At 37.8% G+C, this 144,179-nt stretch overlaps 8 protein-coding genes and 1 pseudogene across 11 annotated transcripts; 7 read left to right on the forward strand and 2 right to left on the reverse strand.

Annotated features, from left to right (window-relative positions):
* Nucleotides 1-40,665: 40,665 nt before the first annotated feature.
* LOC137712260 (CMP-sialic acid transporter 1-like) lies at nt 40,666-44,126 on the reverse strand. Its single transcript, XM_068451367.1, has 9 exons — nt 44,092-44,126; nt 43,638-43,689; nt 43,454-43,537; nt 43,075-43,289; nt 42,851-42,929; nt 42,264-42,433; nt 41,696-41,882; nt 41,335-41,412; nt 40,666-41,238 (listed from the first exon to the last, which is right to left on the reverse strand). Exons 1-9 carry the CDS (start codon nt 44,124-44,126, stop codon nt 41,095-41,097), a joined length of 1,044 nt encoding a protein of 347 aa, XP_068307468.1. The 3' UTR covers nt 40,666-41,094.
* Nucleotides 44,127-48,484: 4,358 nt separating this feature from the next.
* On the forward strand, nt 48,485-52,569 carry LOC137713012 (protein HAIKU1-like). Of its 2 annotated transcripts, none has more exons than XM_068452241.1 (3): nt 48,485-48,743; nt 49,024-49,097; nt 50,603-52,569. In XM_068452241.1, the coding sequence occupies exon 3, from the start codon at nt 50,855-50,857 to the stop codon at nt 51,791-51,793; it is 939 nt and encodes a 312-aa protein (XP_068308342.1). In that variant the 5' UTR covers nt 48,485-48,743; nt 49,024-49,097; nt 50,603-50,854; the 3' UTR covers nt 51,794-52,569. The 2 variants fall into 2 exon arrangements, with proteins under 2 accessions (XP_068308342.1, XP_068308341.1); XM_068452240.1 differs by having other exon boundaries at nt 50,610-52,569.
* A 2,793-nt stretch (nt 52,570-55,362) lies between these two features.
* Nucleotides 55,363-58,851, forward strand: LOC137713300 (uncharacterized). The gene is made up of 4 exons (XM_068452584.1): nt 55,363-55,678; nt 55,798-55,880; nt 56,221-58,264; nt 58,380-58,851. Exons 3-4 carry the CDS (start codon nt 56,293-56,295, stop codon nt 58,631-58,633), a joined length of 2,226 nt encoding a protein of 741 aa, XP_068308685.1. The 5' UTR covers nt 55,363-55,678; nt 55,798-55,880; nt 56,221-56,292; the 3' UTR covers nt 58,634-58,851.
* An 11,323-nt stretch (nt 58,852-70,174) lies between these two features.
* LOC137712694 (uncharacterized) lies at nt 70,175-74,491 on the forward strand. Its single transcript, XM_068451826.1, has 8 exons — nt 70,175-70,464; nt 70,566-71,739; nt 71,857-71,922; nt 72,520-72,664; nt 72,764-72,982; nt 73,465-73,684; nt 73,794-73,989; nt 74,180-74,491. Exons 2-8 carry the CDS (start codon nt 70,583-70,585, stop codon nt 74,292-74,294), a joined length of 2,118 nt encoding a protein of 705 aa, XP_068307927.1. The 5' UTR covers nt 70,175-70,464; nt 70,566-70,582; the 3' UTR covers nt 74,295-74,491.
* Nucleotides 74,492-78,596: 4,105 nt separating this feature from the next.
* Nucleotides 78,597-81,186, forward strand: LOC137712261 (COP1-interactive protein 1-like). The gene has a single exon (XM_068451368.1). It carries the CDS (start codon nt 78,597-78,599, stop codon nt 81,075-81,077), a length of 2,481 nt encoding a protein of 826 aa, XP_068307469.1. The 3' UTR covers nt 81,078-81,186.
* Nucleotides 81,187-90,474: 9,288 nt separating this feature from the next.
* Nucleotides 90,475-91,654, forward strand: LOC137712262 (uncharacterized; annotated as a pseudogene).
* Nucleotides 91,655-105,439: 13,785 nt separating this feature from the next.
* LOC137712263 (COP1-interactive protein 1) lies at nt 105,440-108,644 on the forward strand. Its single transcript, XM_068451369.1, is given in 6 exon segments — nt 105,440-105,533; nt 105,694-105,761; nt 105,764-106,282; nt 106,375-106,812; nt 106,935-107,073; nt 107,192-108,644. Coding segments are annotated over 6 exon segments (2,514 nt in total). The 3' UTR covers nt 108,448-108,644.
* A 292-nt stretch (nt 108,645-108,936) lies between these two features.
* Nucleotides 108,937-112,685, reverse strand: LOC137713899 (mitochondrial adenine nucleotide transporter ADNT1-like). 3 transcript variants are annotated; one of them, XM_068453250.1, is made up of 8 exons: nt 112,252-112,685; nt 111,480-111,528; nt 111,022-111,248; nt 110,850-110,887; nt 110,149-110,261; nt 109,943-110,056; nt 109,362-109,706; nt 108,937-109,255 (listed from the first exon to the last, which is right to left on the reverse strand). In XM_068453250.1, exons 1-8 carry the CDS (start codon nt 112,413-112,415, stop codon nt 109,172-109,174), a joined length of 1,134 nt encoding a protein of 377 aa, XP_068309351.1. In that variant the 5' UTR covers nt 112,416-112,685; the 3' UTR covers nt 108,937-109,171. The 3 variants fall into 3 exon arrangements, with proteins under 3 accessions (XP_068309351.1, XP_068309350.1, XP_068309349.1); XM_068453249.1 differs by having other exon boundaries at nt 110,149-110,258; nt 111,085-111,248; nt 112,252-112,683; XM_068453248.1 differs by having other exon boundaries at nt 111,085-111,248; nt 112,252-112,680.
* Nucleotides 112,686-125,329: 12,644 nt separating this feature from the next.
* LOC137712943 (uncharacterized) lies at nt 125,330-129,323 on the forward strand. Its single transcript, XM_068452150.1, has 5 exons — nt 125,330-125,703; nt 125,939-128,261; nt 128,358-128,418; nt 128,505-128,728; nt 129,069-129,323. Exons 2-5 carry the CDS (start codon nt 125,962-125,964, stop codon nt 129,121-129,123), a joined length of 2,640 nt encoding a protein of 879 aa, XP_068308251.1. The 5' UTR covers nt 125,330-125,703; nt 125,939-125,961; the 3' UTR covers nt 129,124-129,323.
* The last annotated feature ends 14,856 nt before the right edge of the window (nt 129,324-144,179 follow it).

The raw sequence follows: 144,179 nt of genomic DNA on the forward strand, positions 1-144,179 counted from the left end.
TGTTAATGCTTTATTGGCCATATCAATTTTGGTTTAGGCTGTTTTCATGAATGGTCTTCCAAGTAGGAGTGGCAATGGTGAAGAGTGAGCCGAATCTTCCATTTCAAGCACATAAAAATCAGTCGGAAAGATTAAATGATCAACTTACACCAAACCATCTTCCAAAACTCTTTTTGGATATGCATTAGAATGATCGGCTAATTGAATAATAACTCCATCATTTTTAAGCTCTCCTAAGTTCATAGATACATAAATAGAGTAAGACATGACATTAATGGATGCACCTAAGTCTAACATAGCATGTTCAAACCTTGTATTACCAATTACACAAGGGATAGTGAAACTACCTGGATCCTTGCATTTAGGAGGCAATTTCTTTTATAACATTGTAGAGACATTTTCACTTACATGCACCACTTCCTTGTTCGAAATCCTTTTCCTTGTTGTGCAAAGTTCTTTCAAGAATTTGGCATACTTTGGAAATTGTTTGATTGCATCAAGAAGTGGAATATTGACATGCACCTTTCTAAATGTCTCAAGAATGTCCTTGTCACTCTCTTCTTTTTTTTTATTGCAAAAATCTGCGAGGGAAAGGCACATTTGGTGGAATAACATGAGAAACAATTGAATTTAGAACTACCTTACCTTTGTTGGACGGCTTAGGGGCATTGAGTGGTTACGGCAAGGGTTGCTCCACCCTTGCCGTGGCTTTGCCTTTATCCTCCTCCTCTTGCAGCAACTTTTCATCTTCCTTTTGGCTTGATTTGGGTGGTTGTGGGGGTGGTTCCAACTTCCTTGCCACTTCTTAACATGATAGCATTGGTGGTTTCAAATCTTCTTCTTCGATTCACAACAGTTGAACTAGGCAGTTTTCCTTGCTCTTTAAATTGGCCCATGAATTCTGCCATTTGCCCCATTTGCTTCTTCAATTCATCCACTTCTTTAGCTTGATTTTGCATCTCTTTGGCTTGATTTTGTACTCCCTGCGTCAAAGAGGTGAGTAATTAAATAACTTTATCATTATCCAAAGATGTACTTGAATTTGATTGAACCGAATGTGGTTGAGGTTGCATTGGTGTGAATGGCCTTTGAAATATCCCAGGGGGTGGTGGACGAAATCCTCCTTATTGTTGAGGTTGTTGAGGCTCCCTCCACTTCATGTTTGGATGATCTCTTCATCCCGAATTGTAATGGATCATATTTGGGCTGATTTTGGCCTTGAAATCCTATGGCATGGTCACTTTCCCATCCTCCATTCTTTATCAATTGAGGACATTGCTCAGAGAGGTGTCCTTGCATGGTGCATACGCCACATACACTTGCTTTTTGCACTTTGGATCCATCAACAACCTGTGACATAAGAACAGTGAGATTAGCCAATTGAGATTGAATTTCAGAAATTGCACTTACCTTATTCACTTGTGGTTGCTACCGTGGGATGTCCCTTTGTCCAACTCCCTCATATTGTTGTGTATTCAAGGCTCGATTTGCAATTAAGGTATTGGCATAAATTGGTGTTTTGTCAACCAAAGCTCCTCACGCTGATGCATCTAGCGTTTGTCTCTCAATTGGAAGAAGTCCTTCGTAGAAATATTGAATTAGAAGCTCTTCTTTCATTTGATGTTGAGGGCATGATGCAACTAGAGTCTTGAAATGCTCATAATACGCTGGAAATGACTCTCCTTGGTTTTGTTGAATGCCACTAATTTTCTTCCTCAAAAGAATGACTCTTGCAGTGGGGAAGAATTTATCTAAGAATGCTCTTTTCATGCTTTCCCAAGAACTGATGGTTCCAGGTGCCAATTCGTATAACCAATCCTTAGCTTTTTCCAAAAGAGAGAATGGAAAAGCTTTCATCTTCAAAATGTTGGCATCCACGTTGATTGGGGTCATGCTTGAACATACCACTTCAAATTCCATCAAGTGCTTGTTTGGATCTTCCATGGACAGCCCATGGTATTTAGGAATATGATGCAGCAAACTAAACTTCAATTCGAACTCATTGGTCTTGTCTTGAGCTGCCCTAGGATATTGAATGCATAGGGGTACCGCATTGTCTAATGCCAAGGCTGAAAGTTCCTTGATTGTTCGATTATCTGCTGCCATGACTTGTGCTTCTTCTTCCACCTGAGTTGTGACCTTTTCTTCCTCCTCAAACTCAGATTCTGAGCTAGAACTAGGTGGATTAGGTTTTGGCTCCTTCCTTTTCCTTCTCAAAGTTCATTCAAAATCGTCGTCAAAGTCAAAGATATACTCACGAACAGATTGAGAACTTCGAGTCATAAACTAGCACCTAAAAACAAGAAAACAAAACAAAGCCAGAAACTAAAACAAAGTATATGAAAAAGAAACAAAAAGAAACAACGGGGGATTAGCAAAGGTTCTAATCCCCAGCAATGGTGCCAAAAACTTGATGTAATATATAATAGCACTCAAATTAAACCCTCTTATTGACAATTGTAGTAAAGATGTAAGTAGGGATCGTTCTAGGCCGGGGATTATGAGGGTTTTGCTAATCTACTTAAAATTGACTCAAAAACATAAAACTAGGCTTGAAAACACTTAACTAGACTCAAAGAACTCAAAACAAACTAAAAAGACTCAAAACAGCTTAAAACAATAAAAAAGACTCAAAACAGACACTAGGACTTACTTTGGACGAATTCTAACGTAACTTTGACTCAAAACACTAAAGGAAACAAACTAAAATAGGTTCTAACTAAGTAAAACATGAAATATTAAAGGGGGGATTGGTTTTGATGAATTTAAAGTAAAACAAACATATTTAAAGACTTAAAGAACTTTGGACAAAATTAGGTGTTTTTATGGGTGATAAGCTAGCTAGAGGGTCATTCTCCACACATGACACACTTGCATACAAATTAATTTCCAGTTGCTTTTTCAATAAACCATGAACCTCAACACCCCAGATTAACCGTGAACAACACTAATTAACCCTCAGATTTTCCTTAAGTCATTGAATTCGATGGGATACGCATCGGCAGCCAAATTATTTTTCAATAGTTCCCTACATGAACAACATAATAGAGATACAATCAAATATCATTAAGCTTTGTGAAAATCATAAGCATTGACAAGGCATTCGTAACTATGAACAGCATGATACTCCTGCCAGGAATTCACTTAACATGATCGTGACCAGCAACCTCCACTACTTGTGAATATAAGTTCATAATGATTATGTGAAACTCCCTTATATTCTAGCATCAAATTCATGCATGCAAACTAAGCGGGCCCTCTTAATCAACACATAAGAATAAGTTATCAATCAAGCAGTTAAGAAAATTGTATTCACGATTTATGATCATGGTTTCAAAGTCCCCTCTAGAGGTAATCAATTCATATTGCAAATATAATCATGGTTTCAAAGTCCCCTCTAGCTAAAACAAGTTTAGCTCCTCATGTTCGCAAAACAAAGATAATTAAAATTTAACATTGAAACAAAAGATTGAATACACCTAGAAACGCTCCAACAATCCAAGCTTGAATGGCAAGCACATCCCAGGGTCCTCCTTCTTCTTCTTTCCTACGGCACAAGGTGTGGGTGAAGGTTTGAATGATGAATTATATGAAAGAATGGCTGAAAGTATGAATTGGTAGTGAATGGATCCCCCAAAAGCTGCTGCAAGGCTCTTATTTATATGGGGAGGAAAAACAAGGCCTAAATTAATTTGGTAAACAGGTTTTGGTCCCAAATCCACAAGGAAATGGAGAAATAAATGTCAGAATCCTAGGGATAAAGGGAAAGGATATGCGGCAACCTAGAAAGAAAGGGGAATGTGCTTCCTTGTGTGGCAAGGAAGGAATTTCAAAGGGATAGGTGTGGCATCCCTCTTTGACTGGGATTAGGGCTTCTAGAACTTATGTTTAAGTGTCCTAAATTAATTAGGAACCCTCATTGCAGCTAGGAAATAAGTAGGAAAAGATTAGGATTGACTAAGTCAAAATAAAGAAGTTTGACTCTTGTTTCCTTCTTTGTAGCTGATTCCTTTTCTTCCAAGTCTTGAATTAATTTCTTCCATCTCTTTAGCATATTCCTAGCCTCTGTTGATCTTCAATTTCGTCCATCCACCTTGCTCCATGCATATGTTATCCCTTCTAAGCCCAAAATTGCTCCAATATGCACCAAAATGCACTTTCTTGCCTCTTTAGCCATTTGGACCTACAAACACACGAAAATAGCTTAAAATACTAAAATAACTAAGAACTAACAACATAAATGCAAGGAAATAAGCTAACTAAGTCGCATAAATAGGCTCCTATCAATGTAGTACGGTTCGGGAAGAAAGGCAAGCTAAGTCCTAGGTACATCGGACCGTATATGATCACCGAGCAAGTCGGTGAAGTTGCGTACATGCTTGAGTTGCCTTCAGAGCTGTCTAAAGTGCATAATGTTTTTCATGTGTCCATGCTTCGTCACTATGTTTTAGATTCGTCACATGTGATACCTCCTCAACCATTGGAAATAAATCCGGATTTGACTTGTGACGAGGAGCCAATGACTATTCTGGATTGGAAAGAAAAGGTTCTAAGGAACAAGATTGTGAGATTAGTGAAAGTTTTGTGGAGAAATCACTCAGTTGAGGAGGCCACTTGGGAGACAGAGGACTGGATGAGAGAATTGTATCCACGCTTGTTTTATGATTACTAGTGGTTTGTATTTATTGTGTGAATTTCGAGGATGAAATTTTCTTAAGAGGGGTAAGCTGTGACAACCCGTCCCAAATGAGTATATTATTTTTTCCTTGCTAGCGTGGAATGACGATTTTACCCTTGAATGTTAAATGGCGTTGTGTGACATGCACTTTGGTTGTGGACCAAATAAGTTTAGTCCAACTTGTTTAGACCCAATTAGAACTAAAGGACTTAAGGTTTTGTTTTGGTTAGTGACCCAACGAGGACCACACATACACACACACCCTCAACCCTTACACTCTCTCTCTCATCTCTCTCAGATTTTCTTCCATTTCCATACAATTGTACGGACAAACCTCAAACCAACCCTTCCAATCGTAGATTAAGATCAGTGTTGGTGTTTTTGGACTCTTTGCAAGCTCAAGAGTCAATCCATACCTTTGGTTGGACGTGAAACCTTCGAAAACCCTAGTTTTTCCTGAACTCCGATTTGGGTACTGTTCATGCAGTTGTGATCGTGAAGTTTTTGGAAGTTTTTAAGCTTCTTGGGAGCTTTAGAACGTCTTCACGAAGCTCGGAGAAGAAAAAATGAAGTGTTTTGGACGTCATGAAGTTGAGTTTGGCGAGTTTCAAGTTTGGTCGGATTATAGTGGCTTTTTTCGGCGAGATTCCATTGTAGTTAAGTCCTAAAAGTGGTAAGGTTTTGTTCTACTCGTTGTCAGCTTCATTTTGGTACAAATTTCAGGGTTTTTGGTTGAGAAATGAGTAAGTTATCAAGCTTTGAAGTTTTTCCAGAAACCGGCGACACAACGGCGACCGACATCGGACTCCGGCGAACCAAGGAAGGAGAAGGAGAATATTTTGTCAATTTTGATGGAATATACTAACGACATTACTAATGGCGTCAGGTATATATAACGGTATATTCCATTTTTGAACGGAATATTCCCTAACGCCGTTAGGGTTTCTTTACGTGTGCTAGGTAAGTGCCTGCATGTGGCCAGCACGTGGGTAGTCGGAAAATTTTTCTAAAAATATAAGGATGTTCGTGGTGTGGAGTAGATCATGTTGGTATATTCAAACACCCCATTTGAGCAATATATGAGAAGTTATTAGCTAGTTTTGTTTATGTGCTTTAAATTAACATTTATATAGTTGTTTCGCATGTAGGTGAGACCTATCCTTAGGACGAGCGCAGTCAATTGAGGCTCGGGGGCTACGACCCTTCCACCTACCAGTGAGTGGGCTTTTGGTTTTTAGTATATACCTATATACTTGCTATTTTTCCTAGAAAATGAATTTGAATGATTATACGTCTTGAAATGCCATGCAAAGTATCTGCCTATTTTACTCATGCATTAGTAGTTGCATATATTTATGGTTGGTGTTGCGGATGCACAGGTAAGTGCTAGGTAAGTTTATAGATTATGATTGTGAGATTTATGATTATGTGAGATGTGTTGAGAGCTTATAAACCTACACTCCGGTGTTAGTGCTCCCGCCCAGAGTTAGGGCACAGTCCTTCACGTGATGTTCACCTTCCGCACCATTCGCTCATCTTGGATCCAAGTTAGGTGCACAGTCCTATCGTACAGACCATTATAGGTGGTTCTGACTCGTAAGTGACCGGCGATTATTCGCACAGTCTTCACGTGATCGTAGCACTTAAGCGTATTTATTTACACCCAGTCTTGTCGTACAGACCACTTTAGGTGGTTCCGACTCGTGTGCCAGTATATTTGCTGAGATGTGGATTTGAGTTGTACAAGTCACGTTAGGTGACTCCGGCTAGATGGATGAGCTCTAGATTCAGCCATACAGGTCACGTTAGGTGACTCCGGCTGATATATCATTTGCATTGATTTATACCACCTGGCTAACACATATTTTATGTTGAGATGTTTAACATGGCATATTGGTGAATTTTGCTATTCTGAGTATGGTTGTGGTATATGTATATATTCTATTTTCTAGGAAATTATACAAGTTTTATGGTGAGGGGTTAGAACTTTTGAGAAATGAAATGATTTTGAAAAGCTTTGTTTTGCCCACTCGAACTTTCTGTTTTGCGCCCCTCCAAGTTCTAGTTAAGAGTGCTTTTTGGTGGCTTGCGAGGAATCTACGGAAGCTCTGACAGATTATCACCATTGTATGGTCACCTTTGGGTGTCGTATAATTAGTATTTGTCCTGTTGGACTGCACTTAGGCTACTTATGCTCTAGTTGTGTTATCACACTTAATCTTGCACTAGCATGTTATCTTAGCTAGTACTTCTAGTAGTTGGTTTTTATTTATTCACATTTTTATTATTATTTTTGCTTCCTAGCGTGATGGCCAGGACGCCTTGATTTCGGTCGGGGTGTGTCAATCCTCTCCAGATCCACTTTGTGGGGATCCTAGGGATTCCCACATTTTAGTCGTTTATCGTACATCGTATAGCCAATTTTTGTCAGATACTATTTGTGTTTAATTTTATATAAAAAAAAGTCAAATGATTTATAACTGCACGATATACGATGAATGACTAAGATGTGAAGATAGGATTCCCACAAAATGTATCCGAATGGGATCCAATTCCCTCAAATAGAGTACCAAATGGGCCTTTGGGCTCCTTAGGCCAATTTTGACCTATTTAAATACTTTTGTTTATTTATTTATTTTTCAATGGTGTTGGCATTCGATCACCATGCTCGATATGCTCGATAAGTTCGAACACCATTCGAAATGGTGGAATGGGCGAACATTACTCGATGCTAAATTGCACTTCTAGGACTAAAAAAGAATGGCCAAAGAATTGTCTTTAAATGATGTGTTCTTATGCGTACATGATGAAGGTAAACTTGGGATATTTTTGGACTTGTTTACAGGTTCCTTAGTATGCCAGTGGCAGAAACTATTATTATGGTTAGTGTACCAAATAATACTTTGTGGTTCCTAGTAATTGAATTGTTAGTTGTGATGCATTTAAATTGTCGTCATTAGTAGAAACGAATGTTTTCAATGACTTGAGCTATAAAACCCCTGTTGCAATGTATTTATTAGTAATGCTAGAATTAATGTTCCAATAAAATGCTATATTTAACTTGGAACCCTTTGAATATTGTCTTACAGGAGCATCTTCAATGAATAGATACAAATTTGTGAGGTGAAAACCATATTAAATTTCACTTTACATCTTTGGATGATGTAATACTCAAATGGGAGAAATGTAAGTTGGGATCTAAATTTTCTCTCTCTTTGCTTGACGTAACCCATCTCCCAAAGATGTAAAAAAATATAGGGCAATTAGCTAGAATGATCAGTTTTTGACATTTGGTTGTAGATTTGATCAATTTTAACCATATCGTCATGATATTATCATTGTGTGGTCATTATATCATCAATATGTTAGAGTATGAGTGTGATTCTTACGAATTGAGATAATCCTTGTGTATTTCTAATTGATATAAAGAAGTCTTAATGTGTCTATAAGAGTTAATCCAATTCTAGTTTGGATTGAAACTTTATTATTGGCTCGAGAGTAGGATTCATACTTGTACAAGGATTGGGTTTTGTATTCCATGTATGATTGTCATAGGGCAATTCGGGCCTCGAAGTATAAAACCACAAGCCACTGCTCTCACAAAGATTGCGCTCTTATTTGTTCCAATAACCTATATTTTGGAGAGCATTGAGTTTTGCAAAGAGGAGAAGGTTTTGTGTGTCGTTTGGTATGGCTTCTTCTTCACCAGCATGTCTGCATGTATGTTTTCTTTGCTCAGTTCAGTTTGACAATGTTCTTTCTGGTGCTTGGTTGTGACATTGTGATGCAGTTGTTCGATCATAATGTTTATGGTTTAGAGGTATTAAAATATCATCTAACATGTGGTATCAGAGCCTAATGGATATGACAATTAAGTTCAATCAAATCTAGTTTTAGATATTTTCCTTCGAACTGGGTTAAAAAATTAGAATGATCAAATTGACTGCAAGTATACGACGTCATTTTTGGACAAATTTTGACAGTTGGAAAATAACAGAAAACGCTAGGTTTTCTCGGGGGTTTAAAATTTTGACCGTTACAAAAAGTAACTCCTGTTTTTGAAGCTTTTGCTAACAAGGGCGATTTTCTGCGATATCTTTCGAATGAACCATGTATTGATTTGGAAAAGTTTAAGAATTCTCTGCTCTTGTGTTCCAATAACATCATTGTTGATTGCTTCCACTGTGTACATATGGTATTGCAACTTTGAGGTAATAATTATTTGTTCTTAATCTCATGTTGTAATTATATAAATGTTTACAAGAAATCTTGCTTTCTAATGTTGTTGTGAATATAGAGATCGATTGATGTGAATAGTTACCATTGTATAAACATTCTCATCATGTTATGCATATTTAACTTGTTTATTGGTTTTGTTGTGTTGATCTGATCTGTTGGAACTACAAAATCGTGAGGATTGAATCTTCAATTGAGTCTGCTATTATAACTACATAATTGTTTAATCTATATATGCTTTTCACTCATACTGAAAAGACTATATGTATGACTAAATTAATTCATTGGTGTCATGTAGTTAGTGAAAAATGTGGATTGAAATCAGAACTTACAGTTCCTTTTGTGATTTCATTTTCAATGTCTGCAATGTCACTTAAGACTCTCAATCTTGCTAGTGTTCCAATTCTCAATGAGGGAAGTAACTATAATAAATTGAGGTGTGAGATTGGACTGTTGCTAACTCTAAATGAGTTTGACATTGCCTTGGACACACCCAAACCACCACCATTGATATATAAGAGCACAAAATCTGAGAAGACTGAGTTTGAAATATGGACTAGGGCAAATAAGATTGCCATGTGCATTCTTGAAAGTGCAATGATTGACATAGTAAGAGAAGGAATCAAGAAGCATGACCTCGCTATTGACTACCTCAAGGCTATTGAGAACAAGTTTAAAGAATCTGAGAATGCAGAGATCAGTCAATACATGTCAATGCTGACAACTTACAAGATTGAAGGGATTGTTTCCATCAGAGATCATATAATGAAGATGACAGATGCTGCGGAGAAACTCAACTCAATGGATGTGAATATTGGTGAGAAACAACTGGTCTTCATGATATTACAAGCTCTCCCAACAAAGTACAGTCAATTGAAAGTGTCATACAACACTTAAGACAATACATGGACTGTAGATGAGTTAATAGCCCAATGTGTACAAGAGGAAACTCGGCAAAGACTAGAGAAGGGCAAAGAAATAAAAGCTGTGAATTTTGTGCATGCTGGAAATAAAGGGACCATGATTGCTTCTAGTAAGACATCTAATCTCAACAATCATGCTAATAAGTCTAGTAAACCTGCTAAATACTCAAAACCCTATAAATCTAACAATCGTAATGTCAAAATAAAAGATGTGACTAAACTTAATGTCATCATTGCAAACTTAAGGGTCATTTTAGAAAAGATTGTGAAAGATTCAAGGATTGGCTGAGGAGTCAAGGTAGAACCAATGTCTATGTTTGTGTGGAGTCTAACTTGATTGAAATTCCTGCTAGTTCCTGGTGGTTTGACTTAGGGTGTTCAGTTCACATTACAAACACATTGCACGGTTTTGAAAAACAAAAACAAACAAATAAGGATTCTTATAATGTTTTTGTAGGAAATGGAACAAAAGTGTCTGTTAAAGCAATTGGGGTTGTAAAACTCAAAATGAACTCAGGTTTTTTTCTTCAATTAAAAGATGTGCTTTATGTCCCAAATATGAGAAGAAGTTTAATTTTTGCATCAAAATTAGTGAAACAAGGTTTTGGCTTCCTTTGTGATGATTCATGCATAAAATTTTGTCAAAAGAACAAATTGAATCATGTTTTATGGATAGCTACTTTGCATGAAGAGTTACGGAAATTAGATTACATATTTGAGGAAAATCCACAACTGGTTTTAAGTATTACTTTCAAAAGAATGCATGAATCTGAGTCATCATATATTTTATGGCACAAAGATTAGGCCACATTTCAAAAGAAAGAGTTTTACAACTAGCTAAAAGCAAACTTAATTCTTGCACTTGATTTCAAAAATGCAAAAGAAAGTGTCGACTGCATGAAAGGGAAATTGACTAAGACAAGAAATTTTGAGTCCAAAAGAAGTCAAAATCTCCTAAAGATCGTGCATACTGATGTTTATGGTCCTTTTCAAGTTAAAACCATTTTTGGGAATAGCTATTTTGTGAATTTCATCGATGACTTCTCTAGATATGGTTCTACTTTTCTCATTAGTCAAAAATCAGTTGTGCTTGACTGCTTAATAATCTTTAAGACTGAAGTTGAGAAGCAATTGAATAGAGAAATTAAAATTGTTAGATCAGATAGAGGGGGAGAGTACTTTGGCAAGTACACTGAGGCTGGACAATAGAAGGGTCCATTTGCAAAATGGTGTATACTACACTAGGCACATAAAGAAGTCTTACGAATTGAGATAATCCTTGTGTATTTCTAATTGATATAAAGTGTGATTCTTACGAATTGAGATAATCCTTGTGTATTTCTAATTGATATAAAGAAGTCTTAATGTGTCTATAAGAGTTAATCCAATTTTGGTTTGGATTGAAACTCTGTTATTGGCTCGAGATTAGGATTCATACTTGTACAAGGATTGGGTTTTGTATTCCTTGTATGATTGTTATAGGGCAATCCGGGCCTTGCAGTATAAAACCACAAGCCACTGCTCTCACAAAGATTGCGCTCTTATTTGTTCCAATAACCTATATTTTGGAGAGTATTGAGTTTTGCAGAGAGGAGAAGGTTTTTGTGTGTCGTTTGGTATGGCTTCTTCTTCCACCGGCATGTCTGCAGGTATGTTTTCTTTGCTCATTTTAGTTTGACAATGTTCTTTCTGATGCTTGGTTGTGAGATTGTGATTTAGCTGTTTGATCATTGTGTTTATGGTTTAGAGGTATTAAAATATCATCTAACACGATATATGACCAATATGTCGTCATTACTAAAAACTAATCATTCCAGCTAAGTACCCAAAAATATATGTAAATATACATTTTTGTTCACATCTTTTAGCGGAGATGGATAATTTATATGTGCCTTTATAGAGCTTTTAGTATAAAGAAAATGTAAAATCCTCATTCCAAGACACTTTACATCTTCCATTTCAGGGCATTTTACATTTTAAATTCTTCTATAGATTTCTTTGGGAAATTGGCCAATTATGCTCATTTTTAAAATCTCAATTGCTAAAATGGTCAGTGTGGAAGCAAAAATAATCAAGAAAAATATGAAGGTGACACGTGGATTCTACGGTAAAAGGGACAAAATTACCTTCAAGGAACACCGAAACTCCTATGCATGAGCAGTGAACAATCATCCCTCAATCAAGTCAAAAGTGCCCAAAATAGGTATTTATTCAAAACCTATTTCATCCATCCTCATCAAATCTTCACCACAAGGTAACCCCCAAAACATTCCTTTCAAATTATATTAATTAGCTAATTAATTGATTTACTACCTAATTAATATGTTAATTGGCTAATCAACTACAAATTACACCCAAAAATGCCACAAAGGGCCGGTCACCATCTCTCCAAAGGGGGCCTGCCATGCCTTATATATACTACCCCATTTTCTCTAAAAACCTAAGTTCTACAATCTTGCAAGATTTTCCAAATTCTCTAAACACTTTTCCCTCAAAATTCTAACTTTAGCATTGGAGGGTTTTCGGCCAAAGCCCACCCCCCTCCGCCCCCCCCCCCCCCAACCAATTTATCGTGGGCGTGTGAGACTCTTGGCCTTGACCTAAGGTGTTATTTGTTTTGTAGGTGCAATTTTATCCAAGAATAAGGAGGAAGAAATTTGCATCCACAAATTGGTGCTTTCATTGAGAGTTGAGCCACACGCTCGTAGAAGACTCTCGCATCGAAGGTTTCTTGTTTCTTTGTTTATTTGTAGATTTTTCGTACGTTCTTATTCTAGGAATTTTTATTTCTAAAAATCCTTTGATAAAATATAAAAGAAAAGTACAATGGCAAGAGATTCGGAAACCTCGACGAACGGAAATTCCAACATTCAAGGATTAAGACCGCGATGATCTACAAGGCTCATCACAACGATGAGTCCCACAGGGCACCACTGTGGCATCCACCATGATGGCCATCATGGTGGCCACCATTGACAAGGCCCACGGCGCTACAACCACGGCCTAAGCGGTGTCGTTCAAGCCCATAAGGGCCCAAATCCAAGGTGAGACGGCCCGAGCCAACCAAGCCCAACGCGAACCCAATGCATTGGCAATCTGAGCCCTAGCCTCACACCTATGTGTGCCACACTCTAAGCAGCCCATTCCCATGGCCCAGCTTGCTCCTACGGTCCAGCTTACTCCCGTGGCCCAATCTATTCTCGTGGCCCAGCCCCGTGCCCTAGCCTACTCTCATGGCCTTTCAAGCAACCTAGATCGATCCAAGATTAGTTCAACCATCCCGACTTCAAATTTCTAGGCCAAAGATTGAACCGGGGGCATTTCCACCCTATTTCTCCACGGATTTGACATTTCCCAACTCAAATCTTGCACCTGGAGTCTATTACACTTTCGCTACTCAAGGAGACGCATTCCGCGTAAGCTCTTCCAACCCAAATGGAGAATAACACTTGTCTCGACAAGTTATAGAGTTGACGAGCGCCCTTGCACAACATATGACCTTGGTGAATCAGCTCTTGCAGTACACCAAGGTGCAATGTGCCCCTGATGAGGTGTCCCAAAGTAGGACAAGGGCAGATGAAGAACCTCTCTAGCAGCATCCCAGCATGCAGCCCCTCAACTAGCCACGATCCGAGTGTTCTAGCTACTTACACTCCTGCCTGGGTTCTCGGGATAATGTATACTCTCGTCTTACTGCAAGGAGGAGTGTGCATTCCCGATCAAGCCCACGGACTAGCATACGTTCACAGTTGAGGCCACACACCGATTATCAACATGGACAACCTTCCAGGTGAAGTGTTCATTCACAATTAGGCTCGCAAGAAGCATTCTTTACCTCATGTCGGAGTAGGCAGCACGATGGATGAAGAGAAGCAGTCACTTAATACAACCACGGCCTAGACCAATAGGTCATGACCGGGGCAATCGAAAGTTCCACTGCCTTAGTAGAGGCAAATTCAAGAAGAAGTTGACAAGTTCCTGACTGAACGATTGTGTAATTTCCAGCGCAACGAGGTTGCTAATGATGTGTTTCGACGAGACATGACCAGCATAAGCATGTCACCATTCACGTATGAGAGTGAGCGAACAGATCCACCTCGCAGGTTCAATATGCCTCACTTCACTCCATACAAGGGAGACGAAGATCCAAATCGAGATTTCCAGCACTACCGCAGTACCATAATCTTCTTTAGGAACAATGACACACTTAGGTGCAAATTTTTTGCACAACTCTATAAGGCAAGATGCAAGATTGGTTTCACACCCTGCCATCGCAGTCGATCAGGAGTTTCAATGAACTTTCCTTAGTTTTCATTAAGGAGTATTCGTCTAACCGCTCAATCAAAAGGACATCCGACCATCTCTACAGCATGGTAAAAGACCCTAGGGAGACAATTCCCGACTATGTCAAAAGGTTCAAAGCGAAGAAGGCCAAGATTGTTGGCTGCAACAAGGACATAACAACGGCAGCATTCAGAAATGGGCTTCCTACTGAACACCATTTATTCGGAAAACTAATCATGGGAGAAGAACTGACCTTAGCAGCTTCGTATGCTTTGGCGGAAAAGCACGCACTTGGGACGAAGCCAAACAGTCTAACAAAAACGAGTCAGAAAAGAAGCACATGGAACGTTCCCCGACCAGAGAAGACTCAGCGCCCGAAACATTCACTAAGTTCACAGTTCCAATCGGCCAAATTCTCCGCAAGCTCAAGAACAAACCTTGGTTCGAACTACCGCCACCCATGAAAGACGATCTTACCAGGCTAGATCACACAAAATATTGCACATTCCATCAAGGACCAGCCCACGCTACCAATGGCTGCCTAAAGTGGAAGCAGTACCTTGAGAAGCTGACAAATGAGGGCCGGTACGATGAGTATCTTGACAGGTCAACGACACGGCCTGTATAAGCAGGGGAAGTTTACATCACCCCCTGAACCCCGTTAGGGCTTCTCTAAATAAGTTTGAAGTCTCAAGTAGCTCGACGAACAAGACCTTGCAAGCCGATGATTATCCAGTTTGTTATGCAATCTCTACCTTCCAGCACAGTTGATTTATTTCTTTATTCTCAAGAAGATTCAAGAAGTTATTCATAAGTCTGGCTCAACTGATGTCTACAACAATTGCTTAAACCCCTATTTGAGTCTGTTCTTCAGTGCGAGAGGATAAATTAATTGCTCTCCAGTGTGAGAGGGTAAACCAATTCCCGACACCCATATGGGTCTGCTCCAGTGCGTGAAGGTAAATCAATTCCCTAACACCCAAAATGGTATGCTCTCCAGTGCAAGATGATAAACTAATTGCTCTCTAGTACGAGAGGGTAAACCAATTCCCCAACACCCATATAGGTTTCCTCTCTAATGTGAGAAGGTAAACTAATTGTTCTCTAGTGCGAGAGGGTAAACTAATTCCCTGACACCCATCTGGGCACGCTCTTCAGTGCAAGAAGGCCACATAGCTCAAAAGATCGAAGGCTTAAAAGACCAACTAGGGAGTGAATGGTCAAGGGGCAGCAACCACTTTGCACTCAATAGTTCGCTTATTCGACACTTCATCTTCAGCAACTCCGATCTTGGCAACTCCATCCTTGACTGCTCCATCTACGGCAGTTGAGAAATCAAACTCAAGCAATTTCCTCATTTTTGGCAAGCAATGCAAACCTTGGCCCATGCCACAACACTTCCTCGGCCTATATCGAGCTAAGATTTGGCTTCAATTAAGCCAAGCAGCATAAGCAATGGCTCTTGCCACACCACCTCCTTGGCCCATGCCAAGCTGACTCATGGCCCCTGCTAGCCGACGTGCCGCACCACCCCGACGACTGCCTCGTGGCGGCATCACCCAAGAAGAAGACAGGGAGAATTAAGTTTTTCTTACACCGGTGCGGATAAGACAAAGAAATCAATGCTATAGGGTTCTTTGCATGAGCAAGAAAAGAAGAGTGCTAGGGGAAGGGGAACAAATATGCTCTAGTTTTCCCTCTTTCTTGTAAGGATAAATAATTGTCATCCGAAGTTGATTTAATCCCCTACTTAAGGTAGGCTTAAATAGGCTTTGGAGGCAATTTATTTCCCTTTCCTAGAAGAATCTATTTCCAAGTCCAAGTGAAAATCTGCATCAAAGCTGGAGATCTCTACACCTGCTGCCCTTTCTTGCGAGCAGCCCAGCAGTTGTGGGGGCATTTGTGAAGCAAAAAATAATCAAGAAAAATATGGAGGCGACACGTGGATTCTAGGGTAAAAGGACAAAATTACCCTAAAGGAACACCGGAACTCCTACGCGCGAGCAGTAGACAATCATCCATCAATCAAGTCAAAAGTGCCTAAAATAGGTATTTATTCAAAACCTATTTCATCCATCCTCATCAGATCTTCTCCACAAGGTAACCCCTTTCAAATTATATTAATTAGCTAATTAATTGATTTATTACCTAATTAATCTATTAATTGGCTAAGTAATTACAAATTACACCCAAAAATGCCACAAAGGGCCGGTCACCATCTCTCCAAAGGGGGTCGGCCATGCCCTATATATACTACCTCATTTTCTCTAAAAACCTAAGTTCTACACTCACAAAATTCTCCAAATTCTCTAAACATTTTTCCCTCAAAATTCTAACTTTGGTATCGGAGGTTTTTCGGCCAAAGCACCCCCCCCCCCACATTCATCGTGGGCACGTGAGGCGGTGTTATTTGTTTTGTAGGAGCAATTTTGTCTAAGAATAAGGAGTAATAAATTTGCATCCACAGTTTTTTCAGTATGTCATCAATATTTGATGGTTATATTATTAATTTTTATGTCTATATTATTGAGATTTGATTAATTTTTTCTCGGTATTTGATTTGTTCAGTTTAACAATTGGAATTTGATTATATCATACCGACTTGATCAATGTCTCCCTTTCAAATTAAAAGCCGTGCTCTTGGCCAGCTATAGCCCTCTATACCAAAATTGGAACGAGTCCTCACAACTATTCAACGAACAAGTCCAAAGATGGGGATGTTGGTTTATGACAAGAAGGCCAAAAGCTGTCTTTTTCTTTGATGATCTATATAATTGCGAGAGTTCGTTATGCTTATGCATCATCACTTGATCGATTTAGATAAACATCTAACTGAAACCACAAAACACCAATCAGTCATTCCCTCACTCGAACCCTTCGTCCATCGAACAATTAATGGACCCAGCGGCATCTAAAACTACAACACATTCATTTCATCCATCTGCCTTCTGTCAAATATTCAATCATGCCAATGCATTGAATTGCAGCCAGAAGAATCGATCTGCCATCTTTTTCTCAACCCTAGAAACTTATACGAGAGGATAACCCTTGCGCGCGGACGTGACAGTGGTGTATCACCTATCCTTGTCTCTTGGAAACTGAAATAAATAAAGCAAGGGACCAGTAATACAAGCGGCATTAATTTTTTGCATGTTTACATTTGAGTTATTCCGATTGATGCTTGAATTATCGTGCGTTTATTGACACATACGAATTCAAAAGTATGTAAGTTCCGCATTTCCGTAATCCAATACCTAAAAAATAAAGATCGAATTAGGTTGATTAGGAGTTGTAGTTGATCTCATACCCTAACCTTCTCTCCACTATTCGTGACTTCTCCGATTCACGACTCTCCATATTTTAGGTAAGTAAACGTGTAATTATTTATAAGAAAGTAAAACGAGCTTAATCACCATTATCCATCACACACGAAAAAGACAGATTTCATACTACCACCTTATAATCAGGCCCTACTAGTACTCCGTACCAAACATTGACCATCAGACAAGAACGATCTAGTACGAGTGAAATGATACAAGGTTATTATTGATCCACTTCAATCTCAGTTTGTGGAATTGAAATTTCATGCATGGTGGATACTGGGAGTTTGCTTGGCTAGCAAGTAACACTGCAGGAGTATGACTGGATTATTAAAGAGAATTAATTTTTCTGCTGGTTAGTGTCAGAGTGTGTATGTGTGTATGCCGTGGGTGAGAGGTCATGTGTTGTTTTCGAATTTATTGAGAAAACCTACTATGAAGAAACCAAATGCCAAATCCACTGTAACTGCACCTCTGATGGCATCCTTTTTCGAAATTTTAATTTTTCCTTCATACGATTATAGGAAAAAAATTAAGCAAAATAATTGAAGCGCTCCATATTTAATCTAAAATTTTTATTCTATCCAATTTTTAATGTTGTGTGGTATATAGGCAATAATCAAATTGATATGTTTGAACATGTGAAATGAAGACGTAGGAGTGGCCGCAAATGAAGACCTAGGAGTGGCCGATTTGAAGATAAGATGAGTGCAAATTGCATAAAGTGGTTTGGAGCCTCCAATTAAATTATTCTTGTGTCAACCTTCTCAGTCTTTATTGGCTCGGGGCTCTTGATTTTTTGTTCTATACACATATTTGTCATGTGAAACGAAGGCATACAAATGCGCTCGTTAGAAAATGCAATTACGAGATAGAGACTCAAGGCATAAGGGTAGAAGAAGACCTAGGAAGACATTGGAAAAAAAAAACTTGAAGGAAAGATATGAAATACTTCGAGCCAAGAGCGGATCCACTATTGGACCCGGGTGGTCCCAGGACCACTTGGACGTCCGAAGAAGCGCCTTTGGAAACCTCTGAGGACCACCCAATGTTCTAGACATGTGGTGGAAGAGAGAAGACCACCATCGCTTTGCTCTTGGACATTGGTTACAACGAACAAGAAAGACTTTTCCTCTCCATTTCCCACAAGACCAATTCTCTTTTCTTTTTAATTGTTGTCCAATCAAGTTGTGCCACCCTAACATTTTAATTAGCAAAGGGATGATGTATTAATCAACCAATATTTTTAAACCATATGTTTGACACCATTATTTTTTTTTAAATTCCCTATAAATTCATACGACCCCTGAAAAGTATTTCGTAGAGTATTATGAACTTGTAGTCGCTTGCACTTACATCTCGTACAATCAAATTCACTAAAATACTAAAGCAAAAATTCTGATATTTTTGTATGTTGTATGTTGCATAATAAACCTCAAATTCGGTTAGCCCACTTGAGCCTTTGCCTAGACCCCGTCTAGGCGCATAGGTGCCCCAGTCTGCTGTCAAACTAGCACCTAACGTCCCTTGATTAGGACCACCCGAAGTTATAATCATGGATCCGCCACTGCTTGGAGCTAACGAAAAACTAAACACAAAACTGAGTGCAATGGCGTTCTAGGATTTGTACAACCAACCATGTACGATAAAGTTTTATTGTTGTTGTTGACCTAGGTGACACGTACAATCGATGAAGAGGTCAAGTCTATTTTATATAGATGAAAACAATAATTTTATACTAACCCAAATGGTTATCGAGACCAAAAGTAGATGTTTACTTCGCCAAATAAGATGATTTTTGTCCCCTAATCTGAAAATTTTGGAGATTAAACTTAAATATACTGAATGCCAAGTGAAAGACAAAGTTGCCTCTTATAGACCATGTATACACAGATCAAATCGTTTCGTTGTGTGTGTGGCTGTTTTTAAACTTAACCGGGGGATGCTGTAAAATAATTTGGGATCTAAGCTAACCAGTAGTATGTATTTAATCTTATGTGCCAATGATCTTCAGAATTCTAGGGCAGACCGGTGATCCTCAGGATGCAGATCGGTGAAAGAATTCTATAGAAATGGAGATTGCAGAATGATGACAGAGAATTTCGCCTCTAATCGCAGAGTTAATTTGGTTTAGTACGATTCCCCACAGAGGAGAGCTTGTAATAATTCAGTTAGACCACCTCAAATTAGACATAAACAACGGGTTAATACAATAGATAACACATACTTTATATTACAACCCTTATTTTGATTCCATTAATAACAAAAGTACACAGTAATACACTGCTGAATACAGACAGACAGTACTTAAATAAGGGATACTACTAAAAAGTAATTAATATTATTTCACTATATACATCCATGCCAGTAGTCTTTAGTAATACCATATATATGTAGAATATTATTAGAAATCGTAGCAATTAAGCTACTAGCTAGGGTTTCTCATTCGTATTGTGAAGGCCAAAGGAAGGCTCCCATGGCAAACTTCCTCTTTTGGTTGACATCCCCAATGACTGGGAGGCCGTACTGCTTCATAAGGCAGTCCAGTTTCCATTCAGGCATGCTCTCATAGTCACTCTTCTGGTACCTTGGGTAGTGCAGAGGCATCTGGAAGTTGCTTGGGGTGTTGTTCTTGCTAGTTTGCTCATTTACTTGGAGACCGCCGGGCATGGTGAAAGCGGGGTTGCTAAAGCCAGTTCCAGCGGTACTCATCTTCTCAAATCTGCTGAGAAAGCTGGTAACTCATGCAGAGTTGCTAACTTGGTAGTTGGTGTTGTAAAGTTGGCCTTTTATAGGCATCCCAAAGAGCATGATAGTGGAAGATTACTCGAGTATGCGCTTGAAGACAAGACAGCAATCAAGAAAACATTTAATGCGATGAAAGCTAAATAACTTTGAAGAATGTGTGGTGATAAACTTTTGAGTGTGACTGTTACACATTTACATTATCATGTGTGTTAGTGAAACACATATTATAATATTTAAAAAACTAGATTATAATCCCTAAATAAGATCTATTTTTCATTAAAGTTGGGTGTAAGATTAAATACTGATTTTGGTCCTTTGACTTTATATGTCACCTAAAATCTAGCTAATAATTATTAACTTTTGTTTTGTTTTATTTTTAGTATTATAAATAGAAGATTTTTACTTAATGTGTATTCTATATGGGTACAAAAATTGTTAAGCGGTAACAATACATATATGTTTATATGCACGTGTGTGTGTGTGTGCGTGTATATATATATATACATAATTTGTGTACCTATGCAGATGTACATAAATATATATTTATGTACCGAGATATATGCACTTATATATACATTTGTGTACCTATATATACATATAAACCTATGTATATGTGTACCTATATATATGCATCCATACATACATTTGTGTACCTATACACATGAACCTATGTATATATGTGTACCTATATATATGCACCTATGTATATATTCATGTACCTTTATAATGTATATTGTTTATTGTGTCTGCATATTAATTTATTTGTTTGGTTTTGTGATTGTCTGTATAAATTTTTATATAGTTTAATTCTCATTAGCAAAATGACTTAAAGAGTCTTCCATTTTAAATTACTAAATTTGATATGTAGAAATAAAAATTCCTATTTTTAATGTCTTATTGATGATTAAATTAGGAATTTTAGGAAAAAAATTGAAAATAATAAAAGTGGGCAGGGGTATTTAATATGATTGATTATGGGTTTGAAAGTTAGGGACTAAAACTAAATTTATAAAAGCATCCCGGTTATAATGAAAAAATAATCTTCTTTAAGTCCTTAAGTCTAAATGCCAAAAATTAGTATCCGGTCCCTAGTTACCAATCTTCATTGACTGAGCCTTTATTAGTTTTCAAATTTTGATTGAAGTCCCTAGCATTAATGTGATAATGAATTTACATGTTAATTTTTTAAAATAAAAATTAGTAATTGATTTAGGATTTTAATACTCACACCTCTATTAAACTCCTAATTAATTTTCGATTCAAACATTTTCAAAAAAATAATAATAATAAATCATAATAAGTTTGTACCCATTATTTTTTTTTTAATAAAAAAGATTCTCAATTTTTTAATCTTAAATGTACCCATTCACATAATTTTCAATTTTTTTAATCGTAAATGTACTATTCTTAAATATATCAATTTGTTATATGTAAAATGTACTCATTTTTAATATAAAATGTACCCAATTTTTCAATATAAATTATATCGGTACATTCTTTTTCGTTGAATTGAGAATATATCTATGTCAAGTTTAATCGAAGAAATTTACTGAAGCCTAATATCTTCTTTTTTTCTTGTGGTTTTTGAAGAATGTACCCATGTTTTGGTACAATAATTTTTTTTTGTTTGTTAATTTGATGAATGTACCTATATGTATGTATGTATGTATGTATGTATACACACAATACAATAGAGAGTATAATTTATATTTTATTATTTTTAGTCCCACAAATTATGAGTTTTATTTAAAATCTCATTAATATAAACAAATACACATTTCAATTTTTAATTTAAAAATTATAGTAACTTACATTATTACATTAATATCAGAGACTTCAATAAAAAACTAAAAATCGACAAGGTTTCAATCAAAGAATATTGATAGTTAAGGACCGCATCCAAAGTATCCCATTATAAATCATAGATAAAAATTCATATTTTATGACTCATGAAAATAGAATTAACAAATAATATATGTTATGTACAATATAAGTAAATTAAATGAATGTTGAACGAAAATAGGGATAAATGAATGTACAATATAATTCATAATGAAGGTAAACTTGGATAAATTTGGATTCTAGGCCTTGTTTGATATTTAGGATTGGCTAATTAGTTTGGACAATCCATTTCAATGAATGTTGATCGAAAATAGGGATGCCAACTTGCATATTTTGTTAAATTAAGGTAGAAGATGGAGAAATCATGAAGAAAATTTATCCTTCAAAATTCCCATGAAAATGGTAGAATTGAGAGGGCCAAATTTTCTTCTTGACTTTTCCATCTTCGACCTAGTAGGCGGACGTGGTTGGGTTTGAGAAGATGAGTTTTTGGAAGAAAATATTTAAGGGATAAATTTGGGATTTTCTGCATCAAATATTTTAGTTTGGTGTATTAATTTATTTAAAAATTGGGTGCCAATAAAGGCACCTGAAAAATATAGTTAGCAAATAAATTATTGGACCAAAATACTTTATGGAACCGTTGAATACATGGTAATATTGTCATTTGCCAAGTTGGAAGGAATTAGTTGTGATATATCTAGTGTTCTAATAAAATTGATATTGAGGAGGGAGTAATTGTTGGAATCAAATTTGTGCACTAGCTTGGATGGCAGAGGCACAAATTCGAGTAACATTTAAAACAAAAAAAAACTGTGAGTAAGCCTAAGACAGGGCTAGGTGTGTGTGCCAGCAAAAGGCTCTCTGACGATCAGGTTAGTAAGCAAGTATAAGACTAAAGTAGTGGGTAAAAGAATTAGAGAGCGATGATTGTGCTACCAAAGACGAACCCTGCTAGGTGTATTTATACCGGTCGAGAAAGAGACATTTTTAGGATAGAATCTTTGTGCTAAGCCAAGAGAATCTTAGAGGATATCTATGAGTAAATATTGCTATCTTCTTAGAAGTGTGATTACTTGTAGCCCAGGCTAATTCCTAGATTGTAGGAACTCAAGACATATAGAGGATATGGCTGATTTCGTGCTGGATCATATCCTCTTATCATGCAGAACAAGTATGGTCATTCTCAACGAAGTCGCTCAAACTTCGCTCACTACTCTGGAATAAGATGATGGTGGTACCACTGCTCCATTTGATTCAGCTTCGCTCGGAGCTATTGAGTCCATGACCGGACTCCTGAAGTAATTGTATTCTAATTAGCCTTACTTCAGCCCTGGAAAATTAAAAGTAAAAAATAAATAAAAAATAAATAAATAAACCTCAAGAATAAGAGCAAGCAGATGATCTCAATCACTTGAGCAATTGGCCCTTGCTGAAATGTATGTAGTTGTAATACTAAAATATGCTAATAATGCCAAAATATCCTGATAATGCTACTAAATGCCAACAAAATGCTTTTCCGAACAATTCTAATATATTTTCTTCCCTGATATCATAGCAACTTGATCAATGTCCCTCCTTCAATAAATCCCTGGCCTTGGCCAGTTGGTCGTCTATGCCAAAATTGGAATAAGTCCTCACAACTATTCAATGATCAAGTGAAAATGTTGAGCATATGTTGTCCAATGATAAGGATGCCAAAGCTCCAGTCCTTTTTTAATGACATATAATTGTTATAGCTAGTTATACATATGCATCACTTCATGAATTCAGATAAACAACAGCCAATCAATCTCACTCGAATCGTTAATTTTTCTATCCGAAAATCAATGAAGCGCAACAACAACTAAAACTACAGTACATAATCCGTCCCATTCATCTGCCTTCATTTCAAATATTCAATCACGTTATCGCATTGCATTGCAACCAGAAGAATCGATCTGCCATCTTTTTCTCAACCCTAGCAACTTGAATCGGTCAAGTGGATAAACTGTGTGCGTGTTTGCTGACGCTAGAAAATGATCTATAATCTACGATCTATCCTTGTCTCTAGCAAACCGAAGCGATTAAGGAAAAGGAACCCGAAATACAAGTGGGATTAACTAGTTATAAGAAAGTCAAAGTATTCGGATGTTCACAACGATCACCAGATCATGAAAAGACAGATTTCATGCTCATTAGGGCAGCTGGAGCATTCTAGTACTACCAGTGAGATGATACAAGGTTATGATTGATCCACTTCAATCTCAGGTTGTGGAGTTGAAACGTCATGCATGCATGGTGGTATGGTATTGCCGGAAGATGACCGACTGGATCAAAAATAAATAGAAGGGAATTGATTATTTGAAGGGCTGAAAAAATTGATGATTCCTGCTAAATATTTGAGCTTGATCGGCAAGTTACTCCTACTACTCACTTTTCAACTTGTTCCTATCTTAAACCAATAAAAACTAGGGTTAACTAATCAATTGGTTTTCTAAGATAGGAGTCAGTAATATCAACTGTACACGAACAAATGAGATGCATACATAATCAGCTTGCAATAATTATGTTTAATCATTATAATTAAACAGAAACTTAAAGATTTATCCTGTGTCAGAATTTGTGTGCCGTGGATGAGAGGTCATGTGTTGTTTTCATATTTATTGAGAAAACCTACTGTGAAGAAACTTCATGCCGAACCCACTTCACCTCTTATGGCATCGTTTACCAGATTTTTTAGTTCTCCTGTTCCTTAAAATGAGGAAGCAATCCATTATCTCTTTAACTTAAATAGTTAAGAGCGTTTCCTCCTTTTACCCAACAACGTCAATTCTTTCATTCTTTTAATGTAATTTTGGCATTGATCAAACTGATTTAACAGCCGATATAGAGGGTCGAGAATTTTTTATTTTATTTTAATATATGGATAAAACCAATTATAATGTTGTCACCCATATCCATGAGCAAAAGTTCTTTTGGTTTACAATAATTATTGTGGATTATGCACAAACGAATTGTTGAATGTAAGTCTCACATCGGATAATTAAGAAAATAATATACAAAACATATGTTTTCACTCCTAAAATCAATGCCTTTTCGACAAAACCTAATACCTAGTAATAGGTGATTAAATTGGGACAATGTATAAAACTAACTTCTGTATCGAAGTGATGTAGAGCTAACTTGGTTGAATTAGTAATATGCCTGTAGTTGCTTGCATTTCGTTTTATTTGATAATAAGTTTGATGTTTTGTTATTCTTATTTCAACTGCTGTAATAGCAGTTGATGTTATATATACATCTTACACACACGCATGCATTTAAACAATTGCATGTAATAAACAACCATAAGTAAAAGGTGGCCTGCCCATGCTGCAACACATCGGAGCATGTGTTCCTCCTGCTGTAAAGGTGGCGTGCTGTCTGACAAGGAATATGTGCAGTATTCCTTCTGTCCAGGTCACATGGGCAAGTTCTCTCAACACTCCCCCTCAAGTTTGGAATGAATGTTGATTATTCCTAACTTGCAAAGCAAAGTCGTAAACTGGTGTAAGCTCAGTGGCTTTGTGAAGATGTCGGCTGGTTGTTTCATGGTTGAGATGTGAGATGTCTCGATCATTCCACTTTGAACCCTTTCTCGTACAAGGTGGCAGTCAATCTCTATGTGTTTGGTTCTTTCGTGAAAGACCGGATTCGAAGCGATGTGAAGTGCCGCTTGATTATCACAATATAGCTTGACTGGACGTTTATGTTTGATACCCAAGTCTTGTAGAACAGATTTCAACCAAGTGACTTCACAACAAGTTGCTGCCATTGAACGATACTCTGCCTCTGCACTAGAACGTGACACAGTATTTTGTTTCTTGCTTTTCCAGGAGATCAAAGATTCTCCAAGAAATACACAGTATCCGGTGGTAGAACGTCGTGTGTCTCGACATCTGGCCCAATCCGCATCACAAAAAGCATTCAATTGAATTGGACTTCTTGCAGAAAGAAAAATACCTTGCCCTGGTGTGTGCTTAACGTATCGTAAGACTCGCTGGGCTGCCTCCAAGTGTGGAGTTCGAGGCTTCTCCATAAATTGACTAAGAATATAGACGGCATACACCAAATCAGGGCGCGTGATTGTCAGGTAGATTAGTCTCCCAACAAGTCGTCGATAAGAGGAAGGATCAGTAATCCATTGTCCTTCGTCCTTTCTGAGTGATAAGTTTTGCTCCATAGGAGAGGTGGCTGGTTTTGCGCCAAGATGACCTGCATCCTCAAGTATTTCAAGGGCATATTTTCGCTGTGAGAGGGTGATCCCCTTGCTAGAGCGAGCAATTTCAATGCCCAAGAAATATTTTAATTGGCCAAGGTCTTTCAACTTGAATTGCTTCATAAGAAAAGACTTGGTATCTTCAATTGCTTGTATGTTATTTCCTGCCAAGATAATATCATCAACATAGACAAGGAGGGCAGTGAATTTACCATCATGGTTTCGGACGAACAATGAATAATCCGCCTTGGATTGTTGATAGCCGGCCTTTCGAAGAGCACAAGAGAGTTTGATAAACCATTGACGAGAGGCTTGCTTAAGCCCATACAAAGATTTATGAAGTTTACAAACTCGTGTCTCCCCCTTTCGTCCGAAACCAGGAGGTAAGGACATGTAGACATCTTCTTCAAGATCACCATGGAGGAAAGCGTTATTAACATCAAGCTGGTGGAGGTGCCATTGTTGGACCGAGGCAACAGCAAGGAGTAGACGAACTGTAGTCAATTTTGCAACCGGAGCAAAGGTCTCTCGATAGTCTAAGCCTTCAATTTGGCTATAACCTTTGGCAACCAAGCGTGCTTTATATCGCTCAATGGATCCATCGGATCGAAATTTGATTTTGTAAACCCATTTACATCCAATCGGCTTCTTGCCAGGGGGCAATGGTTGCAGAGACCATGTCCTATTCGCAGCAAGGGCTGCCAGTTCTTCTTCCATAGCGAAACGCCAGTGAGGGTCGCGTATAGCCTGTGAGAATGAGCTGGGTTCTATGGCAGCTGAAATGGAAGTGGTGAAAGCACGATGTCGAGCAGATAAACGATCGTATGTGAGGACATCAGATAAAGGGTAAGGAGTACCTGGTACTTTGGTCAACGCCGAGTGAGATGAAGGGACGGACCGAGAAAGGAGGTTGATGTCGATGTGATATTGTTGAAGATAACCAGGTGCATGAGTGGGTCGTTTAAGACGAGGTGGTGAGGTGGAAAGAAAAGGAGATGAAACCGAAACAGGACTCACCGGCGAAGAAGAGGATGGATCGACGGAATCCTGCTCCAGTAGAATGGACGGATGAATGATGGGATCATCATAGGCAGTATCTTGAGTATGTGGAAACACAAGTGGTGAAACTGCAGCAGAAGATGAAAAAGGGAACACATGTTCATGGAAAATAACATCACGGGAGATAGAGATTTTACCCGTGTGAAGGTCGTAAACTCGATATCCCTTTGTGCCATATGGATACCCAAGAAAAAGACACCGTGTGGCTCTTGCATCAAATTTTGTGGGACGATGGTGGTGGGTGGAAGAAAAACATAAGCAACCAAACACTCGCAAATGTGCATACGCTGGCTGTTTGTGGTGAAGTATTTCATAGGGTGATTTGCCTTGAAGAAGAGGAGTGGGAGTCCGATTTATGAGATAAGTGGCAGTGAGGATTGCATCACCCCAAAATTTCTTAGGAAGATGAGATTGAAAAAGTAAGGCTCTAGCAACATTGAGTAAGTGGCGGTGTTTGCGCTCTGCTACCCCGTTTTGTTGGGGAGTAGAGACACAACTTGTTTGATGGAGAATCCCCTTATCTGAAAAAAAATTGGTCATAGAAAATTCTGGACCGTTATCACTACGAAGAACCTTGACTCGTCTGGAAAATTGTGTTTCAACAAGGTGGATGAAACTGATGAGATAAGATCGTGCATCTGATTTGTGATTCATTAAATAAACCCATGTGCATCTTGAGAAATCATCCACAATAGTTAAGAAATATTGTGCCCCTGTGATAGTGGGAACATGGTAACCTCCCCAAATGTCAACATGAATTAACTCAAAAGGAGCCTTTGTGGTGATAGAACTCAAAGGAAAAGGAGCACGTGTTTGTTTGGCTAATGGACAGATCAAGCAATCATCAATGCTGCAAAAATTCAAATTTTTAATGCAAGTAGAGAGATGCCGTAAGGTCTTGTTGGAAAGATGGCCAAGGCGTTGATGCCAAAGCTGAGAAGAAGAAGAGGCAACAATGGCAGCTGAATTGCACCTGGTTTTCATCACATTATCAAGGTAGTAGAGTCCTTCTCGTTCAGTTCCCGTCCCAATCATCTTCCCGGATCGTTGGCCCTGAAGTAGACACATTTTATCAGTGAAGATGACAAAGCAAGATGAGGTATTAGTGAGTTTGCTGACAGAAATTAAATTCAGTTTGAATGATGGAACACAAAGCACGTTGTGAAGGGTGAGATCATTCGAGAGATGAACTGTGCCAATATGTGTGACATCGGCAAGTGCATGATTGGGTAAGTGCACTTGTCGATTGTATACCAGAACACTTGTGGTCATTAAGCTTGGTGAGCAGACCATGTGGTCTGTGGCGCCTGTATCGAAAATCCAGTCCCTTCCCTTATTGAGAGCAGGAGCACAAAAAACTCTACTTGACAAGTTATTCATAGTAGAGGTGGTACCGACATGATTAGATGTGGAGTTGAATTGACTCTTATCAAGGAGTGCAAGCAGATTGTGATATTGCTCGGAAGAGTCAGTTGCCATGTCGGCAGGCAGTGTGCAGTGGCTGTGATTGGCTGTGCTCTGCGGCTGTGCTTAATGGCTGTGACAGGTAGAGCAGCGACGATGGTTGTGTAGCAGCTTTGCGACGGCAAGGCAGTGAGTGCAGTGGCTGTGCTTGGCTGTGCTTAATGGCTGTGACAGGTAGAGCAGCGATGATGGCTATGTAGCAGCTTTGCGACGGCAAGGCAGTGAGTGCACTAGTTTTTTTTTTTTTTTTTTTTTTTTTTTTTGTTTAACACATCGTACAGGCAAACTTGAAGATTGTATCTATTAAGTGCACTAGTTGCAGTGCACTGGTTGCTGCTCACAGTATAGCACCGTTAGCTGGAAGGGGAGCCTCGTGAACCAAAAGCAGGCGTAGAAGCCGATGGTTCCGTTGACAACAAAGAATAAGTCTCCGGCGGCTGCTCCAACTCCCAGCAAGAGCAAGAGCAAGAAGCCGAAGCACAAGTCTCCGGCGGCTGCTCCGACTCCGGATGTGAGGTATGATCTCCACCACCACAAATAATCCTCGCTGCACAACTGGAAGTAGCAGAGGACGATGGTGATCTCGGCGAGCGACGGTGAGGGCGAGGGCGGCGAGGTAGTTGACACGGAAGTAGGAGTAGTTCTTGCGAACGCGGACGGTGGCGTCGGAGAAGGATTCTGGCTTGGCGAAGGCGGATCGGTCGAGGAGCTCGGACCAGGGGCGGCGCTGGGCGAGGCCGTTGCGGCAGGTGTCGGAGATGTGGTTGATGAAGGCGCGGAAGGCCGGGAACTGAGCAGTCGATGGTGAGGTGCTCGATGGAGAAGGAGCAGCGGCAGTAGGGAACTGAGCAGCAAATGCAGGGATGACTGCAGCCTTGATGATGTTTGTAGTGTTGCCAGCAACGCCTAGGCCCGAGAAAACAAAGTCATCTACTTTGCAGGGCTTTTGCAAGAGTAGCCTGCAGGGCCGTCGGGAGCTGTGAGGTTTGCAACGCAGAAGTCCTGCACAGCTGCATTAACAGATCACAGTATAGCAGCGGAAGAGTGAAGGCAGAGCAGAGCAAATCCCATGCTCTGATACCATAATAAGTTTGATGTTTTGTTATTCTTATTTCAACTGCTGTAATAGTAGTTGATGTTATATATACATCTTACACACACGCATGCATTTAAACAATTGCATGTAATAAACAACCATAAGTAAAAGGTGGCCTGCCCATGCTGCAACACATCGGAGCATGTGTTCCTCCTGCTGTAAAGGTGGCGTGCTGTCTGACAAGGAATATGTGCAGTATTCCTTCTGTCCAGGTCACATGGGCAAGTTCTCTCAACATTTGAAGAGAGGGATTTCGACTGTGAGATCAATCTCTTCTAAAAAAATGGATATCACTATACTAATAGCTATTAGTTACCAGAATAACTTTTTGCCACATGATCCGTCACAGATCGATGTACACCAACAAGGAAGCAAAAGGGTTCTAGCTATGGAGACTACAAGCCAGATAGACTGATAACACAGAAAATTTTCACCTCAAGTTGAAGAACTACTTCGGTATTTTGTACTATTCATTCCCATCCGACCTCGGAGAAGTTTCTAAAATGTCAATAGAAGTATGTGCAAATGTTGTTCCAAATGTTAATCAAAAGCAGAACCGGAGACAATTTTTTTACCAGTAAAATTAACGTAACCATTAAAAAACAAAAGGTCATACTCCGAGAACAACCTGAAGAAACTGTCGGTGTAGTCATTCACAATGAGCACCCCCTGGTAGTCGTGAAGGCACCATTGGGTTACATATGCCTGCGGCCAACAACGCCCAGTACACTAATTGTGGAACCACATCATCGTAACCATTCTTCTCAAACTTGCGGCCTATTTCCTCATAAGTAGCCAGCCAGTCCTTCATGTTAAAGTCATCGTGGGTGACAACCAACACCTTCTTGATCATCTGCTCTGGCTTCAATATCTTATTCACAGCTTCTTGGAGAATCAAATCAAACACCTTGTTCAAATTAATAGGTAATGAGAAGCAGTCGTCGTCTTGTCCCCAAAAGGGAGATGCGTTTAGACTTGAGAGCGTGGCCTTTTGTCTTATGGAGCTTAAGAGGTGTACAAGTACTCAAAGGGATGAATTTTCCCTTCTAGGGTTCATCTTTGAGTTGAGACAACAACATCCCAAAGCTGCCGATAGATCCCTGTCCTGGTCAGCCATGTCAATCAAGAGGTTACATACAGGCAAGCAATTCTTCAACTTGCCTTTGTCGGACAAGTCCTCCAAAAGTGTCTTCCATGAAGTTCAGCCACTTGGCCCACGTTGGGATCGTCGTCATCATCCACTTATCGGATGATCTCACATGGAAGCAGCGGCATTGTATTTTTCACTCTATCTGTTCCATTAACGACAAAGACTGCAAGGTGATTGTGGATGATCAGAGTTGCAAAAATTTTGTGGTAAAGAAGTGGTGAAGCGCTCTACCTACTGACCCAACCCGAAATCTCATTATAGGGAGACAGGTCGCTAACGATCGTGGATGTCTGCAAAGATACAATCTGGGTGTTCTCACATTGAGTGTAATATTGCCAATGGCAATCGAGGAGTGGCCATTGAATTCGATAAAAACCTCTGCTCGACGTCTCGTGCCTTCTAGGTCCATCTTCTGAATTACTGAAAGCTGAAGGAGGTTGACTATGACACCATTATCCACCATCATCATGTCAACTATGGCGTGAGCCAGTTGGACAGATATCACCAAGGCATTGTTGTAGGGGAAATCTACTCCTTCAGCGTCCTACTCAGTGAAGTCGATGATTGGTGCTTACTGCCTGAACCTGGAAGACCAATCTCGCCTGCTAGATGTTGCCCTTCTTGAAATTGTTGGTGGCCCTAAGTACTCAGATTCAACGAAAATATCGTTGATTCGAATATTCTTGGCACGTGGTCCTGCGTCCACGTTTGTGTATTTCTGGGCTGTGCAATTGGCTTGTCCAGGTATATGTCGCACTTGCCATCTTTTACCAACTTCTCAAGGTAGTTTTCCATGTAAAGTAGATTTCGGTCTTGTGACCAAGAACTTGGTGGAGCGTTCAGTATTTAGTGTGATCCAACTTGGTGGTATCTTATTTTGTTGGTCTGTCTGACTAATCTAGACCTAGGCTGCAATCGGTCTAGGAATCCAGAGCCAGGTCGATTGAATAGGCCTATGACCGGTCTGAAGTGGAGTCTAAGTCGCTGGAGCTAGCTGGGTCTAGTCACAGGCGTATGGCTGCTAGGCTTGGGCCCTAGCAGCTGTAGGGATTGGATTTAGCGCCTCCTTTGCACAGGCTGGGACAAGCGGGCCTTAGGCCGCACATTGGGCCTCACTTGGGGTTGCACCCTAGGCTTACTGCTCTATAGTTCCTTCATCCGGTCTATATTCTTGAGCATAGAATGCTCCATTCATCGTGGTTTTAGAATTTCCCCCATTGTATTTCTTCCCCATGGCTATTCAAAGAACTTATAAAACAAATCTAGAAATAGGAACGTGTAGGAAAATTTACGTATATAATAGAAAAATTCGGAACGTGAATGCGAGAGCCTTTTTCGAGTGTTTGAATCAAGCTGTCGATGAAAGCACTAATTTGTGGTAGCAAGAATCCGTCATCTTCAGTCTTCATGAATTTGTACGTACAAAACAATTATCCAAGTCAGTAACTCTGAAAAACAGTGAGCATTTAGAGTTTGTATGTGTAGCCAAAACCTACAAAAGTTTCGTGGAGATGAGGTATTTATAGGGAGATGGCTAGCCTAGGTGTAGGGTTTTGCCCTACACATGGCAACTTCCCATAGATATTAATTAGGAGATAATATCTTAGGATAATGATGGAGGTATCCCTGATTGATTGTGATGATGATTCCTTACTTGTTTGAGTTGATCTTTAATTGAGAATGTAGCAAACAAAGGATTTATTAATTAATCTTATCTTAAATGCCTTTGACTTTTCCATGTCACGAGCAGGGGAGACTAAGCATTCGTAGTTCGCTGCTTAAACTTCCAGGATGTTGAGTTGTACGTGGGAATATTTGTGTGCCCTATCTATTTAATGAAGGCAATCTAATCTTCTTAGGGATAAAATAAATGTGTTCTCTCCAGGATTTGTGAGATTATTTTTGGTTCCACAGGTGGCAATATGACGGTCAGATAAAAAAAATTACAATGCAAAACTTCTCAAATTGCAAACTTTAGATTGAAACATATCTATTTTTAGATAAATGCACAAAGATAGAATGATTAGTAGTATCCTATCCACCGCCCCTATTTTCTAGATCTTTCAACATTGCACTGCAAAGTGGAGAAAATAATGTCCAGCCCAACTTGTTACTTTTATGTTCATGCGATACTGTGTACGTATCGAGTTTGCAGTTCATTGCTGTAGCAAAAGTCTTGAGCTCAATGTTGTAGGCTTGTACCAAAAGTCTTCATGTTCAATCTTTTATTAGTGTAACTGGTGTTGCCAAAACATGGACCAGAGCTATTACTTTTTGTTTATTTGGTAGCGATATCTGGAAAGAGAATTCGAATTTGAGACTCATTTCAAAGTCGGAAGTAAGCTTCTATTTTTCGGATTGAACAATATAATTATACTTTCTTTTAAACAAAATAGGGGATTTGAACTTTGTTCCAATAAAGTTGAGAAATATATCTATAGGACTTCTTTAATGCCAAAAACGCAAAATTAGTCTAAGGGGCTCTCTTTCTAATTATTTATTAAAATGTCCAATATACTGTAACTGATAAAATGTTAGTGTATGAAGTATAAGTGGAGATGGACAAAAATATAGCAAGGGCTATCATTGAAAATGATATTTTGAAGTACTAAGCATCCCAAATTCACATAAAGTTGAGAGTCATCTCAACACCTAGGGATTTTCTATTATGCTCAACTATTTCTTATACAATAGGATTTTTGGCTCTTTTTTTTTTTTTTTTTTTGGTGAAAGAAACGATTCATAGAAACAGAAAGGCACAAAGCTAAACAACAGACAGAAAGCTTCCCTGCAAGCCTAAGGAGCAGAAACCAAGATAAACAAGACACCAACGTTATCCCATTTACCTGTTCAAAAAGACTCCCCATCCTTACAATGGAGGACATGGAAGACCGTCTTTGTTCAAAATACCTACAAGTGAAGATGGAGGTTTTACAACCCAGCCGAAGCTGCACATCTCCGGTGATATATTCCTCGCGATGAAATCTACCGCCCTATTTGTTGCTCATGGAACCCATAACCAGGAGCATGGTTGAAAACTTCTCCCAATCTCCAAAACACGGCTAAGAATTAGGAGTAGGTCCCAATCACAACTCAGAGAAGGAGAATTAAAGGACCACATAATAACTTACGCATCTGATTCAATCACTACCTCCTGCAATTGCAAATTTTTTGCCAGTAAACACCCTTCCAGAACAGCAAGAGCCTCCGCCATCTCAACACTAGATGCATGCACCCTTACACTCCACATCGCGTTACAACCCGAGAAGCTGTCTCTGACCACAACCCCGACATTACCGCATAGAGAGTTTCTCCTCCAACAAACATTAACATTTACCTTCCTCCAGTTAACTGGGGGAGGAAACCACTGAGAAGGTCGATGGACACCACAAGCAAGGCTGATTCAATCAACAGCCGACAATCGCATAGATGAAGAGGCCAACTTAAAAGATTCCATGGCAATGACCATAGCCCGAATAGTTCTTAAAGGAGAAGGATGTACCTCATTAAAAATTGTGTCACATCTGGCCATTCAAATAAACCAACACAAAAAAACCAAATAGGACAGAGTACGGTTGAGGTCCACCTTACAGCCTAAATTTTGATTGACAACCGAGCATAACCAATCACCCAAAGTTATGATAGAGCATCGATCAATCTGAAGGTGCAAATGACCTTTCTTCCACACCCTAGATGCCCACGGGCAAAGCAGAAGAATATGTTCCATAGTCTCATCACGTTTTGCACAAATGGGGCAAAGTGGGGATATAGCACATCGACGTCGATACAGGTTAAGTTTAGTGGTGCAAGCATCATGGAGAGCACTCCACAAAAAGTTTCTCAATTTTGGAGGGGCTTTACAACTCCAAACCCAATCTCACACCCAGGGATAATACTTCGAGAAGTGGAATGACGATTGAGGTTCACAGTAGGGTGGCGGTTGTAGCACCACCTATATCCAGACTTCACTACGAATGAACCATTCCTTTTGAACGGCCAAACAAGTTTATCCAGTCCCGTAGCTGGCCTCACATGAATGTGAGAGATGGCTACCCACTCTTCCTCTGATACAAGATTGGAAAGGAGATCAATATTCCATTCCCTCGATACCGGGTCAATGAACTCCGCAACTTTACACTCCCTGTTTATATTCGTGAAAGGGGAAGGGGTAGGATGCCCGGGACCTAATTATCCGCCCAAAACCTAACCTCCTGTCCTCCCAAAACCTGTCATCTAACACCCTATAAAATGAGATCCCTCCCTTCTAACAGACTCTCCCATGCCCAAGAGGCTCTTCCGCCTTTCTTTGCTTCCAGGAAAGAAACATTTGGGAAATACCTCTCCTTCAGAACACGCGCCCATAGAGAGTCGGGATCATGTATCAGTCGCCAACATTGCTTCGCGAGCAAAGCAATGTTAAAGTCTTTGAAATTATGAAACCCCATACCTCCCTCCCTTTTTTAGCAACCCAAATCCTTCCAATTAATCCAGTGTATCCCACGATCCTTGTCTATCCCCGCCCACCAAAACCTTGACACAACCGTGTCAATTTCATTGCATAAAGTAACTGGCAGTCAAAAGAAACACTTTGATACATAGGAATAGCCTGTACAACCGCATTGATAAGAACTTCCTTCCCCGCTTGAGCTAAAAATCGTCACTTCCAACCTTCAATTTTAGCCAAAACCCGGTCCTTGATATACTGTAAGGTCTCCTACTTCGATATCCCCCAAATTGTTAGGATTCCCAAATACTTACCTGGATCATCCACCTTAGGCATATTTAAAGTAACACAAAGCTCCAACGCCAACTGGGGCATAATATTTGCTCCAAAATACACAACCGATTTCTAAAAGCTAACCTGTTGTCCAAAAGCTCGGCAATACACGTGCATAAAGGAAGATAAGTTTTTGCAATTCTGTTTGGTAGCCATAAGGAACATTAAAGTATCATCAACAAACAAAAGATGTGAGAGCACAAGTCTCACAGCCAAAATCCTAATCCCTTCCAAGAGAACCTCACTGATAATGAGGAACAAATAAGGGGATAGGGGATCCCCCTGTCGAAGACCCCTGGTTGGTTTAAAAGCTTTCCCCAGCCTCCCATTAATAAGAATAGAAAACTCCACCTTTTTGACGCATCGCATAACCATATCAATCTACCTTCGCTGGAACCTAAGGTGTCCCATGACTGCCTTAAGGAAATCTCACTCAACCTGATCATAAGCTTTATTCATATCAAGTTTGATCCCCATTTCGAACTTCTGCTTGGTTTTCCTTAACTTAAGGAAGTGAAAATTTTCATAGGCCAAGATAATATTATCTTGGATTTGTCGACCATGGATAAGCGCATTTTAACTTGGTGAAATTATCTTTTCCAACATAGGTTTCAATCGATTCACCAAAATCTTAGACAGGACCTTATAAGAATAGTTACAAAGACTAATTGGCCTAAACTGACTGACATTTTCCAGGTTGAAGACCATAGGGATCAAAGCAATATTGGTGGAATTAATCACAAAAGGGCAGCCATCGCCCACAAGACACTCTGCCACAATTCCATAGACCTCAACCGCAATAATATCCCAATATGATTGGAAGAAAATGCCTTGGAACCCATCTAGATCAGGCGCCTTAGACCCTCCCATATTGAAGACTGCATCTTTTATCTCCATGTCTAAGATAGGACTACATAGCGCCTCATTCATGTCATTAGTTAATACCGAGTCCAAACAACCAAAAATGTCACCCCAATTGCGATTACCATCAGACGTAAATAATTTTTTAAAATGATCTTCCACCGCCAACCTAACCCCGGTAAGGTTCTCCTTCCAAGTACCCTCATCATTCCAGATTCAAGCTAATTTGTTCCAACGGTGCCTTAGGACAGTAGACTGATGAAAAAAGGTAGTGTTCGAGTCACCAGCTTGCAACCACCAGATTCTTGATCTAGCAACCCAATATGCTTCCTCTTGAGCCTCCAGAAGGTTGATGGTTTCCATGAGCTCTCCAATTTATGTACTATTTTCCACCCAATTCTGTTGGAGATGCCCCAAATGCGAATTCAACTTTTCAAGCTCATACTTTCTATTTTTGAATTTATCAAAGCTCCATCTTGTCAGACCTCTTCTAGTGCAGTTTAACTTCGATTGCCACTTTTTCACCCTCCTCTCTCGTCCTTTTCCACATTCCAACACCTTTCTACCGTCTCTCTACATCCCTCCCCTTTGCACCAAAAGGCCTTGAAACGAAATAGAGATTTACATTTAGGAACCAAAGGGTCAGTATTAAGAATGAAAGGGAAATGATCTGAGGCCCTAACATTTTCATGGATGATCACCGAATTTGTCAACCTCCATTAATCAACCTAAGATCCAACCTTTCTTGCACCAAACTACCGTTTCTAGTTCCTCTCCACATAAATTTAGGCCCCGAAAACCCTAGATCCACCAACTCCAAATTGTTTATAACAGATTGTAGAAATGTTGTTGTCGTCCGGTGTCGTTGGTTCCCTCCAGATTTCTCATCATCTTATAATATCTCATTAAAGTCTCAAGCGCAAATCCATGGGACATCCGTCGGTCTCAGCTCCTCTGAAATCCATTGCCAAAAATCATTTTTCTCATTTTTGTATGGTGTACCATAAATCCACCAAGCATAAAACCACTCATCACCTGTGATCCTTATCTCGGTATGAATCAGATGCTTATTAGACGACACCACTTTGACCTCCAAACTATCATCCCACCATAGACTCAACCCTCCTACTGCTTCAATTGAAGGCACATCATACCCATTTACAAACCCCAACCGCCTACGAACTCCAATAATTATGTGGTTCTTCATTTTTGTTTCAAATAAAAAAAAAACCACAGAGGGTCTATATCGTCTAATGAGCCCATGTAAGGCTCAAACTACCGTGTCCGACCCAAAATCACGGCAGTTCCAAACCAGGTGTATCATGGCTGATTTGTGGCAGTTTCGGGCTAGCTACCACCACCACCACATTTGTTTGCTAACCTCTGTCCCCTCTTTGCTGCCTCCTCATCCATAATGTCCTCAAGGTGAGGCAACTAGGACCTCCAACAAATTGTCCTTTAACAAGGCGCTTGCGTCCCTCACCTGATCTCATTCGAACCACTAGTCACAGCAGCATCTCCTCTACGCCCTTCCTTCCTAGCACGTACACTGGGCCCAGTTAGTCTCCTTGTCCTTTTAGTCGGCCTTTAGGCTCTACAGCTACATTCTACTTTAGGCTCATCCTTTGAAATAAGCCTTCACCCTCCGTTTGACCCACAAAAAGATTGTACTGTTGTTGCACCACAGCCAGATGCTGGCTCATCCCCTGCTCTGTTTGATATTGCTACCTCTCATTTTATATTCTCACTAATGGGTTTTGTGAGGTAGACCCCACAATGTTGTCCCTCACCACAGCCTTCTTCCTGATCCTCTACTTTTTCTACCACCCACCCGTTTTATACCAACCATCTCACCTATCTACTTCCCTTCACCTTTATTTCCCCTGCCCGTCAGCTGCAAGCCATCAGTGTTAAGATCACCTGACCCTCCACTCGAAGCATGAATAGGGACGCTTGCCGAAGTCCTTGCCACTACAATTGATTGATGATTCTCCCTCAATCTACACAGAGCAGTTATTTCTCTCAATTCCTATGATGACCCTATTCTTCCACTTCCAACTGTCACTCTATCATCTTCTCCTAGAGTATTGTTTCCCTTCCTAATCTAAGCCAGATTCCCTCCCTTTCTACTAACCCCCGCTTGTCCTTTCCTTCCCTAAATAACATTTATCATCCTCAGGGCCTCCAGAACATCTCTAATCATCCTAGTTCTAGTCTAATCACCATAGCCTGCCACATCTCCACTACCGTCAGGTGCTTCGCACTCAAGGCTAGCATGTCCAATTCTTCCACACTTATAGTCGAAATCCTAAAGTCATTCGTACTGAAACTCCACCCAAGACTCCTTATTCCTTTCCCTTATAACCCAGCACCCCATAACCAATGGTTTAGTGGTATCCACCATGATTCGAATCCTTACGAATCCCCTAGCCTTGGTTAGATCCTCCACCTCCAGCAGCTCCCCAACTTTATCGGCCAGGCAATTTATATTTCTTCCTGAGCATAAATACAGTGGAATCCTCTTCGTTTACACCCAGAAAGGAACCAAGTGCATGGGAACTTCTTCCATCGCAAAATCCTCCGTCCATCTTTTCACAGATAGGTTTTGCTTCATTACAGCCCAAGGCACCTGCTCTAAGATACAATTTGCTCTCATCCCTTACTAGCACCACATACAGATTTTCTTGAACCCAATTGATCTGAAGCTCCCCAAACTCTTTCCAGGCACTCTTCAGAATGTTCCTTAAACCTCATTTATTAAGTTGTTGATCCACCAGTACCTTCACAATAAGCTTCACTCCTAGTTCAATGTTTGAGAGCTCCATTCCACCTTCCAACTGAATAGCCAACTCTTCCACTTCGTTCGCCATATTCTCTCTGAAGTTTGTTTTCTGTTTTCGCTTCCTGTATAGTTCACCTTTTTGCTTTCTTAGTCTCACAACCCAGTGGAAAAACCTATATTCTTGATTTCTACTGTATAAAATAAAGAAAGAATACCAATTGTTTTTCTGGTTGGTAAAGGCATAGTAAATGCGCTCCCTTTCCTTAATTTCAAATCCACCCCCAAACTTATCAAAACCCACAAATATGCACCAGATCCGGACTTTAACCCTAACATCTACCCACTGATCTGTTGTAGCCATTTGAGCTCTCATTAATGTTGCCATAAACCCCATAGTTTCAATCCGTTCCCCATTGAAATATCCATTAATAACCCTCATCAATGCAGAGATGGAGTAACCATCTGAGTTGTCGACAAAAGCAGACTGTTGAACAGGCGTCTGATCTTCTAATAGCCAAAATATACAGAATCCGAGACCCCAGCTACATCCATACCTGTTATCAGTTACCTTAGTTGAGAACGTACCTCAATCCATGGTCCCAATTAGTAAAGAAGTCAAGCGATATAGATTACACTCGACCTGACAGAGTGCGACCATCCTCGATCTGACTACATCCTCATAATATTCGTGGTACCAATTGAGAAATTGGACAATCCAAGAGAGGAATTCTCGATTGGTCAGAACACCAGCCAACAAATGGGAATAGGTGAAAACACCCAGGCCGCAAAGAGATTTTACCAAAGGAACGAAGGAGCAACCACTTCATCAAGTTCCCAACTAGAGAATTAATTTAAAGGCCCAGAAAAGTTGGTAAAGTAAAGGAAAGTACAAATTTCAAGGGAGTCGAACAACTCTCACCAGGGAGAGAAAACACTCTCACATAGGAGAGAACGCTCTCACCAGGGAGAGAATTTACCACCATTTTATTTTTCTCAAAAGTAACCTTTTGGCTGCTGGATGCTTGATCTATCAACAATCTAATGACTACGATGATCAACAATTTAATGAACAAGATCTAATAGCGAAAAATCCCGGAGGACGGTAAGCTATTTTTTCAATTACATTCTTCCAACTTGGAACTAAGTAGGTATCCAGAGCTTTCTACGACACCCAGAAGCAGAAAAGGTCACAATCAAAGGCCATCTCATCTCGTAAACAGGGAGTCGTTAAATCAGAATCTGAGAACCAACCATTTCTTCTGGTCACAGTTTAGATGAATAACAATTAAGAATTTCAATAAATCAATCTCCTCATCATGCTTCAACAAGTCACAATTACATATAAACTTTGAACAGGCAAAGCGAGCACATACATACAGGAAAAATGAAATTACAACCGCGTGCAAAGCAGTCAATCTGTTCAAGTACATGATCGAATCAGTTTCTCTCCAACGTCAAGAAGAGTAATCCGAGCGAGGCTTAAGTGTTCTCTTTGGCAGAAACTGCTGGTCCAAAGAAGAATTGAGATGCATAAAGAATGTTTCTGATTCAAGCTAACCTAACTATATTATCCTCCTGTTTGTGCAATTCAGTGCAACTTCAAAAAGTATTATCTGCCTTGAAGAAATAGACCATCACGAATCTGATTTTTGTTCGACTGAAACTTCTTTCAGACTTTCAGTGGTTGCTTTTACAGGCAACGGTAAGTCTATCAGCATGTTTGGAGGGGCAAAGTACATGTGTAGTGACATCATACAGATAATAATACCCAAGAAAAGCTGCAACAACAAAACGAACGAGGACCAAAGTTTATTAATAACCTAATCGTAGTTTCCAGAGAGAGGGTGAGAGGGCAGTGCATGCATGGAACATACCTGCAATGTGGGCTTAAAAGTGAAAAGGTATACTGACAAAACCATTGTCAGCAGCATTGCCATTGAAGTGGAATACACCTGAAAGAAGCAAATAAATGAACAAAGAGAGTAAGTTGGAAGGGCTAAACAAACTCAGGTCAGCAGCCGGTGGTAATTGATTTTAAACCAAAGAACACAGAAAATTTTATGCTCTATAAAAGGGAAAAAAGGAAATTACTTAAAAGGATGCTAAACTCTATATTTGATCTTGCCACACAGATCGCTTTACACTAGTATAATACAATGTTGCATTGATCTAAAATGAAAATAACACTTATTATAAGAGAACGATGGAAATTATGCCAAAGGTTCAACTAATTACCTTCACTATGTTGTCAGCATACTTCATCAACCACGAAACAAGCAAGCCAGTAGATCCAAGATTTAGCACGACCAACCAAGTTGTAAGACTGTATCCATTGAAAAGGCGTTGCCACCAAGGTCCATTCTCAAATTCACCCCTGAAATCATCGAATCCAAGCCGTGCTATGTTGAAAATCACACCAAACCTGTAAAACGATTGTCATTGGACTGATATAGTGTGTATTCTCAGAAGAACAGACGGTTAATCTTTTTTTCCCCACTCTAAATAAACAGTTAATCATGCTGTAAATAAAACTCATGCACATATCTCAAACAAAGAAAGTTTATATGCTAATCACAAGACAACACACTGTAATGAGTTCGCAAATGATGCTATATTTTCTATGTCGTGATCCTAAAAAGTGCATAAAGAGGCCTGACTTGTAGTTGTAATATATAAGAAAGTCCATACAAAAATTCTTATTGAACTAAATGGAAAATGAATCGCTGAGTTTTCAGATAGTAACAATCATGTAACTGAAATTAGTCACAGAAAGCAAGGCATGGTGGGGACAAAAGATACCTACGTATACAATTGTACATTCTGCCAGTACAAGCTATCATTGTTCTTCTTCATGAGAAACTCTGTATAAACACCTGCTAATGCTGACATACAAGCAGATAGGATGCCAAGCATATATCCTTGGATTGGTGCTGAGAACAAAGAATCACATGACGCTTCTCCACAACCTTTAACCTACAACATTAATTAAAAGTAAACCAACAAATAAGCAGCCAGTCGTTCTAATGCACAAATTTCATCAACTTTAGAGCTTATTAAAACTGCATCACTCAAGAAATTCCTGAATCACATTTTCTAATTTTCTTTTATCAGACAATAGTAAACAAGAACTTAAGTTAAGCATATACGCTTCTCAAATAATTTCACTTTAATCTTAGGAGGTCGGACAAAAAGATCATATTTCTGAATTCTACCAAGAACATAATAGAAAGGTCAGATGATAATAGACAACAATATATCTTTAACATGCTCCATCAAACAGCAGGTAACACTGCAAACATCTATCTTTGAAACAGCTCTGAAAATGAATATTCGACAAAAGAAAACACGATGCAATAACCAAAAAAAAAAACAAACAGCTTCTATTATCACCTGGCTCGTGGTTGTTCCAACAGCTAACAAAACAATTGCTATCCATTGCAGATTAGACAACTTCTTTCTCAGGAATAGCCTGAAGTATCATATGATACAGATGAATCAATCAATTAATAACGAAGATATAAATGGAACAAGTAAAATTACAAAGAGAAATTAAATAAAAACAAAAAGGAAAACCATTCAGATTATGTGACCAGGAAATCTAATAAAGTGGGCACCTGAACAATATTCCAGTAGTAACAATCTTCAGATTACCCAATATCTGATATGTGGAAGTATCTACATAAACAAGAGTGGCAAACTGAACATTGTTATGAATTAGATATATGACTGACGGAATAGGATATAAGCGCACACTCCTCCAATCGGTAGTTATTCGCACGGAAGGTGATATGCGACACTCTCTCCAAAGAAGTAAACTGGAAACTATTAGCTGTAATTTAAAGAACCGCAATGAAACATATCAGTACAACTAGAAAACGCATCAAATATTTGAGGAAAGGAAATGAGTCAATGTGTAGTGGAAAACTATCTCTAATTTGGTGGCTTAAAGAGGAAAGCACAGTGACTTTACAAGCAAAATGCTGCAATGAGTACCTTGAATACTTCAGCAAGAAACGGAACAGTTGCATAGTCATACTTATATTTTCCATTGCTTTGAGAGAGAGTTGTCAAGATTCCCTGACGTTAATAAAATTATAAATGAATGAAAACTCATTTATCACAGAACGAAAAATGAAATAAATGTTTATAACTAATTTTTTAAACCAATACTGTCAACCTCTGCCAACACAACACAAAAAGAAAGGCTTGAGCCAAAAGTTCTCTCAGTCCTGATATTCCAGATATAAAAAGTTAAGAACAATATTCTGTTGGAAAATGTCTATAAAAGTTTATCTAGACAGCGCTGCCGCTGATTGCTATAATGCCAAAAAGGCAATGAAACCACTTTCAGAAAATAAAAGCGTATAACTATCCGCTCAGCATGGGAAGTCACAAAATTGATTTCCGTGTGTCAAAAACTGAGGAAACCTTTTCTTTAACAACACTCAGCAATCCATCATCAACAAAAATAACAACAACAACAACAACAAAGCCTTATCCCACTAAGTGGGGTCGGCTGTATGAATCCTAAAACGCCACTACACTCGGTTTATGCCAAGCCTTCCATTAGATCTAAGTACTCCAAATCTTTTCTTAGAGTCTCTTTCAAATCTTCCTAGGCCTTTCTCTACCCCTTTGACCCTGAGTCTCTGTCTCGTAACCGCATCTTCTAACCCCGAGCGTTTATAAGTCTTTGTTTCACATGTCCAAACCACCTTAACCGATTTTTCTCTCATCTTATCTTTAATTTCAACTACTCTTACTTTGCCTCGGATATCCTTGTTCTTAATCCTGTCCTTTCTTGTGTGCCCATGCATCCAACTAAGAATTTTCATCAACCACCCACCATTCCATGCCATAAAGCATTGCTAGCCTTTCTGCAGTCCTATAAAAAATTTCCTTGAGCTTTAGTAGTATACGACGGTCGCACAACATACCCAATGCATTCTTCCACTTCATAATCTAACTTGTATTCTATGGTTGAAGTCTCCATTCAATTCTCCCTTCTTTTGCAAGATAGACCCAAGATAGTGTAAGCATTCGCTCTTTGGTACTTCTTGATCTGCAATCCTCACCCCTAACTCATTTGAACCTCATTTCCCACTAGACTTGCACTCCATATACTCTATCTTGACCTACTTAGGGGAAGATCTTTAGATTCCAACACCTCCAGCCAAAAGTTAAGCTTCACATTTACTCCCTCCTGAGTCCTAAGTTTCATCTATCAACACTATATCGTCTGTGAAAAACATACACCAAGGAATGTGATCTTGAATATGTCCCGTTAACTCATCCATTACCAATGCAAAAAGGTAAGGACTTAACGATGAGCCTTGATGTAACCCTACAGTTATAGGAAAGCTTTTAGTTTGTCCTTCATGAGTTCTTACGATAATCCTTACTTCATCATACGTATCTTTTATATGCTACTCGTACTCCTTTCTTTCTCTAAAATCCTCCACAAAATCTCTCTTGGGATCCTATCATACGCTTTTCCAAATCTATAAAGACCATGTGCAAATCCTTTTTCATATCTCCTATATCGTTCCATCGATCTTCAGAAGAGATACGTTGCCTCTATGGTCGAGCGCCCTGACATGAACCTGAATTGATTGTTTGAGACCCATGTCTCTTAACTCAGTCTATGCCTAATCCATGCTAAAATAAAATACCAACTTGACTGCTGTCGAATGATTCATACAGAAAAATGAGCATTTCCTCGAGTTGTAACTAACTGATTCAAATTTGTAAATAAAAAACAAATAATTCTGGTATAATCTCACTCTCTTGCAAATGAATGTTAGTTTGTACTCCAATGTGGTTCATAGGATTCTTCCGGGTCAGAAACAGCAAATTGATCCAAAACCAGCACTTACATCACAAATCCTTTACGACATTTCCTAAAACATACAAATTATGAGTACATTTCCTAAAAAAATATATTTTAATAAATAATTAAATGAAAAATGTCATACTAAATTACAATTTACACGATAATGAAAGATTTTAAGTTCAAATAATGCTCATTGTGTGACTTCTTCAAATTTTTTATCTTCTTAGTATAAAAATATCAATATATTCATAAAAAATATATACAACAATGGTGTCATTCACACACTTTTTTTACGGATCAGGATCATCTCCGAATCTGTTGTTTGGAGATCCGGAGGACCACATCATCCTCGCCTCAAAATCGTGCGGCCAAGATTAAATTTACTTTTTAAAACTCATTTGAAGCAAAACCAGGGTCGATGCACCCCTGTTTTCCTCCTCTTTCCTTATATCTCAGCTCCCAGCAATCGACAAAGCACGAACACGAGTTCTTTCATGTCAAAATTTCACTGATTAATTACTGAATCAACACTAAATTTTGAGTCCTTTCTCAGTTTCTCTATTTGTTTGGTCGAATTTCCGAGCTCGAGAAGAGGAGATGCAAAGTGTTTTCACTTCAGCCATGGAGTGGATCACCTGAGGAACCACTTCAGCGGCCGGAACACGGTGGTGTTGCTTGCGATTGAGTGGCCATTTCTTTTGAGAGAGAGCACCAGGAAAGGAGCAGGCTTGAAGCGGCAAGGAAAAGAGAAAGGGAGACTAAAGTCTTTTGTGATTGTTGCTTCATTTTTTTCATCGGGGAGGGATGGCGTGAAGAGGAAAGAATGAAGAAGGTTCATCTGGAAGAAGAATAAATCTTCATTTTGGGTGAAAGAGTCGAGAAAATTAAAAAAGTGTGAAATTACTCTTTCGTCGTAAGATCTAAATCAAGGGCCAGGGTGAATTGGTCCGCCGGATCCGCAGTGAACGATCCGGAGATGATCTGAATTTTCTTTTTATCTCTCGTATCCTCGTATTCTTTCATCTTTTTCAATTCATTCGATTTGATAATCAAAAATTAAGAAGAGTGTGTGAGAAATGACAATAGATGTGTGCACAGCACCCCCTATTTACAAATCATGTTATCACTAAATTAGTATCCACATATCCTAAACACTAAACCATAAAAATCCAAATGACGATGTAATCATCGTCAAAGCTAGAGGATGCGATGACGGCTATTGGTATACTTTTTGTCACATTTTTCACACTTATATATGAATTATTATACATTTTCAACTCCACATAAAAATTCTATTCACGAGGGTTTGAAGGATTTTAAAAAATGAAAACTAATGAAAATGACTTGAAAACTTTGAGTTTTAACGATAAGGACAAAATAAAAGGTAAACTGAATAGTATCAGGATTGACTTTTTAGTGTAAAAATGTGGTTTTTCGTTAAATAAGCAATACCGGGAGCTTTTCGTTAAAGTTCATTTTTTAAAATGCAAATGACGATGTACCTATAGTCAAAGCACAGAGGATGATCACAAACATATCAAACTTTCACACATGTAAATTATTATTATTATCTACTTTGGTATTTTGTAGGAAAAATCAAATTACATTATAAAATAAAAAATAATCCATAATAATTAACGTACTAGTGTGAAAAATGTGGAAAAAAATATGCAACACTCGTGTTTACATCCTCTACACTTGAATGATGGTTACATCGTTGTTTGGACTATTAAAGTCCTTCAAACCCTCATGAATGGTATTATTTGTTTGAGCGCAAAACTTATAAACATTCATAATAATGATGTGTAAGTGTGAAAAAAGTAAAAAACAAAAACTCGTAATAACAAGTTTTACAACTTTTATGAAGAGGCCAATTGCAAGATTTGACATCATAATTCATAATCCCTAGATTTTTATTTAATCGTTGATTGTCGTTTACGTTTATGGTTTATTCTTTTCATCAGATTTCATTTTTCAAATTTTTTTTTTTTTAACATGAACTTTTAACGGTTGCAAAAAGATGAACGGTTTGGATCGTTGATATCACTTTCAGATTTTTACGGTTAGTGAAAATGTTGCTCAGAATTTATAGTCAACGATCCGAACTGTTTATCTCTGCATCTGCTATAAAAATCATGTTTTAAAAAAAGAAAACATGTAAAAACGAAATTTGGTGAGAATAATGGAGCATAAATGTAAACGATAATCGAGTTGATCCCTTAGCGAAAGTTGTAGAGCTTATCATTATGTGCATTTGTATATTTTTGTTTACATTTTTCACACTTATACATCAATCATTATGAATTTTTATTAATTTTGCACTAGATGATTCCTTATTGGATTAGGTTTCCGTGTCTTGTGGAATAAGTATGGTTAATTTCAGCGAAGTCGTCGTTCTTCGCCTATTGCTCCGGAACAGGATGATGGTGGTGTCGTTACTTCGTATGTGCAACTTCGCTACAGATGTTGTTAAGTCCAAGACTAGACTTCTGAGATATTCATATTTCAATCCCCCTAAATTCGGAAGGAAAATTATGGTCCCAAAGAATATCTTTTAAAAAAAATCTTTAAATGATGATAAATAGAAATAAACAAGGGTGCTGTTAAATTCACCTCATTGTCTTATTTCTCCATCGACATTTTAATGAAAATGTTAATGACTTATTGAAACCTCCACCAAATTTTGACAAATCTAATTATTAATATTATTTTCATACTTTCTTCAAAAAAAAAAAAAAAATTAGACAGTTTTATTTTTGACTTATCATTTTGAAGGTGTTCATGATAAGTCAAATATTATAGCAAATTAAGGTAAGTAGGCCCCATGAATAAAGGAAATAGATGACAAAAAACAAATATAGCATGTACTACGTAACAAAACGAAACAAACTATCAAATAATTTCAATACTTGAGAATGAACACATATATTCATACACACACAATTATATCATTCGGGATGAATTTAGAAATAGATACAGATCGGAAACCAATGTAATCATATTCAAAATTGTAATCGAATAATATTCATAATTTAGAAATGATTATCCACAGTCATAAATTTAACGGGTTGGATTGCTATCTCCATATTAGATAAAGTTTATGCCTTGTCGTTGACCTGTACCAACCGTTGGACTTGGTGTTATTAGTTTTGTCTTTTGATTGGACCGTGATTTAGGGCATGATGCACCCACGGGATTTTCGCGGAAACATCCAAAACATTCTTTCCCTCTTCATTTGGTCACTACTCTCTCTCTCTCTCTCTCTCTCTCAAGTCCTAAAACCGCCATTACCGACGGCAACCCCGGCACTACAACCACCTTCTTGAAAACCCCCAAATCCCCAAATCCAAAACCCTAAAATCGAGTATAAACATCCCCCCACCTTCTTCAATTCTTTGCAATTTCAGACGAATCCGTTCTCCCTTTTCAAGCTCGGAACTCAAATTTAAGGTAATATCACTATATGAGGTCAACTTTCAGTTTTTGGAGTTAGGGTTTTTGTCTAATTTCAATATCAGTGAGGGGTTTTGTAGAGGGGTTTGAATTCAGTTGGGGGTTCAATTGCAATTTCCTTTTCAGGTTGCAGTTAGGGTTTTGAAGGGTTTCAGTTTAAATTTTTGCTTCAATTTTATTAGTGTAATTGTACAACAACAACAACAACAAAAAGCCTTTTCCCACTATGTGGGGTTTATTAGTGTAATTGTAATCTCTCTAAATTTGTGTAACGTAGGTAGGGATTCTTGTGTTGGAGAAGGAGTTGACCATTGAATTGGGGGCTGTTGCTTGCTTTTGCTGCACCTGCAGGTTAAAATCTCAACCTTTTGCCTTCTGTGAATGTATTGGTTGCTCGCTGTGAATGTTCTGGTTGCTTGCTGTTACTGTGAAATGGTGAATTGAACTTTGAACTAACAAAATTAGAATGTAATTTATTAGATTTGCACACTAACAGGATTACTTTACTCATAAATTTATTAATATATGCAGTGGAAAATGTCGTGAAAACATTTAAAACAAATTCAAGGTATACTGTATTCCGTTTCAAAATTTGGACTTGGAGTAATAGAAAAATCTTACATGAGGTGGACATGGTTGAGAGAAGGGGAGAGAAGGAAAACATAAAGAAACTAAGGGGCAATTACGGTTTGAAGTGTACTTCTATTGAGTCATCAGTTGACGGCAAAGAAATCTCCCTCCAACATTATAGGTGGTTGGCCTTCATCTCTATGTATTCATTTCGAGAGTTCTTAGCTATTGAAGAGATGTCAGAGGGGCTTACCAGAGACAGCTTAGAACCATTAGGCCTTTTCCTTATATACTGAACCAGTGTTCTATAACTTGAATTTCATAAAAATTAGTCAGTCTTCCAATAATTTGAGTTAAGATCACAATTAAAATTTTGCTGGAATGAGCATTTCATTGGTATTGATTAAGCGATAGAAGCACTGATTCACAGAAGCCTGTGGTTAGATAGGGGTAGACATAACAGTCCTTGCCTAATGGTTTTGAGGAGGACACTTTTTGTCTCCTACAACCTTTGTTAAACAATCTATGAAAGTTAAAACAATAGGAAGGACTCGGTCGTTGCCTTCTACAAATAAAACCAAAAATTACAAAGTTAGTTTAGCATTCAATGTCAAACCTAGATTAACCATATTGGACCCAACACAAAATGAACGCAACGAAACATGGGCATCACAGATTTCAAACTGAAATTGGGACAAATGTTGATGGAGCACCACTAACTAATCAAAGTTGTTCCAATACTTGAGTGTTGAGTGACTTCTTATGAGTCCTGCAAGTTCCTATATTTCAACACAAATCAGAAGAGAGAAGGAGGATTTTGGTTGAATTTTTTAAAACCCCACATGTTCCCTTGGTCAATTAACTACCCTAAAACAGTAGAATTTCATTTATAAATGGAAATCAAGTTTTAATTCCCTTTACACATACAAATCTATTTTTTTTTTCCGTCTCAAGTAGTTAAGTCCCTTTTCACATGCGAATCCATCTCTTTTCATTTCAAGCAGTTACTCTTTTGTGTCATTCACAAACTGTATCAGCATATACCTTTTTCTACTCCAGTATTTTATCTGCACTTTCCCATTACCCTGTCGCATTTTAAATTTGCTATACGCTCCTTCATAACCTTTGGGTTATTTATTGTAGTTTTTGAATTCCAATTCTTTATGTTGGTCTTAGGACTTCTAACCTTTCTGTTGATAAGGGTTCAGTTTTTGAATTTCAGATTGGATATTAGATATTTGTTTTAAGTTCATTTTGGAGGGATTTACTTGACCTTCGGTTTTTAGCATGCAGGTTGCCAAAACTGAATTGAATTGTTCTTCCATTTATAGCATGCAACACTGAATAATGTTTAGCCAAATACGTATATTTTCTCTGGCCTAGTTGAGGCTGAGATTCAGGCAGCTGGGAAGTGGTGTTTAAGCTTCAATTTCAAGTTTTGGCTACAGTTTCAAAGTTTATCAGAATGGTTTAACTTTGTGAGACACTGTCAAAGTTAAATTGGTAGCTGGTGTGAGTTTGTTGGAGTTTTGTTCAAGATGGATAACTCTGCAAACATGCATAATGATCATTTGGGTGTGAACAAAATGGGGAAAAATATAAGGAAGAGTCCTTTGCACCAACCCAAATTTGGTAATAATGACGCCCGGCAACAACCTCAACCTCAGGTGTACAATATAAGCAAGAATGATTTCCGGAACATTGTTCAGCAGCTTACTGGTTCGCCATCGCAAGAACCTTTGCCTAGACCTCCCCAGAATCCGCCAAAGCCCCAAAGTATGCGGTTGCAGAGAATTCGACCTCCCCCATTAGCACCTATCAACAACAGACCCTTAAACACACCTCCAGCTCCTCTTCCTGCAGGCCCACCACAGGTTCCCTACAATAATAACTTCATTAGGCCTCCTCAGTTTGGACATCCATCACCTACACCAATGCCACCATTTCCACATGGAGATTCAATGTGGCAAAATACAGCTGAATCTCCTATCTCGGCATATATGCGGTACCTTCAGAGTTCAATGTTAGATCCAACTCCAAGGGGCAACCAACCTCAGCCTCAACCACAAGTTCCAGGTCAAATGCAGTCTCAGCCACCATCAACCGGTTTACTTCCTAACCCATCCGTATCTACTCACCCACCCCCGAGAATGAATGCCCCTGGGGCACATGTGCCTAATCTACAGCACCCACAGATGAATGGTCCTCCCCTCTTACCGTCACCAACTTCACAGTTTTTATTGCCATCCCCAACGGGTTACATGAACTTGTTGTCTCCACGGTCACCTTATCCATTGCTTTCACCTGGGATGCAGTTTCCTCCACCCTGGACCCCCAATTTTCAGTTCTCTCCAATGGGCCAATCAGGGCTATTAGGTCCAGGGCCTCAACCCCCACCTTCTCCTGGCGTTTTGTTTCCATTATCTCCTTCAGGGTTTTTCCCCATTTCAAGTCCAAGATGGAGGGATCATCACTAGTTGGCACAACATTGTTAAGCATGTGAGTCCATACATTCCCTTGTGCTCTTTCTTAATGTGGACTCGTCGACTACTTCTAGGAGCTTCTTTTGTGAAAAATATACTGTATTCTGGTAGCGTAAGTGGCTTTTTGGGCTACCTGTAATGTTCGCTTCTCTTTTCTTTATTTTTCTTTTGTTGACACCTTCTCTGCAGCTTTTTTGAATCTTGAATCTGTATCAGCTCATATCTTTTCTTCTAATTTAGTTATCTTTTGATTAAATTGTAGTTTGTTGTCAATTTTCTTCTTCAGTTAACTGGCAAATGGAAGGAATTTCGCATTAGCAATTATAGATTCGTTGTACCTTGTCACGTTCAATCATGAAATCATTGCTGTGTTGATCTTAGGTTAATGAATTGCAGAATTGATTCTCTTTACGAAAATATATAATGTAATATTTTTGTGAAACACGAATGTTGTTCACGCATGATTGTGTTTACTAGCTTTGTCTTGAATGTTCTTCACTTTGTTCAAGTATTTTACTACTTGTCTAAACTCTAGGGAAGAAAAATGGTGCTGGTTTGTGTATTTATTTGTTCAAACATTCGATGACCTTCCGATGACCTACTTCGTTACCGTAGAACAACGAACATCGATCTTTTATAGCTTGAGTAGAAGTAATCCTTACATTTGAGACTCAACTTACACGAAAATGTCAACTACAATCGATATGCACTAACAGCTGGAAAGCATGGACTTGATGGAAGAAAGTGTTGGACAGGTCCTATTCATTACCCTCAACTCCTTATCATCTTTCCAGCAGACCCTCCGCCACTAATCTCGCATATTGGTCCGGCTCCATCGTCGCAAATCTAATTGACGCAGAACCAATTGACCACCACCACCACCGCAGATCCGTTCCACCAACGCCGCTAATACGTTGGAGAGAGGGAGACAATTTGTATCGTAAGTTTAGCGAGCCAGTTACTTTCTCTCCCCTTCTCGCTAGATTTAGCGAGGAACTGTGCACAATGATAAACTCCCGGTTAAAATAACTAGCTTATTGAACTTGTGTTTTTGTGAGTTTTGCTCAATTTTTAGTTTAAATAGCCAAAATTCCTCTTTCAACTAGTCTCATCGGAGATGCTCTAACCGTCGAAATCAAGCACTTAATATAATCTTTACAACGTGCCGCGCATCTCATGGCACTTGGATGCTGTCCCCTGCCACATCCAAGCTAATTTCACGTAATAATTCGGCTTGAAAGACAAAATTGCCATCATTTAAGTTATTTTGATTGAAAGCTTTAAAAATGTGAGCACATGGAATACTGATCACATCCTGATGTGGAAAGAAAGACGGATAGATATTTAACCAAGACTTATGTTGTAAAATGGAAAATCCAACGAGAGACTTTAGATGCAAAAGTAGATGCTCTTAAGAAATTGAACTTCAAACTTTATACTAATTCGTTTCTAATTATATTAGAACTTTGCATTCATTTACCAATAAAATTTAAATTACTATTTTTTAAAATCTCTCACCGCTTGAGCTAGCTCAAGCATTTCATATGGTTACCCAATTACAACTCATTGTTCAAACTCCAAAGCCTAAATAACACCTTTGAGTCTTTCGCTGGGCAATCGGTCTCGATATGACGTCGTACCTGTTCGGCCAAGAATTTCACTGGGAAAGATCTCTAGCTTGAGCACACAGCTCCCTGAGGAGTTGGCACTTTGGTTGGTTGTCAAGTTCCTTCTTGCTGAGAGGTTGCAAGAGGAGAGCAAAGTTAATTCTGAAAGGTGCCTTTGTAGGGCCTTAGGTGTAGGCATTGAGGCTCACAATCAAAACTAGCTAAGTGCTCAGGCATGCCACTGCCATCTCGGTATGGCAAATGTAGAACAAGTGTGTTTAAGTTGATTACTTGCGCCCCAAGTTATTATGGCTTCTTGTTATCAAAGGATTGTCGTGGATGAGTTAAGTCTACATTAAGTTCTTTTCTGTGCCTTGAGACCAAGGACTTTTAGTTTATTATCTTGTATGCTTTAAAGGGTGAAATCCAGATCTGGCTTAAGCCATTGGTCTAATTCTCATTCATCTTTTATGATAGTAAAACCACTAAGTGAACCAGATCTGAGGACCAATGGAGCTTCTGATCACCAAAAGACTGGAAATAACTTGAATATATACTGTACAATACATCATAATGCCAGATCTACTAATGGAAAGACGAAACAAAGAGCGTCGGGCAAGGTTGAACGTCTTGCAGTCTTTTCTCTTTGTGATTACAAAGGGTTGTGTGTTTGGAATGGATGGATGGTAAACAAGTTTACATGAGCGAATCGATACTACGCCACTAGGGGTGATAGCAAAGCTTTAATCTAGACAAAAGATGGCTTTTGTAGGGAATGATCCTAAAAAGGATTCAGATTTGGGTTGATTACAACTTTTAGATGCAAATTTGGCTTGAAAGCAGAGTTTGTATGTTTGTTTGTTTGATTGGTTGAGTGTCCTTGTCTCTGGGCCCTGTTTTCCCTTTTGTAGGAATGATCTTGGTTGTTGCAAGCTTTGCCCGAAAGCACTTCAGTGAGTCATCACCTTTTTTACATGTTCTGCAATTCAGAAAGTATTTTTGGGCTGAGAGTAGGTTAATTTCCATCGGTTGTCACTTCCCTTGTAAGCACCTAACCTTTGCATTAATGAGGGGCCGTCATATTGTCTTTGAGATGGATGGATGGGCTTGGTGCTGGGCCTCGGGCAAGTTTCATTTCTTTTCTTTTGGGCTTTCTTTCCTTTAAGTCCAAAGTCTAAATATTAACCCAAACAGTGCCCCCTTCAATCGTTGTCGAGCCTGCAACTCAAGGCGTAAATAATGACTGAACAACCGCCACCGTCGCACGCCCTTACTTGGAACTTGTGCCATTTTAATGCAACCGTTTGTGAACTGGACCCTTACACTAACCCACGATCTCTATTATTACATAATCCCTTTTTAATCCCTTGGTAAAATATCTTAAGTCATTTCAAACCTTCAATTCCTCAAAACTTCCCATGATTCCCATAATTCCTAAAAAAAATTCTTGTTTTCGGCTTCCTCTTTCCTTATGACTTCAATTTTTCTTATCCCTTTTCTTTTCAAACTCAATCAATGGCCCCGAAAACCACCCAATCTTGACCAACCACTCAACCTTGATCCTCTTATGAATCTAGTGAAGGTATTACCACCTTGAGTCGTTTGCTCAATAGCCTTCATCGTCCTCGTGCAGGCCTGCATTCTGAACTTTTCTTTGAAGAGGGGGAGTACACTCACTAAGACCTGCATGGACTTCTCAAATTCCAATTGCAGTAGAGACCAACATGCCTAAGGTCAATTGGTTTACTCCGAACCCGTTTATGGCTTAGTCGGGCATTTCCTCTTCTAAGTGGTCAAACCATCGTAGCGGCTTTCCTTTGATGAATGATGAATAATAAAACGTTGTTTTTCACCCCTTCAAGGAACGCGAAAAACGTGGGTCCCACAGAAAACGGACCCATTCCAACACACCCAACCCAAACCCCTCAAAACGGACCTGTTCTTGTTCCTCCACTTGGGTCATCACTCATCAGGTGTTCCAATTTCTTTTTCCAAATATTAATAAAAAATTCGTTACACAAGTTGACCAACGGCCGCCCCCCAAAACCCGTTATTTGTTTTTTATTTTGTTTTTGCTCGTCAACCTTTGTTTCTTCACTTTTCTGGTTCTGGTTCTGGTTCGGTTTTGTCTAATGACCACCAAACCGCCTGATCGGCAGGCGGTTCAGATGGATGCTTGTCCGACCACGACTTCCTTCTTCCTTGGAGGGACAACGTTGAATCTTTTAGTTTGATTCCGACTAGACACCAGACAATACCAGAAACTCAAACGGTCTGTAATTTTTTCTTTTTTTTTTGTCTTCTTTTTGTCTGGTTTTTCTTTTCCTTTCCTTATTATTTTCAGTTTCCTTAAATCTTTGATTTGTTTCCTGTTGATGTTGGATTGATCAGATTATTGGGTCAGGGACAGAATTCGACGTGTAGTGGTGTTCTTCTTGGAATTCCAGCCAGCTCAGTTTGAATTTTGACTCGAGGTACGCCTTTTTTTTATTAATTTCATGAAAACCCTTTCATTATTTTCAATTTTCTTGATCTATTTTCCTAATCTCAAATAAAATGGAACAATTTTGGAGTGTTCGAGATTTTTTGTTTTTTGGTTAAACGATAGATTTTGTTAGTTTAGGTGTTAGATTAGTCACCGACAGACAGTTCGAACCATGTTGTCATGCAATCGCACACTTTTCCAAAGGGACGCTTGCGAGGGTTTGGGATTTTGGGTTTTGATGCATGTATGGTTATAAAGTTGTAATTTTGATGATCAAATGTAATTAAACCCCTTGTGTTCGTTTCGTGTTTTGATCGTTGTATTGGCAGAGGATCGTGAGATTTCGATTGGAGTTTGTTTGCTTGATTTCTGTCGGGAAATTTTTTGCCGTGCGAGTCGGAATGGAACAATTCCGGCATATTGGGGAGGTTTTGGGAAGTATGAAGGCTCTGATGATGTTAAGAGATGAGATTCTGATCAATCAATGCCAGTGCTGTTTGTTGCATGATGTGTTCACGTTGGCGTTTGACACTATCGGAGAGGAGATCCTACTGAACCTGAAACTCGAAGAGAAGAAGACGAAATGGAAAGCGCTCGAGCAGCCTCTGAGGGAGCTGCACAGAGTTTTCAAGGAAGGGGAGCTGTACATTCGGCATTGCATGGACGCAAAAAACTGGTGGGGGAAAACAATCCTCCTCCATCAGAACAAGGACTGCGTCGAATTTCACATTCATAACTTGTTCTGCTACTACGCGGCCGTGATTGAGGCGATTGAGAATGCTGGAGAGATTGCGGGGCTCGATCAGGAGGAGATGCACAAGAAGAGGATTCTGCTCACAAGGAAGTATGATAGAGAGTGGAATGACCCCAAACTTTTCCAATGGAGATTTGGGAAGCAGTATTTGGTCCCGAAGGCGATCTGCAACAGGTTGGAGAGTGCTTGGAGGGAAGATAGATGGCAGCTTGTCGAAGCTCTGAAGGTGAAAAAGATTTCAGGATCCTTTGGTTTGACGAGGAATGAGCAGCAACTTGGAGACTTGCTGCTCAAGAAACTCGGTGGGTCGGAAACCTTAAATGGGAAGCTCTTTCCGAGCTCAATCTTACTGGAATCTGAGTACTACAGCGTTAGGCGGTGGTTAGGAGGAGGAACGCAGTACAAGGAGATCCAGTGGTTGGGGCAGAACTTTGCCATGAGACACTTCTTTGGGGATATTGAGCCGTTGAATTCGGAGATTTCAACTCTCCTCGCACTTTCCCACCCCAATGTGCTGCAGTACCATTCGGGGTTTTATGATGAGGAGAAGAAGGAATGCTTTCTTGTTATGGAGTTGATGAACAAGGATCTGCACTGCTACATGAAGGAAAACTGCGGCGCGAGAAGGCAGGTATTGTTTTCAATCCCGGTAGTGGTTGATATCATGCTTCAGATTGCAAGAGGCATGGAATATCTGCACTCTAGGAAGATCTACCATGGGGAGTTGAACCCATTGAATGTCTTTCTCAAGGCAAGGAGCTGCACAGAAGGCTATTTTCAAGTAAAAGTCTCAGGTTACGGTTTATCATCCGTGCACAAATCTACTTATCGAAAATCACAGCAGAAGAACGAAATCAACCCTTTGATTTGGTGTGCCCCGGAAGTCCTAGCTGAGCAAGAGCAACCAGGAAACAAAGGTCTTACCAAATACACGGAGAAAGCGGATGTATACAGCTTCGCCATGCTTTGCTTTGAGATCTTGACAGGGAAGGTTCCCTTCGAAGATTCACATCTCCAAGGGGACAAGATGAGCAACACTATAAGAGCAGGAGGGAGGCCTCTCTTCCCCTACCCTTCACCAAAATACCTCGTCAATTTAACCAAGAGATGCTGGCACAGTGACCCCTCTCAGCGCCTGAGCTTCTCGTCCATCTGTCGCATTTTGCGCTACATAAAGAAGTTCCTTACTCTGAACCCCTATGACGATCAGCCTTTACTGCAATCCCCTCCTATGGATTACTGCGAGATAGAGACATGGTTCCTGAAGAATAGTTCAGCTGCCGAATACACCGATTTATCCTCAATATCGCAACTTCCATTCCAAATGTTCTCTTACCGGCTAGGGGAGAAGGAAAAGACTAGCCCAGACATCGTGAGGGTTAGTAGTCTGGATTCCTTAAGTGATACAGCATCAGCGATTTGCAAGCAAAAATCTCCGAACGGCAAAGTTGACACTGTGTCCATTGCAGAAGATCCATTCGCACCACTAAGCGAATCGAGGTCCATTTGCTCTGATGTGAGGTCTGTTTATGATCTGAGGTCAGTTTGTTCCGAGGCTCCAATGCAGAGAACTCTCACTGCGAAGAAACGTCAAGACGCGACAGCTAGAAAAGCCTCAGGTCAGCCAATAATTTCACCTTAATCCATTTCTGTACAATCAGCTGATTACTTTTTTAAGCCAGGGGCTTCTGTACTTTCTCCGTTAACAATCTTGACTGGGAAAATGTTGATCAGGTTACACTGGGACATCAAAAACACCAACCACAGCAAGGACATCAACACAAAGACTTTCAACACCAAGACTTGCGTCGCCAAGATTTCCCTCGCCAAAACTTGCTTCACCGAAACTTCCGCCTGCAAAACCATGTCAACGCAGTATGAAGACAAACCAAAGCCCTCCACCGCCAAGTCCTATGAACACAAAGAGTAGTGCGAGCCGAAGCAGGCACAGAACGAGGGGGCACGTTTCGGACTCGGAGATACATTAGGCTTTCTTTTGTTTCACATCACATATATGACACCAGAAACTTGCGGGCGTCGAATAGAGTTTAGCAAACAGTAAAAAAAAAATCCACGATACATATTGTCAAGTACAGATCAGTTTTTGTTCCCTTCCATTTAACTAAAAATCTCTGTAAATTTAAATTTCTTACGGTTATAGGTCCATTAGGTTTGAAGATCTTATAGAAAAGTTTTTTCGTTTTCAGTTTTTATGTTCTCGCATGGCATTTGTATGAACGTAATTCCGCATATAGTCTTTCTCTTTTTGCACACTCCTGTTTATTTCCCATTCTGCTTTCATTTATTCTCTCAAAAACCGGAAATAAACAAGGGTGTGAAGGGGAAAAAGGGTCGTGCGGAAATCACGACATGAAGAATGTGGTTTCTAATTCAAGTTACAATTCAGCGTATCATAGATGCAAGATAAAATTAAAAGGACACAATCCATACCTTTATCAAGATGTTTGGCTATGGTTCACAGATGACATAAATTTAAACTCCAAGATAAAATCGCGCACTTGCATATGAGATACAAACTCAATTCTGTGGTCTCCCAAATACGACTGTCCTATAAATCTGGTCGCCGAAGAGTTCACGATAGATGAACCCTATTTTCTACACTCTTCTGAAAACAACTCAACTGAGATCGTCTTCGTTGGAAGTGTTACAAATGCTTTTCGGATGTTTTTCTCAACAAGCAGCTATGACTCTAAATGAATAGCGTAATATTGAACATATATTCTGACCTAAATAGCTGACCACATTATATGATAGCTAGTGTGAAAATGATTGACAAAGCTGTTCCAAGAATATATGTTAATCTGCAACCTGCTTCCCCTGATTTCACATTCGGTCAAAATTTAAAAGTTTTGAAGCCGAGTACCCCAAACAAATCCTCAAATCTCCTTTATTCATTGCAATACGACACTGTTTAAACCTTGTCAGCTCTCGTGCTGGTATGACAATCTTCATATTTGAAGATTCAAAATGTTTTCATAACCAGCTGACGTCCTTCAGATACTATATTTTGCAGCTAATTTGTACAACATCAGTCATTCAGTCGGTTTGGCACCTATCAAACAAGGATGTGGCTAGAACCCAAGGTTTCTCCGTTCCATCTTACTTTCTAAGGTTTCTCCGTATGAACTTACAATTTCAACTTTATAGTGGGCCACCAGAAGAAAACTCAAGAAGGTTTCAAAAGGATAATGACTTCTTAATTGATGTGAAAGGAGTTACCTTTTCCTTAAACAATCTGCAACACTTTTATACACCCGTCCGAATTGGCAGCAACCACCATGTCTGATTTCCCTCTCCAGAAGACGCTCGAAACCCATTGTGCACTATAGTCATCGGTCTCCTTTCCAGAAATAGGATCAATGGAGCCAAACTTGTGTGAAGTGATCGGCATAGGCAGAGATCTATGGTAAGCATAAACCTGGCAGATATCAGCACAAAAGGTTAAAGCAGTTGATTAGATTATGATTAGACTGTATATCTCGCACAAGCACTGTCTAGAAGTTACTAGCTCATCTTCAATATTTCCTTTTACCTTTTTTTTATTTTTGGTTTAATATTTCCCTATAACTCAACTAGAAGCCCATTCCTTCTTCATTTTATTAATACAAGTACCATGTAGCATGGGAATTAAATATGCACCTCATTTGTTTCTGAACCACAAGCTATGTAACCATCTGAAACGGATAACCCGACAAAGTTCTGGGTGAGTAAGCATCCAAAGTGTGACCAACAGAGAAAAAGAAACATAAACTTGGTCAGACAGTTACAATGTAGTTAGAGCAAGTGTTATCTAGATCTCAAAATCGCACAGAAATAGAAATAGGTTCTAGCATAAAGAGCCGATAAAAAAATTAGTGGGGTAGCCAACCTTCTCATTGGTGTGCCCACCAAGGCTTAGGCTGCAAGCATCGGTGGATGGATCACTCATACTGGTTTTGCTAAGATCCCATAGCTTTAATGTGTTGTCAGTGGATGCAGAAACAAGGGTCTCTGAGTCCAAAAATTTCACATAGCTTACAGCTTTCTTATGCCCATCCAATACGCACCACGGAATTTTAGTATTACGAAGATCATAGCAGTAGGTGTAGTAGTCCGCACTCCCGAAGGCCAGCAAATGAGAGAAGTGCGAAGAGAACTGTACACAGCATACATTTGCAGCGTGCTTGATGGTATCTAAACTGTTTCTCTGAAAGGAACCATCCCCCCAAAAAAGGGATTTCAGAAGCATCACAGAAAATCTTAAGCAGTAATCAGTACCAAAATGAAGAAGTTCCAAAGTGAAACACAAATATGTCTGGCATCATTTGGCCACTATTAAGTTTAATATTTGGTTGTATTATTCCTTCTACTGCTGTAATGGCAGTTGGTTGTTTTATATACATCTTACACACACACTTGCAATAAACAAATGTTGTAAAGGTGGCATGCTTGCTGCCCATGCTGCAACACATCAGAGCACATGAGCTGAAACCATGTGGTAGTCTGCTGACAAGGAATATTGTACCCACGTGCAGTATTCCTTCTGTCCAGGTTGTACCCACGTTCTCTCAACACTCCCCCTCAAGTTTGGAATGAATGTTGATTATTCCTAACTTGCAAAGCAAAGTCGTAAACTGGTATAAGCTCAATGGCTTTGTGAAGATGTCGGCTGGTTGTTTCATGGTTGAGATGTGAGATGTCTCGATCATTCCACTTTGAACCCTTTCTCGCACAAGATGGCAGTCAATTTCTATGTGTTTGGTTCTTTCGTGAAAGACCGGATTCGAAGCGATGTGAAGTGCCACTTGATTATCACAATATAACTTGACTGGACGTTTATGTTTGATACCCAAGTCTTGCCAAGTGACTTCACAACAAGTTGCTGCCATTGAACGATACTCCGCCTCTGCACTAGAACGTGACACAGTATTTTGTTTCTTGCTTTTCCAGGAGATCAAGGATTCTCCAAGAAATACATAGTATTCGGTGGTAGAACGTCGTGTGTCTCGACATCTGGCCCAATCTGCATCACAAAAAGCATTTAATTGAATTGGACTTCTTGCAGAAAGAAAAATACCTTGCCCTGATGTGTGCTTAACGTATCGTAAGACTCGCTGGGCTGCCTCCAAGTGTGGAGTTCGAGGCTTCTCCATAAATTGACTAAGAATATGGACAGCATACACCAAATCAGGGCGCGTGATTGTCAGGTAGATTAGTCTCCCAACAAGTCGTCGATAAGAGGAAGGATCAGTAACCCATTGTCCTTCGTCCTTTCTGAGTGATAAGTTTTGCTCCATAGGAGAGGTGGCTGGTTTTGCGCCAAGATGACCTGCATCCTCAAGTATTTCAAGGGCATATTTTTGCTGTGAAAGGGTGATCCCTTTGCTAGAGCGAGCAATTTCAATGCCCAAGAAATATCTTAATTGGCCAAGGTTTTTCAACTTGAATTGCTTCATAAGAAAAGACTTGGTATCTTCAATTGCTTGTATGTTATTTCCTGCCAAGATAATATCATCAACATAGACAAGGAGGGCAGTGAATTTACCATCATGATTTCGGACGAACAATGAATAATCTGCCTTGAATTGTTGATAACCGGCCTTTCTAAGAGCACAAGAGAGTTTGATAAACCATTGACGAGAGGCTTGCTTAAGCCCATACAAAGATTTATGAAGTTTACAAACTCGTGTCTCCCCCTTTCGTCCGAAACCAGGAGGCAAGGACATGTAGACATCTTCTTCAAGATCACCATGGAGAAAAGCGTTATTAACATCAAGTTGGTGGAGGTGCCATTGCTGGACCGAGGCAACAGCAAGGAGTAGACGAACTGTAGTCAATTTTGCAACCGGAGCAAAGGTTTCTCGATAGTCTAAGCCTTCAATTTGGCTATAACCTTTGGCAACCAAACGTGCTTTATATCTCTCAATGGATCCATCGGATCAAAATTTGATTTTGTAAACCCATTTACATCCAACCGGCTTCTTGCCAGGGGGCAATGGTTGCAGAGACCATGTCCTATTCGCAGCAAGGGCTGCCAGTTCTTCTTCCATAGCGAAACGCCAGTGAGGGTCGCGTATAGCCTGTGAGAATGAGCTGGGTTCTATGGCAGCTGAAATGGAAGTGGTGAAAGCACGATGTCGAGCAGATAAACGATCGTATGTGAGGACATCAAACAAAGGGTAAGGAGTACCTGGTACTTTGGTCAACGCCGAGTGAGATGAAGGGACGGACCGAGAAGGGAGGTTGATGTCGATGTGATATTGTTGAAAATAACCAGGTGCATGAGTGGGTCGTTTAAGACGAGGTGGTGAGGTGGAAAGAAAAGGAGATGAAACCGAAACAGGACTCACCGGCGAAGAAGAGGATGGATCGACGGAATCCTGCTCCAGTAGAATGGACGGATGAATGATGGGATCATCATAGGCAGTATCTTGAGTATGTGGAAACACAAGTGGTGAAACTGCAGCAGAAGATGAAAAAGGGAACACATGTTCATGGAAAATAACATCACGGGAGATAAAGATTTTACCCGTGTGAAGGTCGTAAACTCGATATCCCTTTGTGCCATATGGATACCCAAGAAAAAGACACCGTGTGGCTCTTGCATCAAATTTTGTGGGACGATGGTGGTGGGTGGAAGAAAAACATAAGCAACCAAACACTCACAAATGTGCATACGATGGCTGTTTGTGGTGAAGTATTTCATAGGGTGATTTGCCTTGAAGAAGAGGAGTGGGAGTCCGATTTATGAGATAAGTGGCAGTGAGGATTGCATCACCCCAAAATTTCTTAGGAAGATGAGATTGAAAAAGTAAGGCTCTAGCAACATTGAGTAAGTGGTGGTGTTTGCGCTCTGCTACCCCGTTTTGTTGGGGAGTAGAGACACAACTTGTTTGATGGAGAATCCCCTTATTTGAAAAAAATTGGGTCATAGAAAATTCTGGACCGTTATCACTACGAAGAACCTTGACTCGTCTGGAAAATTGTGTTTCAACAAGGTGGATGAAAGTGATGAGATAAGATCGTGCATCTGATTTGTGATTCATTAAATAAACCCATGTGCATCTTGAGAAATCATCCACAATAGTTAAGAAATATTGTGCCCCTGTGATAGTGGGAACATGGTAACCTCCCCAAATGTCAACATGAATTAACTCAAAAGGAGCCTTTGTGGTGATAGAACTCAAAGGAAAAGGAGCACGTGTTTGTTTGGCTAATGGACAGATCAAACAATCATCAATGCTACAAAAATTCAAATTTTTAATGCAAGTAGAGAGATGCCGTAAGGTCTTGTTAGAAAGATGGCCAAGGCGTTGATGCCAAAGCTGAGAAGAAGAAGAGGCAACAATTGACGTTGAATTGCACCTGGTTTTCATCACATTATCAAGGTAGTAGAGTCCTTCTCGTTCAGTTCCCGTCCCAATCATCTTCCCCGATCGTTGACCCTGAAGTAGACACATTTTATCAGTGAAGATGACAAAACAAGATGAGGTATTAGTGAGTTTGCTGACAGAAATTAAATTCAGTTTAAATGATGGAACACAAAGCACGTTGTGAAGGGTGAGATCATTCGAGAGATGAACTGTGCCAATATGTGTGACATCGGCAAGTGCATGATTGGGTAAGTGCACTTGTCGATTGTATACCGGAACACTTGTGGTCATTAAGCTTGGTGAGCAGACCATGTGGTCTGTGGCACCTGTATCGAAAATCCAGTCCTTTCCCTTATTAAGAGCAGAAGCACAAAAAACTCTACCTGACAAGTTATTCATAGTAAAGGTGGTACCGACATGATTAGATGTGGAGTTGGATTGACTCTTATCAAGGAGTGCAAGCAGATTGTGATATTGCTCGGAAGTGAGGCTGTAGGACGAAGGAGATGTTGCTGGAGGCGTTGGCTGGGTATCAACATGATTAGCCTTGTAATTGGAACCCCTGCGATCCTGATAATCTCCCCTATTACTGTTGTCTTTCCCTTTTTTCAGTTTGCGGCATTGATCAATGGTGTGACCTCTCCCAACCTGTACATGTGGAGCTGCAAAAGAATTAATGCAGTTTCAGCAAAGTCAGAAAAACGTTCCTTCAATGTACATGTGTTCAAATTTCCTTGAACACTTCCATGTATCTCTTGTTCAATATGGAAGAGATGTACACTGTTTGTGTGAGAGAAACATTCCTTCAACTCATTCCAAATATCAGCTGCAACATTGTTGTAGATGACACTTGCTCCGATATCTTTCGAGACAGAGTTGAGCAGCCATGATTTCACGAGGTTGTTGCAACGATTCCACTGTTGGAATTCACTTGTGGATGCAGACTCGGGCCTTTTAATGGATCCATTGATGAATCCTTCCTTGTTCTTGGCATTGAGGGCCATGGCCATGGCTCGGCTCCAAGTGGAGTAATTTTCGTCATTCAAAAGGTGTGTGACGATGATCGCTCCAGGCTGATCAGAGTGATGAAGATAAAGAGGATCGCTGGGATCTTCGTATTTGGTGTGTTTGCTGGAAGAGTCAGTTGCCATGTCGGCAGGCAGTGTGCAGTGGCTGTGCTTGGCTGTGCTATGCGGTTGTGCTTAATGGCTGTGACAGGTAGAGCAGCGACAATGGGTGTGTAGCAACTTTGCGACGGCAAGGCAGCGAGTGTGCAGCTTGCAGTGCACTGGTTGCTGCAGTAACAGATGTCGCTGTTCACAGTATAGCAGCGGAAGAGTGAAGGCAGAGCAGAGCAAAGGATTGCCTGTGCTCTGATACCATATTAACTTTAATATTTGGTTGTATTATTCCTTCTACTGCTGTAATGGCAGTTGGTTGTTTTATATACATCTTACACACACACTTGCAATAAACAAATGTTGTAAAGGTGGCGTGCTTGCTGCCCATGCTGCAACACATCAGAGCACATGAGCTGAAACCATGTGGTAGTCTGCTGACAAGGAATATTGTACCCACGTGCAGTATTCCTTCTGTCCAGGTTGTACCCACGTTCTCTCAACAGCCACAATACCTTTACGGAGATAGTGCTAAATTTTGAGCACCAAAAGCCCCATCAGCACTTGTGATGAGGCACTGATGCAGATAATATGGAACATTTCATTGGGGTTAGTTATGTCAATTGAGGATATCATATTGTACTTTAACTTTAGAATTTTTATATTGTGTCGGCCTTGCTTGATTGTAATTGAGATTTATTAACTATTAGGAGTTGTCTTCCCCTAACTACAGTCTCCGTATTAGCTGGGTTTGGACTGCCTATCAATAATACGCCTTATTGTTATTGGCAATCCCAACCCAGTTACAAATAAAGCTAATGAGGAAACCCTGATAATAATGAAAATCAAATCCTAGCTAAAAAAATCCCAACAAAAATTAAGCAAGGCCTACATAACACAAATGTAAGACATAAAACATAATGTGAAATCCCAAATGACATAAATGTATAAAAATGTCCACGTTATCTGGCCATGGAGACCCTTAGTGCTCTTAAGGGTTTCTCAAATATGCTGAATTACTTTCGGTCAGCAAGATTTGTAGATCAGCAGCAAACATAACTCATTTAAATAAGAATCATAAGAAATCAAAGAAAGAGTTTCTTGAATAGTAAATTTGCATCTTAAAGTGAGCAAATCCTATGATTTATATACAATGGAAAAGGACAGAAACACACACAAAATAGTAAATTTGAGTCTTAATATGAGCAAATCCTGTGGTTCATGAGAGAGAAAGAGAGAGAGCATGCCTCGTTGATGCTCCACAATTTCACACAACCATCATCACTTCTAGTGGCTAATTTTGTAGGATATACTTGAGAAAAGTCTACAGACCTTGCCCTCATTGCATGCTCAGTGTATTGAGCAAACTCTTGACCAGTGCTGGCATCCCATAACTGCATATCAATAAAGTATATATTACGTTATATGCAATGCAAGTATTAATTAAAAATAAGGGCAAGCAATAGTCACTTATTAGACAATATATTGGAGAAAAATGAGCCACGAACAAATCCATGAGAAAAGACAAGGATGGACAAAGCTTAAATAGTCATAGATCTCTATTAGACTACTTCTGTGACACATATATTAAAAGGATGAACATGCAGACGCTATCAGGTCAACATTCGGACAGCACTATTTTTTTTCAGGTGAGGATGGAAGGGGGTGGAGTCGTGGAGGGGTGGAGGGGATGGAAGGGTGCTCGGTGGGGAAGACAAAGTGGGCTTCTGTGTTTTTTTTTATTTTTCTTTAATTAATTATTTTAATATTTTAAATTTTTATATTAAGTGTTTAACCACGTGGCATAAATGTGGTAGTCACGTTAGCTCTTAACGGACCAATGGATGGAAAATGTAACGGGGGTATTATATTGAAATAAAATAGTAAGTGAGGTATGAAAGTAAAATTTTTTAAAGATGTTGTATGAGGTTGCAATAGATTTCAAACCTAAGATGGTAAAGTGTAATTTACCCTTCATTATTTATTGTGATCAGATTAAATGGGGTTTAGGGTTTCGGCACCTCCATAACTAATGAGAAGTTCCCCTTTACATTTATTTGCTACGGTAATTCATCCTTAGAGTTCACATTGAAGAAAAGTAACAAAGTTCTCCAAATTCACTACTATAAATTAGGTAGATTTCTTCATTGATAATTTATTCTTCTACGAAGGTAATCTATACTTAGTACTCTAAATTATGTGGATTTCTTCATTAATATCACACTAGTGCCGTTTTTTTAATTGCAAATCCTCAAAACTTTCCATTGATCTATTTTTGGTATTGACAAAGTAATTATCTTTTTGTACTCCTGTCTAACCTCCAAATGCGAGATTCCAAAGCACTTAAATTTCTCTCCCGTTTTAGTGAGAGTCCTCTCTTACTGAGAGATTTTCTCACTGCTTGTGGGATGGTTTTCCAAATTCGACTTTTCGTTCTCCTGATTGTTGGAGCTAAATTCCCGCAACACCATGTGTGGAGGAAGATGCACAAATTCATTAATCTGTAAAAACAAACAACCCTAAGTAGCCAAGGACTAGGGGGCGCGGGGCCGCAGGGAGGGGGAATAGTGTTGGCCAAAAGCCATTTTACGGTCAAGTTAGTAAGCAAATATTTGTGACTCCAGCATTAGGTAAGAGAATAAGTGTGCAATAAATGCGTTCCTAGATATGAACCATAGAAGAATGTATTTGTACCAATCAAGATGGAGTCCTTTAGGATAGGGAATCCATAATAATCGGAAGATTCACAGAGGATATCTAGGAATAGAAAATTGCATCCTCTTAGGAGTATGATTACTTATGACGCATGTCAATCTTTATATTGTGAAGATCCAGAATATAGGAAACCTGACTGATTCCTTACTAAATCACATTTATGTGTCTTGCAGAACAAGTATGGTCAATCTCAGCGAAATCATCGAAATTCCCCCACAACTCTAGAATAGGATGATGGTGGCATTGCTACTCCGTCTATGCAGCTCCATTGGGAAAGTTTTCGAGTCCATGAGCAAACTTCTGACGTTTTTGTATTCAGATCTACCTTACTATGATCTTGGAAAATCATGATCCCTCAATTGCCCATAACTATGTATTTGAAATGATTGTTCCTCTTGAGGATGAATAGTTATCCAAAGACCATGTCGTTTGGAGTAAATTGGAATACATTATCGTTTTCAAATATTTATGACGTTCTGGATTCCTTTTAAGGTTTTGGACCTGCTTAGACACACAGTGCTAAAGAATGTATTTGACTTAGTATGCTGGTCGAGGATGGTACTAATCATACTCAAGGTCAAAGTTCAAATTCAACCCTCGGATGATTTCGATTGCCCTTTCAGTTATCCCAAAAACGGAGTAGATCCCACTATTATAACTCACAACCCTTAGGTTGTATAAACTTTTTGAAGGCCAGATGGTGCGTTGGACTTCTGGATTATGGGTCATGCCCCCGAGTCCGGAGCTTGCCTATCGTGATCGCGTATAATATGGCTCGAGTCTCCCAAGCTACTAACTGAACCCTATGAAATGTGCTAAAAGAGACTCATCTGACACTATCACTTTGAGTTTTTAGACTTGCAACTATGCGAAGTTTCAAAGTTGTGTGTTATTTGAAATTTTGGGCAGAGTTCACGCGATGACGAGGATTTCTGACAAAAGATGACATGTAGGAGTTTTCTTCGTTCGATATAATTAATATACCATTTTTACTATACTTATTCTTATGCTCTGACATCACGTGTAAAATGGTTTCAATCATGTTCACATACACACTCTTGTAATAGTCACTTTTAGGTTTTAATTTATTCACATATTTCCACATTACTGCACTTTTTGGCTTCGTCACCTCAGGTACCAACCAACACAGCTTAATTGGATGTGCAAGTGGACATTCCAGATTTGAGTGTGTCATATTGGCCTAGAACATGGACAAGCACACAACAAATGATATTTACAATGCAAATTGCAACTTTGCCATCGATTTACTACCATTTGTCAATAAATGTCAATGGTCAGTAAAAAGAGTAATGTTATTCATACCATGTTTTTGTACCACATTTTGTTACCACCTTAAGTGGCATTTGATGTGGACAAACACATCATTTGAAATAATCAGATTTATAAATTTAGTTCATTATTTAATAAACTAATAATTAAGAAAAACTAGTTAATTAAATGATGATTGTGGTATATGAGGAGTTTTTCTACTTCATTTCCTTGGGTTTTGCAAATTTTTCAAATGATATGGCTGTCCACATCAGATGCAACTTAAGGTGGTATAGAAATGTGGTATAAAAACATGGTATGAATAGTATTACTCCAGTAAAAATGTGCATATTACTCAAGGGCCAAGTAGCATGAGTTTTTCTCTTCCAAGTGGATTCTATTAGGTACAATTTTTGTTTTTTGTTTTTCCTTCTTTGTAGCATGAGTTTTTCTCTTCCAAGTGGATTCTATTAGGTATAATTTTTGTACCCAAACTTATATAGGGTTGTTAATTTTCACTTGGAACTTTAATTTTAGCAGATTACTCTCTGACATTTTATAAATAACTAATTTTCTCAACTCTAGATTTTGAAATTCTTTATCTTGGTCATGCAGGCAATACATGACAACTGTTTTAGGTCAAAAACGTAATTTTGTTTTGGTAAATTATGTGCAAGGGCAATACTTTGTAGCTGCTAGTATATGGAGTCAACAAGCGGGAAGAGAAGAAGAAAAAAGTAACATGATGTCCACATTAGGGTTAAATTATTGTACTGCCCTTTGAATATTTGTCATGTGATCAAAATAGATAGAAAATTAGATAAAAAACTCAACAATCTAACATCTGGAAAACTGGCTAATTATATAAATTAGGAGGATAATCGGTTAAAATTAAAGTTAAAAGTTTAGAAGATAAATTAGCAACTCCTTAATCCTTAAACATGCCTCTTGTTACAAAGATAATTTTATCCTGAAAAACTGATGTAGACCATGACATATAAATTCAGTCTCAAATTTGATACCTGAAAGAGTCGAACTAAAATTTTACGAATTATGTGTTGAACTGAATATCGTATGATTGAGCTAGCTTAACCTCTTTGCCCACGAAGCGGAGGTAAAAGAATTAAAAACCAAACCGTGATGCTAATAGCGAAACTTTATGCGCGCATCTCCTCCAATCCCCTTCGGCTCCTCCACGAGCCCCTCTACGAGCGCTCCATTCCCCCTATTTCCCAAACCCTAAATTCCCAATTCCTCTAGTTTCAAAACCCTAACGGCTATTCCCTCTCGTCTCTCCGGCGACCCCGCCCTCTGAAACTGCGAGATTTCTTCTCCGAAATCCAGGTAAAACTTCAGTCCGTGATAAAATTCTCTGATTCCAGTTTGTTCTAAAATATCAAGTTTCAGTAATTCCATGTTAAAACTTTGAAATTACTTTTTTCCAGGCGAGAAAAACCTAGCCATGGGCTCCTACAAGGATGCAGACCCATCCCTAGGGTTCCTAACCCGAAAGGACACCGAGGTCAAGCTCCCACGACCCACTAGGGTTAAGAACAAAACCCCAGCCCCTGTACAAATCACCGCAGAGCAAATTCTTCGGGAGGCTCGTGAGCGTCAGGAGGCTGAAATCCGACCTCCCAAACAGAAGATCACTGATCCCACTGAGCTTGCTGATTACCGCCTCCGCAAGCGCAAGGAATTTGAGGACCTAATCCGGCGTGTGAGGTGGAATGTCAGTGTATGGATCAAGTATGCGCAATGGGAGGAGTCCCAGAAGGACTTCAAGCGTGCTCGCTCTGTTTGGGAGCGTGCTCTTGAGGTCGATTATCGGAACCACACCCTGTGGCTTAAGTATGCTGAGGTGGAGATGAAGAACAAGTTCATTAACCATGCGAGAAACGTGTGGGACCGCGCGGTCACACTCTTGCCCAGAGTTGACCAGCTCTGGTACAAGTACATTCACATGGAAGAGATTATAGGGAATGTGGCCGGTGCTCGACAGATATACGAGAGGTGGATGAATTGGATGCCGGACCAGCAAGGTTGGCTCTCCTTCATCAAGTTTGAGCTTCGCTATAATGAAGTGGAGCGTGCTAGAGCAATTTTTGAGCGGTTTGTGCAATGTCATCCAAAAGTTGGTGCGTGGATTCGGTTTGCCAAATTTGAGATGAAGAATGGTGAGGTTGCGAGGGCGAGAAATGTGTATGAGAGAGCAGTGGAGATTCTAGCCGATGACGAGGAGGCTGAGCAGTTATTTGTGGCTTTCGCTGAATTCGAAGAGCGGTGCAAAGAAACTGATCGAGCAAGGTGTATTTATAAGTTTGCACTTGATCATATTCCCAAAGGAAGGGCCGATGACTTGTATAAGAAGTTTGTGGGTTTCGAGAAGCAGTATGGAGATAGACAAGGCATTGAGGATGCAATTGTGGGAAAGAGGAGGTTTCAGTATGAGGATGAGGTTAGGAAGAACCCTCTTAATTATGATGCGTGGTTTGATTATATAAGGCTAGAAGAGAGTGCAGGGAATAAGGATAGAATTAGAGAAGTTTATGAGCGAGCAATTGCTAATGTTCCTCCGGCTCAGGAGAAGCGATATTGGCAACGATACATTTATTTATGGTATGTGGTACACATACTAAGCCTTGGTTAATTAGTGACTGCTTATGCTTTGACTTTGATGTAGCTTCATTTATTTGAATAATTATTGCTGATTGTTTGTTTCTTTTGCAATGTTAGGATTAACTATGCACTCTACGAGGAGCTTGATGCTTCAGACATGGAGCGTACACGAGATGTGTATAAGTATGCCTCATTTTGTTAGCCTATGGTTTTGTTGATGTACCTGAAGATTGTTTTGTTCTTGCCATATTTTACCTTAACTACTATTCAAGTCAATAATGATACGTGACTACTTATGTGTAAAATTGAAAATAAATCTTGTTCAGCTTTCTCGGTACATGAATTGCTGTAGTGCACTGGGACTAATTTTTTTTTATTTTTTATAACTGAATGTATATGAGGATATGCTTGAAAACTGTCACCTGTAGAAAACCAATGTTTTATTTGAGCAATTTGGGTATAAAGTTGTATTTTTGGTGTTCTTATATTATATGTACCATTTTAGTTTATCATGACAGTGGACTGATGAGCTTTCAGTTTTTTCTTAGTAAGTCATGATTTGTTGTAGTTAGTTTTTTAGACATTTTTTGTTGCACAGCTAATTTGATGGTTTACAATTTGGAGTTTTTGCAATGCATATTGCCGTTATTTGGTGAAAATATTCATGCAAATTAAAACACAGGTTCACTGTATAAGTTTACATTTGTTACCTTTGACATAGTTGGCACGTGGACACGTCCTAAATACTTTGAACAGATTTCTCACTAGAAATTTTTCCAGGGAGTGCCTTAATCTGATTCCTCACCAGAAGTTTTCGTTTGCTAAAATATGGCTCCTTGCTGCCCAGTTTGAAATACGGCAGCTGAATCTCAAGGGTGCACGAATGATCCTTGGCAATGCAATAGGCAAGGCACCTAAAGATAAGGTAAGGTATATTTAGCAAATACATATACTCATTTTAACAATGCCCATTCAACTAGTCAAAATGTATAGTTGATATTTATAATATGCTTCCTTAAAACAGATATTTAAGAAGTATATTGAGATCGAGCTGAACCTTGGGAATATGGATCGATGTCGGAAGTTGTACGAAAAGTATCTGGAGTGGTCCCCAGAAAATTGTTATGCGTGGACCAAGTATGCAGAGTTAGAGCAATCTTTATGCGAGACAGAACGAACCAGGTCGCTTTTTGAACTTGCAATTGCCCAACCATCACTTGACATGCCCGAGTTGTTGTGGAAGGTAAGACATGGGGACATCCTTCTTTCTAATACACCTTTTGTTGTTTGAATTTTGATAGTTTCTTGTGGAATATATTAATCTTTCTTGCACTTTTATGTTCTTCTATGATGTTTCATTACATATAACATAATATGCCATGGATGTTAGTTGCACCAGTGCCTAGTTATAGTTCTTGACTTGTAAAACTTGAATTGGAAGAAATAACAGAAGCAACACCTTGCAAAATACCTATTATTCTCAGTTGTATCGAAGTTTTTTTTTTGTCCTTTATAACCTATCTACTGATTGATTTGTGTCTAAAGCTTAGTTTTTGATGCAGAGAACATGTTCCTAGCTTCTCAACGTAGCAACTGTGACTCTGTTCTAGAAAATCTTTGAAAAATATTAATTTGTTGGCTAAGGTTGATGTTACTAGTTTATGCAGTACAGGTTCAGATGACAACATAACATTTGTTACTAATTTGATTGATAATTGACGACAGGCATACATTGACTTTGAAATATCAGAGGGTGAATTTGAGAGAACTAGAGAACTTTACAAGAGACTCCTAGACCGAACAAAACACCTAAAGGTGTGGATCAGTTATGCGAAATTTGAGGCATCTGCTATAGTGGAAGATGGTGTGGATTCAGATATGGCCGAAGACCAAACCCAGGATTATCTTCTTGAACAGAAGAAACAATGTCTTCTCCGTGCTCGAAGTAAGCAGTTAATGGATAGAATAGTAATTGAGAGTTAGCTAATCTATATTCTTTTACAGTAGAAAATATCTCACCCTTGTTTTTTTTTTTTTCCCTCTCTGTACATCAGGGGTTTTTGAGAAAGCTGTTAACTACTTTAGAACTTCAGCACCTGAGTTGAAGGAAGAAAGAGGTATGTTGCTCGAAGAGTGGTTGAACATGGAGGCGAGCTTTGGAGATTTGGGTGATGTTAGCTTAGTTCAATCTAAGCTTCCAAAGAAACTGAAGAAGAGGAGGCCAATAATGACTGAAGACGGCCCTGCTGGGTATGTGATCAACTCTCATGTTGTTTTATGTTCTTAACTTTTTATATTCGTTTCTCATTTATTCATCTCGGTGTAGAGAATCTTTTATACTGAAAAATGGAGTGTAGCTTTGATCTTCTTGTGTTGGTTCCATTTGGTGAGTTCATTTAGTTTTCCATATGTTAACCGATCTTTGCTGAGACTTTGGCAGGTACGAGGAATATATTGATTACATGTTCCCGGAGGAAGCTCAGACGACAAATCTCAAGATATTGGAAGCTGCCTACAAGTGGAAGAGGCAAAAGGTGTCTTCTGATGAGGACTAGTAAGTTTTTGCACCTTGTAGTTTCCTCTACTGTGTAAATACAGAGAAAAGTGTTGTATTGCTTGGCTAATGATCATCTTGATTTTGAGAAACCATGCTCGATGGTAATGTCTAACGAAACTTGTTTTAACCGACAAATATGTCCTCGTGGCTTGAGATTTTGCAATTCATTTCGGGATACAAGTAATTGTTCTTAGGCTATACCCTTGCACACATTGTTTTCTACTTTGGCCGGATAGTTTGCAATTCCTTTCGTGTTCCAAGCTCCTTGGTAATTTTCCTGCTGTGGTGTTATCTGTGCACTTGAAGAAAAGCGATCTTCCATTATTCGCTCATGGTATAACACGTGGATTATTAACATCAATTGTATCTTTGTAACTTTCTGAATTTTGTAAACCGAACCCAGCCTTAGTAGCTTTTCTATTGTCGTTAACAGCAATTTTTATTTTTATTTTTTAAATAACACTTTTTATTTGTTTTACCAAACACATTTGATTTTTTAGATTTTTTAAGGCTTTTTATATTAGCATCTCACAAAATATTGAATGCACTTCACATTAAAATTTAATATTAAATGAATTATTTACCCATTTTCTACGGCCCATAATGATGCGCCATTGGCTTTCTATGGTTGTCGCGCTTCTTGGGTTTTGATCCAGTGTGGCGTGTCCATTTACATTTTTTAATTCAACAGCTCAAATTCAATTTAATTAATTTCTTATAATAAAAAAATCAAGCGGTCAAAATAATATTATTAATTAATCCAAATTAGATCCAACACTAAAGCTCCTCTAGTACACTACAAATACACACTCATTTACCTTAAAAGTTTTTACATGAAAATGTCTGTAAAAATAAAATAAGATAGATGATATAAAAACTAATTCAAAATTATTAGCAAAAAAAAAAAAAAGAAAAAAAAAAGTCAAATACAAAAGTTGAACAAACTATAAAGTTTGGGGTGAGAATTATAGGCCCCTTACTGTTGAAAGAAAAAACTGCCTAACCTCATACGTATAGATGGATAGTTGAAAATACATAACTAAACTTTGATATTTTTCACCATTGGTTTGAAGATGGTTTAACAGATATTCTCATTTTCTGGAATTTTCTTTTTCTTTTAATTGGCACTTAATTCTTGCTAAGGTCTTTGATCAAGGCATTTGACGCAAGGAATAAATTTGGGAATTTAACAAAAAGCTCCTGGTGCTGTTCATTTTAACGAAAAATCACATTTTTACACTAAAAAGTCAATCCTGATACTATTCATTTTATCCTTTATTTTATCTTTATCGTTAAAATTCAAAATATATATTTCTTATTGCTGATAGAAATAAATAAATGACTTGAATTTTAGAAAAGTTGAAGAAAGGATTTTTAGGCAGCAAGATAAGGTTACAGTTGAGATTTAAATATAGAAATGGCTTTGAGTTTTGCTAATTTTGGATTTTTCTTTATGCCTTTGTGCTGACGGTGGAAAATAGTTGCAGAGGGGGAGGGAGAAGAGAGGCTGTGAACAAAATAAAGGGAAGAAATGCAATTTTCGACTCACACATGAGAGTTACGTGCATGCTATTAATAGAGGGTCTTCGATACGGTCGATATTTTCATGGAAATATCTAAAAAATGGAGAAAAGATATGGAAATAGGGGGTGAAGTCATCTCATATAAGAGAAACTCTTAAATTCTGGCTAAAATCAGCAGATATCGTCGATATTTCTGACTCATATGTAAATATCGGAGAAACTCTTGTATTTCGTCTAAACCAATATTTAACAATTCCTAAAATTTCATTTTAAATTTCCTTCATTTCCATTGAAGGCAACCGATATCGATATTGATATTCAATACATCTACTGATATTTCTCCAAATTTACACATTAATATTTCTACCAATACCGATATTTTAAACATTGCGTTGTACCTCAAAATGCAAAGTGTTAGCATCTCGCTCTTTTTGTTCCCGAGATAGCGCGAATCTGAGACGTTGATTTCCATTGGCTTATTATTGCAATATTTAGAAAATCAAAAGGTATTTCCATTACCAGAAGTGCCAATTTTTGGTTCTCCAGGTAGGCAGGACACCCAAATGACCAGTAAAGAAAACCAAGGAAATTACAGTTATTTCCCTTTTTCAAGTTTCACCTCCCAAAATCCTGCTTTTCTTTTTCTTTATTTTTTGGTTTATGAGAAAAAAGATCTTAAATTCTGCTCCGGTTGCAATCAAATATTTCTTTTGGATCCTCTGAGCTCATATAAAAATTGATCGGCTTGGTGAAAATGGCATTCGATTTGCAGGTAATTTTTTTGGGTAAATTCTTGAAGATAATTTTTTTTACTGCATGATTTGCTTTAAAGATTTACTAGTTCCAATTCCATAAATTTTTTTATTTAGTTTTATTTTACATTCTGAGATGAGCTAAGAAATATTATTCAATTATTCAAATACCTCAAAGCTTGCGCCTTATTGATCCAATAATTGTTTATAAAATAGGAGATTTCAAAAGAAGAAGAAAAAAAATTCCATTTCTTATTTCTCTCTGATGTGTTTCCATCATTTACTTATTGTTTTTCTCTGTTTACGCAATTCAGATAAATTTAGTATAATTATTGTAGCATTTGTCTTATAAAAACAAATGAAATGTAACATCAACAAATAAGGTTCCTCATAGTCTAATTTGAAAAAAAAAAAAAAAAAAAAAACTTAAAATTTGGCAAATTTAAGAGCAAGTAGGAAGTGGTAAGCAACCAACCCTACATTTAATTGAAGCCTTTATGAAAAAGGGGTTTAAGCCCTTTTGGTATGGCAATAGCTAGGTAAGAGGTGTCACCTTTCTATATGTAAATTAAGGGAAATGCGATCTTGAATTAGTGGCCAAATCCTTAGGAGCAACTCTTTCTTTCTTTCTTTGTTTTTTTGTTGGGCAATGTAAAGGTTGTTCTCAAATGTCATTTTAGTAAAGGTTATTCTCAAATGTCATTCTATGGTTTATGTATGTACATAATGTTTTTTTTTTGCAAAACGAAGACGCGTTGAGAAAATCTCACTTTTACCTAATTTCCTTCAACTTTGATTGTTTCAGGGGATAGAAGGATCATTTCGAGCTTAGACAATAGGTTTTGAGACTTGAATTGGTTAATCGCTTCAATTTTAGGTTTGAATGCAAAAGTATTAAAGTCGAAGAAAATTGAGTATAGATTTCTAGTTTTGGATTGTTGAATCGCTTCGAATTTAGGTTTACGATATAAAGGACCTCCTATGCCCTAAATAATCAGCTTTGCAATTTAAAGATGGAATCAAAGTTGAAGAAAATTGAGTAGCAGTGAGGTTTTCCAATGCGCTCTACTCCGAAAATCTCTGTATGTATCTTAAACTAGGGCATATACATTATCAAGAAAAGTTTAATGTGATTTTATTCTTGTTTCCGTCTTTAGTCTTTAGTTAATTTTTTACTTACTAAATTTTCAGTCCAACCTTTTCATTACGATTGCCGGCACCACTTGATGAAATTGATGCTACAACTTTCATTCAATAAAAGAAATAATTAATGAAAACTTGACGAATCGCCAACCGATAGAATGCTTGTCATGGTAATGAAATAATTATTCATAAATATTTCTCTGTCAATCTTACTTTCTAATCACAACGTACACTTTTTGCAAGAGAATTCTATTTCTTGGATTTTCGATACGGAGTATGAATTTTTCTTTCCCTTTTTGACTTGATGAGATTTTTTATTTCTTGTTAATCTTGTTCTTGTTTGATTTTCAGGTCTTCGATATGCCTCGCTCAAGACGAATGGAGGCTTGTGTTTATGTGTGGTGATTTATGAGTATTTACTGAAATATTCAAAATCGAGATGATAAAGCATCGCTGGAGGGAGATAGCTAAGTCCTTTAACAATCATGTTGATCCTGAAAAAACTGAGCAGCTGAAGAGGACTAAAACAGGTCCAAATTTCTCTCCTCTCAACCCTTGATCTTCGATTAAAATGCCAGTCACTCATTCGATCGGTGAATCTTGAAACAATAGCCTTTATTTTCATGGCATTCATAAATTTCAGTTTCTGCAATACCATGAAAAGGATCAATAGCTGAGTACAATTTATAAAATTGATTGTCTTCTTTTGTGCTTATGTGATCTTGCAAGCCTTGTTACTTGTTAGTATTTCTTGTTCAAATGTATGGCATCAGTTCTTTTGTAAATTTCCAAAACTGCATTCAAGGCATATAAATTTATGTCATTTTGCTTGTTGCCCAAGGAAACCATTAAAAATTGTTACCCTAAATATTTTGCGGTAATATGTTATTCTTAACCGTTGCCACTTCATTTGATGTTAGAGTTATTTTTCTTAGAGAATTTGTGTTATCTGCAGAAATTGAAAATAATGTGACGAGGATCTTCAAGCTTATAAAAAACGAAGACCTAGGGAAGAAAGATGGAAACCGAAAAGATTTGAAGAAAGAGTCAGAACTTGTTGCGCTGATTGAGAACTTTTACGAACAGTACCAGTCACTATATGCTTTGTATGATCATCTTGTAGGAGAGTCTGGGAGAATCGTTCGTGGCAAGAAAGAGCGAAAAGGTTTTTCCATGTCTCCCTCCAGCTCAGATTCCGAATACTATTCTTCAGAAGACATTGAAGGTAACAATGCCAGATTGGAAAGATCTAACAGCATCAAGCATGAACTAAAAAATGAACATTCGGAAGGCTCTGGTGATCTAAAGAGAAAGTCGGTATCTGGAAATGGAGAAAAGGAAGCAATAAATTCAGAATATTTGGCAGCATTGAGAAAACTAAAACAAGCAGAGATTGTAGACAATGATTTGAAGGATGAAGTTGATGAAAAAGTAAAGGAACTTTCAGCTCTTGTCGAAGCTCACGAGGCTCATGGGAATCATTCATCAGCTCGAGTAAAAGAGTTGGAGGGACAGTTAACTGGTTTTAAAATGGAGTTGGAATCCTTGTGCAGCCAGAAACGAGATTTGGAAGCATGGAAGGAAGGTAAATCTGCTGAAGCTAAACAGCTAGGAGATAAAAATATTGGATTACATGCGCGCATTTTGGAACTTGAGTTAGTTTTAAAAGAAAGAGATGATGAAATATCTGATCTCAAGTACAAACTCAAGGGAAATGAGGAGGGCTCAGTATCAAAAATTTCAGAATTGATGACACGAGCCGAAAATATGCAACAGGAAGTTGATTCGTTGTGTTTGCAAAAAGGTGAACTGGAGAAAAAGATGGTGAGTAAAAAGAATGAATCACTAGCGCAAGTCAAGGGCTTAAGCGAGCAGGTCAATGCAATGCAGAAGGAATTGAAGATCATTCGCCAGCAAAAAACTGAATTAGAAACGCAACTGGATAAGAAGAACAAAGAAATCTCCAAGCATCTGCAACAAATGGAAAATCTAAAACACGAGTTAACAAAAAGGGACACAGTTGAGAAGAAAATGACGGAAGAAAAAGAATATTTTCTCGCGAAGGTGAAGGACTTGGAATCAGAAGTGAACTCTCTACGCAATAAAAAGAAGAATTTGGAAAAGCAGATTAAAAACAGAAACCATGAGAACAACAGGTTGAGACAAGAAAATGAGATTCTCATTTCTAGAATTTTTGGGTTGGAGGGAACGTTGACTGAGAGAGGGGATGAGATTTACGCTCTTCGTGAAGAATGCGAGAATGGAAATATTGAAGCTTCTGCTCAACTTATGAAATTCACGACGCAGGTAAGCAATTTGAAACAAGAAATGGATTCCTTGCAGGCTCAGAAAGGCCAGTTGGATTTGCAGATTGAGATACAAAACAAGCACTATTTGAACAAACTGACTGAAATGGAAAATCGAAACGATAACTTGACAGACACGATTGGCCGGATTGAGAGAGAGAACCAAAAGTATTTGGAAATACTGAGTGAGAAGGAAAATCAAAACCATAACTTGACAGTCAAGATTTCCGATCAGCAGAAGATTATTAAGGAACATGAAGAAACTATCAAGAAGTTCAACAAGGAGCATAAACAAGCTAAAATTTGGTTTTCGGAATCCAAGTTAAATGTACGATTTGTCGAAAGGAAGATGGAAGAATTGGCAGAGAAGTATAGAATCAATCTTGAAGATAGCGTGCGCCTCTTATATCAGAGAATCAGGGTAGCAGAACAAATACACAATGAAAACAAGGAAAGCCACAAGAAGTTCAAAGAGATGTACGAGAAAGAAAACGAAGATCTTAAAGAAAAGCTAGCAACGTATCAAGATCCGGACACAAAGTTGAAGCAAATATCGAAAATAGCAAAATGTACATTGCTTGAATTGGACTTAGTGATGCTTAAATTTGAGGAGGGACACAAGAACTTTGAAAATCGGATTGTGAAAATGACGGAGGAGCTTGAGTCTGCAAAAACTTGGGTTAGCGAGAATGCTGGTGTGATCAAACGTTTAAAGCACAATGTAGATTTCTTAACCACACAAATGAATGAAAAGGAAGAGCAGGAGAGTGTGTTGAGAGAAAAAGTTTGGAAGTTGGAAGCGTCCGTGGGCAAGGAAGCTGGGGAGAGGCTGAACTTAGTAAAAGGGTTAAGCCAACTAGAGAGTCAGGTGGCAAATCTTGAGAAAGAAGTAAAGGACAAGGATGAAGACTTGCTGAGTCTTAGGGAGGAGAAGAGGGAGGCCATACGGCAGCTCTGCGTGTTGATCGATCATCACCGGAGCCGCTATGATGATCTGAAGGAAGCAGTGTCAAAAAGGTCAGCTGCAACAGCTGCCAGAGGCAGGATTGCAATTTAGGCCTATGTTATGGCCATTGATTTGATAAAGTTTGTTTCACATTATAGACTCTTTTCGATTATTTCTTCTTTCTTTTTGTATAGGACAAGTGATGTGTTGCTCAAAAGGGCATTTCATCATCCATGATACACATTAAATTCCTGGGGTGTATACACGTAAATATAATTTTGCATCGTTTTTTAGGTAATTAAAAATGAAAAGAAATGCTAACACTACATAAATGTAAGAGAGAAGAGAGATGAACACTTTTAGAGAGAGAAATTAGAATCTGATCTTTATATTCGACTTAGTACAAATGAATTACAATCTGTCATTTTATATCTCAAGTTAGTCAGCTACAGTGCTAACTAACTCTCAATAGATTCTAACAATCCTAATAGACTTTGTTGATATGGCTATGCTGATGTGGCTGCTGACATGTCATTCTAACATCCCCCCTCAATCTCAGCTGGGATTTCCAAGCTGGAGATTGTAGCAATGTCGAATAAATGCAGGACTGTGAAGACCTTTGGTTAAAACATCAGCAGTTTGCTCATCTGTAGGAATGTATCTTACTTTCAAATCACCTCTTTGAACTTTCTCACGAACAAAATGATAATCCGTATCTAAATGTTTAATCTATGAATGGAAGACATGAATAGCACTCAAAACTGTAGTGGACATGTTATCACAGTGAATCACTGGGGCTGTGAACAAACCAACACCTAATCCTTCAAAATATTTCTCACCCAAGCAACATCTGCTGTAGTATGTGCTAAAGCTTTATATTCAGCTTCAGTAGAATTTTTGGAAATTGAATTTTGTCATTTTGACTGCCAAGATATCGGATTGTTACCCAAAAACACAACATATCCAGTAACTGATCTTCTAGTATTAAGATCAGCAGCCCAATCCGAGTCTGAAAAGGCATTAATGTCAAGTACAGTGTCTGAAGAATACAAAACCCCATGTTGACTTGTGCCCTGAAGATATCTCAGTATTCGTTTAACAGATGCAAAGTGCAATTCTGTTGGGGAAGACATAAATTGGCACACTGAGTTAACTGCATATGCAATATTTGGCCTTGTGAAGGTCAGATATTGTAATGAACTAACCAGACTTCTATATAGTGTAGGATCCGTCAAAACAGTACCTTTTGCATCAAGTAATTGTTGATATGGCTTACATGGAGTTGTTGCAGGTTTGCAAGAGTCCATACCTGCCTTGTGAATCAAGTCTTTAATATATTTAGAATGATTCACAAATATATCTCCATTGTTCTTGGAGTGAATTTGCAATCCTAAGAAATAGATCAATTTACCCAAATCTTTGAGCTCAAAGACAGAAGACAACTCTTGAATAACTTGTTGAACTTTTGAAGGATTTGAACCTGTGAGAATAATGTCATCCACATAAAGCAACAGAAATATCATATCTGAGCCATCTATTTTGAAAAGAAGCTTGTATTAGATGGTGAAGCAACAAATTGTAGGGCTTCCAAATAACTAGTAAACTTGGAATTCCATGCTTGTGAGGCTTGCTTCAATCCATATAAGGATTTGATTAACTTGCATACATAGGTAGGATGAGATGCATCTACAAAACCCTGAGGTTGTTTCATAAACACCTCTTCTTGTAAGTCACCATCCAGAAATGCATTCTTGATATCAAGTTGTCTCAAGTCCAAATGCTTTATTGCAGCCAAGGCTAGAATCATTCTAACAGTGGTATGCCTTACCACAGGACTGAAAGTGTCTAAATAGTCAATACCATGCTCATGTGTAAACCCCTAAGCCACAAACCTAGCTCTATACCTGGCAATACTCCCATCTAGATTCTTTTTAACCTTATACACCCATTTACTTCCAACAATAACCCTATTTTTTGGAGATGGTACTAAAATCCAAGTGCCCTGTGCTTGAAGTGAGTCATATTCCTCTTGCATTGCTACCTGCCATTGAGGCAATGTTGTAGCTTTTTGAAATAATGAAGGTTCTGAAGTATCAATAATCTCACACAGAAAGGAATACCCTCTAACAAATAGTTCATCCTAAGTAAGTTGAAGAGAATGCAATTCAGGACATGATGCAATCAATGATGCATAATTCTTTCTAGGTATAGTGCCACTCTTTAATCTAGTGGTCATCGAATGTGGAATTAACTCATTGGCTGAAGATGAATTGGATTATGGAGAAACAAGAAGAATTACCTCAAGTTGTGTGGATGAATGGACAAGCAACATTGATGATGTACTAGAGTGATGATAGGGTGAATGATGATGGTGTTGTATCTCTGAAGATTCTGCATTAATACTTGAAGTACACTGTTATGAATCTAGTGTCTGCTCAGTATCGTTTAGATCAGAAATATGATTATTTGGCACTAAAGTGTTGGTGGAGTCACTATGAATCACTGTACAAACCTCTTGCAAACTCTGTCTAGTTCCTGTTGAACTTCCAACTGCATTAGGCAAGTGAACTATAACATGAGAATGTGGTGCTGGTGTACGCCTGCAAAATACTTTTGGAACTAGATTGACATAAGAGTTGAAAAGGAAACACATCTTCATCATGTATCACATGTCTAGAGATAATGAATTTTCTAGACTTGATATCATAGTAGATAACAACCTTATACCCCATAGCAAAACCCAGAAACACACACTGAATGGCTTTAGGTTGCAGTTTATTTGCATTAAAAGGTCTAATTAGTAGATAGACAGCAGTTCCAAAGATCTTAAGATTGTATACTTCTGGTTCTTGATCAAACAAAACCTGATAAGGAGACTTCATCTCCAAAATTCTTGAAGGCATTTTGTTAATAAAAAAAAATGGCATGTGAACAAGAATGAAACTAGAAAGATGTAGGAATTTGTACTTCTATCATCAAAGTCAAAGCTGTCTCAACTAAGTGTCTATGCTTCCTCTCATCAATTCCATTCTGCTAAGGGGTGTGTGGACAAGATACCTGATAAATAATGCCCTTATCTGCCAAAAAATTATGGAATATATTACTCATGTATTCCCCTCCACCATTAGATTGAAGACATTTAATATTAGTATTGAACTGATTAAACACAAAGCTGTGAAATTTGACAAATACAGAAAAAAGTATCTGATTCATTCATCATAGGGTAAATCCGTACAAACCTAGAGAAATCATCTATAAAACTGATGTAGTATCTATAGCCTTCTACATATTTCTAAAGTGAAGGACCCCAAACATCTGAATGTATCTTCTAAAATATAAATTTTGATCTCTCTTGTTTTACATGGAAATGCAGTTTACTTATCTTGCCTTGAATACAAGCAGAACATATAGAACTAGATGAATCACTACTCACTAGCAACTGTGCATTCTGCAACATTGAATTCAATACTTCTTTTGAAGGATGTCCCAATCTCTTATGCCATACTGATGTCTTCACTTTCTTCCCTATGAATGCAGCATACTTCCCCAACCTTGCGGCAAATGAATTAGAGAAAACACTAACTGGTATCTTGAACAGCTCACCATCATCACTCTCCTTGGTACAAGATCATTCTTGTTGCCTTGTCCTATATAAACATGACCAAATCATCACGCACAAACCAACAACCATTATCTCTACATAACTTTTTAACTAACAACAAATTCATGGTAATTTTGGGAACATGTAAAACATTATGCAGAATAAGATCATTAAATGATGTTTTTATAGATGAGGATCCAATGTGTTGAACTTGCAAACCTTCACCATTTTCAACAGTGATCTTAGCATCATCATTGCAAGGAACAACCTGATTGATGATATCTAAATTAGCTGTCATGTGGTGAGTGGCACCTGTGTCTACTACCTATGTAACAGCTACAGAGAACTCATGAACATTAGGATTGGAACCAATACCATTTGATCATTGAGCAGTCATACCAGCAAGTGAGGTGGTGGAGGGTTGCCTTAATATAAGTAGTTGTTCCTGTGATAGCAGTCTAGTGCTATATGATCCCTTTTTTCAAATTTGACACACATTATTATTCCCAAAAGATTGATTTGGTGCTAAGATTGATTCTCGTGACATTGATGATCTGTAGTTTTTATTACCTTACCAACCATTTCCTTGTCTTGGACCATTTCCAGAGAAGAACCCATTTGAACCATTCCCACCAAAACTATTTTGATTGCCTTTAGTATATGAACCATCACTTCTGTTAGAATTAGATTGTCTGAAACTGTTGTTAGGATGTCCAGAGTATCTTCTGTTATTATAATTGTTGTAAGTATTCCTTTGTTGTGTCTGAAATGACTTTCCCCAATTTCCAGCATAGCCAGATCCTCCATCAAAATTTACTTCTCCCTGAGACCTGTTAGCATTAGAACTCTCCCCTTGCTCATATCCTTGGCAACTTCCTTGATATTTCTGTGAATTGCTAGGCTCACCTTGAATACACATAGTTGACATTGTGGTTGACAGACTTGTAACCTTAGAATCAATATAAGTTTCAGCACCAAGAAGTTGTGCTAAAAAATCTTTGAGTGAAATTGATGTATCTCTAGCAAGCAACACTATTTTAATAACCTCAAACTCTGGTGGCAAACCAGACAGCACAGCAATTTTAAAATCATTTTCTTTGATCTTTTCTCCAGTTGACACCAACTGATTTCTAATTCCTTTCAATCAGAGTAAGAACTTATCCACAGATTCAGTCTCTTTCTGTGCATTATGAAATTCTATCTTCAATTGGTTCTCGAACTAAAAGCAAATCGGTTTTGAAGACATTCCCAATCTTCTTGTGACGTTTGACAACCAAGTACTTGATCCATGGCTTCATCAGAAAGTGTTGCAATCAATAAGCCTAGCAAAGCTAAATCCTTCTTAACCCATTCTTTGTAGGCTGTAGTAATTTCTTTGGTGACACCACATTCAGGAGTAATGCAAAAGTTTGGTGGACACTGAGATTCCCCATTAAAGAACTTAAACAGATCATACCCTTTGAGAACCGATTGGAATTGATAACTCTATTTGACAAAATTATCATCTTGGAGCGTGACAGTTATCATTCCTAGCAAACTTTCGATCTTGACATTATTAGATGCCATATCAACTCAAAAAACTTCAGAGACAATTCTCAACACAAACTGCAACACGATCTTTACAGTAACAATCTTTGCACCAAGCACTCTTCAATTCACAATTTTTAATTCACAAACTGCAATGCATAACCTTCAATTCTCAATCTTGAATTAACAATCTTATAACTCACAATCTTCATTTCATACTTTTCTATTCACTATCTTCAGTCTTTAAGAAACTCTCACTTATGCTTATATTTGCCTCTAATCGACATGCTTGTAACAATTCTTTCTTCATCAAAATGCTTATTTTTCTTAGCACTAACCTCAATCAATCACAAATTTCATCAAACATTCTTGAATTTCAATACAATTTCAAAGAAAACTTAACAAACCTCGCACTATGACAATTTATCAAACAGTAACTGTGCATAAAGTTTCAAGAGTATAACCTGAGAAACCAATCATCCGAGACCTTGAACCGAACAAATTGAAAGACCCAGATGAAGAAACTCAAATCGACGCTCCCCAACAAGGTCACCAGTTTGTAACCTTCAGCGAAAGACGATAGCACCGAGGATCGTCCAGGCGAATGATACCATGATAACCAAACTAGAAAACTGAAAAGAAATGTTAAGACTACAGAAATGTAAGAGAGATGAACACTTTTAGAAAGAGAAATCATAATCTGATCTTTATATTCGACTTAGTACAAATGAATTACAATTTGTCTTTTTATATCTCAAGTTAGTCGGCTACAGTGCTAACTAACTCTCAATAGATTCTATCAACTCTAGCAGACTCTGCTGATATGGCTATGCTGATGTGGCTGCTGACATGTCATTCTAACAATGATCACATCTTTATAATTATAAAATTGGTTTGATCCCGATATTATAGCTATATAGAAGTTTTACGGTAGCTTGACGATGACGTTGGGTGGGACAACGAAAACAACAACAAATGGAAAGGGATCTGGAGAGGATCCCTTTCTCCTAATCCACCAAGTCCGAAGATCCAGGCTATTGAAATTTGATTCAACGACAATAAACAAGGGCCCATTTTAAAAATTCAACAGGAGCCCATTTTAAAAGTTATAATAACTTTAATCGTTGAATCAAATTTCAATGACTCGGACCTCCGAACTTGGTGGATTAGGAGGAAATGATCCGGAGAGAATTCCTTTCCACAATGAACAACCAACGCGGGAAATTTACTGACGTAGCAAGACCTCATGGGCCATCAAGTACCCAATAATTTATCACCTCAATCACACAACACAATTATCACAAACTCCCAAGTCTTGAGAATTTGACTGCATTCAGATGAAAACCAGACTAGCAATTGTGTCTTGATGATGAAAACTACTTACATGTAATGGATAAATGACAGTAACAATTGAGAATAATAATACTTACATATATTATTAGCGTTTCATTTCAATAATACGTATTCACATATAGTTTTTCTTCACTTGGAATAACTTTATTACACGGGCAAATACGGAACCAGAAGTTTCAAGATTCCACACCTGAAATTTAAAGCTACAAATGGCGTACATGTCAATTTGAGCGCTCCAATCCAAACAAGACCTCTTTTAGCTTTTCATTTTCTTAAACCTTTCTCTCCTCTCCACCCTTTCTCTATCTCCCTCTCTCTCTTTCTCGCTCTTGCTCTTGCCAATCAGAGAACTGGAAGCTTCTCTCTGCTCGATCATCCGGCTCCTGAATCGCTTCCGACTTTCAGTTTCAGGTGATCCTCAACTCTCTTTTCATCTCTAAACTAAAGAAGTCTTTTTTTTTTCTTTTTTTTTTTCAGTATAACTTTCGTCACTGATTTTCTTGAAGTTCTTGATCGGATCAAACTTCTTCTCCATCATAGCTGATTTATGCATGCTTGATTTCTCTTTCTCTTCAACCTGTAAATACATCTGTTGCTCGATTTTTCGCTTTGGATTAAGTTTGTTAACGATATTTTGAAATCGGATCAACCGAGTTTTCGAACTGAATTTTATTCAAACATTGAGCAAAAATTTGTGTGTGGTTAAAATTTTCACTCACTTTGTTCATTTACTGAGGTAATATTTGATTATTTCTTACAGGCTGGTGGTTGCTAAGATGTTGAGGTCAGCAATTCTTGACTAAACTTCCTGAAGACGACTTGGAGAGGAAGTAAAAGAGCGTATTAAGGTAAATATATATTTTTTCCTATATTTGGAGAAATTTTTTATTGTGATGATACACAACGTGTTTTTATACAAGTAGTGAAAAATTGTAGTTTTTAAGTTATTAACTTTTTAACACAAATATTCCACCATTTGTATAATGACACATGGTGTACTACTTCGTGTCCGGTCACATTGAAAAATCTGTCCTATATTTGACTCTCAGCTGGAATTACAGGATAAAAGCAGTAATTACATAATTCTATTAGTATTCTGAGGGTACATTTTGGAAAAAGAAAGTATTAATCTGGTTTTTTTCTACTTTTATATATTATAGCATTTGTTGACTTTCTTTTTCAAAAAAAAATTTACTAATACTTTTTTTTAACCAACTATATTAGCTAGATTAAGATGAGGGATACGCTTAGCATCACAACGGGCTAGCAATAATGTGGTTCAAATTCGTTTTGGTGTGAACCGAAGGAAATAAACAAAAAGAAACAGCTCATTTTTTACAATTTTATTTTGGATACATATAGAGAGAACAACTCATTTTTTTAGGTATTACGTGTTAACTATCTTTTTTGGGTTCCAAATCGACTTTATAGGGGATTTACGTTTTTAAAATAAATGATGTGACATCAGATTTTGGACTTTTACTAAATTTTTTTTTTTTTTTTTTTGGCAAATTTTACTAATTTTGATTCAATAAAACATTTTTAAAAGTAGCCTTATTTATTATTTTTTTTTTTTTTGTGTTTCTAATTCTTTAGAGATTAGTGTGCTCATCATCTTCACTCAAGTTTATTCCTCCACCGTCCTTGGTATAAATATATTATTGTAGAAGAAAAACTGATGCCATACAGGATTGAAAATCAGTCTAAAGCCAATTCAGATTTGGTTGGTTGGTTGGAAATTCCTGGTAGGTAAAGCTGTTGGTTTAGCCTTGTTCATGCCTCCTAAAGTAGTTATGGCAAAGGACCATGCTAGTTTCCATTTCCATGTATAGATTCATTGACCGGGTTGTTGTGAATCTTGTTTCATAGAACGTGTTGTTGTGAATCCTATTTCACCTAAGTCTTTCTCCTGTGAATTAAATCAAACAAGAATATATAATCTATTGCTTTTGTTGTGATAATTTTACAGTGAGAGTGAAGCGAGGATAAAAAATGAGTAAGAAGTCCGTACCTGGGTAAACATACATACAAACCTCATTAAGTTGACGTTTCAGAATAAACAAAGTTCTTGATCGGATTAAACTTCTTCTCCGCCATAGCTGATTTATGCATGCTTGATTTCACTTTCTCTTCAACCTATAAATACATATGTTGCTCAATTTTTCGCTTTGGATTAAGTTTGTTAACAATATTCTGAAATCAGATCAACCGAGTTTTTGAATTGAATTTTATATACAAATTGAGCAAAAAATTTGTGTGAATGGTCAAAATTTTCACTCGCTTTGTTCATTTACTAAGGTAATATTTGATTATTTCTTACAGGCTAGTGGTTGCTAAGATTTTGAGGTCATCAATTCTTGACTAAACTTCCTGAAGACAACTTGGAGAGGAAGTAAATGAGCGTATTAAGGTAAACATATTTTTCTTTGTTGTAAAATTATGAGAATGAATGCCATAGCAATATATTTGTTAGTTTTCAAAATTCCACGGTAGTTTGTTATTATGTGTAGTTTTCCAAAAGGTTACAGTAGTATGATTGTTATTATGTGAAGTTTTCAACATTTCACTTTTTGGTTTGTCATGGATGTGACTCTATATAAAGAGCACTCCGTGTGTGATTACAATACGCATTAAAGAAAAGAAGTAAAGCAATAATATCAGTATCTCTCTATTCCTCTTTTTCCTGCAATCTTTTGTGTTATAGTTACGAAACTAAACAGTGTGATATCTAGCACCCGCTTCTCTTCTGTCCATAGTAAAGGTTATTTCTCTAACTTTTTCCTATTTATAATACGTTATCAGCACGACTTTCTAACCTTAACCAGATTTTATCTCCCTTCGCCGAAAAATGCTTCCTCCAAGGATTTTACTGTTCTTCTTCCTCCTTTGCCCAACCTGCTTGATGTACCCTCGCCAAGATATGCTAGCACCGTGCCTGCTCTTAGTTCTCAATATAACAATTACTTGTATTTTTTATTCTCGTTTGGTGTAGCTCCTAACTACTAACCTAGTGTTTATTTACGTTAATTTTACTGCGACGTACAAAATTGCATGAACTATAGGGGTATTAAGTTAATGAGTCATATAATGAAGCTTTGGGAGAGAGTAATTAAGCATAAACTAAGGCAAGAGACACAGGTCTCGGATAACCAATTCGGGTTTATGTCAAGACACTCAACCATGGAGGCAATTTATCTCTTACGAAGATCGATGGAAAGATATAGAGATATGAAAAAGGATTTACACATGGTCTTTATAGATTTGGAAAAGGCATATGATAGGGTCCCAAGAGACATTCTTTGGAGGATTTTAGAAAAGAAAGGAGTACGAGTAGCATATATCCAAGCTATAAAGGATATGTATGATCAAGTAAGGACTGCCGTAAGAACTCACGAAGGACAAACCGAAAGATAAAACGCAGGAAGGAGTATGCTTTTTGCAGACGATATAGTGTTGATAGATGAAACTCACGAAGGAGTAAATGCGAAGCTTAACTTTTGGAGAGAAGTGTTGGAATCTAAAGGTCTTTGCCTAAGTCGGTCAAAGACAAAGTATATGGAGTGCAAGTTCAGTGCAAACGGAGGCTCAAATAAGTTAGGGGTGAGGATTGGAGATCATGAAGTGCCAAAGAGCGATCACTTTTGCTACCTAGGATTTATCTTGCAAAAGAATGAAGAGTTGGATGAAGACCTCAACCATAGAATACAAGCTGGATGGATGAAGTGGAAGAGTGCATCCGGCGTGTTATGTGACCATTGTATGCCGCTGAAGCTCAAGGGAAAATTTTATAGGACGACCATAAGACTGGCAACGCTTTATGGCACAAAATGTTAGGTAGTAAAGCATCAACACATACATAAAATGGGTGTAGCGGAGATGAGAATGCTTCGTTGGATTTGTGGGCACATAAGACAGGATAAGATTAGGAATGAGGATATCCGAAGTAAAGTAGGAGTAGCCAAAATTGAAGGAAATATGAGAAAAAATCGATTACGGTGGTTTGGAAATGTGAAACGAAGGCCTACTGGCGCTCCGGTTAGAAGATGTGATTGTAGGACAGAGGTTCAGGGCCGAAGGGGTAGAAGAAGACCTTGGAAGACTTTGGAAGAGACTCTAAGAAAAGACTTAGAGTACTTGGATCTAACGGAAGAAGTGACACAACCTAGCGCAATGACGTTCTAGGATTCATATAACCGACCCCATGTAGTGGGAAAAGGTTTTGTTGTTGTTATTACTACGATCAAAGATGGTGCTGTTGCCCATCTTGAACTACGAATTTAATTTTATTGCAATTTTAGGTGGTGCGGTATAATCACCCACCCTGCTCTGGATATTTAAATTTTCCTACCGCTTGAGTAGTGTGGTATAATCGTCCATCCTATGCTATATTGTTTCAATGAGAGTGGTGCAGTACATCGCCCTCCTTATTAATCATGTAAATCTCGAGCCTGAAGTTTCAAGTGCTTATCATTTTGGCCTGAAGATCAAAATGAAAAATATATAAAAACCAAAAGTTCTAACACCACATTTATCCAGAAGACATATTATTGCAAATTCTTACACATCTCATTTTTCTTTCAGAAAAGAAAATGGTGAACTTGGCAAAACTTGATTTTGTTGCCTTAGATATTATTGGAAAAAACTACCTTACTTGGGTAGTGTACATCAAGATCCATCTGGGGGTAGAGAATCTTAGAGAAACCATCAAGGAGGAAAACAGTGCATTCTCTCAAGATCAGGCAAAGGTCATGATCTTTATCCGTTGTCACCTTGATGAAGGATTGAAGAGCGAGTACCTAACGGTTGAAAATCCATTAACCCTATGGAAGGCATTAAGAAATAGATAATCACCAGAAAATGGTGATTCTTCCAATGGCTCGTTGTGAGTGGACACATCTAATGATCCAAGATTTTAAGACGGTTGCTGAGTATAACTCTACAATGTTAAGAATTAGCTTCCAAATGAAGCTTTGTGGGGAGACCATCACTGAAGAAGATATGCTAGAAAAGACTTTCAGCACCTTTTATGCTTGCAACATGCTCATGCAGAAACAGTATAGAAAATGATGCTTACTGAGTACAACCAACTGATATCGGTGCTTCTTATGGCTGAACAAAACAATGAGCTCCTGATGAAAAATCATCAGTCCCGACCTACTGGATCGACATTATTCCCAGAAGTGAATGTTGCTTCCTTTGAAGTGAATACCACATCCCCTTGTGGCAATAATTACAAATGAGGACGTGACCACAGACGAGGCCGATGGAATGGGAAATGCAAGAATCATGGTGTCCAGTTTCACAACCAGGGTCCAAGGCATAATTCAGGCCTGAGCTTCAAAAATGTAAATCGCCACAAAGGTAAAACTCATATGAATAACACTCCTAGAAATCAGGGAGGAGCCTGCCATAGGTGTGGTCGTAATGGGCACTGGGCGCATACCTGTCGCACCTCAAAACATCTAGTGGACCTGTATCAAGCCTCCCTCAAGGAAAATGATGTTGAAACCAATTTTCTCGACCAGGCTAAACCAATGGATATTCCTGATCCAGTGTTCGATTTATCAAGGAAATTGAACACAACCCACTTAGATGTCTCAAATTTCATTGTGGAAAAAGGGAATGATGTGTATCGGTCCGATTGAATGATTTCTATTTGATGTACTCTTATTATCTGAATTTGTAGTTTAAAGCTCGCATTTTAATTCAATAAAAGTCGCATTTCATTATGAATAAATTGTTTTTAACTATGATTCCCTTACTTAGAGAGCATGGATAAAAAATGTGGTTATTCTCAAAACAAGAGCAATGACGGAGATATTTGTCTTGCAAACAGCGTAACCATGCATACAATACTTCGAGATCGAAAATATTTGGGCATTAGTCAAACATTTCACATTTCACATTTACGAGTTTTTGGTTATGTTACAAGTACATCAATTTTTGCAGGCGCATTTGCCACTGATAGATGTGATTTTGTCACTTTCGTAGCATCAGTAAATGCATCTGGCATTTGATTAGTGATACTTTGAAGATAAATGATCATTTTCACTTCATTTTCACATTGAGTGCTTCGTGGGTCAAAATAAGATAAGGTAACAACCCATGTCAACTCTTCCGTTCTTCTAGAACGATCTTTTCTCCCCCTAAAGACGGAAATACCGTTTCATCAAAGTGACAATCCGTAAAATGAGCTGCAAACATATTACCTATCAAGGGTTTCAAATATCTAATGATCGATGGTGAATCAAAACCGACATAAATTCCCAGTTTGCGCTAAGGTTCCATTTTAAGGCGTTGTGGCAGTACAATAGGCACATAAATAGCATAACCAAAAACTTGTAATGTGAAATGTTTGTGTGATGCCCAAACATGAGTTGTACTGAGGAGTATTGGTGGTTGGCTATAGCACAACCAAAAACTCATAAATGTGAAATGTGAAATGTTTTGGCTGATGCCCAAATATTTTCGATCTCGAAGTATTGTATGTGTGGTTACACTGTCTGCAAGACAAATATCTTCGTCATTGCTCTTGTTTTGAGAATAACCATAATTTTTATCCATGCTCTCTGAGTAAAGGAATCATAGTTAAAAACAATTTATTCATAATGAAATGCCACTTTTATTGAATTAAAATGTGAGCTTAAACTACAAATTCAGATAATAAGAGTACGTCAAACATAAATGATTCAATCGGACCAATACACTTCATTTCCTCTTTCCACAATGAAATATGAGACATCCAGATGGGTTATGTTCAATTGTCCTGATAAATCGAACACTGGATCAGGTATATCTATTGGTTTAGCCTGGTCGAGAAAATTGGTTTCGACACCCTTCTCTTTGAGGGAGGCTTGATACAGGTCCACCAGATGTTTTAGGGTGTGACATGTACGCTCCCAGTACCTATTGCCACCACACCTATGGTAGGCTCCTTTAGGATTTCTAGGAGTGTTATTCATATGAGCTTTGCCTTTGTGGCAATTTACATTTTTGAAGCTCGGGCTTGAATTATACCTTAGACCCTGGTTATGAAACTGGACACCATGATTCTTGCCTTTCCCATTCCACCAGCCTCGCTTGTGGCCACATCCTCGTTTGTAATTATTGTCATGAGATGATGTGGTATTCACTTCAAGGGAAGCAACATTCAGTTTTGGGAATGGCGCTGATCCAATATTGGGACTGATGATTTTTCATCAAGAGCACATTGTTTTGTTCAGCCATAATGAGCACCGATATCAGTTGATTGTACTTAATAAAGCCTCACTCTTTATATTGCTGCTGCAAGAACACGTTGGAGGCATGAAAGGTGCTGAAAGTCTTTTCCAATATATCTTCCTCAGTGATGGCCTCCATACAAACTTCACCTGGGAGCTAATTCTGAACATTGCAGAGTTGTACTCAGCAACCATCTTGAAATCCTAGATCCTTAGGTGCGTCCACTCATAACAAGCCTTTGGAAGAATCACTGTTTTCTAGTGATTGTATCTATTTCTCAATGCCTTTCAAATGGCTAATAGATCTTCAACCATTACGTACTCGTTATTCAGTCCTTTATCAAGGTGGCGATGGATAAAGATCATGGCATGTGCCAGATCTTGAAAGGATGCAATGTTTTCCTCCTTGATGGTTTCTCCAAGTTCCCTGCCTGTAGATGGATCTTTGTATCCACTGCCTAGGTAAGGTAATTCTTCCCAATAATATCTAGGGCAACAAAATCAAGCTTTGTCAAGTTCGCCATTTTCTTTTCTGAAAGAAAAATGAGATGTGTAAGAACTTGCAATAATATATACTCTAGAGGAATGTAGTGTTAGAACTTTTGGTTTTTACAAATTTTTCATTTTGATATTTAGGCCAAAATGATAAGCACTCGAAACTTCAGGCTCGAGATTTAGATGATTAATGAGGAGGGCGATTGTACCGCACCACTCTCATTGAAACAATATAGCATAGGGTGGGCGATTATATTGCACCACTCAAGCAGCAGGAAAATTTAAATATGCAAAGCAGGGTGGGCGATTATGCCTCACCACCTAAAATTGCTGTAAAATTAAATCTGCAATTCAAGATGGCGATTGTACCGTACCATCTTTGGTCACAAAAAAATTAACATAAATAAACATTGCGTTAGTAGTCAGGAGCTACACCAAATAAGAAATAAAAAATATAAGGAATTGTTATATTGAGAATTAAGAACAGGCACGGTGCTAGCAGATCTTAGCGAGGGTACATCAAGCAGAGGAGGAAGAAGAACAGTAAAATCCTTGGAGGAAGCATGTTTTGGCGAAGGGAGATGAAAACTGGTTAAGGTTAGAGAGTCGTGCTGATAACGTGTTATAAATAGGAAAAAGTTAGAGAGATAACTTTTACTAAGGACAGGAGAGAAGCGGTGCTAGTTATCACACCGTTTAGTTTCATAACTATAACAAAAGATTCCAAAAAGAGGAAGGGAGAGATACTGATATTATTGCTTGACTTTTTTTTTTTTGCTGTGTATTGTAATCACACATGAAGTGCTCTTTATATAGAGCTATATCTGTGACAAACCAAAAAGTGAAATGTTGAAAACTTCACATAATAACAAATACATTACTATGGGCATTCATTCTCATAATTTTACAGCACTCCTCATTGGATGCCTACATATCAACTTCAGTTGCCTCATTAAAACCTTGCTCGGAAAAACCTAGTAAAAAAAAAAAAAATCGTAGCAAAGAAAAAGAGTACAACTTTGCTTAGATTGTTGATATAGTGTTAAGTATGCTTATGTTGCCTCGTTAAAACCTTAATAGGAAAAATCCAGTTGGAAAATCCTAGTGGAAAGAAAAAGAGTACAACATACATGTATCATGGATGCTCCCCCGATATGTATCTCCCCCTGATTCCGCATTCTTCAAGTTTAACTGATTGGTATATCAACGTAATTTGATACCATGCACTAGCTTCTGATGTTGGAGTTTAGAGCTTCTTTAGTCCCACATCGAGGAACTCAAGTTCCCTAGAGGCCCTTATATTAGGTTGGTTACCTTTATTAGTGATTAGGTATTGGACCATTTAGAATGAGAATTGAGGTTTGGGCCAATAATTGTGTGGATTAGGCTTGTGATAATTATACCATAATGTTAATAGAATATTAATATTAATTAATCAAGACAAGGGCACTTGGGAACTAAGAAGTTAAAATTAATCAGAGTTCATTAATTTTAATTTCGAATTAAATTTTATTAAATTAATTAAAAACGTTTTGATTAATAGACACAATTGTTTGGAAATAGTGGTTTCAGATATATCCAAAAGGTATTTGAAAATGTATGAAATAGCCTATATAACTGAAGACTCTCGGTTCCATCGTATATCATCTTTTCCCTTTCTATCTCTCCCATACAAAATTTTACAAAGAGTAAACACACAAAGTAATTCGTTAGAATTCTATAATCTAGTGCAGGTTGTAGATTAGATAGTTGTATCCTGGTCAAGCAGACGTCATAGAACCACAAGCACAAGAGTGGGACGGAAATATTGTTTGAAGGACATAGCTTTTGCGGTAGCCTTTATCTATGATTCAGTCAAGTTAGTACCATTTTAATTCTTGTATTTATTTTTGTTATTACATTCTATATTGCAAGTATTTTTTGTTAATAAAGTTTTAGAATTTCAAGTTCTGTTATTTTTATTTATTTTTGAATTGTTCTCCAATAATCTTCAAACAGTATAGAACAATCAAGAACTAAACTCATTTTGAAAAGCCTGAGAAATTTAAGGGCGAAGACTTCAAAAGATGGCAGCAGAAAATGTTGTTTTATTTGACAACTCTGAATCTGGCTAATGTTATGTGTGAGACTGTGCCATGTGTAGAAGGAGATAATATTTGTGTAAGAACTCTGATGGCTATAAATGCTTGGAATCATAATGATTTCCTCTGTAGAAACTATATTCTCAATGCATTAGATGATTCGTTGTATGATGTCTACGTGGTATGCAAAATAGATACAGAACTTTGGGAATCACTTAAGAAAAAAAATATAAAACAGAGGATGCTAGCTCAAAGAAATTTGTCGTGGTCAAATTTTTGGACTATAAAATGGTACATTCCAAGTCTGTTGTCTCTCAAACTAAAGATCTCCGAAAAATCATCCATAACATTCATGTTGAAGGGATGGTGATCAATGAGTCTTTTCAGGTGGCGTCTTTTATGGAGAAATTACCACCTTCGTGGAAGGAGTTCAAGAACTATCTCAACCATAAACGTAAAGAGATGACCCTCAAAGACCTCATTGTAAGGCTAAGAATTGAAGAAGACAATAGAAAGAACGAGAAGGGCTTGGTTTCAAGTATGGAAGCCAAGGCGTATGTTGTTGAAGGAAGTTCATCAAAGCAAAGGTCGAAATTCCAAAAAACTAAGAAGAATGAAATTAACTTTGTTCCCGATGTGAAAGGCAAAGACTTTAAGAAAATTAAGGGAAGTTGCTGGGTTTGTGGAAAGCTAGGCCATAGGGCTTAAGAATGTCGCCATCGAATGGATCAAGGTCCTGGAAATCAAGGCAACAACAACCACGTAAACCTGTTGAAAATGATGTGGATGCCCTGGCTGTAATGATTTCTAAAATCAATCTTGTATCTGACCACGTTGATTGGTGGATAGATACTGGTGCGACTCGCCATGTATGTGGTGACAGAAATATGTTCTCTTCATACCAGAAAGTCGAGGGAAACGAGCAGCTGTTTATAGGAAATGCATCTATATCTGTGGTGGCTGGAATAAGGAAATGTGTTCTCAAATTCACTTCTGGAAAGGAATTAACCCTCCTTGATGTACTTCATGTATCCGATATAAGGAAGAATCTTGTTTCTGGTCTTATCCTCAGCAATAAGAGATTCAAACTAGTTTTTGAGTCCAATAAGTTTGTACTAACTAAAGGGGGAATGTTTGTAGGAAAAAGTTACCTTGCTGATGGATTATTCATACTGAATGTACTTGCTAATGCTATAAATAAAATAAATAATGATTCTGCTTATATTGTTGATTCATCTAATTTATGGCACTCTAGGCTAGGACATGTAAATTTTCGTTCTCTTTTCACAATGCATAATTTAGGATTGCTGCCCAAACTTGATTATTTAGATAATGTTAAATGTGAGACTTGTGCAGAATCGAAATTTGCAAGTCAAAGCTTTAAATCAATGCATGAAAAATCCAATGATTTGTTAGATTTAATTCATAATGACTAGTGTGATTTTAGATCATATCCAACTTGTGGTGGAAAGAACTATTATGTAACATTTATAGATGATTTCAGTAAGTATTGTTATGTTTTTTTACTTCATGGCAAAGATGAGACCTTGGATATGTTTAAGAAATATAAGGCAGAAGTTGATAATCAACTTAACAAGAAGATTAAAGTCTTAAGGTCCGATAGTGAAGGAGAATATGAGTCTCATGCCTTTGCTAAATTTTATGCCACACATGGCATAATTCATCAAACAACAGCCCCATATACACCGCAACAAAACGGTGTTACCGAACGAAAAAATAGGACTTTTAAAGACATGATCAATTCCATGTTGAATAGCTCTAGGCTTCCACACAATTTGTGGGGTGAAGCTTTACTTACTGCAAATAAAATTTTGAATTGAATTCCATCTAAAACGAGAAAGGAGTCACCATATGAATTATGGAAAGAAAGAACCCCAACATTTAAATTGCTTACAGTGTGGGGTTGCCTGGCAAAAGTACAAGTCCCATTGCCAAAGAGGACAAAATTAGGGCCTAAAATTATAGATTGTGTTTTTATTGGTTTTGCATCTAATAGTTTAGCTTATAGATTCTTAGTTTTTCATTCTGAAGTAAGCGATAAACATGTCAATACTATTATAGAATCTATAAATGCAATATTTTTTGGGGATATATTTCCATACAAAATGGGCAAGTCTAATTTCTTGAAAAAAAGATTACATCATGATGTATCTGAAGTTAATGACGAACCTAGAGAACATGATGATGGTTTATCCTCATCTAGAGTTCAAGAAGAAGAAAAACTTGAACCTAGAAGGAGTAAAAGGACAAAAATTCGAAAGGACTTTGGGCTTGATTTTGTGACCTTATTAACTGAGACAGAACCTCAATCATTCAAAGATGCCATGTCCACTCTTAAAGCTCCATTTTGGGAGGATGCAGTTAACAGTGAAGTAGATTCCATTATGCAAAATCATACATGGGAATTAGTCAATTTGCCCCCTGGCAATAAGCCAATTGGGTGCAAATGGATCTTTAAGAAGAAATTAAAACCAGATGGTACAATTGACAAATATAAGGCTCGCTTGGTAGCTAAAGGATACCATCAAAAACATGGTTTGGATTTCTTTGATACATACTCGCCTGTAACGAGAATTACTTCAATAAGACTGTTGATTGCTATAGATGCACTCCATAACATGGAAATGCATCAAATGGATGTAGAAACTACATTCTTAAATGGAGACATAGATGAGGAAATATATATGAAACAACCCGAGGGGTTTGCGGTTAAAGGTCAAGAACACAAAGTTTGTAAACTTGTGAAATCATTGTATGGGCTTAAATAAGCTCCAAAGCAATGACATGAAAAATTTGACCATATTATGATCACACATGGGTTTAAGATAAATGAGTGTGATAAGTGTGTCTACACAAAAACTCAAAATAATGCTTGGGTTATGTTGTGTTTATATGTAGATGATATGCTTATAATGGGAACTAACAAAGAGATAATAAATTGGACCAAGAAGATATTGAAATCAAGTTTCGATATGAAAGTTCTTGGTCCAGCTGATGTGATTCTTGGTATAAAAATCAAAAGAAACCAAGAATGTTATACTCTTACACAATCCCATTATATAGAAGCTACACTTAGAAAATATGGTCATTTGGAAAGTAAATATGCAATTACTCCTTTTGATGCCAAAAGCAAACTAAAGAAAAATAGTGGTGATGCTATATTTCAACATGAATATTCACAAGTTATTAGAAGCCTTATGTACATTATGAACTGTACAAGGCCTGATATAGCATACTTAGTGAGTAGACTGAGTAGATATACATGCAATCTAGGGCATGATCATTGGGAAGCTTTAATTCGAGTATTGAGATACTTAAAGCACACGATGAATTATGGATTACATTATATGAGGTATTCTCATGTGCTTGAAGGATTTACTGATGCGAATTGGATATCTGATAGTACTGATAGATAGTACTGATACGAAATCCACAAGTGGATATGCATTTACTTTGGGAGGAGCAAAAATATCTTGGAAATCTTCCAAACAAACATGCATAGCCCGGTCAACGATGGAATCAAAATTTATAGCTCTCGATAAGGCTGAGAAAGAAGCTGAATGGCTAAGAGATTTTTTGGAAGATGTTTCCATATTGCCTAAACTTGTAACGGCAATATGTATACATTGTGATAGTCTAACTGCACAATATCAAGCTAATAATAGTATATATACAATGGGAAGTCTAGACAAATTAGACGAAGGCATAATACAATCAAGCAATGGCTCTCTAGTGGTGTAATTTCTATTGACTATGTTAAGTCAAAAGATAATATCGCAAATCTGCTTACTAAAGGTTTGTCAAGATAGCAAGTTAAGCATACATCGAGGGGAATAGGTTTAAAGCCAATAGAGTAAAATGAAACTGTCAAATGGAAACCTAACCTAGTTGATTGGAGATCCCATGGTCTAGGTTCAATAGGCAAACTGGTTTGGCTAGATTCAAAGAAGAAACACACTTACATACCCATTCCTATGATGGAAGAAGCGTGGAGACTGCTGATGGGTGTAGGATACATTAGTTTAATGATATTAATACTTGTAAATCAAGTGGAATAGTAGCAGCCTATTCTTAATCAATATCATCTATATGAGAGTAAATGTGGGGTCGCATTTATGAGAATTACATGGCTACATTCTCTAAAGCTTTCATGAATCCAAGATTTGTTCAGGACCAAAATGAACACAAACATATGAATTTGCGATGTGTTGGTGTGACATATGTTTTGCTTATTGTCTTGGTTTATTGCGGAGATGAACAGTTCAAGATTTTATATTCACTGTGTCATCTAGTAAATCCGATAAGTATATACTAAGGCAGGTTCAAGTCCAAAAGACACATCTCCTAATGTGTATCACATCTATTGTTTACTCTCATTTTTCACCTTACCCTAGGACCTAATAGTTGGCTCAAAATGTGGGGTATTGTTGGAGTTTTGAGCTCCTTTAGTCCCACATCAGGGAACTCAAGTTCCCTAGATGTCCTTATATTCAGTTGGTCACCTTTATTAATGATTAGGTATTAGACCATTTGGAATGAGAATTGAAGTTTGGGCCACTAATTGTGTTGATTAGGCTTTGTGATAATTATACCATAATATTAATAGAATATTAATATTAATTAATCAAGACAAGGGCACTTGGGGCCTAAGAAGTTAAAATTAATCAGAGTTCATTAATTTTAATTTTGAATTAAGTTTTTAATTAAATTAATTAAAAAACATTTTGATTAATAGACACAACTGTTTGGAAAGACTTGTGTGGTTTTAGATACATCCAAAAGGTATTTGAAAAGATATGAAATAGTCTATATAAGTGAAGACTCTCAATGCCATCGTATATCATCTTTTTCCTTTCTATCTCTCCCATACAAAACCTTACACAAAGCAATTCGCCAGAATTCTATAATCTAGTGCAGGTTGTAGATTAGATAGTTGTATATTGGTCAAGCAGACGTCGTAAAACCACGAGCACTTGAAATATTGTTCGAATGATATAGCTTTTGCTCTAGCCTTCCTATATTTATTTATGTTATTTTATTATGTATTGCATGTATTTTTCATTATTAAAGTTTTAGAATTTCAAATTCTGTTATTTTTATTTATTTCTAATTTGTTCTCCAATCAACATTCATTTTTTAGTTAACTAAAAATAAAATGTTTATTATGCCGATCTTTTTTTTTTTTGTAATCACGAGTGGGAGAATTTAAATGTAGAATTTCTTGTTAATATTAAAAAGTGAAATCTCATCATTTTGTTAACATCTCCTACTGGAAGGTCTCATGATGGAATTACGTTTACCAAATGGACAAGCACCACATCCAAGAATCCAAATACGGAGTCAATCCTATGTAAAGACAAAATACAATTTTTCCAATCACTGTCGATCACATCAATTTATTCCCCAAATTTGTGTTTGGCTTATGTGCCAATTTTGCAATGACTTTTTGGTCGATCAAATCAATTTATTCCCCAAATTTGTGTTTGGCTTATGTGCCAATTTTGCAATGACTTTTTGATCGTACGGGGGCCATGCAATTTACGTTAGGTTGTAATAAATTATTATTTTTCTAAATCTCGTCCTAAAATCCACCTCATAATAATAGTCAATAAACAATAAAATATAAAATAAAATATTTCTCCAAAGTATGCATTGAAACTTTAAGAAATTATGTGTCTTTGTTTTTCTAATATTGCATTTTAGAATTGGCATGTTCAACTACTAAAGTGTCTCTCTTCTCATACACCTGTATATATGATAACATCGTTATAGTTATAAAATTGGTTTGATCCCAATATTATATCTATATAGAAGTTTTATGGTAGCCTGACGGTTACATTGAGTGGGACAACGAAAACAACAAACGAACCAGCACGAAAAATTTACTGACGTGGCAAGACATCATGGGCCATCAAGTACCCAATAATCTAATTACCTTAATCTTACGACACAATTATCACTAACTCTCAAGTCCCGAGAATTTGATTGCATTCAGACGAAAACCTGACTAGAAACTATGTCTTGATGGCGAAAAATGCTTACATGTAACGGATAAATAATAGTAACAATCGAGAATGATAATACTTACATGTATTATTAGTGTCTCATTTCAATAATACGTATTCACGTATAGTTTTTCTTCACTTGGAATAACTTTATTACACAAGGGCAAATACGGAACCAGAAGTTCCAAGATTCCACACCTGAAATTTGAAGCTACAAATGGCGTACAAGTCATTTTGAGCGCTCCAATCCAAACAAAATCTCTTTTTCCCTTTCATTTTCTTAAACCTTTCTCTCCTCTCCACCCTCTCTCTCTCTCTCCTTCTCTCTCCTCACTCTCGCCAATTGGAGAACTGCAAGCTTCTCTCTACTCGATCATCCGGCTCCTGAATCGCTTCCGACTTTTAGTTTCAGGTGATCATCAACTCTATTTTCTTCTCTGAACTGAAGAAGTCTCTGTTTTTTTATGTATAACTTTCGTCACTAATTTTCTTGAAGTTCTTGATCGGAACAAACTTTTTTTCCGCCATAGTTGATTTATGCATGCTTGATTTCGCTTTCTCTTCAACCTGTAAATACATCTGTTGCTCGATTTTTCGCTTTGGATTAAGTTTGTTAACGATATTCTGAAATCGGATCAACCGAGTCTTCTAATTGAATTTTATTAAAAAAAAATTGAGCAAAAATTTGTGTGTATGGTTAAAATTTTCACTCTCTTTGTTCATTTACTGAGGTAATATTTGATTATTTCTTACTACCTGGTGGTTGCTAAGATTTTGAGGTCAGCAGTTCTTGACTAAACTTCCTGAAGACGACTTGAAGAGAAGGAAAAGAGCGTATTAAGGTAAATATATTTTTCTTCCTATATTTGACTGTCAGCTGGAATTACAGGTTAAAAGCGGCAATTACGTAATTCTATTAGTATTCCGAGGGTGGATATGGAAAAAAAAAAGTATTAATCTGGTTTTTTCTACTTTTATATATTCTATCATTTGTTGACTTTTTTTCAAAAAAATTTACCAATAAGTTTTTTTAACCAACGATATTAGCTAGACTAAGAGGAGGGGTAGGCTAAGCATCACAATGGGCTAGTAATAATATGGTTCAAATTCGTTTTGGTGAGAATCGAACCTAAGACTTCTCGCTTACAAGTGAAGACTAGACTAAGTGTAAAAAATTTACTATTATCAAGGAGGGAGATAGTTCGAAATTATTATATTATTAATAAAATGAGAGAGGGGGACTAGGAATATATTCGTAGAAATTCAACACCTTATTCATTAGGTCATAGGATATTGGACACATACATTCTAGCATTTGTTGACAATTGTCTGGCTCTTAGTTAAATGGGCGGGAAATAAACAAAAAGAAACAACTCATTTTTTACAAGGATCTTCGCCGGATCCTCTTTGTGGGGATCCAAAGGATCAAGCAATCATGATTGTTCATCGTATATCGTAAGACCAATTTTCGTTAGATACTATTTATATTCAATTTTAAATTTTGAATTTCAAATGATTTCTGACCACATGATATATGATGAACGCCTGTGATTGCTTGATCCCCTAGATCCCCACAAAGAGGATCCGACGAGGATCATTTTCCTCTTTTCTAGATCCCAAATAGGCTTTATAGGGGATTTGCCTTTTTTAAAAAAGATGACGTGGCCTCAGATTTTGGACTTTTACTAATTTTGATTTTTTTTTTCCTAATTCTTTAGAGATTAGTGCACTCATCCTCTTCACTCAAGTTTATTCCTCCACCGTCCTAGTATAAATATATTATTGTATAAAAAAACTGATGCCGCGTAGGATTGAAAATCAGTTTAAAGCGGATTCAGATTTGATTGGTTGGTTGGAAATTCCTGGTAGGTAGAGCTGTTGGTTTAGCTTTGTACATGCTTCCTAAAGTAGCTATGGCAAAGGACCATGCTAGTTTCCATTTCCATGTATAGATTCATGGACCAGGTTGTCGTGAATCCTGTTTCATAGAGCAGGTTGTTGTTAATCCTGTTTCATAGAGTGGGTTGTCGTGAATACTTATCTATTTACATCTTATGCTTCTAAATGATTTAAAAGGGAAGTATTTTTTTTACGATTCAGACTTCAAGCTGGAGATGGATACAGCCTCATCATAACTCACATCTATTGGGGAAGCTTAGAAATTGAAGCGATGCCAAAGCACCGCGTGAGGGAGTCGATTAAGTCCTTATTTGGAAGTCACATTAATTCACAGAAGCATGAAGAGCTGAAAGGAACTAAAATAGGTAAATTTTCTACTAACATTCTTCATTAGGCTTTGAGATGGCATTGCAGGAACTATACAATGCAACTGGGATAAACTTTGCTATGGTTACATATTTCGCTCTTGCATCTTACATGATCGATCAAATGGAAATTTAAGGAAGTTTTCTGTTTTTACTGCAGATATTGAGGAGAAGGTGAATAAAATATTGAAGCTTCTAAAAGATGAAGATCCTGAAGAAAAAGATGACACCTCCGTCGAGAACTCCAAAAAGAGCTAATTCAGGATTTCCACAAAGAGTGCCAATCACTCTATGCACAATATGATCACCTAACCTGAGTGCTGAAGAAAAAAGTTCGGAGCAAACAAGAAAAGGACTGCAGCTCTTCATCAAGTTCAGACACAGATTCCAGACATTCGTCAAATGACAGAAGCAGTAAAAATGGAGTGCTGGAAAGTGACTTTCAGAAAATCACTGATGGGATTAAGCATGAACTTGAATTGGCGCATCAAGAAGTTGCTGACCTGAACAGGAGACTGACAGCTACAAGTGAAGAGAAGGAAGCTTTAAGCTCAGAATGTGCGGCGGCTTTGACCAAGATAGAAGAAACGAAGAATATTGGCATTGACTTGAAGACTGAAGCTGAAAAGTTAGATGCTGAAAGATCATAAATTTTGGCCGAGAATAGTGAACTTAAACAAAAACTGGAAGCTGGTGAAAAGATAGAAGCTGAACTGAATCAAAAAGTGGAAGATCTGGAAAGAGAGAGAGAGATAACTTGATTAAGGAGAAAGAGACCGCTCTCAGAACGATTGAAGATGGATAAAATGTAACAGCAGAATTAAGAACCATGGTTGATCAGCTGAAAGATGAAAAAGTAACCCTTGAGCAAGAACTGGAATCTGTTCGAGGGGAAGTTATCCATATGAAGCAGCATCTGCAATCCGCGGAGCAGCAGGTATCAGATCTAAGCCACAATCTGAAAGCCAAGGACGAAGAAACCTTGAAAGTTGCGGAGATCTCAACTGAGATTCAGCAGGCACAGAATGTGATACAAGAACTCACAACTGCATCTAGTCAGCTAAAGGAGAAATTGGGCCAGAGGGAAGTGGAATATCCAACTCTTTCTGAGATGCATGAGCTGCATGAGCTGCATGAGAAGAAGACGTTGGCTCAAATTACGGGATTAGAGGCTGCTGTGGCAGAGCTGGAATTGGAAATGGAATCTTTGAGAGCTCAGAAAAGAGAGATGGAAGTGAAAATTGAGAGCACAGAAACTGAAGTAAAACAACTGGGAAAGGTAAATGCAGGACAAGAAGTCCGAATTTCAGACTTGAGTCAGTATCAAACAAGAGAGAAGCTGAGCTTTCTTCTCTCACGAAAAAACATGAGGATAGCAATAGTGAATCTATTCATCTGAAGGAGCAATTGGATCAGAAGGAAAAGGAATATTCAACTCTGTCCGAGAAGCATGAGCTGCATGAGAGTAAAATGTCAGCTCAAATCATCGGATCAGAGGCTCTTGTGACAGGACTGAAACTGGAGCTGGAGTCTTTGCGAGGTCAGAAAAGAGATACAGAAATTGAGATTGAGAACAAAGAAACTCATTACAAGCCCAAATTTCAGAACTTGAAGAGAAGATAAGAACTAAAAGCCTTGAGAGTGATCAGTTGAGACAGAAATTGTGGAGCTAAAGGATCAAATTGTTGAATTTGAGAAGAGACTAACAGAAAAAGAGGGCGAGTTTTCTTCTCTCCAGGAGAAGCATGACAGTGCAGTGAACGACGCTTCTGCTCAAATAACAGCCTTTGTGTCACAGGTTACTAGTCTAGAACAGGAGTTGGATTCATTGCAGGATGAGAAGAACCGGATGGAGTTGCAGTTTGAGAGGGAGAAACAAGAACTTTCGGAAAGCCTGACACAATTGGAAAATGAAAAGGTTGATTTAGAGAGCAAAATCGCTGATCATCAAAGACTGCTGAATGAAAAGGAGGTGATATGCAGCAAGTTAAGGGAGGAATGTATACAGCTGGAGGGTCGGTTCCAGGACACTAAGGTCAATTGTGACGCTGCAGAAAGAAAAGCCGAGCAAGTGGCAGAAGATTTCAGTAAAAAAATTGAATCCAAAGATGAGATGATAGCTGATTTGGAGCAAGAGGTTGAACATCTGAAACGAGATCTGGAAGAAAAAGGGTACGAGCTTAGTTCTTTGGTTGAAAGCTCCCGCAATATTGAAGTTAAGCTCCGCCTGTCAAACCAGAAGCTCCGGGTTACAGAGCAGGTATTGACCGAGAAAGAAGAGAGCTTCAAAGAGGCTGAACTGAAATTCCTGGAAGAACAGAGAGCACTTGAAGACAGGATTGCTAGATTGTCTGGTGTAATCACTGCAAGCAATGAAGCCTATCAAAGAAACATCACACTCGTTTCAGAAAATGTGAACAGTTCTTTGAGCGGAATTGAATCTGTGATCAATAAATTTGTGGACGACTATGCAAAGTATGAGACTTGCATTCTGGAAACGCCACAGCAGCTTCACATTGCAAAGAACTGGGTTGCGGAAACAAATAATGAGAGGGAGAAGTTGAAGAGGGAGGTGGAAGACCTAATCAAACAACTGAGAGATAAGAAAGAAAAAGCGTTCATACTTGGAGAGCAGGTCGAGAGGATGCGGGCAAGGGCAAGCAAGGAAGAAGTGGAGAAGGGGAGTCTGATCAAAACCGTGAGCCAACTTGAGAAGAAAGCGGCGGACTTGGAGAAGATGGTGGAGGAGAAAAAGGAGGGCATGCTGGGATTAGGAGAGGAGAAAAGGGAAGCCATAAGACAGTTGTGCATTTGGATCGAGTATCACCAAAGCCGGTACGATCATCTCAAGGAAGTTCTCTTGAAGACAACTCCTCCAAGAGGCCAGGGGAGGGCCTCGTCGTCTCAGCCTTGATCAAAAATTTTTTTCTTCGATTGCAATTTGCAACTCGACAATATTTAGTCCTTTTGCATCATGCGTTGTTGTCATGGATTCCATTTTTTGTGTTTCTTTTGAAGGCTAGTGTTTATAAAGCGTTTAGGTAGGTCACGAAAGGTGTCAGTATGCCAGGCATGTATAAAATTATGCAGATGGTTCATTCTTTGTTAAACTCATTCATTCTTTGTTAAACTCATTCCTGTCGAATGTCAGATGTTATTGGTTCGTACGAGAAATAAGAGTTTCGAATTCATAATCACCAACAGCCAGCTGATTATACAGCATCGGCTTTAGTTTGCCAAATTGATTCGCATAAAAATGCACGCAGTATGCAAAAGGCAAAAGAGAGATTATATTCACACATCCCAAATTACTTCTCCCAAACCCTTTTAATTTTTTTAACATTTTCTACACACCAGTAACACTTAATAGAAAAATATTAAAAAACTAAAAAGATGTGAGAGAAGTAATTCGGGGTGCGTGAATATAATCTCTCAAGGCAAAATTACTCGTATTCTCTAGATATCAATCGGGCGTGCATACATCATTTCCTTGAAAGATAATACGTCTCTGTTTCTAAACTTCCTCCTACAATTATTAAAAAATACTGACACTATACCTTCTCCTACGCAGTCCATTCCCGCTCACTTCCGGATTTAGAACAAAAGTTTAACATGTGGCTCAATGTTCTCTTTGCTTTTTAGTCAGATATCCTCATCTCAACTCCAAGAACGTCCTTCACTACCTCATATGTGACAAAAGCAATTGCTATGGACGGCACCACCTAAAAGAACAACAAAAGTGTTTTTAAGGTTTAGATAGAACATAAGTACGCGAAGATATGCTAAGATTTTAATATCAATTACAGGATAATGCCTTTAATCACTGACCTTAACAGAGTTTGGGACCAAACCCTTGTACAGCGCTCCAAACCCCTCATGACGGACCGTTTTCCTGAAGGCATCAACCATCCCAGTATATTCCAGGGATGCCCTACTCTTCCCATCACCAACGACAACCAAAGCAGCATCCTTCCAGCCTACCATCTGCATTCTTCTCCGGATGACATCGAGAGGGTAAGCAACTGTCTGGCCAACAGTCCCAGCAGCAGCCCCACATGCAAGCCTCGTAGTTACACTCAACTCAGAGTCCTGGACTAGTCCAAAAGGTCTACTTTTGATCAACCAGTCTTTCAGAGATTCATAAACAGCAAAATTGAGACCAACATAAGGTACCTGTAAAAAAATTAGAAAACACTTAAGACATCTCGTACAAAAATGTGAATAAAACCTTTCCTCCCACAATATTACCCAATAAAAGTATCCCATCAGAACTATAACTCATCATCTATACTGAACACAGTGCAGAATACGACAACGGAAATGTTAATGAATGAACCGACGATTTGATAGAGGATTCTATTTATTTTAGCACTATAGAAAATACAGAAATAAAAAAACACTTCACTTACAACTCCTATGACAGAAGGCAGCCAGCCTCTGTACAGAGCCCGGGGTCCTTCTTCCCTAAAGACAGTTGTGAGAGCATGATATATTCCCCTATATTGCTGAGGAGACATGTCTGTCTGAAGAAATAAAGTTCAAACAAATTTAAGCCATTAAAGTGAATTTGTAATAATAATTGCCTCGATAATAGGAAGAAATATCCAAAATATACCTGGACAGTCAGACGACCTCGTACCATGTCCATTGGGTAAGTTGCTGACATGGCAATAATTCCAGCACATGCACCAGCTCCAAGGCGTAATAGAGGTGTGAGTTGAGCATCTTCTGAAGAGATGAATAACAAATATCACTCTAGCAATCCATCAAAGCCACAATTTTCATAATTAATTATGTTTCCTCCCAAAATTGGATCTATAAGACATACGTTTTACATGAGGGAAGAACATGGCCACAGAAAGCACACAACTGATTCAATGTTAACAAGAAACTCATTGTCAATCAGATATCAGATGACAAACACAGACTGAATGGACTCAACCCAGGAAATCAAAAGGATTAATTTACATGCTTCTCTAGGTGGAAAACTACAACCACAAAAGGGAATGGTTTGAATCGTTTGATAATCCAAGCATAAATCAATAAAAATAAGACACTACCTCGCAACATACTACCATTTAACATTAGATATCATAACCCAAATATAAAAGCACACAAACAATAAATTGAACTTCCTAACCCTATCAAGACTGACAGTAAAGAGCATTCAAGTTATCATTGACAAGCTACAAAATGGGTAACTGGCAGTTGTCTAGAACTGTGAAAATTAGTTTGAATTGATTCATTCCAAATGAAGCCACCTATAATTTCATGGCAATTGACTTTGCATATGAAATAGGCACGAGGTGGTCATACCATTTCCAGTTTGCTGTCGGTAGAACCATAGAATACCCCTATTTAGACAAAGTACATGAAGGCGAATAAGTTATCAAAATGCAGCTGACAGGAAACGAATATGGACATTTAAGTACAAAAAGCTTTATTGGGGGGAGGGGAACAATAAACGTATGAAGATAAGTAGTAATACAAATCAGTGCACATAATAAAAAATTGTGGGGGTTCGGGGGAACTGGGACATGGAGAAGCATACTTTGATGCTTCATCGTAGCTAAAGAACTTGACTGCTGAATTTGGGACTATGCGAGCACAATTAGTTCCATTGCCTTTAAACAAGCCTCTAAAACCCTCAGTTCTCCATATGTACTTCAAGCCCTGAATTGTCCCATTGTATTTAATACTATGGGGATTTTGAACCTGCATTTATCGAAAAGCAAATCCAATTTAGTTTGACACAATATAAAATGCATAATGCTTAGGTCCTGACGAGCCACCAACACCACATACACAGCCCCCGGTACAACCAAAAAGAGAGCATTGATTAACATGCATTCCATTACAGTGATAAAGGTTTCATAAACACAGTATTGATTAAGGATCCAAATGGTACATCTCCAAATTTCCCGTATGTGCAAATAAGAGAAATACCTGCAGCAAAATTTTTAATCTTTCCAATGGAGCAACAGCAGTTCGTGACCTGCAGCAGGTAGTCAATACCAGATAGAGAAGCGTAAGGTTTGAAGTTCACACACAGCACTCTTGTTATATGTAACACAACAAACATTACAACAATGCCTATGGACAACTGCTTTCATGCATAACAGCAACACATAACTATTTGTTCTTAACACCCAATGATCTAAAACCTATTTACAATGAAATAACAACTCCGACAACAAGAAATGGGTGCTTCCAGTTAAGCAAACAGCATAGAGATCATAAAACATACAATCTTCACCCATCAAGATCCCATTTCCTCCTCATGTGCGCCATCCATTTCCCACAAGTATTTTCGTCCTGAAATACATCGCCATGCAGTGATCGAGCCTCAAGACATACATAATTCCTTACAATATACTTCCAACGAACATTGAAATTCAACTACACCATTGGTAATTACTGCATTTATATGAAATTCCAGTAAGAATAAACAATTCAATGAAAACTAATTAAGGTTTTCCATTTCCGGGCAATCAAACATTAACGAATCGAAAAAAAATATAGTCCAATAATTCATGCCACAAATTTAAGAAAATCATAGGAAAAAAATTGCTTGAAAACGAAACCTAAAGTAAATTCAGCATAAAAACAAATAAAAGCAAAAGGGGTAAAGCAAAGAAATCATATAAAGAAAATAAAAAAGTAGAAAATTTCTACTTATTCAGTAGAAAAATAAAATACAGATTTGCCACGAACTCACACTCCACCGGCGACTCCTCCGGCGACGAGGGACTTGGCGATGCTAAGCAAAGCATGGCCGGTCGGCGCCTTCACTCCTTCGCTGGCGAGCTTCGCCTCCTCGGCCAGGTTCACAATGGTCGACACTGCAGAATCACTCGTCCTCTTCACGTCCTCCGACGCCATTAAACCCCACGCACAAACAGACACTCAGAGAACCTCGACGGCTGGCCGGAACCTTAGGACTCCCGGACCAATCCGCCGCCGATAGGATCCAGGAGTTAGTTATTCCGGCAATTTATGGGCAGTTATGCGGCCGCATGGGTAGGGAAAGGAGGCGTGGCGTTGGGTAGGGGAACGCGAGTGGAGAATATAGAGCCGTCGTCACTATAAACCTGCACCTTTTTCTTTTTTCTTTTTAATTTTTTTTATATTTGATATTTTTGTGGAAAAGATATAGGATTTTGGGGATGTGATATTTTTGGTGGGTGTTTATTTGGGAAAAAGAAATTTGTTTTACAGCTGTATGTTGCCGCGTTTTACTAGAAGACGGGTATGTCTTGTTTGTTGGTGGTAACGGTAACTCATGGGCTAGCTTGTAACTGTCAAAAATCAAATACATACTCTCTTCTTTTCGGTTGGGTGAGCAATCATGTAATAATGCAATATCAAACTAGTTACACGAGTTGAATCTAATATTTGATTGAGATTAATCTCAATTATTAGTTTATAAAGACAAATTCATTCAGTTATTCTCTATCTTGACTCATTCTATTCATTCTATCTTATTCCTCTTAACTCGTAAAATTACACCAAAATTTGGACTCATATTCACTTAAATATCAGCTAAAGTTGGGAGAGCCCAAAAGATTTGGCCTAACAAAAAAAAGTCCAATCTAATTTTTCGGCTTACGAAACCAAACGTGTATAGAAAATTTGGGTTCGATTTTGGTTTTATTTTTTCAGTTAACCGAAATTTATGTTTAGTTTTTGTTTGGCGTTTTTTGTTTGGTTATCAAACCGTAACTAGTACAATTGTCTATTGGAGTTTCTCTACAATTGTAAGCATAAAGTGATTCTCATAAATCACAATTTTAATACCTAATTATGATTGACCTATTGTATGACTTACACTATAAACTTTTAAATAAGTGTTACTTTTTTTTATGCTTGATTGTGAATAGAAATCAATTAACCATATTAAGAGGAAAAAGTTGGTTATACCAACCAAGTTTGTTCCAATTAAGAGCATTCATTTTTACATTTGAGCTTTGGTGCTAATATTGTTTGTATTTGTTTATCTTCTTATAATAAACATTTGTAGTTTCTATACATATGGTAGTTGTTTAAGAGTTTACTATAGTTTTCTGTTTTGAGCAATTTCACTCCAGATCATTTTTTGATCACTAAAGCATTGTTCTCATTTGACGCCTTTGTATTTATTTTAAGGAATACTTTAGATGCAGTCCCTAGTCCCTAACACTCTTTGACTAAAACCTTAATGGTATTCAAAGTTTGATCAAAGTCCTTTGACTTTGTACACTTCATTATATTACTATTAATATTTATACTTTTATAGTTTCGACATTAATTGTTTGATATTTTATTATGAGATTTATAATCCTATAAATTTAAAATCTCTCATTATAATACTATTAGAAACGGTTACAATAAAAAAAATTCAAACATTTTAATTGAATAAATGGATAAAAACTGTGTAACAATAAGAAATAATAAATGGCAAAAGAATGTATCCATAGTGTTAAAATAATTGGTACATTTTACAAAAAAAATTGGTACATTTCACATATAACAAAGTGGTACATTAATAAAGAAGAATTGGTACATTATAAATAAATTAGGGTACAAATAAAAGATTAAAAAAATTATGAGTACAAATGAAATTTTAAAAAATATGGGCGCAAAAAGAAATTAATATATGGATACAAATTAAAACTAAAAAGAAAATACTACAAATTTAAAAATAAAAAAAAATAATAATAAAAAAAAGTTGAAAAATTAAAAGTGGGTACAAACTAAAAATAAAAATATATGATACAAAGTTTAGCCATAAAACATAAACATATGTAATTTTTCTATCATTGATTAATTATGCAATGTCACGTGACGGGAAGCATGACACACCCGACCGAGATCAGGGTGTGCTGGCCGTCACGTGGAAGTGACATAGCCACGTGCACAGTGCGGAAGCTAATAAAATAGTAATACAAATAGTACGAATAAATAAAAACTAGCAACATAAGGTGATAAAACAAGTGCTAGCGTAGGTGAGACGCTAAGTTCAGAGCAACAAGCCTACAGCAGTCCAAAAGAAAAATGATTCGACAACAGTACACCCGAAGGTGACCCTACGCTGGTGATCGTCTGTCATAAATGCCGGGAAAGCCCTCTGGGAAACCACCGGACCTGCTAGACAACTAGAACCTGGAGGGGCGCAAAACAAAAGCGTGAGTGGGCAAAAACAAAGCTTTTCGAAAACCATTTAGTAAAATACATTCTAACCCCTCGCCGTAAAACCTGTATACTTCCCAGAAAATAAACATATATACGTATATACAGATATGCCAATCATGCTCAAGAATATGCCATGTCGGAACCTCAGAATGAAATGTAAGTGCTCAGGTATAAATCATAACAATAACATATAATCTGGCAGCCGGAGTCACCTAACGTGACCTGTACGGCTGCATGTAGAGCTCAAATCTCAAACTCAATAACTGAACCTGCCCACGAGTCGGAACCACCTAAAGTGGTATGTACGACATGTTGGAAGTATGCCCACAAAGCCACTCATTTGATGTAATAGCTTTTTGGAATACTTATTGTGTTAAACTTTTATATGTTTAATAGAGGGCAAAGTTTATTGTTAATCACTATTTATAGTATCTTGTGTTTAAGCAATAAGGGAATCCAAGGAATGTATTTGATCTAAGAGACAAGTGATTTAAGTTAGTTAAATTAACGAGACCTTTCTCTTATGTTCATTCCTAAAACGTTCCTAGCCATAGGATTGCCAATTGGGCATTGACAATCCGCTAAGGTTAGTATGTGTTATGTCGACTCAAGCGTGAGTATGAACTAGTCTCAAGTCATTTGGTGTTGGACACTAAGGCAAACACATAGGTGCTCGAAAGAGTAATCGAATACACTGAACAACGATCAAACGAGAGTTCGAACATACATGTCATGTGAGAACTCAATAGTTGTAATATGCAAAGTAGTCCTTTGACCTGAGGCATCATTGATGTCTAATGGTTAGGTCCTTGATCTTTGATTATGTCAACGGCATTCCATTGGAGTGTCCACGACATTGTTGGGGTCAAGCTATTTAGTCATGTAGGCATATGAATGCACAACAAGGGATCTCTAACCTTCCATGGTGGAAGGAGAATACTCTAAGATATGATTCGAGAGTCTTTGGCCAAAGCATATGAATATGACTAAGGAAGCTTGTTCCAAATCTTATTCAATTGAATCATATAGAGAAGTATCACATTGGATAGTAGACATGAAACAAACTATCACTTAAACAATGTGATTAAGAGTATTGTATTAGAGAAGGACCGTATTGCATTGTAGTTGTAACTGGATAGGTTCTCCAACCACTTCTACTTAGCTTGGGTAACCATGACATGCTGCTAGGCGTCACCCATGGTTTGTGGAAGCCCTAAAGATTAGCAAACACTAATTTTAAGGGAGAATTGAAATGTGGTTTCAATTCACAATCGATCGTTAAGAGTAACATCGCCCACTACCTCGCTAATTGGAACCTAATGGATCGTACACCGAGTAAGGATATAAGTGAAGAAATTATATGAAATGGATAAGCAATTAAATGGTTTAATTGAAGAATGGTCAAGATTAATTAAATAGTTAATTAATTATACGAAACGTTCGTATTGGGCGTTTAAGTTAGTTTTGGGCTTCGGGGCACAAAAACGTTTTGGTCCACAAGGCCCATTATGTTTAAGTTGTATGACAACTAAAACAAAATGGGCAATTAAGCCCAATAACAAATGGAGGCCGGCCATATCAAGGGTAGTGAGAACTTTTGCTTAATTGCAAGTTTGCCACTAACCTAAGAGATGAAGTATAAAATCATCTTTATAGCTTTGTTTCTAATTAGGGGTTTTCTAATTGAATTTGGGTGAAACATATTCTCTCATTTTCTACATAGAGGCCGGCCACTTAGGGGAGGAACATCTAGCAATCTTCTTCTTCCCTAAGTCATCCATTTCATCTTCACACTACATCTTTGGTGTGGAGACTTAGAGACACCAAACCTTTGGTGTTTTGGAGAACTAATCCTCAAATCCTCAAAGAAGAAAATGAGCACTAAAAGGGAGGAAATCACAAGGAAGATCCAAGGAGCAAGGAGGTGACTTGAAGGCCCTCCACTTGGGTGAATCCCTTGTGCAATCAAGGATGAGCTTCAAGGGTAAAGAATCTCTAAATTCTTATTCTCTTTAATATTGTTAAAGAGTCTTATGGTTCACCATATACTAGGCTTTGAAAGTCATGGGTTTTATGAATTGTTTTTGAATGCATGCCTACTTTAAAGTGTTATTAGTATGCCTATGTATTCAAATGTTCTTACATGTTCTTAGTTAGGACAAAATTTTTCCTTCACGACAGGCCTGGGTGTAATACATATAAACGCTCTGGTGCTACGATCACGTGAAGGCTGTGCGAATAATCGCGGGTCACCTACGAGTCGGAACCACCTAATGTGGTCTGTACGACAGGACTGTGCACCTAACTTGGATCCAAGCTAAGCGTGTGGTGCGGGAGGTGAACATCACGTGAAAGACTGTGCCCTACACTGGGCGGGAGCACTAACACCGGGGGTGCAGGTTATGAGCTCTCTAAGCATCTCAAACCACTACTGAAATATAAACATGAATAACACTTACCTGGCACTTACCTGTGCGTCCACAGCACCCAATATGCATATGTATATATATGCAACCAATAATGTACTAACAATGCACAACCAACGATAATATAATGCATGGCATATGGCAAACAATAATTCAAATCAATTTCTGGGAAAATATAAGTATATAGGTATATACGGAAAACCAAAAGCCCACTCACTGGTATGTGGAAGGGTCGTAGCCCCCCTGCCTCGAGTGACCACGCTCGTCCTCGGGATACGTATCACCTATATGCGAAACAACTACAAAAACGTTAATTTTAAAGCACATAACCAACTTCTCGTAATAACTTCTCATACATTGCTCAAATTGGACAAATGAATATACCAACGTGCTCTACACAACCTCAGGATCACACCCAAATTTTTAGAAAAAAATTTCACCGCCGCACGCGCCCCCACGCGCCGGCCAAGGCATGGCCACACGTGCCTGGCACGCTGACGCCGTCAACTGACGCCGTAGGGAATATTCCGTTAGTTCTAACGGATTCCGTTAATGGCGTCAGGAATATTCCGTCAGACTTGACGGAATATTCCGTCTCCTTCCCCGGCGAACCTCCGGCACCGTCGCCGGCGCCGGAAAATCGCGAAAACTTTAAACTTCGATATCTCGCCCGTTTTTCATCCAAATTTCATAATTTTGGCACCAAAATGAAGCCTAGGACTAGGGGAACACAACCATACAACTTTTAAGGGTTAAAAACCATGGAATCTCACCTGCAAAATCGATCCAACTCCGGCCAACTTCGAACCCAACGATCCCGACGTCCACTTCCTTCAAACAAACTACTCCGAGTCTCCTTGGGACTCCACCAAGCTACCTACAAGCTTCATTTTCCTTAAAACGTGAGAAATCACGTTTGCATGAATAGTACCCAAATCGGACATCGTCGAATCGACGTGAAAACGATGGAGTTCTCACCTGAAAATGGTACGACTGGACTCCCACGAGCCTCACGAGCTCGAATGTGTACTCAGTTCCTTCGATCTGTGGAGATTTAGTGTGCTTGTGTGTGTGTCCGTACGTTTTCGAAGAAAAAGGGAAGGAATGGGGCTCAGGACAATCACAGGGAAAGGAACAGAGGGTTAAGGAGAGTGAGAGTGTGAGTGTGTGGCCCAACACATGCCAACACAACACAAAACAACCAATAGACGTAAAAGAAGCGAACTAGGGCCAAAATAGTCTTTTCACACGTGCGTTAAAACGTTTTTGGGACGGGCTGTCACAAACACATATGCAAAAATACAAATAAAGCTTTAAAAAAGATGGGCACAAAAAGAAATTAATATATGAGTACAAATTAAAACTGAGAAGAAAATTGGTACAAATTAAAAAAGGTTTGCAAATTAAAAATGAGTACAAACTAAAAATAAAAATATATGATAAAAAATTTAGTCATAAATGTAAGATCCCACATCGACTAACGGAGAGGGGGTGATGTGCATTATATGTACATGATCCCCTCCCTATAGCACGAGGCATTTTGGGAACTCATTGGTTCTGAATCCCATAAGAACTCTGAAGTTAAGCGAGAGTGGGCGAGAGCAATCCTAGGATGGGTGACCCCCTGGGAAGTTCTCGTGCCGAAACCCAAAAACAAAACTGTGAATGAATGGTAAGCCTAGGGTGGACAATATTGTGTTACAGCGGAATCTAGTTTGAGATGTGACAATAAATATAAATATACTAATTGTAACATTTTTAATACTTAAGGAATTTATTTAAAAATAAAAAATATTTTATTATTGAAATAATTAATGATATTATTAATACCAAGAATCTTGATCAAAAATTAAAAATGAATAAAGTTTTAATCAATGAAGTAGTAAAATGAGAGATGAGAACCTAATTTTTCTTTATTTTAATTAATCAATGTAATATCAAATTACGGTTTGTAAAAAAAAAATTAAATAAATAAATAATTCTCATCTCAATCCTTTTTTTTTTATTTGACATAGGATTTAACGAGATGGTGACGATCTCATATTAATCTTATCCCTTTAATTTCAAGCTGAAAATGATGTTGTTGGTCCACAAAATTCGATCCCTTCAATTCAAGCACAACAATACCCGAAATAAATCAACACTGTCGATATCGAAATTCAACCATGTCTTGCACAATCAAATGCAAAGCGCACAAGTTTGCAGGAGATAAAAGGAATGTGCGGAATTTTTTTATTTTTCACATATTCTTTTAATTTACGATCATAGATTTAAATAAATTAAAAAAAATAAAATGAAAAAAATTAACAAAAAAATATGTAAGAATTAAAAAAAGAAAAAAAGAAAATAAAGTGTTTTACCACACATCCCAAGATAAAAAAACATGATGGCCACAAGTGAAACAAAAACTTGGAAAAGACATTGCATGCTATTGTCCTGGTGCTCTTCGTAAATATGCCAAAATTTTTGCCCTAATTTTAGGACATACTCCAGCACTTGGACCCGTTACATCCAATCCACAGGTCGGATCTAACAGCTCTAAGTGATCGGTTATGCAATACATCGGTGTATGGTAAAGTTAAAAACTTTGCACATATTTTGGGGCATGACTTTTTTAAGGGATGAGTAGGATATGCTTTTATAGCTAATTATACTGACATAAATTTAGCAATTAGAAAGTGCATAGTCGCGCCGTGATATACAAGTACATCCTCAATGAGAGGTTCTATATGAGATTAGAAAAGTACATTAAGGGGTTCTATATGAGTTTCGAGGAATATTTGGAGCTCTAAAAAAGAATCTCACCCAATAAGGGGTTATATATTTTTCGAGCTCTATATGGAGCTATATATTTTATTATGCAGTAATTTGATTACGCAGTAAATTTATTATTGTCTTAACTTCTTTAAACTTGATTTTTGAACATGTTATCTTAAATTTTAATTTATGAACTTTTTAACCTAAAAATATTCAAATTTTGAAGAAGTTAGATTTTATCATTTATACACTGTTGTAGGTTCTCTTATCTCAATCTCATCCGTTGATTTGTTTTTATGAAATCAAACAAGATAAGATTTCGTTTCATAACAATCATTGATTTTGATTATCTTATCTCAATCTCATCTGTTGGTTTGTTTCTATGAAATCAGACAAGATAAAAGTTAATTTCATAACAACCATTAGTTTATTTATCTGATTGACACATTCTCTGAAATCAAACAAGATTTTCATTTGATAACAATCACTGAATTGGATTATCTAATCACAATTTAGTTATGTTATTTGTTTATATTTTCAGTTAAGGTCTCTAAACTACCAATGTTAAATTTCATCCATTTTTTTTTATGAATTTTTCATTCTAGAATATTAAACATGAAGCACAACATTTTTTTTTCTAATTAATAACACAAAAAATAGTCGTTTGTATATGTTTTCTTAATCAAACAAACAGTTGAAAATAAACTCTTAAAATCCTAAATGGTTGAAAAATAAACCTTTAAAATCATGTTTTGGAATAAAAAATGGGGCTCACCCATTTCTAAACTAAAAAAAAAAAAAACAAAAACCAAGACTGAGCCCTCAATTTGCTGTGGTCCCCTACTTTTGGGGGCTAGATATAGCCTAACTTCTTGCTACCCAAGGATTGAACTTGCTAACCCTTGTGGTGGATGTAGCCCCATTTTTCAGGCCATTGAGGATGAAATTTTTCATTAGAGCTACAAATGTGGTAGTCTCAAGGTGGATAAAGCCCCTATTGGGGATTAATTTGATACGAAACAATATTAAAATAATACGTTTCAGGTCAACCCGTCAACGAGTTGGGTTGTTAGCAGGTCAACTTGTGAACGAGTCGGGTTATTAATGGGTCACTCGTTAAGATAACTTGTTTAACACAAAACAACTCATTTGACAGGTCTAGACATTAGGCATGACACTTTCTTGCATGACCCACTAACTCGATGAAACAACACAAATAACATAGGTTTTGAGTCAACCTGTTAACTAGTCGGGTTGTTATCGGGGGTTATCTGTTTAGATTCATTAAGATAACATGTTTAACACAACATAATCTATTAAGATATTAAATATGACATAAAAGCGACACGACACACACAACCAGATTGCCAGGTATGTACATGTTTAAGTATAACAAGCGAAAATTTATTAAGACGTCAACAACTCAATTGGAACCAAAATTGGCGTTGACAGTTTTTCCATCACTCCCTTAAACGTGTACATACTAATCTAGATTTATGCAGTTAGAGAATAGTAATCGAGTCGTATCGTGTAGTGTTTTGCTTTGACAGATATGGTATGCGAGGAAATTTAAGACTTGAACAACAAAACTCAAAAACTAACCAAAAAAGTAAAACACACAAAAAAAAAAGAAAAAAAAAAAAGGGTGAAACATGCACCTACGCATTAAGCCCCATTGAAGTTGACAGTACCACCACGATCATTTGGCAAATTAAACTGGGGAATGATTGTGCAGAAGAATAAAAATAGGGAAGTAAGTATGTGTAAGATTTTCCCTTTTTGCATGGTTAAGTTTTTATTTTTTTTATTTTTTTAGTTTCAAGTACGATGTACACTAAAGAAGAAGGAATGTATACAAACAACGAGGATAAGGTGCTAACAATTGGCTTCGATAAAAATCTTACAGGAATTTCAACTCAGACGAAGTAAAAAAGAACGTCCAACACCAAACAAATTAATTAGTACCGATATCCTCAAAAAGAATATAAAACATTACACTAGAAAGTTCTTCAAACCATGTTACTTAGATTATCCAAAGTTAAGCTCAGTCTGTGTATTCCTTACCTTCCATTCATATTTCAATACCTCATTTAATTTAATCTTGCAATATAAACCTATATGAGAATGCTAAATCTTTAATACTTTTTGCGAAAATGAGAAAATTAAGCATAATCAGCAAGACACTTTTTCAAATTGTTATATTAAAGGAAAGGTGATCCTCTTCGGATCCTCTTTGTGAGGATCCTAGGGATCCTCCAATCATGTTCGTTCATCGTGCATCGTGCGGCCAGTTTTCGTAAAATATTGTTTATATTCAATTTTAAATACACAAAATTTCAATAATTTATTATCGTACAATATACGATGAACGAACGTAATTTAAGGATATCCGGAATCCTCATAAAGAAATTCAGAAATGATCCTAATTCATATTAAAGGGTTTCGAATTGTAAACTTAGCATTGATTCCTATTCGCTTTTGTCCCCGTCATTAGCGTATAGGTACGTGGATGGAAAAATAAAGACGAGTCTATTTTGGCCAGGAATAGAGAATCTCATCTTTACTTTACATACAAGTTGATCATTATTCCCACACTGGATACCATTTCAAGAACATATTTCATTTTATTTTACTTTATCGTATAAGATCTTTTAAGTTTGTGTTCATCTAGGTATTCTTTTCTTGGACTTTAAAACTACTCATGATTTGCAATTACCATTCCCCAGCCTTAAACCTTAACTTTAGAATCAAAAATCGAAAAAGGAGCCAATACTGTCATCGACGTTTGGCCACTTTACTCAACCCTAAAATGTATGATGTGATAGGCATATCTAATTTAAATTAGGAATCGTACTGAATTTCTCGATCATTTACCAAATGTCCGTTTGAAATTGCCGTGCTTTTTAAAAAAAATTTGTTTTTATTATGCTTTAAGAATATTCGGTTGCTAAATAAAACAGTTTAAAGTATGTATGGCCTCCTACAGCTCGTCCTTTTGTTCATCAAATTAGTTGGACAAATAAAACTTAATTACTTGCACATGTTAATTATATGTTGCCACACAACAGCAAATTTGGCTGCCCAGCATCATGGTACTAAATGTGGAACTGTTGCCTTGTGGGGGTCCGTTGTAGATTCCTGTGAGTTGTCTTTAGTTGGTCGGATTCTTCAGCAGCACACGAACGGCCTTACTACAGTGGCAGAGCGTCGTCCAGCCTTTGTGCTAAGTCACGAAGAGCGGCGACATGGGGCCACGCTAGGGTCTCCGTTCATCAGTCCACTTTCAGGTATATATGGTGTTTCGTTTGTCTTGATTTCAGAATTTACAGTTATTGTATATTTTCTTGAGAGACTAAACAATGAACTTTTAAAAACATTAAGAGATTACAAACGTACGAGAAAATCATTGCGGGGGAAATTCCAGAAGGAATTGCAAGACCCTTCTTAGAGAATTAAATCTGGCTCTCGATGACCAAAGCCACGTGCAGGAGTGGGAGAAAGTTTGGCCACTGATCTCCGATGTGTGAGTCAGTTTCTCTGAAAAAAGAGAGTTTATGATTAATTGTGAAGCAAAAGCTTACCAAAGGGACTTATTGGAGTTAGGCCAACCATGAAGGAGAGAGATTTCACCATGTGTCGTCATCTGTTGGATGGAGTAGGAAAAAATTATCCCAAGCATATTATTGAATAAATAATATCTTGAAATTATCTTGTGAAATCCCTAGATTTGATTGTAATTCATTGCTTGATTGAGTTGGTCTTCAATTAGAAAGGTATAAAAATAGGATTAGGGTATTACTCCTATCTTAGGCTTCTTGAGAGTTGAACTGCGCGTAGAACAAATGTGGCATCCCCTAATTGAAGCAAAAGCTTACCAAAGGGACTTATTGGAGTTAGGCCAACCATGAAGGAGAGAGATTTCACCATGTATCGTCATCCGTTGGATGGAGTAGGAAAAAATTATCCCAAGCATATTATTGAATAAATAATATCTTGAAATTATCTTGTGAAATCCCTAGATTTGATTGTAATTCATTGCTTGATTGAGTTGGTCTTCAATTAGGAAAGTATAAAAACAGGATTTGGGTATTACTCCTATCTTAGGCCTTCTTGAGAGTTGAACTGCGCGTAGAACAAATGTGGCATCCCCTATTTAATGAGGCATTCTTGTCACTTATGAGTAAAAGTTCAGGTGATGGCTTCAAGAGACAAATTTGTGTATGAAATTAAAATATTTTAAAGATGTTGTATGAAGTTGTAATTACACTAAAAACTTGAGAAGGTAAAATATAATCTATCAAAAAATAAAATATAATCATACTAATTTGGAGTGTTATTAATTTAGGTTGTTGATGGCAACTGACCGGTACATAGATATGTATCACATGATGGCATGATGGGATCGTATTAAACAAGTTAAGAGCGTGTGAAAACTACTCTTAAAACTTCTTGTACCGTGCGTGTGATACTGCTATCCTTCATAGGTCGTTGTTTGTATAAGTTTATCATACGATTGCCGGTCTCAAATTCTCAAATTTGGATAAAAAGAAGGAAGATTGCGTTAGGTGGTCGACATAAAGTACTTTGTTTGCACGTCGAATCTTTATAATAATGAATCCTAAACGAAATTGTGCTAAAAGTAGGTTATCATTCGCAATCGATCTCACTTGATGAGATAATACTTTGTACAAATTGTATGAGTAAACAAATCAAAATAACTAGAAATAGTATTTTTAGTTTTTTACCCATACCCAGCAAGGTTAACAAAAGCCATTTACCTGCGTCAGTTTCCCTGGTCAGAGGCGCAATGAAGAATGTTTGCTTTCTTAACACCAATTCAACGCCGGCCGATACAAAAAGAGGTGATTTATGCTACAAATCAGTCGTAGGCACGACTAGAATTATTTTTTTGGACAAACTATTAAAACATAAACGTTCCCAACATCTTGACTTGACTACATAAATGTATTATCAAATTATTAAAATACTAAATTTACACAACACACATAAATGTAGGGAATTGTTATTAGCATTTCGAAAATCTCATTCTACATTCCAAACTTTCTATTTTAGGAAAGAAAAATACACTTGTGAGAAGTGTAGAATAAAATTTTTGAAGTGTCAATAACTCTTCCCTAAATGTATTATCGAATTATTTGAAGTGCAAATAATAAAACGAATATAAGTGGTGCAAGTTGTAGAGTAAACCAGTTTGTGGCATACATTAACGAATAAAACAATTAACATACTTGCTAAATGAGATGTATACTTTTGGTCTTTAATTCATCCAATCAAACGCTATTGAATAAGTTATTCGCTTTTTAAATGGAGGGCAAAAATGTTTTGAACAAAGATCGCGAAAGAATTTAACTAGGACCACTTAAAAGGAAAATTGAAAGTTCCAAACAAGTACGCGTTGGCCTTTTCAAGCCAGCTTTTTCTCACAACAGTCTTGAAAACTATCGGGAATCGGACCCAAATTTCCAAATGTACGAAATTCGAAAGGCAAGTTCCAACCCTACCTTTTCAAAGTCTCTCCAAATTTTAATTATTTTCTAAGAAAAAATGTCAACTGTAATTATTGTTTGAAAGCAAGGGAAAATTGTGGTAGTTTCAGAAACCTCTGTTCTTTCCACGGCCAAGTCCAAAGTCTTTATTCATAGCCTCTGGGGTAATGAAGGTTTGTGGGTTTGGAAGCAAACTTGAATTGGGTTTGGTTGGCTTTCTGGTTTGTGGGTTTTCGTTTTCGATGCTAAATAATATCTGGAAGGGCCTAAAGTTCAGTACTTGATCCTGCCAGAGCTGATGTTCTTGAGGTAGGTTTTTCGAATTTTGGTTCTTTTTTTAGTCTTTTCCGTGCTGTTTGGTTGCTGAGAAAATAAAATAACTAGGAAAGAAAATACAGTTTGACTTTTGGAAATTTGAATTGTTGTGCTTCCAAGTTTATCATCTTTTTATTCAGTTTCTTGCTTCTGTTTGTTTATGATTTATGAGAAGTTTAAGGTACTAATTTGATGTGATTCTGGGATTTTTGGCCATTGTTGTTTCCAGAGGCATTAGGTTTGAGGACAGTGATGGATTTGAGGAGAGGTAGAGGAAAAGAGAGAGTTTTCGGAGATAGAAAGGTTAATTCGATTAGTGGTAGTTCATCAAGAACAGACAACAAAGAGGTTATGGTTGATAATTATGGTAATAATGTTAGGGAAAGGGTTAATGGTTTAAGGTTTGAGCAAAGAGGTGCAGCTATAGAAACTGAGTTTGTTGAAAAATACAGTCGAATTTCGCAGTTCCCAATAGATAATTGGATGTCTGGAGATGAGATTGAAACGAACATGAGTAGGTCTATGTCTGTAAATTCAAGTGTAGGAGATGTTTCAGCCCACTTACAGAATTTTGCTGGGTCAGTGAGAGCAAAAGGAAGTATGGACCAGTTTCGGGGTGTAGAAAGAGATTGGTTTGATGGGTTTTACGCGAGCTCCAGGGTCGGGGCTCAGCGTGGAAGAATCCCAACTTCTGCTTATCCTGACGAGAGGCCATCAAACTATAAGGTAGATTCTTTTGATGGTATGAGTGAAGTTGCAAATTTGGAACAGGATCGAGCGGAGCTTCTAAGGAAGTTGGATGAGCTGAAGCAGAAACTGAGCGGATCTTATGATGTGGTAGATAAACCGTGGGAACCGGTTCCTACGGAGAGGAGTAGGACCCCGCCTGATCCTTATGGTGACCGGTTAACTTATAATCTTTCCATGCAGCCTTACGCTGTGGACGAGCAGATGACAAGGCCCCCTTACTTAAACCATAGCCATGGACATGTTCCTTTTATGGGTTATCGTAACATGGATACGCCAAACTTCTATCCTCCTCAAAGGCATCCCTTGAATGCAATTCCTGAATATGAGGATCCATCTCAGCAACAAATGAAACGGAGGCCTCCTCCTCATCTACTCCAGTACCCAAGACCACAATCTCATGAGTACTTTATGGGGCAGCGCATGGAATTCAGTTCAAATCCACATGATAACACTTCTCACTCGCCTGCTTGCTCTTGTTTAGGATGCTACAACCAGAATCCGGTAGCTTCACCCCAAGTCTCGCTTGATGATTTTGGGAATCAAAGGGTTCCAAAAGCTCCGGTTAGTTTGAATACCTACCAACAAGTCAAGCCACATGATTATAATCCCCGACATGCTAGTCCTCCTCCATTGCACACAAGATGGCAAAGCGACTTTGATTCAGAACCAAGAAGCACGATGGCAGTTAATAGGCGTGGACAAATCTTCCATCCTGTAGCAGGAGGTGCCCCATTCATCACATGCTTTAGTTGCTTTGAAGTACTGAAACTTCCTAGAAAACTTAAGAATACCAATAATAATCAGTCAAAACTGCGGTGTGGTTCCTGTTCAACTGTTATCTCACTTGAAATCAAGAGTAAAAAGCTCATTACTTCTGCTCCTAAAGATTCCAAGCAACAATCTTCTGAGGTTGATCAAAGTTCTAATGAGGCATTAAAAGGCAGCATTTCAAGTCCTCATGGTAGTCTGAATGCAGGTGACACCAGATCCTGCTGTGATGATTTAGATCATTCTGATCATTACTTGCCATCCATAGAAACCAAAGACAATTTACTGACAGAAGCATTAAAAGGCAGCATTTCAAGTCTTCATGGTAGTCCGAATGCAGGTGACATCAAATCCCGCTGTGATGATTTAGATCATTCTGATCATAACTTGCCATCCATAGAAACCAAAGACAATTTACTGACAGAAGATCAGACACTGAACGTGGATGAATCTGAGAAGAGGCAAGGTCTTACTTCAACATCTTCCATCTCTTCCAAGAAGGAGGAGGAGGAGGAGGAGGTGGAGATATCAGATTGTGTAATCGCAAATAGAGATGTTCCTGACTCTGCTGAGTTGCCAAAAAAAGATTCATTTTCTCCAAAGCGTCCAGGTTTGCCTCTTTGGGAGCAGTCTGATAGTCCTAAACGTACAGTAAGCGGAGATGAGAAGGGAAATGATTGTGACTGCAAGAACCAAGACAAGGCACTCTTTAGAAAGATCACTTCTCCACAGAATTCTGTGAAAGATAGTTCGGTGGAAACTGACGTAGATGTTTCTTACAATGAATATCTCAACACCAACATTTCTCAAGACTCCGCAGAGGGAAGAAATGAACAAGATCACCCCAAAATCGGCAAGGGTGCTGATTCCTTCTTAGTGGGTCTCATCAAAAGGAGCTTTAAAGATTTCTCAAAATCTAATCAAGCTGTGGAGAAAACAAGGCCTACTGTTTTTATTAATGGGCAACCTATACCGGATCATGTCGTTAAGAAAGCTGAAAAGCTCGCCGGCCCGATTCAACCTGGAGATTATTGGTAAGTCTGCGTGTTGCCTCCCAAGTTAAGTGTATGACATATCTAAATTCCTTTAGCTAAAAGACTAACTTGTTTCGTGTCTGCATTTTTAACTAGGTATGACTTCAGAGCCGGATTCTGGGGTGTGATGGGCCAAACTTGCCTTGGCATAATTCCTGTGAGAACAATGAAATTTTGATTTGCAAATTTCCTTGTACATGGTTCATGTGGAATTATAAATAAAGCATTCATGTTGTCTTGCAGCCTTTTATTGAAGAATTCTATTACCCCATTCCAACAAGTTGTGCTGCTGGCAATACCAGTGTCTACGTAAATGGGAGAGAGCTACATCAGAGAGATTTGGACCTACTTGCAAGCAGAGGACTACCAACTACAAGGGATAAATTTTATACCGTCGAAATGTCTGGGAGAGTTGTGGATGAGGACTTAGGGAAAGAGTTAAAAAGCCTTGGCAAACTTGCCCCCTCGTAAGTCCTTGTTCATATTTAAGTTTGATTACAGTCGCATGTTGATTATTGTCTTCTTTTTAAGATTCCAACGTAAAGAAAAATGCACAATTGATATCAAAAACCATTTGGCTTGATCCTTACTTGGCTATTGCCCTGTGTCTGCGAGTGTAAACTAAGATTACTGTCATTTTGTTGCTTTGCATTTATTCATTGCTTTTCTTTTACTATAACCACCATTTGCTAATATATCAACCTTCATAAGTAAAGATGTTTTTGTATCAGCTTGCCTGTTTTATTTTCATTTAGTTATCTGTATTCTTATTGATTCATTCATGACCGTTGACGTTTTATTGGACAGAGTTGAGAAGGCAAAGCGGGGATTCGGCATGAAAGTCCCCAGAATGGTTGTGTGAACATTCACTTTTGCGGCTTCCATTTCCTGATTTAAATTTCGTGTGTTGTTGATACTTTAAAGATGATGGTGACAGGTCAATCACCAATTGCATTCTTGGCGTGTTCTTAGATCCTAGGTGTTTGTTAGTTCATACGTTTGTATCTCTGCGAGTGTAGGTGACTTGTTCAATTATGTTGTAGGCATTTTGAAATTGATGCAGCAATTGTCCCTTTTTTTTTTTTATCTTCTTGTATTTGTACAATACAATTCTTCTGTACTATCGACGTGCTTGTCCGTACATTCGGATTTCGCTTTATCGAGCCTCGTTGTCCCGGCGAGATTGCTGCTGCGTTATACATTGAAAGGTACAGAACATATTGCACTTATGTAAACCAGTTTTTGTCAAGCCTCAACCAAGTAGATTTCAACTTTTCATCTTAAATAAGCGTCTGATATGCGTACTGGTTTCTGATTCTGTCAAAGTTAGGGTGGTTTTTTTTTTTTCTATAAAATAAAAAAATAAATATTTGAGGAGGGAAATTTTGGATCTGATTGAAATGGAATCCTACCTTCTAGTGAGTATTTGCAATCTAATGCCCATGACAAGCCAAGATCTCGCTATGATATGCCAATGATGTTGTGACAAGTCAACGACATATCTATGGCATGCCAATCCTCACAAGTTGTCGATAGAAAGCATGTCATTGACATGTAATAGGCCATCCTATTCTCGCTCCATATCAATAACGAGGCTCGTCATAGAGAAAGTCTTAGGTCCAGAAGTTAGTCCATCTCATTCGTCCGGCCTAGACTAAAAAAATCTCACATTGCACACAACTTCTGCTTTGAGGCTCATCGTTATTTCATGTTTTGCCTCCACCCCTCTCACACCCTCCAAATTAGAGGTGCTGTACCATGACTTTCTTACCTAATTAGTTTTATTGGAGTCAACCAAATAATAAATATATCTTAATCAAGCTTGTATTACCTAATTAGTTGATCAAGTGAGCCTTAAATTGGATCAAGGAGTTGGTGGAGTGGTGCTTTCAAATACATGATTTTTGAAGATTTAATGATATTAGACAACAATTCAACATCAGAATACCAAACATCTCTACGTTTCGAAATACCAAAACAGCAATTAACACACACACATTCTATTGTAAATCATCCGAGTTGTATTTGAGACGGTGAGTCTTTGAACTATTGATGTATAAATAACAAATTGAAGATCGATTGGCTATTTTTTATTATAAAAATATTAAAATTGTTGCAGTTCTATTAGATTAGGAATGTGATTGTGTAAATCCTTGTAGATATGGGAATGTATCTTATATTCCTATTAGGAGTAGATTACCTATTAAATGTTGTAATCCTAAAAGGAAATGTTTTACCTATCCTACTACTATAAATAGAGGCACAATGGGGTGGAATAGAACACACCCACAATTACACATCTCTCTCTTCTCTCTACTATTGCCGCACCTTTCTCTCTCTCTATGGCCTCCATAATTGTTCAGTAAATTATGCCTACAACACGTTATCAGCATGCTCTTGACACTACGCTAAAGAGAGTTTCTTCTTCAATCAGGGGAGTATTACGTTTTAATCATTCTTTTTATGATTAATTTACTATTTTATTAAATTGATCCACATGCTATTGATTCAATTTAATTTTTCTGTGTTGAACGTGATACAACACATTGGAGATACAATTCTAGCTTTCCGAGAAGGATCTTCTACAAATTCAAAGGCTTTTGTCGTTTTTTGCTAATCATGTATGCTTGAAATAAGAGAAGATATTTGAAAAGTCCACGAAGCATGAAAACATTCCCCCATGATGCATGAACCCCCATATGTTTACATTTTCCTTCCAATATATATATTGTATATGTTCATATATTTTTCAATATATATATATATATATATATTTGTTTCATGCATCGCACAATTAAATTGTTATGTGGAATTTGTGAGTCAAATTATATAAAATAAATTAGAAGTATATTTAGGGTTTCCTCAACCCTAAGGGATTTTGAAAACTATATGGGAATTGGACAGGTACGGCACACCATCGCACCATCACTGTGCACACAGACACCAAGCTTCGGCTTAGGGAAAATATGGTGGGCACACATCCCTTCTCTCGTTTGCACTATGGCTTGCAGCCATCCAACCCAGCCCAGATTGACTGGGATCTATTCCCTGCGTGTTGCAACCTTTAAGGTTACTAGGTTTTGTGTTGCCAGGCCTGCAGCTTGCTCCTCGGCCCACAACAAACTGACGCCAGCCATATGGCTGGGCTTCTCTTGCCAAGGACCATGGCCCTAGGGTCTCTCTATGTGCTAACCCACAAGCCAGCTAGGCTTGTCCCCGTGCCACCCCACCCAGGCCCGTGGCATGCAGCCACCATGAGATTGCTTTCCTGCAGCTAACCCGAGCTTTTTGCTCACGGCACTAAGCCCAAATTATTTTGGGGCTATATTTTTCGACCAATAATATTATTTTGCTTCTACAATCGACCCGATATGGCCCGATTTATTGAATTAATTAAAAGTGACTTGCAATCCATTAATCTGATAGTGAATCCAAAATTATTGACCTGAAGATCACTTTTGGACATTAACGATTCAATAATTTATTTTTATACTTTGAACCATCACATACTTTCATAGTAATGAAGCTCTCACACTTGAGTTCCTGAAGAAACTCAAAACCACTATACTTAAATCAGCATATTGCATTCTGTGTTTCTTATAGGAACCTCTCATTATGAACTAAGTGTTCATAAAACTAAATTGAACATGTCGTTTCAAATTTAGTGCCTTTGAAACTCGAAGTTTTCATAAAACAATACACCCATGAAAACCCGATGTTTTTCATGAAAACCATGTCTTAGCACTCGAATGTTCTAACTTGATGCTTATGGTTGATTCATTCCCATAACACTAATCACAATCTAGTTCCCTCCAATTCAGTGGATTGTCGAACTGTAACAAGTTCGATTTTCCTGATTTGGATGTTTCTAATAGAAACCACTTTATGTGGGGTATAAGACATGAATCTCCACTTGACTATCAAGAAGTTGAGAAACCATTGAAGCCAACAATGGCAAGTAAGAGCTGAATAAGCCTCCACCATGATCTTCATTCGAAGACTTATGCCCGAAGCATTATCAATGGAAATACCTCCCGAACGAGGATCCCATGGCTCTTTGGCTCGCTCATACGGACCGTGTGATCATGCGACATATTGCCCAAATCACACCATGATTACGTTCATGAATGAGTACAATTCTGAAGTTTATAAATCCGATTTTGACTGGAGAATATTTTTCTCGTCCTTCCATGCTTCTAACTCGCCCCTGAAGTAGTAGTGTAGAAAGTAGAAGTTTACCAGATTCTCGGATCTGATTACTACCACAAACATATGATAGAATCAGGGCCTGCCAAGGTGTGGCATCATGCCTGAAGCGTGATCCTTGGCACCTAAAACCTAAAACCTAAAACTTCAAGAATAAGGGATAATATTCTTGAACCTTAACCCTGCAGAATCTTCTTCCGTCTTGATGGAATAGATCATTGGTTATGCACCTGTTCGTGCTCCTACCAATGTTAAGGAGTACCATTCTAGTAGTCAATATGTGAGACTAATTTTTGCTCCACCAAACACCATTCGAATAGCATAATTTTGACATGGATGGCCTTATTGGCCGAATCCACCATAATAACTTTGGTTTACTTTGAAAACATTTTTCCATGTTCTTGGATTCAAGCTTGGTGTTTGTTTTACTTATGGATAATCTTATTGAAATTGTCCTCGAATATGAGTTAATTGAATCATGTTTCTTAATACATGTGACCGATTCAATTAAACACGTGATTAGGTTGGAATGTGGGAAAGTTAGTTGTCTGGATGAATGCGTACTACGCACACTAACTTTACACCTAAATCATATCTCTAACAACGACTTCAGGTGTATCCAACCTGATTAAGAGCATTTGGCACGCTCCTCGTTGTATGGTACTGAATTACCATTTAAGGGACCTTAAATTCTCCCTGACGTTGAGTTTTTAAGGATATTCGAGATGACAATGATCATAAATGAAACCATTGAAGAAAATAGAGTGAAATATCAAGTTTGCACCACCTCCAAAAATGAGCATGAAGCTTTGATTTAGGGCCAATGAGTTGTCTCCCAACTGAGAATACACCACATGTGGCTGGCCTAAAGCCTGATGATTGAGCAGTTTACTTGCTTTGGCATGACCTTTTAGGACAATTAGATCGAACAATGATGCTACAATGCATCTCCTTATCTGAAGTAAGGATATTGTGCCTACAAGCACATTTTGCCAAGCATGCTGATTAGGGAAATTGATTTTTTATATCATTCCTCGCAAAGATGCGACACGACTCTCTTTTCACAGTGGATTCAAGGGAATATATGTGGACTAATCCAACCAAAATGCGGACCATATAAATACTTATGGTTTTGGTTGATGAATCGACAAACTGGTCACATGTTTGTCCACACACAATGCTGGTAAACCTCATGGCCGATTATGGGTTCCCCATCCTACTTATCCCTTAAGGTCCAGGAGACTGGATAATGTCGGAGAGTTTATATCGAAGGTTTTCGATAAAGTATTGCATGTCATTTTGGGTTTCTAATTTGAACATCGAATTCCCATGTTCACCCCAAATAGACTCGCCTAGTGATCATAAAGCGCAATTTAAATGATCACCCGAATTTTGGTAAACGTATCAAGTTTTCGGTTTCTGCCTAAGGCTATGTAATCCTTGTATGCAGTTATGTTGGTCCGTCTTAAGGCTCATTGCCACCCTATCTATATGATGTTACAGTTGGTTACTGTGTACGAACCTGACGATTTTCATATTTACGCATTTGGGTGAGCATTCCGTGTGTCAAGTTGCGCCGCCGTAATGTACCACCATGGGTCTTCAAAGAAGGATGTGTATCTTTTGTCAATCATGATTCTCCTTCACACTAGCTCTTTTCGAGCCCTTGCATACGATCTTTTTACAGGTTGTCACTTTAATAGACAGTTTTCCCGCCGTTAGGGGGAGATAAGTGTTGGAAATGTGCCCTAAAACCAATCATATGATGATACTTTATGGACATTTCACATGTTAAACTAATCTAGTTTAATATTAAGGGCAAAGATTATTGTTTGAGCCGTCTCATATAAATGTTATATGCTTAAACGATAAGTCCAAGGAATATGTGATTGGAAGAATGCGATCTAAAGAAGTTAGATTCATGAGACCATTCTTTCGTTGACACATCCTAAACGTTCCTGATCATAGGATTGTCAATTGGGCATTGACAGTCCGTTAAGATCAGTACGTGCTATGTCTTCTCTCAGGGAGAGTGACTAGTCTCGAGTCATTGGTGTGTGAGACATCAAGACAAGCATATAGGTGCTCAATAGAGAATGAGTTCACTGAACACGATCAACGAAGAGTTCTCATATTCATGTCACATGAGAACTCATGGTTGGGATAATGCAAATTAGTCTTTTGACCTGAGGCATCACAGTTGTCTTGTGGTTAGGTCCTTAATCTTTGATTATGTCAAAGTCACTCCATCAGGAGGGTGTCCACGGCATCGTTGGGGTTAAGCCACTTAGCCATGGAGGCAAGTGAATGCGCAACAAGGGATCTCTAACCTTCAAACTGTTTGAGGGAGAATACTCTATGATATGATTTAGAATCTCTGGCCAGAGTATGAATGAGATGTTGGAATGTGTTCCAAATCACATTCAAGGTAATCATATAAGCACAAGACTCACATTGGATAGTAGACATGAATAAACTATCAAACCAAACAATGTGGTCAAGAGTATTGTATTCGAGAAAGACCGTATTGCATTTGTAATCCTAAAACTGAATAGGTTCTCCACCTCTTCTGATTAGCTTGGGTAACCATGACATGCTGCTAGGCGTCAACCATGGTTTGTGGAAGCCCTAAAAGTGTATTATCACTAACGGGAGAATTGAAAGTAAGTTTCAATTCACAATCGATTTGAAAGAGTTTGAATCGCCCACTACCTCGCTAAAAGGAACCTAATGGATCGTACACCGTGTAAGGTAGAGATTGAAGATTCAACGGAGATGAGTAAGAATAATTAAATGGTTTAATTATTTATGGCAAGGATTAATTAATATGATTATTAATCAAACGAATAAGTTCGTTAAAAGACCTCGGGATAGTTTTGGACCTTAAGGCCCAATGGGCTTCGAACGTCAAGTCCATTGACTTAAGTTGTATGACAACTTAATGAATAATGATTCACAAAGGCCCAAATAGCCCAATAAATCCCCTTAAATTCGGCCATTTAGAGGAGGGTAGTGAACTTGGCTTAATTGCAAGTTTACCACTCCATTGTGAGGTGGTATAAAGACATCTTTATAGCCATTTCATCCTTAGGGTTTTCTAAGGAGTAAAGATGAGAACAAACTCTTCTTTCTCTCTAGAAATGGCCGGCCACCTTGAGGAAAAACATCTAGCAATCTTACTTCCTCAAGGTCACTCATTTCTTCTCCAATCTTACCTTGGTGTGGAGACTTAGAGGTTCTCAATTTTGGGAACTTGGAGAAACCTTTTCATTCATCCAAATCCATGGATCTAAGATGCAAGGAATGAAGGCCCTCTCTTTGGGTGATTAGCCTTTGCTTATGCAAAGAGGAATCTACAAAGGTATTGATTTCTCAACTCACTTTGTTTTTGAGTTGAGTCATGGTTCACCTATCTACTAGGCTTTGAAGTTCATGGGTTAAGTTTTGTTTTTGAGTGCATATAAACATGATTCTGCCTTTTAATTGTTAATTGCATGTTGTTGATGTTGCTCAAATGAACTTGTTTTTCACAAATTTTCCTTCAAGTGGTATCAAGAGCCTAGGTCTAGTAGTTGGTGAATCCTTTTGGGTTTTGTAGTTCATAGTTTGTGATTTGAATGTTGTAATTGTTACAAGCTTTATTCTTACTTTTTTGAATGTAAATTTTGTTAGAAAATTTGCCATCTCAAATGTTGTAGATGTAGTTCATATGAGCATGAATTTTGGAGCTAAAATTTGGTGCCATGTTTTTGGGGAAATTCGGCCAAATCCAAAGGGTGGATTTTTGGGTTCTTGTTTGACTTGTTAAAAGTGTTTTAAAGTGACTTTTGGAACCCCTATGTACCCTAGTATGGTTGTATGTTATTTCCCTTAAGTTTGAGTGGTTTTGGGATGTTTTTGGGTGAAGAATGTTCATGGAGCTCTTATGGGTTTTCATGAATGTTCTTCATTGTTCTTGATATGTTCTTGCCAAGAACAAAAGGTTTGGTGTTTTGATTCAAAGTTTTGATTTATTTCATAAAGTTTTTGTTTTGAAATATTTCTTATGTTTAAATATATTAGATATTTATTTTGAAAAGTTAAAGAAATTTTAGTGGGTAGGTGTGTAATGATTTATTCCATTTCACCCACCCCACTTACAAAAACTTTGAAATTTTTTTTTTAATACTTTGCTTCAAAACCGGCCACCCTACTCAATTAGGGTCCTTGTGGGGCTTTTATGCAATTACATAAAGTTTTGATACTTTTGTGTATTTGTAATTTGACCCAAAAGTTTACGTTTTTACGTAAAGGTCCAAAATCACTAAAAGGACAAATTGTTTTGCTCCTTTAATGAAGTTTTAGCTTTTGTGGAAATTTTTTGGGTTCTAGTTGTAATTACATGAAGTAGTGGACTTTTGTGTTTTTACAAAGTGACCCCAAAAGTTTAAGTTTTGCAAAATGGCCCAAAAGTTGAGGTCATAGCATTTTGGCCCAAATTAGGTAGAGAACAAAATTGTTTTGTCTCTTTAAATGAGAATTGGATTTTCATTTCATTTAGCTCCATTTAAATCAATTCTATGGATACAAAAACCAAATGAAAATGTTGCATTCATGTTTAATTAGTTAAAGCGTTAATTAATTAAAGAAAGAGTGATTATGAACCTTAGCCTACGATAATTGAGCTATGTGAAAGGCCGTTTCAAATTTGTTTGAACCATGGGAATGTGTAGATTAAATTTTGGTTGTAATTTGATATGATCAATTGTTGTAAAAGAGCATAAGCTCTTCTTTACTTTAAAGTAATTTGATTTGATCAATTGTTGTAAAAGATCATAAGCTCTTATTTACTTTGAAGTACTCCTTTCTTGTTTTATTCGATATGCATGAAATTGGAGTAGTTGGGTCCAACGCCCATTAAGATAACACGCCTTAATGTGATTAAACGCGTAACTAAAATCAATCACCATCCCTAGACCGAGATTCAACACTAGGCTCGTGTTGAATCGAATCAAAGGTTCATAGTCATCCTAAGGCCCTAAGGCAACTATATAGTCCATCAATGAATGCAAATCTTATGTAAGTAGTACCATATAGTCTTGCTTTAAAAACCGTTTTAAAAGCATAGTGGGAGTATTATATACTACTAAATCAATCATATGGACCAATAGTTGTAATAGGACCAAAATGTTTTAATTGGATTAAAATGTATGTTTATATGTGATGAGACCTAAAAACCCTCAACCAAATCAATATTAAGTTGATAAGCGAGAGATGCTTTGAATATCTCTTCGTGGCCTTCCACCGTGGTGGGCTCCAATCGTTTGTGACTTGTACACCGGCTTCACCCTATCATGGGGGAGTACAAAGTGCATGCTTACACTCAGGAGGAGTCCATAAACATATGATGAGGTAAGTGTAGGCAACGAGGATGACCAATATCATATCATTGTGAGGCTATTCTTGAACCCCTTCATGAACTAAGCATGGTGGGAATAACTTAACTAAGTGCAATGGTGCCGATATCGTATCATCGTGAGGCCACATTCTCTAGAGGCCAAACTAGATGGGTAATTACAAGAGTTGTAAATGAGTAAAGTGTTATTCTCTCATCATTATTTTTGCTAACCGATATCGTATCATCGTGAGGTGGGCTTGGTAATGGTGAGTCTCCCATACCCCGCTAAGAGTTCAACAAAACTCTCGAATTCCGATGAGGGATATGGAATTTGCCAAAAATAGTGGGTGGTGCTATTTTGATTTAAAGACCCGGATCAAATAGCTTAAAATCAATCAATTTATATTCGTTATGTATTTGTTTACCAATATATTTGCAAACGCTATCCAAAACTTGACAAAGAAAAACCGAACGCTTAAGTTTCCGAACTTGGTACCACAATCCCATAGATTGTCTTGAATGGATTGTAAAAGTGCCTAAGTAGTCTCATCCTCACAATCTTCCTATTGATAATGTATCAATGGAAGAACATGTTAGATAAGTCTACCATGAAGAGGACAATGCAAACTCTAGTGCTTGTCTCTTTGTTACACGAACAAGGAACTTGAGAAGTAAGCACAAGGGCATGGACACTTTATGTGCCATGATTCTTCACTTACAAATTGTTGTATGAAGAAATGAGAGTTGCCTTGAACAACTCTTGAAAGTTTGTAATTATGTTGAGAACATAATGGTTGGTTGACAAAAATAGTCCATCAACATGGACTAATGATGATTTTGAATCATTGAATGTTGAAGTGTCAAAACACTTAACGAGACGGAAACTAGGCAAGGACTTCACCTTTGTGTCCCTATCCTAATGGTTCACTAAGTTTATTGTAAACTATATAGTGAACAATAACCGCACACTCTCCAAATCGTTTGATGTGTATAACACATTTGAAATAAGTTTCAAGAGAGATAGTGGGAGTTTAGGGACCATGACTATTGTGGTCAAAAGAGAAGTCAAATGAAGAAAGCAAAAATAACTCCAAGGGAACAAACTTTCTTTATGAAAGGATGGACATTGGAAGGGGTATTTGCAAGAAATGTCTTGCAAGTGTCAAGAACACACCTTTTGAAGGTGTTGTAAAATGTTCTTGAAAAGTTCATAACAGTTGGTTCTTCTACTTGAATGCATGATTCTGTATTAGTAACTATGTTTTACAATTGTTGTAAAAGTGTGCTAATAAGAAGTAGAAGATTAATGAGAGAAGAGAAAATACTTCACATTCGGAAAGTGAATAAAATATAGATCTCTGCGAAAGCGGATTGTACTTATTTCCTCATATGAACTACCAAAGAAATTGGAAAATACTAAAGATTGTCTTTACATTCCAATTTTAAGGAACTTAAATCCGTCACTATAGTAGAGATGGATAAATGTTTTGTTTGACAAAACATTGTTCTTTATTAATCAATAATTAGATTATTGTAATTTAATTGGTTGTCTCTATAGTAGAGATGATGTGGTAGTTTAACTGTTTAGAATACGATGATGCTTAAAACCCAAAAGGTTGCAAGGTAGTGACTAATCCCAACTGAGTTGTGATACCTCTAAAACATAAATTACGAGTTGGTAATAGATGGATGCATTGGATCGTTAGACCCGGATCCAATACCTTCTTGTTATATTGTATAGAGGCGAAATGTTCGAATCTTTATTCTTTTGGAAAGAAGAAAGAATCACAAAGTTGTTAAGGATAATTCACTTAGATGTTAGTGGCACTTGTCCACAACATAATACTACTCATGTTGTATGACATTCACCGAAGATCACTCTCGGTTGGACTATAATTTATTTTGAATAAACACAAGTCCGAATACTTTGCAAAAGGTTTCAAAGAATTCAAGAAATGCAAGTTGATGAGTAAGACGTCTAAAGTATTTACCTCCTTGGATTTGATCCAAGGAAAGATAACACTTTAGATGAGTTTCCTTGAAAGATATCAAGGAAAATAGCATCATAAGATAATGAATTTCTCCATTAGGAGAAGAACGAACTTGAATAAAATTTAGTTCGTTGGATGTTATCTATTACCCATATATAGGATATATATATACTTCTAAAACAATATGATTGTCAATTAGAAGATCTTCCGAAATTTTCATAACTCCATAAGATGTAGTTGGAAAGAAAGGCAAATCTTAAACATGTTAAGATCTGGGGTTGTGTGCTAATAAGCAATATTTGTTTGATATGATCAACAAATATAACAACCTAGTTCCTACACCACAAGCTCCAAGGTAGTCGAGAAGGATTTATAAATCGTCTCAGTTGAATGGTTTGAACTTTATGACTATGTCATAGAGTTACACCTCTTAATTCGAAAGAAATAAGAATGAAAATCCTTATTACTACACTTAGTGGGAGCTATAAGCATCTTATGAGAAAAAGGATCAAATCGTTTGATTTCTCATAAAGATGTAAATGAATCTTTTGTTTACTAGGTTTACAAAAGATTAGTGGGAGTTAATCATATTCCTAAATTTGAATATATATACATGATATATATTAATTTTGAAAATGAAAGAATTCTTCATCGTTAAAGTTATGACTTTAAACATTCTATAATGATAGAATGTATATGGGAGATATAGTCTATGGGATGGAAATCTATAATGATATATTTCAAGATATAATTGGATTATATCAATCCCTAAAATAGACAAGAGATGCTAGGAAGTTTCTCATATGATGATAAACTTCAATTAGAATGACAATTCTAGTGAGACTAGGAAGTTGTTCTTCTCAAAGGCAATGTACCATTTGACTCCCAAAGAAATAATGCGTAAATAGAATCCTTTATGCATACGCAGAAAGGTGATTTATGTATTTCATATTGTATGAAAACATTGATATAAGTTGTACCTAGAACAGGTACAAGATAATATCAGTGCAAGCCCAGGATCAGAACCATGGCAACTGTCAAGTGAATCCTTAGGTATTTAAGAAATACTAAGGATGGATTCCTCAAGAATGAGGAAGAATTAGAGTAACGTAATGGAAGCGTAAATGTATTAGATTATGAATCTAATCCATCATAGAATATCTCTTCATTATGAATGAAGTGATAAATGAGATATCTCTTTATTATGACTAAAGAGATATTTGGGTGGAAACGTTAAAAGTAATGACTTTAATGTGTTCCATCATGTATGCAAAATATATTGCCATATAGAAGCTTACAACATTGTTGTTTGGATGGGAAAGTTCATTTATGAACTCTCCATTCGGTTCCAACCAGAAAGTGTATGACACTAATGGGGCGATAGCTCAAGCCAGGGAATCAAGGTCTCATCAAGGTCCGAACTCAAATGAGAGACTGAACCACATGATTGAGAATCATGTATAATGGTGACGTCGTTATTCTCAAGGTTGCTTCTATGGATAACATATAGATATCCATTGTCTAGGCCTACTACTCAGCCATTTATGAAATGACTACAGAAGAGGTATCATCACTGATGACTAAGCTGATTGGCTCTAGTGCAAGTGGGAGATTGTTGGAAATGTGCCCTAAAACCAATCATATGATGATACTTTATGGACATTTCACATGTTAAACTAATCTAGTTTAATATTAAGGGCAAAGATTATTGTTTGAGCCGTCTCATATAAATGTTATATGCTTAAACGATAAGTCCAAGGAATATGTGATTGGAAGAATGCGATCTAAAGAAGTTAGATTCATGAGACCATTCTTTCGTTGACACATCCTAAACGTTCCTGATCATAGGATTGTCAATTGGGCATTGACAGTCCGTTAAGATCAGTACGTGCTATGTCTTCTCTCAGGGAGAGTGACTAGTCTCGAGTCATTGGTGTGTGTGACATCAAGACAAGCATATAGGTGCTCAATAGAGAATGAGTTCACTGAACACGATCAACGAAGAGTTCTCATATTCATGTCACATGAGAACTCATGGTTGGGATAATGCAAATTAGTCTTTTGACCTGAGGCATCACAGTTGTCTTGTGGTTAGGTCCTTAATCTTTGATTATGTCAAAGTCACTCCATCAGGAGGGTGTCCACGACATCGTTGGGGTTAAGCCACTTAGCCATGGAGGCAAGTGAATGCGCAACAAGGGATCTCTAACCTTCAAACTGTTTGAGGGAGAATACTCTATGATATGATTTAGAATCTCTGGCCAGAGTATGAATGAGATGTTGGAATGTGTTCCAAATCACATTCAAGGTAATCATATAAGCACAAGACTCACATTGGATAGTAGACATGAATAAACTATCAAACCAAACAATGTGGTCAAGAGTATTGTATTAGAGAAAGACCGTATTGCATTTGTAATCCTAAAACTGAATAGGTTCTCCACCTCTTCTGATTAGCTTGGGTAACCATGACATGCTGCTAGGCGTCAACCATGGTTTGTGGAAGCCCTAAAAGTGTATTATCACTAACGGGAGAATTGAAAGTAAGTTTCAATTCACAATCGATTTGAAAGAGTTTGAATCGCCCACTACCTCGCTAAAAGGAACCTAATGGATCGTACACCGTGTAAGGTAGAGATTGAAGATTCAACGGAGATGAGTAAGAATAATTAAATGGTTTAATTATTTATGGCAAGGATTAATTAATATGATTATTAATCAAACGAATAAGTTCGTTAAAAGACCTCGGGATAGTTTTGGACCTTAAGGCCCAATGGGCTTCGAACGTCAAGTCCATTGACTTAAGTTGTATGACAACTTAATGAATAATGATTCACAAAGGCCCAAATAGCCCAATAAATCCCCTTAAATTCGGCCATTTAGAGGAGGGTAGTGAACTTGGCTTAATTGCAAGTTTGCCACTCCATTGTGAGGTGGTATAAAGACATCTTTATAGCCATTTCATCCTTAGGGTTTTCTAAGGAGTAAAGATGAGAACAAACTCTTCTTTCTCTCTAGAAATGGCCGGCCACCTTGAGGAAAAACATCTAGCAATCTTACTTCCTCAAGGTCACTCATTTCTTCTCCAATCTTACCTTGGTGTGGAGACTTAGAGGTTCTCAATTTTGGGAACTTGGAGAAACCTTTTCATTCATCCAAATCCATGGATCTAAGATGCAAGGAATGAAGGCCCTCTCTTTGGGTGATTAGCCTTTGCTTATGCAAAGAGGAATCTACAAAGGTATTGATTTCTCAACTCACTTTGTTTTTGAGTTGAGTCTTGGTTCACCTATCTACTAGGCTTTGAAGTTCATGGGTTAAGTTTTGTTTTTGAGTGCATATAAACATGATTCCGCCTTTTAATTGTTAATTGCATGTTGTTGATGTTGCTCAAATGAACTTGTTTTTCACAAATTTTCCTTCAATATGAGCGTCAACATTCCTTTAGAACGGTGCGAAGTTGTGTGGACGTTGCCCATTATATCTCATCTCGATCCCCATACTGCAAAAGTGTGATAAGCAAGTGTGATGAATTCTAGTTTTCAGAGTGTTGCTCCAGACACATTCCTCTGATCTAGCTAAAGTGACGAGATCATATATCAGCTGCAAACATGTCTGCAATGATAAACGTACTTAACGGAAGTCGAGTCAACATCCTTGGAGGGTGTGCCACTGCCGTTGGACGATTTGGACACCCTTGTTAGACTGTCCGATACACCGGCGGATAACCAATTAATCTATCTTGGCCTGGAGCATGACAGATCACTCGGTTCGTATGATTCACTTCCCTCGAAGAGGAAGACACAACACAACAATGAATCTAAACTCGATCGCTATCTCAAATCATTTCCATCTCATGAGATTAATCTGGATTTGTCCCGAGATTTAAAGTTCTTGGTCCAGTATACTAGTTTAGATGAGCTAAATGGAATTGAAATGAGATTATCATCGATGATGTTTTCACTTATATGGTAGCTACCGACATAAATGAAAAGCGACGATATCGAACTGTGTTTCGTTGATTAAGTGACAACGTAGAATTAATTGGACAATTAAAGTTACAATCCAGGTCAAATTCCTTACCAAAGTGTGTATTGGACCTGTCGTTCCTACACTGCCTAAGGTAACCCTGTTATGTTACAAGTGGGAAAGGAAGCGTTATGAGATGAATGAAATAGTGCGTATTGATGCACGCTTTACGGTGCAAGGTTTCTCTCAAACGTCCTGTGATTAATAGCAGCATTATGAAATGTGGTTAGTGTTTTCTCCATGGGGATATAGATACAAAGATTTACATGTAAGTTCCCAAAGAATTACATAGACTGGTTCAAATAATTCCAAAAC

Source organism: Pyrus communis, chromosome 13, assembly GCF_963583255.1.
Source record: "Pyrus communis chromosome 13, drPyrComm1.1, whole genome shotgun sequence".
Classification (NCBI taxonomy): Eukaryota; Viridiplantae; Streptophyta; class Magnoliopsida; order Rosales; family Rosaceae; genus Pyrus; species Pyrus communis.

What these genes read in the sequence shown, in the direction of transcription:
- LOC137712260 (XM_068451367.1), bottom strand. Translation starts at nt 44,126, where the DNA reads ATGCGGTTACGAGACAGAGACTCAGGGTCAAAGGG. An exon ending in TTTGTGTTGTGTTGGCAGAG is followed by an intron (nt 43,538 to 43,637) that starts GTTGACAGTATT and finishes TATTAACGTCAG; the next exon opens with GGAATCTTGACAACTCTCTC. An exon ending in ATGCTGACAACATAGTGAAG is followed by an intron (nt 41,413 to 41,695) that starts GTAATTAGTTGA and finishes TGCTTCTTTCAG; the next exon opens with GTGTATTCCACTTCAATGGC.
- LOC137713899 (XM_068453250.1), bottom strand. Translation starts at nt 112,415, where the DNA reads ATGGCGTCGGAGGACGTGAAGAGGACGAGTGATTCTGCAGTGTCGACC. An exon ending in CCGACAGCAAACTGGAAATG is followed by an intron (nt 110,262 to 110,849) that starts GTATGACCACCT and finishes TCATCTCTTCAG; the next exon opens with AAGATGCTCAACTCACACCT. An exon ending in TGGTCCCAAACTCTGTTAAG is followed by an intron (nt 109,256 to 109,361) that starts GTCAGTGATTAA and finishes TTGTTCTTTTAG; the next exon opens with GTGGTGCCGTCCATAGCAAT.
- LOC137712261 (XM_068451368.1), top strand. Translation starts at nt 78,597, where the DNA reads ATGTTATTCTTAACCGTTGCCACTTCATTTGATGTTAGAGTTATTTTT.
- LOC137713012 (XM_068452241.1), top strand. Translation starts at nt 50,855, where the DNA reads ATGGATAACTCTGCAAACATGCATAATGATCATTTGGGTGTGAACAAA.
- LOC137712694 (XM_068451826.1), top strand. Translation starts at nt 70,583, where the DNA reads ATGGGCTCCTACAAGGATGCAGACCCATCCCTAGGGTTCCTAACCCGA. An exon ending in CAACGATACATTTATTTATG is followed by an intron (nt 71,740 to 71,856) that starts GTATGTGGTACA and finishes TTGCAATGTTAG; the next exon opens with GATTAACTATGCACTCTACG. An exon ending in TGCCCGAGTTGTTGTGGAAG is followed by an intron (nt 72,983 to 73,464) that starts GTAAGACATGGG and finishes AATTGACGACAG; the next exon opens with GCATACATTGACTTTGAAAT.
- LOC137713300 (XM_068452584.1), top strand. Translation starts at nt 56,293, where the DNA reads ATGGAACAATTCCGGCATATTGGGGAGGTTTTGGGAAGTATGAAGGCT. An exon ending in GACAGCTAGAAAAGCCTCAG is followed by an intron (nt 58,265 to 58,379) that starts GTCAGCCAATAA and finishes AATGTTGATCAG; the next exon opens with GTTACACTGGGACATCAAAA.
- LOC137712943 (XM_068452150.1), top strand. Translation starts at nt 125,962, where the DNA reads ATGGATTTGAGGAGAGGTAGAGGAAAAGAGAGAGTTTTCGGAGATAGA. An exon ending in CTTGCCTTGGCATAATTCCT is followed by an intron (nt 128,419 to 128,504) that starts GTGAGAACAATG and finishes GTTGTCTTGCAG; the next exon opens with CCTTTTATTGAAGAATTCTA. An exon ending in CTTGGCAAACTTGCCCCCTC is followed by an intron (nt 128,729 to 129,068) that starts GTAAGTCCTTGT and finishes TTTATTGGACAG; the next exon opens with AGTTGAGAAGGCAAAGCGGG.